The sequence below is a fragment of the Trichosurus vulpecula genome, chromosome 7 (genome assembly GCF_011100635.1).
Source record: "Trichosurus vulpecula isolate mTriVul1 chromosome 7, mTriVul1.pri, whole genome shotgun sequence".
NCBI classification, from domain to species: domain Eukaryota; kingdom Metazoa; phylum Chordata; class Mammalia; order Diprotodontia; family Phalangeridae; genus Trichosurus; species Trichosurus vulpecula.
This window is the reverse complement of record NC_050579.1, coordinates 78,297,571-78,419,466: the sequence shown is the minus strand read 5'-3', so window position 1 is coordinate 78,419,466 and position 121,896 is coordinate 78,297,571. Positions and strand designations below refer to the sequence as shown.

At 38.8% G+C, this 121,896-nt stretch overlaps 1 protein-coding gene across 3 annotated transcripts; it reads right to left on the bottom strand.

Annotated features, from left to right (window-relative positions):
* Positions 1-253: 253 nt before the first annotated feature.
* ALG14 (ALG14 UDP-N-acetylglucosaminyltransferase subunit) lies at positions 254-105,640 on the bottom strand. 3 transcript variants are annotated; one of them, XR_005010948.1, is made up of 5 exons: positions 105,322-105,640; positions 98,607-98,758; positions 71,535-71,657; positions 19,592-19,880; positions 254-506 (listed from the first exon to the last, which is right to left on the bottom strand). XR_005010948.1 is itself a non-coding variant. In XM_036769257.1 (4 exons), exons 1-4 carry the CDS (start codon positions 105,455-105,457, stop codon positions 19,650-19,652), a joined length of 642 nt encoding a protein of 213 aa, XP_036625152.1. In that variant the 5' UTR covers positions 105,458-105,640; the 3' UTR covers positions 19,302-19,649. The 3 variants fall into 3 exon arrangements, 2 of the variants coding, with proteins under 2 accessions (XP_036625152.1, XP_036625153.1); XM_036769257.1 differs by lacking the exon at positions 254-506 and having other exon boundaries at positions 19,302-19,880; XM_036769258.1 differs by lacking the exons at positions 254-506; positions 71,535-71,657 and having other exon boundaries at positions 19,302-19,880; positions 105,322-105,507.
* Between the last annotated feature and the right edge of the window lie 16,256 nt (positions 105,641-121,896).

The window sequence follows — 121,896 nt, the reverse complement described above, 5'->3', positions numbered from 1 at the left end:
AGAAGTTTTTCCATGATCCCGTCTAGAGATTCCTTAGTTCTATTCAATTCTTGCTTTAATTCCTCCGGAGGTTTCTTTGCTGCCATTAGGCTATTTATTTAATTCCTTGTGATTTTTTTTTTTTTGCTGGTGGGGGAAGGGATATGTGAATTTTCCCTTTTATTCTTTTATCCACTTGAGTCCATCACTATTTCTTACCTTGTTCCTCATGCAACTTTTGATACTGTTGTTGAGCTTCTGATTATTTCCTCCTTTTGTTTCTCTTACTCTGTAATTAAAAAAAAAACCTATCGGTTTTTCTTAAGTTTGATCATTGTCTTTTGGTAAGCTTTAATTTTCTTATAAAAATTTCTGGTAATTTTATTTTCAGCATTTCTGTTGCTATTTTTGGTGTAGATCATTAGGAATGTGGCTTCTTTGCAAACTCTCTCATTCCATTGTCTTCCCAGAAATAGCCCAGAAATCTTGCAGGCATTTTTACTCTCCAGTATTCCTCAGAGGGGACCCTAAAGAAAGAAATAAAAGGGAGATAATTTCTTGAATGTGAGTCAATTTTCATTTTCTTTTTTTATATTTTATTTGTTTTAATTAGCCAAGATCTGCCTTCTCATCCTCCCAATCCAACATCCTTCCATCCTAATTGAGAAAAGAAGAAAAACAAAAGTCATTGCAAACATATAAAGTAAATCAAAACAAATTTCCACATCGGACATGCCCCTCCCCAAAATGTCTCATTCTGTGTTTTTCTGAGTCCTTTGCTTCTCTATCAGGAGGTGAATAATATGTTTCGTCATCAGTCTTCAAGAATCCTGATTGGTCATTCTGCCAATAAGAATTCCGCATACCAGTATTCCATCACATTAAATATTCCATAACTTATTCATTCCTTCCCCAAATTATGGGCTCTCCCTCCTCAGATTCCCATTCTTTGCCACCTCAAAATTAGCTATAAATGTTTTTGCCCATCCTAAGAATTTGTTTTGCTTAGGTCTAATCCCTCCTTTAATCTACTCTCTCTCTAGTTCTCCCTTTCCCTTCTCCCCTTTTCCTCCTATTTCCCTGTTGAATGAAATGGATTTCTGTACCCAGCTCTGTGTGTGTGTATATTTTTCCTTCTTTTAACTAGTTCACATGAGAGTGAGGTTCAAGTGTCAGCCTTCCCCCCTGACCTTTTTTGTTTGTTTAGATGCCTGCTTGTGCACCCTGATTACTTGAGATAATTTTCCTTAACCTTCTTTTCCTTTCCCTTCTCTATTCTTTTCTTTAGATCATGAAGATAAAACAGATCTACTCACAGGCCTGTGTAACTGGACTCCCTTTATGAACCCTGATGACGAAAGAGTTCAGTGGAGACACATGTATCATTTCCCCATATTAGAATGTAAGTAGTTTATCTTTGTTTAGTTTTTTTTTAATCAGTGTTCATTCATGTTTTACCTTTTATGTTTCGCTTCACTTGTTTCTGAACTTAAGAGTTTTTCTGCAGCTCTGCTCTTTTTATCAGGAATACTCGGAGGTCCTCTATTTCACCAAAGGTCCAATTTCCCCCCTGTAGTTTTATACTCAGTTTTGTTGAGTAAGTTATCTTTGGCTGTAAGTCCATGTCCTCTGTCTCTAGAATATCACATTCCAAGTTCTCCATTCCTTTACGGTAGTTGCTGCTAAATCATGTGGGATCCTAACTATGGCTCCTCAGTTTTTGAATCATTTCTTTCTGGCAGCTTACAGTATTTTTTTCTTGGACCTAGAAGCTCCAGATTTTGGCTATGATGTTCCTGGAAGTTTTCAGCAGACTCTATTTCCATTTTGCCTTCTGGTTCTAAGATATTTGGGCAGTTTTAAGATTTCCTAAAATATGTTGAGGTGCTTTTTATTTTTTGGTTATGGTGTTCAGATAATCCAATGATTCTTAAATTTTTGCTCCTCAATTTGTTTTCCAGGTCAGTTTTATTTTCTATGAGATATCTTACACTTTCTTCCATTTTTTCAGTCTTTGGACTTTGTTTTAATATTTCTTGTTGTCTTATCAGGTCATTGGCTTCTATCTGATCCATTCTAATTTTCAGGGAGTTTGTTGCTTCAGCAAAGTTTTGAACTTTTGAACAGCCAAGCTGTTACTTTCTTTTCCAATTCTTTCTTCTATAGCTCTCATTTCTTTTCCTAGTGTTCCTTTAAGCACTCTCATTTCGTTTATTAAAAAAAATAATGTTTTTAAAACTCTTGCTTCATCTCTTCCAGGAATTTTAGTTAAGTTTGTTTCTAAGCTGTGTTTTTTTCTCTGAGGCTTTGCTTTGTCATTCTCTAAATGACTCTAAACTCTTTGTTTGTATCTTGAGCATCTTTGTCACCATAATAGCATATCTTGGTGGTTTTTTTTTGTTTGCCCATTCTTCCAACCTACTTCCTGATTTTGGACTTGATGTTAGGGCTGGGCTCTGTCCTACTTCTGGAGGAAAGGTTGTAATGGTAAGAAGGGTGGGACTTTTTTTTTTTTTTTACTGTTTTCTCTTTTGGAATGCTAAGGCAATCAAGTGCCTTTAATGAGTCTTAACTTTGTTTGAATGAGGCAGGTGAAGTGGGACCTTTTGTTTTCTTTTGTTTTGGAGTGCTTCTCAGAAGGGCTTCCCTGCTCAGGAATGCCACTGCCTTGTATAGGTCCACTTCTCACTCTGCCCTGGAGCTGGGCAATGGGTGATAGAACTGCCAGTTTGTACCTGTCCCCTTTGTGGTGTCCCGCTATAGGTCTGGGCCTTGCTCTTGCCCTGGTGCCCAGCCTCTTCCTGGGTGCTGCAGTGCTCTGCTGCAAGGTGTCCTACAGATCCCATGGGTTCCCATTGTTGGTGAACCTCCTTATCTGTCTCCCTTTGTTGAGCTGGGCTGTTCAAAGGACTCACTGTGACTTTTGGGATTTCCCCATCATGATCGGGTCTGGTTTAGTTTGTGGCTAGTAGCTTACAGCAGTGTCAGTTCACTCTGCCCTTCTGGCTCTTTTTCTTTTGCTCTCTAATACAATGAGCACCATCTCCTCCTATTTCTCAATCTCCTTCACTGACTTCACTTTTCCCTCCCGTTCCTCTTTTATCCTTTTACAATGTAACCACTCTTACTATCTCCTATTTGGATTATTACAATAGCTTTCTAGTTTCATGCAGCCTCTAGTCTCTTGCCTATTCACTCCCAATTTAGGAGCTGCCACCACATTAATCTTCCTAATGCACAGCTCTAAACATGTTGCTCAACTGATCAAAAACTTCCTACGATTCACCATTACCTTAGGCACCTGAGGCTCAATGCCTTGTACATACATATATTACCTGGTAAGGGCTTCAGTAAAAGTTGGATGATTTGTTAAATTAAAGCTATGAGATTGTGAAAAGAACACTAAATTAGAAGCACTGAGTTCAAATCCCAGCTCCATCAGTTACTGGCTGTTTGACTTTGGGCAAGTACTTAACATTTCTGAACTTGCTTCCTCACTTGTCAAGTGGGGATAATTCTTACATTATCTATTGTCACTGATCCATGATATCTTTGCAAGGCCCCATATTAGGTATTTTCACAGTCTGGCTTCTAACTTCATCATTCAACTGAAAATGCCCTTTCTAAACTGCACAATCTGATGGCCTTTTCTCAATATTACTCCATATGATAGGACTAACCGCCCTCTCCTCCTGGACAATCCTTCCTCTCTGAGTTTTTGTAACATTCCCCTCCTGTAGTTCTTTTACCTGCCTGATTGGCTTCTTCTCAACCTGTTATGTTCCCAGTCCCCTAATAGTGGGTGTTTCATAGGGCTGTCTTGGGTCCTCTTCTCTCCTCTCAGTGGCCTCATCCGCATTTCCCGTGGGTTTAATTATCATCTCTGTGTAGATGACTCCCAGATCTATATATTCAGCCCTAGAGTCTCTCCTGAGCTCTAGTTGTGCATTTAAGTGGCCTATTAGACATTTCAAAATGGATATCCCATGGGTATCTCAAGCTTGTTTCAAACAGAACCCACGAGTTTTCTATCCTAACTTACCCTTTTTCTGAACTTTATTTCTGTTAAGTAGCCATCATCCATCTAGTCATTTAGGTTCATAACCCTGGCATTTTCCCAAATCTTATAGTTTTTTGTTCCACAAGATCTCTTACATCCATTCCCTTCTCTCTACGAACCCAGCCTCCATCTTTGTTCAAGTCCTCAGCACCATTTGCCTAGATTAGCACAATCACTTCCAAATTAATTTCCCTTGACTCAAGCCTCTTTCTCTAGTCTAATCTATTCTGCACACAGGTATCAAAGTAATTTTCTTGAAGTATGGATCTGACTATGTCATTCCCCTTCTTAATAAACTCCGCTGGTTTCCCTACTGCCTTTGTTGTTGTTTTATATTTTGTTTTATTTTTCAATTAACAAAAAATCTGTTTTCTCTTTCTCACCTGCTCTTCCCATGGTGGGGGTTGGGGGGTGAGGGCGGGGGGAAGAAAGAAAAACAAAACCCTTGTAACAAATACGCATAGTCAAGCAAAACAAATTCCCACATTTGACCAAGTCCAAAAAATATTTATCTCATTCTGTTCTCTGAGTTCCTTTCCCTATTACCTTTGGAATCAAATATAAACTGCTCTGTTTGGTTTTTAAAGCCCTTTACAACCTGGCCCCAATCTTTCTCTATAGCCTTATTATATAGTACTGTCATGTCAAAGTGGCCTTCTTCCTATTCCTCATAAACAACACGCAAGGTCCTATTGCATTGGCTGCCCTCTGTTTCTGGAACGCATTCACTTCTTTACCTCCCTTCTTAGAATAGCTTGTTTCCTTCAAACCTTATCTCAAGGTGAGGCCTTTTCTGATCCTTTCAGTCGCTAGTGCTTTCTACCTGTAAATCATCTTCACACAGACGCAGACACACAGACACACAGACCCCTAGGAGGCCTGGTAGATAGAGTACCAGGCCTAGAATCAGGAAGACCTGAGTACAAATCTAGCCTTAGACGCTTACTAGCTGTGTGACCCTGGGCAAGTCACTTAACCCTGTTTGCCTCAGTTTCCTCATCTGTAAGATAAGATGGAGAAGGAAATGGCAAACCACTCTAGTATTTCTGCCAAGAAAACCCCAAATGGAGTCACAAAGAGTCAGACGTGACTGAAATGGCTGAACAACAAAACAGATCTAGATATATACACACATTTGTGTATACATACACATACACTATATGTATATGTATGTGTGTATGTTTATATGTGTGTATATATGTGTGTGTGTGTGTGGTGTGCTCTGTGTGTGTACATGTTGTCTCCTCCAATAGAATATAAACTCCTCAAGGGCAGAGACCATTAATTTTTCTCTGTGTCTCTTGCACATAGTAAGTGCTTAACAAAAGGTTTTTGGCTGACTGATAGCCAGGCATTCAGGCTCCACAATCTGGATCTAATTTACTTTACCTGTTTTATACCACGCTACTTCCCTTTACTAATCTACAGTATAGCCAAACTGGACTTTTCTCTTGTCCTCAAACTTATACCACCTTTTCCTCCTTGCATACTTTGGCCCAGAATGTTTCTTGGTTGCTAGCTTTACCTGTGGAAAGCCTTTCCCTCATTCCTGGCTGAAGCGAGGTGCCACTTTCTTGATAAAGCCTTGCCTGATCTCCCTTCCTGATAGCAGTCCCTCCCTTTAACATTCTAGACCTTCTCCCATGCACTTTTAAAGCTCTAAGTATTTAGATACTGATCACAGTTAATTCTGAGTGTGTCTTATCTCCTCCAATAGACCGTGAGCTTCTTACAGGCAAGGATTGTGTCATTTATTTTTGTATCCTTCACAGTTCCTTGCATAGGGTAGCTATTTAGTAAATGATGGGTTTGTAAGAACCAGAGTTGTAGACACCTACAACATAAGGATGCTAAGGAAAGACCATTCGGCTTTGAGCGGGGCAGTCACAGTTGGATACTTAGCACCAAAATGCATGAAAAAACCACCTGGTTGTTTGGCTCACTTCTAAGTTATGAAGAGGTTCCTGATGAGGTTAATAAAAAATCAGTTAGATTTCTGTGATGCCAGGTTTTAACCTATATGGCTGTGTTTTTTCAGCTGAGTTATAAACTCCCCTCTCCCTTTTTTTTTTATTGCAATAGGAATCACAAAAGAAGAATGATAGAACCTTAGTAAACTAAACATTAGTGTGGAAATTCCTGTTCTTTTGCTGACTACAAGCATAATTTGGCTATTTGTGTTCTGGCAAATTGTTCTTTCTGTAGTCCAGTCTTTCATTTCTACCCCCAAAATGGTTTGTTTTATGCCCAAATATGATTTTCAAATGATTAAATTTGACTTATTTTGCATGTCAGCTTTGACCACTAAGCATATGTCATCACCACTGCTTAATTCATAACAGAATATAAATTGTTTCATGTGCTCCTCTGAATTCCATTAGCTAAAATAGAATGTAGACTTTACTGTTCCACCATCCATAAGAAAATTTATACTGAAGAGCATATGCTAAGCACTATATGCTAATTTATACTGAAGAGCTTATACTAAGCAACAATAGACAATAACCAAGAGAATATGGGAAGAAATCATCCCAAGAGAAATTTTTACTAAAAGTGCTATTTTAGCTCCCCTTTGGGAAATTCGTAGCATCTTAGAAGTCATCTTTTGTCTTGGTTTTTTTCCTTTTAGAGTTGCCATCTCTTGGATAAATGTAGGAAAAAGGAAAGAGATAAGCATAGAAGGGAAGGAAATCTGGTTGTTCCTCCACCATTAAAACACTGATTGTGGATATAAGATTAGAAAATAAATAAATAGGCCCTTGATATCATACCTAGCTAATAGCAACAAGCTTAGAAAGCTCAGCATCAATAGATTTAGGAACACAAATATATATTGAACCATGTCACCAGCCCCACCACCTTCCATGGTCACCTCTTCACTACCAGAGAATGTCTTCCACTTAAGCTTATACATTAACTGTGCTCTCAAAGTTGGAATTCATGCAGTGGGGGGACGGGGTGTGTGTGTGTGTGTGTGTGTGTGTGTGTGTGTGTGTGTGTGTGTGTGTGTCTGTGTGTGTGTGTGTGTGTGTGTGTGTGTGTGTGTGTGTGTGTGTGTGTGTGTGTCACACACACTCCTCATACTCCTTGGACATCTATCCTTTAGATTTGATAACAGCAGCCAGAAAAAAGAAAAATGAGTGAAAACCTTGTCATACTAAATCAGAATTTAGCTAACTATCATGAAAAAATTACCCTTAAAAGGAAGCTCTTAAAATCTAGTAATCATCAGCATGTCCAGCCAAAGAATATTGCCTGGGACAGGAAGTACTACAAAGATGCACCGCCACTTACCCAAATGGCTTTGGGGCAAAGAAACAGAGAACCTGCATTGACCCATCAGAGATGCCTCTACTGGGACTCATCAAATGCTAAGAAAAAGGCACTTTTGAGAAATACTCTTGTTTAAAAAAACTTGTAACAGACAGTAGGAGTAGTGGTGAGGCTTTCCAAGAATATTAATCCTGCACATAAAGAAGATGAGAGGAGGGAACTAAAATAAGTGAGAGAGACGGGAGATTCAAGAAGGGGGCCAGGGAGGAAGGGGAACTTACTAAGCCCCAGGCCTTAAATCATGCTGTGAGGCAGGCGAGTTACTGCCCTAATCACCTTTGCAAATGGAACATTTTCCATTTTTAAAGACATCTGAATTTTTATTATATGTGTTTTGCCAGAAGATATAACAATCTCAATTCAGTATTGACTTCCTTTTGCTTTTCTTCTGTGTTTGCTCTTTGTCTCCGTCTTAAGCCATGCAGAACAATTTTTTTTCTTTTACCAGACATGCTCACATGTGCACTGACATGTTTTAAGTTATGTCCCTTCTCGAGGAGGAGGAGGGTCTGCTAGTGAGATCTCCTCTTCCTCTTTACTTGAGTGGCCACCACCCTAGTTCAGGCCTTCATTATGAGTTATTACAGCAGCCTGCTTACTTGCTTCCAGTCTACCCTCTACAATCCATTGTCCTCAAAGCTGCCATAATAATCGTCTTCAAGCACATATGTGCCTATCATTCTCCTGCTCAGAAACTGCAATGACTGCCTGTAGAATAAAATCCAAATTCCTAAACTTGAAATTTAAAGCCCCTTGGAATCTGAGTCCAGCTTATCTTTCCAGGCTTCCTGAACATTACTCCTGTTTACTCTACTTTCTAGTCAAACTGGCCTGTAGTTAAAGACAGATAAAGCACCAGACATGGAGTCAGGAAGACCCAGGTTCAAATCTTGCCTCAGCTACTTACTAGCTGTGTGACCTTGGGCAAGTCTCTTAATCTCTCTGGGTCTTGGTTTCCTCATCTGTAAAATAAGAGGGTTGGACTTGGTGTCCCTTCTAGTTCTAACCCCACAATCCTGTAATTTTGTTCCCCAAATTTTGGATTCCATCTCCTGGAGCTTGTCTTTACACAAGCTGCCATTCATACATGGAATGCTTTCTCACCTCCACCTTTTGGAATCCTTAGTTTCATTCAAGACTCAACTGCAAGAAGCAGGAGTTCCTAGAGAAGCAAACTGGGCAGGAGCTGGTGGTGGCCAAGCAGCACAGCACCAAGAATGGGTGATGTGCTCAAAGCAGATCAGGCCACCAGGATGGCAATCCCTCTGTAGGCTTCCAGAGCTTCAGAGTGATCTGATTTCTCTCATGCCATAGAGGCCGCCTCACTTTGGGTGTTCGGGCTGCCCCAGCATCTCCTTCTTTTGACCAGCTGATTCCTCTCATAGCCTTCATTTTAAGGAGAACACCCAGGCCCTTCAAGTCTTCATTCCTCTCCAGATTCCAGTCCTGACTCTAGACTTTTTCTACCATGTCTCTTCTCAAATACCTTCTTCTTCTTCCTTTCTATCCCCACCCCAATCCCTTCAGCTTCCTTTTATATGTTTTTTTAATATATGGTTTTATATAGCTTTTTAAAATAAATTAATTATATATTTTTAGTTTTCGACATTCACTTACATAAGTTTTAAATTTTCTCCGCCTCCCTCCCCTCTCACCTCCCCAAGATGGCATGCAATCTGATATAGGCTTTACATATACATTCTTATTAAATGTATCTTCACATTTGCCATATTGTATAGAAGAATTAGAATGAATGGGAGGAACCATGAGAAAGAAAAAACAAAACAAAAAAAGAGAGTAAATAGTATGCTTCGATCTGCATTCAGACTCCACATTTCTTTCTCTGGATGTGGATGGCATTTTCTATCATGAGTCTTTTGGACTTACTTTAGGTCCTTGCATTGCTGAGAAGAACTAAGTCTATTAAAGCCAGTCATCACACAATGTGGCTACTACTGTGTACAATGTTCTCCTGGTTCTGCTCACTTCTCTCAGCATCAGTTCATATATGTTTTTCCATGTTTTTCTGAAGTCTGCCTGCTCATCATTTCTTATCACACAATAGCATTCCATCACATTTACATACTAGAATTTGTCCAGCCATTCCCCAATGGATGGTTATCCCTTCAATTTCCAGTTTTTGGCCACCACAGAAAGAGCTGCTATAAATATTTTTGTACATGTGGGTCCTTTTCCTTCCCTTGGTATGTTATCTCTTTCCATTAGAATGCAAACTCCATGGGGTCAAGGTATGTCTTTCTTTCTGCTTGTATTTGTATTTTTAGGGCTTAGCACAGTGCCTGACACATTGAAAATGCCTGCTCCGGTACCTGCTACCTCATACAGGAAGTCTTTTCTGAGGTCCCCTGTTGGTGGGGCTCCCCCCTCCTCAAACAATCGTGGGTACATTTATCTGTTTAACTATTGTATCCTACAGGAGAACGTAACCTCTTTGAAGGCTGGGAGCGTTTTTCATTTTGTCTTAGTATCTCCAATATTTAGCTCAGCACCTCGCCCGTAGTAGATATTCAGTAACTGTTTCTTGGATTGGACTGGAGAAGTCTGAAGTGACTAAAAACATTAGGCATGACGTGATACCACAGTGCTCTATGGCCAGTAACCTCCAGCACGTCAACTATCTTCCTCTAGATCTCATCCTGTGGATTTTCCTCCAGCCATTATCAATTCCTATCACTGGGGTGAGATCTGGGTAAACATTTCAAGCAGTTTTAGTGTTGGGGACTGTCACGTTGGGAGCGCTTACACTGATGAGGTCACAGGCCTGGCCCAAACCAAGAACAACAATGGCTGATATTTACGTAGCACTTCGAGTTTCACCGTGTCTCACGTGAGCCTCAGAGTAAGCCTGTAGGGTGGGTCCTATAGTTCTTGCTATTCTCACTTTGTAGATGTGGAGGATGAGAACAGGAGAGGTTGGGTGATTTGCCTATAGCTCTAAGTGTCGGAGGCTGGATCTTGGAAATTCTAGATATTCACTAATTAACCCTCTTAATACAAAACTTTATCGCTTTGCCAGGAATGGCAGTCAAGCGCTGGAATGTGCAGATTCTTCTTCTAGTCTGTCTTTGCTATGTCCCCAGGTGGTTATCAGTTGCTCCTGAGAGGAAACTATATACAGGTACAGGTCCTCCTTCCCCAAAGGTCTGCTCTTTTGTGTTCAAGTCTGTGTTTATAAAAAAAGGAAAAGGGAGAAAGGAAGACAGAAAAGGAAAGAAAAGAAGGGGAAGAGAAAAGGGAGGAGGAAGATAGAGGAAGAGGGAGGGACATGAGAGACAAGTTCTCTCTGGCCTCTCAACAAGGTGTCAGTGCCCCTCAAATACCACCAAACAAAAGCCCACATCCTGTACTCTCTTAAGTGGATCAGGGATCTCATGAAATTGATAAGGGACTTCCCTGATCAACCTGGTCACATATATCTTGTGTTGTCTTTGGATATATGATGAAAAAATTGACTCTACTATTTCTCTACTATGCAGTCTGAAGCAAGCCATCATCTGGACTAATCCATTAATCTAAAGCCTAGTCTACACGATGCTCAGGCGCCATCTCCTTCATGAAGCCTTTCCTAATTCCCCCAGATCTTAGCACCATTCTTCTCAAATTACTTTGTACTATTTGTGCATATATATATATATATATATATATATATATATATATATATATTTCATGAACTAATGGAGAGTGAAGTAAGCGGAGCCAGAAAAACAACATACACATTGAGTACAGTAATGCAAGTGGAAAGAACCACAACAAAATAATTGAAAATCAATGTTGTGAAATTATAAAGAGTAAGCTTGGACCCAAAAAAGAGAAATGAGAAGACACCTCCCCCAACTCCTTTGCAGAGGCTGGGGAGGGGGAGTTGCATATAATGTGGAACGCTGCATATAATTTATATTTTTTTAATGTGTGGATTATTTAGCTGAATTTTTCCCTTTCTTTCCTCTTCCTTCCTCCCTTTTCATTCTGGTATAAATCATGCTACAGCATGCAACATCCATGTAGCGAAGGGAAAGCAGCACCCAGAGGACTGGAAATAAGTTCGAATACCACACTACTAATTTTCCCAATAATACTATCCCCATGGAGGGGTGTGTATCAATATATATGTGGGATTTCCCTCCCTGCTCCTTGGTTATGGCATTAATTTCACTGAGTCTAACACAGGTCCAGAAAGATTATAATCCCAGGATCATCGATTTTGATTTTCAAGGGCCCTTGGAGGTCATTTAGTTCAACCCCCTCATTTAGAGATGAGGAAACCAAGACTGTGAGCGGCTGAGTGACTTGCCTGAGGTTGTAAACAAGAAACAAATGGTAGATTCTTTGGACTCCGAGTCTTGCATTCTTGTCACCGAACCATGTTCAAGTATCCTGGCCAGGGTAACAGAACTAGTTAGCAGAACAGTTGGGCCTACGACTCAAGTTTCCAGATTCCTAATCCCATTTTTCCCTGATTTCTTGGGAGCTTCTCCCATCCTCCTTAGACACATTGCCATCCAATGGGTCACGTGACACTTCTCACAGGACAGCAAATCATTTAGCAATGGCCCTGCCTTCTAAGTCCTTTGATGCTACCACTGGTCACAGGTAGCATACGGTGGTCACCTTTGGCATTCCTTAAATGTTGCTACAATAGTGACTGATCTCTTCACATCTTCTTCCCACGCCCTACCCACTAAAATATTTAAAAAGGGTTAATTTTTAAATTGAGCTATAAAATGTAATTAAACAGGCCACTTGGTATAATGCATATACCTTCTGTTTCCTAAAGTATTATAAGATTGTTTTTATGGCTTTACATGGCTTTTATATGAAAAGTACAGTGCAAACCACCTATAATTATGCCTGATGTTTCATTCAACGACTTCTGTAAAATGCATCATGCAGCTTTTTCTTTTGTGCCTTGGGATGCCCTTGGGAGGAAAAAAAAACAACTCAACATATCAGAAGGAATTTCCTGGCTTCAGAATATAAGGGAAATAAACAAAGAGCCACTGATTTGATTGGCTGAACACTTGCTAAACAGGGTAAGATCTAGTTAATGTCCCTTCCTGATATTCATTGCTCACATTAGGAAATAAAGGTTGGAAGTTCAGGTCCAAAAGTGAAATCCTAGGATTAACTTTGTCACAGTCTAATCTCCAATTCTCCTCTTTTGAATCGGCTTTCCATACTAATTTTTCTGGATGAGCTTTGCTTCCATCACTATCTGCTCGCATTTTCAGTTGGCACAAACAGTATGCTAAATGGAAAACCAAAACAAAACCATAATTTACTGACTGCAGACAGTGTGTGCTCTGTGCTCTGTGTATCAACTATATTTTATGGGCATTTGTAGACTTTATAGATTTAAATGATGCATCTGAGTGTACAGAATAACAATATTACCTTCCATTTATATAATACTTTGTAGTTTATAGGTACTTTGATCCTCGTGACAACTTTGTGAGGTAGGTAGTAGCACAAGAAAAATCCCCTTTTTAGAGATGAGAACGTGGAGACTTAGAAATGTTTTGGACATGTCCAAGGTCACAGAGCTGGTGTTGTTGAGTTGTTTCTCAGTCGTGTGATGGGTTTTTCTTGGCAAAGATACTGTAGTGGTTTGCCATTTCTGTCTCCAGCTCATTTTATAGGAGAGAAAACTGAGGCAAACAGAGTTTAGTGACTTGCCCAGGGTCACACAGCTAGTAAGTGTCTCAGGCTAGATTTGAACTTGTGAAGAGGAGTCTTGCTGACTCCAGGCCTGGTGTTCTATCCACTGTGCCATCTAGCTGCCCCACTGGGTCAGTAGCAATTTGCAAGATGTAGGACCTGAATCCTGGTCCTCTGAGTTGAAATCCACAATCCCAGAATTTCAGCATTAAGAGCCATGAGCACTCATGTGGTCCAACCTACATTCTCCAAAGAATCCCTACTACATGATACCCAACAAATAATCATCCAACCTTTGCCTGAAGACCCCTAATAAGAGGGAACCTACTCTATCCTGAAGTGACACATTCTACTCTAGGAGGGCTCTAGTTGTTAGGAAGATAACTTCTTGCATCAAGCCCAGATTTATCTCTTTGTGATTTCTACCCACTGCTCTCTGAGTCTGAAAGAAACACATCCCTTCCAATATTTGAAGGCGATTGTCAGTGCTAGAAGGGATCTAAAGGGTCTAATCTTATTCTCTCAATTTATAGAAAAGGAAACTAAGGCCTAGGGATTAAGATTTGCTCAAACTCCTGGCACTATGGAGGTGGAGGAGCCAAGAATAACACCCAAGTCTCCTGATCTCAGTCTAGTGTTCTTTTCATTACACCATATGCGGTCACCTTTTTTTAACACCAGCATACTGGGCCAGTAGCTCATTTCAATTGAACTACATGTTCTCTCCCTACTTGATTAGTGATCTAGCAGTCTTTTAACAAGAAGCAGGGAGTGTGTGACCTTGAATTATGCAGTCATAGTACTTAAGCCACCTGGATAGGTTTTTTCAAGTTGCTGCTGGAACACTGCAAATATTTACAGAACAATGAGAAACACATTCTTAAGAGGGTCAGAGAATAAGGTGACATTTCATCCTAATAGGGCAGCACCAGGAGGTACTGGAGCAAACATTTTATGTTATGAGGATATTTTGGTTCAAATTTGAAATACTGCCGAATATGTGAAACAGAGGCGAATTATTTCTCTTCTCATTCTCATTTTTGTCTTTTCCCTTTATGTTTTTATTATTTTCATAGCAATCTGCTCATAACTTGGTCTTTGTATATGATTTTGATAAAAGATATTTTATATTCTCCCTTTAGGGGGATAAGCAAGCTGTTCTGCTACTTTCGCCACAAGGCTCATGCTAGCTAGGAGAACCAGTGGAATTGGAGATCCTTCTAGACATGCAGTGAGGTTTAAGGGTCAGAAACAGCTTGAAAACTGAGCTTCTAAGCTTTGGCTGCCAGACTGGAGCTGAATAAGGGAACGGTTTTGGATACTTTTTTAGTCCCTCCTGAATCTCTGCCAATTCAGTATATGGTATTTCCATAAAAGTCCTGTTTTTCTTCCCTTTTCTTTGAAGAGTTCCCACTCTCCTCCCCCTCACCCCCAATCAAAAAACCATTTTTCGGGGGGGGGGAATTGTTTCAGTCATGAACTGAAAGGTTTACAATGAACACTGTCAATCTCTGTCTCTTTCCCCATTCATGGCTGTTTGCTCCCCACATTAGATTCATTCCAGGTAGGATGATGGTGAGGAACACATCTGTCCTGGGGCTTCAGCCTGGGTTGAGGTGTTATTCGATTTAATAAGCCCTGATTAAGGTCCTACTGTGTTATAGGCCCTGCGCTGGGAGTTGGATCAATCAATGACTTTACAAATAATATTTTTATTTTAAGCTAGCATGTGCAAACTCCACAAGAATTCAAATGAAGACTTCATTCTCTGTCCTCCCAAATCATCAAATCTGAAATAATAACGGCTCCCATAGGGTCATGGAGTTAAGAGTTGTAGGGGACTACAAAATCCATCTAATCCACCCCTCCTCCCTTTACAGCGGATGAAACAAAGGCACCAGGAGGTAGGGTCACTTGTTCAAGGTCACCAAGAAATCAGTACCAGAAGCTGGATTTGAACCCAGGTTGCCTCTGACTTCAGAATTCTACTGTTCCAGCTCATCAATAGGGAGGCAAGAGATAACTCTAAGCTTCGAAGTACAATTATTTCATAAAATTCCTCCATTTCTTCCACTTTTCCTGCCAGAAATATTGTTTTTATTTTCACTTGAATAGCTTAACTTATAATTAGGGTTTGATGCTCAGTGACTAACTCTCCTCTTCTACATTCTTGCTGCAAATCATCATATGTGTCACATGATTTTTGTTCAAAGGCCGAGTTTTATTAGAGTGAAAAAATTACTCAGTTATACAGGAAAGGAAAAGAGATTAGGAATCAAGTCAAATCATTTGCTTCTTCATCTGTGTATGGTTAAATGATTGAAAAGACTCTACAGGTTTTCTGTTTTACTGCTACATGCCGGCAGAACAGTAAAGAGAAACACTTTTTTCCCCATGCCATGAAGCCGAAGTTCATCTTCTTTCCCCGGCCTTGGGAGACTGGAAACATCTCCCCTTTGCCACATGATGGAGCCAGGCAGGGTACTGAATTCTAGAAATGGGGCAAGGCACCAAACTACTACAAAACTGGCTCTTTCTGCTCAGTCCTGCTGGAGCATAAAAGCAGGAAAGCACTTGTCCAACAACATTCATTAGGCAATTTTTAGTAGTTGTGAGGCTCACTTAATAGACTCTCTTAAAAAATAAAAAGGTACCTGGGTGATATTCTTGCTTTATTTTTTTCCTCCTGACCTCCCAACTCACCTATCTCTCTTTGCTCACTCACTTGAGATTCATCTAGATGCTTCCTGGGTCCAGTACTTTTGTAATCTCTGCAATGTCTGTCTGGGGGCTACATAGCCATCAAAGAACATTCTCAAGTACTTTTCTGCATATGCTATCCTCCTAGATGTCGTGCATAATTAAAAGGATAGTGCCTTACCTCTGGGAATGAAGAGGCAGTGTGGGGTAATGGAAGGATCATAGGATTCGGAGTCAGGAGACACTGGGTTTTGAATTCTGCCTCTGACACTGACTATCTGTGTGACCACGGTCAAGTTACTGCATCTCTCCTTACCTCAGTTTCCTCTTCTGTAAAATAGAGATGATATATGTGAATATTATTATGAGTAAAATCAATGACTCAATCCAGCCCATGTTAAGTTCTTCCTATGTGCCAGGCATTGTGCCAGGCACCAAGGCTGCAGACACAAACTTGACAGCCTTCTGCTCTAGATCAATGGTCCTATAAAGCGATGGCTGTAGGAATCACTCGCATACTTAGTGCCAGCAGTGTGCACAGGACTAGACAAGAAATCTAAGACAAGACTGCCCACACTCAAGGCACTCCTAATCCAGCTGGGAAACAAGACGGGCACGCATGTGTGTGTGAATATGCCAGGATACCATTAACTGCAGAATTATGTGAAAGGGACTATAAGTATCATAGTAGTTCAAAGAAAGGTTAGATCAAAGGACCTGCAGGCAGCCTTCATGGATGAGTAAAGGCTTAAATGAGCCTTTGGATGATAGGTAAGATACAGAAAGGCAGAAGAGAAGGGAGAGGGCATTACTGGTATGAGGAAAAGCATGAACAAGGGCATGGAACAGGGAATGAGCATGGTATGTTTGTCTGATAAAAAGGAAACCAGCCTGAGTAATCAGAGTATTCATATTGGTAAGTAGAAAGAAATACAGTTAGCTAGGTCAAGTCAGGCCAGACTATGGAAGGCTCTGCCATGTGGACAGGGGAGACTATACCAGATGCTGTAGGCAACAGGAAGCCACTGTTAGTGTTTGAACAGAAGGGCGACACGATGGAAGGGGTGTAGCAAGAAGACTAGTCTGGTAGTAGCATGCGATTCAGGCTGGTGAGAATGAAGGCCCTTCTGAATTTGGGAGGAATATTAGGCACGAATCTGCTCCAGCGATTCAGGCCTAAGGTAAAGACTTGGACTAGGGTGGTGGTAGCTGGAATGGAAGAGAAGGAGCAGAAACAATATAGGTCATGAAAGGGAGGGATGTCAAAGGAGATTTTAAGCAATAACGAATAGCAGAGCCAGATTCAGGTGATGTTTTGAAGAAAAGGAAGTATTTGATGACAGGCAAATGTACAGAATAGAGGGCAGGGAAGAACAAAAAATGGTTCCAAAGTTTTGCGATTAGGAAACTGGAGAAACAGTGGAAGCTGGGCTTGGGAGGCCGCTGCAGAGGAAAGATGGAGGAAACAGAACCATTCCAGGTTTAATCTGAGTCAGCCTGTTTGGGAGAAGTTGCTTAGTCAGGAATGGATCGGGCAGGGAAGGCGAGCAACAACTAAGGAGATATGGGTGTCATTTCCACATTTGTAGCAGGTGCAAATAAAATGGTCAGAAAGAGACAGAGTATCTCAGCTCTGAAGAGCATCCTTAGCAGTCTGAAAAGCAATGCATTTTAGATGATTTAAAAAAAAAAAGGATGCTTGTATCATCTCCTTAACTGGTACCTTTTGCTATTATGATTAAATTGTACAAGATCCTTATTATAGACTGCTTCACTATTATATCCACGACTCTACTAAGAATTCCTGTTATGACTCTTGGTTGTCTCACTTGAAACAGCTGGACCCTCTAACCTGGAGGGAGGCACAGACCTTCTAGGTCAGCCGAACCAAAGATAACAATCTTCCAAGGAAATAGGTGTAGGCAGGATATGTGGTTTTGAAGGGCAGGATTTGCAGACCAATGTAGTTAATTTTTTATGAACAGTCTCACAGAGTGGAGAAGAAACTGCATTCCAGAGTCCCTTAACAGGAATTTAAAAGTACAGACATGCTATTGATTTCCTAAAGCTCAGGTGGAGAGGAAAAGTGAAGGATGCCCTTCTTACTGCTGTATTCTATGCAAATGTATTTTTCAAATGCACAGTAGGAACAACTCTGTCCTTACTGTAATCTAAAAGGATCATCTCTTCTGTTCTGATCCTGAGAAAGAGAATTAGCCACAACAATAACACAGACTGCGGCACTGCTCTTGTTTACCAAACATCCTGCAGGGGCATGCAGCCTTGACAGCACCAGCCTTAGCCCAGCTTTTCCAAGGAAAATGCATGCACAGAGGCCTATATAACCTGGGTAAGACTGTCACCCCAAATCATCTTCTGAGAATCCGCTACAAGCTAGCTACTGTCCAAGTTAAGGCTTGTAAAACATCTGGAATATATATTTCAAAAAAAAATCTATGGAATCTTTTCTGCATCTGTTTTTGCACTAGCTAACCATTGTAATTATTGGTCTAACAGAGCATTATGAAGCAAGGGTACCTGTGGGGTCCCTGGCTAATCATAACTGAAGCACAGAAATTCCTTCTGTCCTTCAAGTAATGATTTTCTCTCTAAAAAAAATAGAGGCCAACATGGTCTTAGTCTCCCCTATAATTACAGTAATCACCTGTCTGATATTCCAGGCCTCTGCGGCCAGTAGAAACAAGGCTAGCGCTTGAAACTTTAAATTTTCAAAGTCATCCCATGATCCGCTACTTCACAGGCACTGCATTCTCTAAGGCCTCTCTCACTAGACCTCCTTCTCCAGCTAAAAAAATGTATCTACATATGTCCCAATGACAAATGGGTTTATGCTTTGTGCCTAGGATAATATTTTGCCAAAAGAATAAGAAGAGTGAAAGCAGCCCAGGATGTTCTCATCTCTCTCAGATTAATTTTTAAATGGTCATGGTTAAGAATACCTTTCAATGAAAAATCTACCCATTTCTCTCCTAGATGGGCATATAGTGCAACTATGAAACAGAACAGTTAAATAAGGCAGCAGGTAGGAAGAAGGTAGAAACTCAGATTCTGTGAGAGAGAAATAATTTTCAATTTTTGGCCTTGTTAATGCTCATTTGAAGCCTTTCACATGTGTGTGGCTCCCTCCATTTCTTAGAACGCCAGAGAGACAGCACAAGCTTTGTAATGTAAATTGGTACTTTTCTAATGTATGTTTGAGAACTGGATCTTTGCAATGCAAAGTCAAGTTTTCTTTGATTCGAGATATCAGTTTTGGCACCTGTGCATTTACATTCACAAATAAACATTCTAAAGATGTGAGGTTTTCATGATGTAAGCGAGGAAAAAAGATATTGGTATAGGCTTTAGGATTCTGGAAGATTGCAGAATGCAAACTGTCATCAAGCCAACTTAATATAACTGTTTCCTTTATGCTCAAAAGATTCCCTGGGGACTTCACTGCTTACATACAGGAAATAAGGTCTGTTCTGATACAAGAAGAACTCGTTTTTCACAATGTAGACAAGTACAGAAAGTTGCACTACAGGAAATGTTACAAATCATACAAATTCTATATTTAGTTGTAGACAAATCATATTCCTAAAATAATGAGAAAATCAGGAGATGATCTAGGGTTAATGATAGGCACTCAAATCCAGAAAGAAGACCTTGTGAACAATTCCATAAATATTTCATGATGTTGTTTTCAAATTTATTTCCTTGTTTAACTGAAATCCACTTTGCAAAACAGGCTCCTCAGTTTACTAATCATATCCTTGCCTTACAAAGGCTAGTAATTTTCTTGACGTTTTAGAAAGTCTGTATTGATAATTCTTTTCTTACCTATTATAAAAAATACCATAGTTGACTGCAGAAATCTGAAAACGCCATTTGGCCTCTGTCAAACTATTCGCCCAAGATACACAGATTTGGGATATTTTCCCTTAAGGGCTGGCCACTGAACAAAGAAGTAATCTGAAAAGTGGTAAAGGATCTTTCCGGAAAAGGATAAGGTTTCCACTCTGCAGAGGCTTTCAACGTAGACAATAATCACTTTCTTTATTCCTAGTATCCCAAGAAGAAGGGCAGATGCACAGATAGGAATACATGTTCCCGGTCCATTACACAATACCTAAAGAAAAAAGAAGAGAGAAAACGTTAAAAGCTCAGACAGTATCAAGCCAAATATTTGGTAAGTTTAGGCCTTTTACGTCAGAACAGTCAAATACTAGAGAAATTCACTGGTCAGTCTAACTTTTACATTCCATTCTTTTTACTCACTAGGGCCAATGACACTATAGTATCAACTAAGACTCAGCACTTTCATATCAAGTAACCCAAGCTGCAAGTTTTTGCTTATTTTTATGACTTACTTTAAATCAGGTCATACACTCTTGTCTGGTTGCAGGACTAATTTTACAAATTGGGATACTTCTTAAAACAATGAAACCTGTACTTTGTTGGTAAAAATACAATTTTTTAAAGGGAAATTTTGAAATGATCACTGGAACTGTCTAGCCTTAATCCAAAATTTCCTTTTCAACAAATGAAGATTGAAGAAGACTACCTAGTTAATTCTATTTATGCTTTTGTTTAAACCTGCAGGACTTAGCTATCTCCTGAAAAATTGAAGGATTTTAATGCTCTTTTAAATTCTATTATTTTTTACAGAAGGCCATGGATTGGTGCAACAATAAACTTATTTGGCTGTCTTACCCAGCTGAAGAATAAGCATTTTCAGTTGTGCTTAACTGAAAATGCTTTTATAATTCTCTTAAGGAAATGAAAGTATATTTGTTTTATAGGACTGCTATGTAGATAAGGTAATTTGATTTTTTGGAAGGAAAGGAATGATATTAGGTACTATGTATTAATTGATAACTGGCTGAAGTAGTTAAAAGGAATAATATGTGTTTGATCACATAGAGCATGAAACAGATTTTGTGTCTGTTACAGGTACTACCATAATGTCATTTTGTCACATGCCACCACTCTGGTATCACCTGCATGCCATGCCCCCTGCAACTATAGCCTCCACCTCCTCCTGGAGCTCAGACTTCAATCTCTATTAGCCTGGGTTCTGACTGGTGAGCATTCTCTTTATTTCTCTTTCCCTGGTCTTTGGACATTACCTGTCCTTGCAGAAGGTGGGATCTGAGCTGAGCCTTGAAAGCCAGGATGCAGAGGGCAAGAGGAAGAGTATTCCAGGTATGGGGGCAACCAGTGAAAAGCAATGGACTAAGGAGAAGGAGGGTTTCTATGCAAGGAACAGAAAGTCAACCAGTGCAGCAGGAACATGGAGTATACGAAAAGAGAGTAAAGCACAAGAAGACTAGAAAAGTAGAAAGAGGCCAGGTTGTGAAGGGCTTTAAGGAAGTGTTTATATTTGATCTGGGAAATAATAGGGAATCACTGGAGTTCAGAGAGGTAGCTAGGTGGGACAGTGGTTAGAGCACTGGGCCTAGGGTTCAAATCTAGCCTTAGATACTTGGTAGTTGTGTGACTCTGGACCAGTTGCTTAGGTGCTGCCTGCCTCAGTTTCCCCAACTGTGAAATGAGGATAACAACAGTACCTACTTCTGGGTTTTGGTAAAGATCAAATGAGATATTTGTAAAGTACTTAGCACAGTGCCTACACACAGTAGGTGTTTAATACATGTTTGCTCCCTTCCCTTAATGGAATAGAGGACTCTCAAGTATTTCTGATTAAAAAAAAAAAGACCAGATAATTTTGTTTTCCTCTTCTCCAAGAAAAGAGAAAAAGGTTTGAGGGGAGAGTGTCTTCTCATATCTCACCTTGTGTCCAAAGCATATTCTTTATCACTTTTACAATATTCATTTTTAACTGTAGCTCTTTCCACTTACATTGTTGAAGGCATTATGTATATTGTTTTCTCGGCTCTGCTTACTTCACTTTGTATTAGTTCACATTAAGTTTTTCCATGCCTCTTTGTATTTATCATATTCATCATTTCTTATAGCAGAGTAATGTTCCTTTATATTTATCTACCACAATTTATTTTATGGGCAACTAGGTGGCACAGCAGATAGAGTGCTGGGCCTGGAGTCAAGAAGTTCACATCTGGCCTTAGACACTTACTAGCTGTGTGTCCTCGGGCAAGCCACTTAACCCTATTTACCTTAGCTCCTCAGCTGTAAAATGAGTGGGAGAAGGAAATGGCTAACCACTTCAGTATCTTTGCCCAGAAAACCCCAAATGCACTCTGAATAATAACAACAAATGGTCTAATTGGTAGGCATCTACTCTATTTTTCCAATCAATCAATAAACATTTATTAAGTGCTTATTATCAGACAGGCACTGTGCTAAGTGGTGAAGATACAAAAAGGGGCAAAAAAACAGTCCCTGCCCTCAAGGCGCTAAGAATCTAATGGGGGAGACAACATGTAAACAAACATATACAAAGCAAGCTATATACAGGATAAATAGGGAATAACAGAGAGAAGGCACTGGAATTAAAAGGGCCTGGGAGAGGCTTCTTGTAGAAGGTGGGATTTTAGTTGGGACTTAAAGGAAGACAGAGAGGTCAGTAGTCAGAGCTGAGAAGGGAGAGCATTCCAGGCATGGGGGACGGCCAGAGAAAATGCCCAGAGCTGAGAGATGGAGGGTCTTGTTTGTGGAACAATCAGGAGGCCAGTAGCACAAATTGAAGAGGACGTTTTGGAGAACAAGGTGTAAGAAGACTGGATAGGCAAGAGGAGGCTGGGTTATGAAGGGCTCTGAAAACCAAACCAAGCATTTTGTGTTTGATCCTGGAGGAAGCCAATGGAGTTTATTGAGCAGGAAGATGATTAGATCTATGCTTTAGGAAAATCACTGTAGTGTCTAAATGGAGGATGGATTGGAGTGGGGGGAGACTTGAGGCAGGCAGATCCACCAGCAGGCAGTTATAATAGTCTAGGCAAGTGGTGATGAGGGCCTGCATCAGGGTGGTGGCAGGAGCAGAGGAGAGAAGGTGAGAGAGAGTGAGAAGCTGAGAATGATGTCTAGGTTGTCAGCCTGAGGGAGGACAGTGTGGCCTTCTATAGTAATAGGGAAGGGGGAGAGGGAGCATTTAGGGGGAAAGATAATGAGTTAAGACTATTTAAGGGAACATCTATATATGAAGTCCACTAATAAGAAGACAAGAGTTGGGGTAGAGAGGAAGAATGAACCAGGCACTGAATTCACTGAAGAAAGAAGACAAATTTCCTGGGGTTGGTGGATAACAGCCACCACAATTTGGATTTGCTGACAAATTTGGATAGTGTGAATCTCACTGATGGTGACAGAGGGAAGAGTCTGGAAGTGGCAATGGGGGGAAAGATGTACTCTGACTCTCCCAAATTAACCAATGTGTTTTTGTATACTAAACTGTTTGTTGATGATTTAATTCAGAATTTAAAAATAATTAAAGAAATGGGTCACAGGCAGAACCTTGAGAGACATCCATAGTTAAGGGGTGGGAAGATGATGAGGTCAGAAAGTGAAGAGGAGAAACATAAACATGAGTGTGTAAGTCATGGATTCTGGTTGAGGAAAGGATATTAAGGAGGTAGTTGGTGATGTCAGATATTGCAGAGAGGCAAAAGAAGAAAAGGAAAGGGGGAAAAAAGTAATTGGATTTAGCTGCAAGATTAGTGATTTTTGAATTCAGTAAGTTGAGGAGTAAATAGGTGGTGTGGAAGTCGATATCCTTTCTGACTAGATTGTAAGCTCCTAGAAGTTCTACTTTTTAGTGTCTATTAACTGGGTAGACGAGAACAGTGCCTGTGGCTGTAATTCAGCAGTTATCTGCCTATAAAAAGATAACTAACAGGGTGATATAGACAGATGCTTAACGAATGATGCAAATACAAGTTCTATTGAAGTTCAGAGGAGGGAGGACTAATTGTAGACTGAAAAGACTAGGAAAGGTTTCCCTAAAGAGACAGGCCTTAAGCATTGGGAAGAATTAGAGTGAAGGGATGTAGGCTGGGAGAAAGACATAAGAAAGAACATTGCAGGGGAGAATACAAAAGGCACTTTCAGGGACAAAGGACAGACAAGTCTGGCTGGAGTGAGGGTTTGGCTATGGGAGTAGTGGAAGATAAGTCTGGAAAGTAGATTGGCACCAGATTATGGAATTTTTGTTTGCCAGGATCTGGGACCCAGTTTCAACCAGGATCATTGTAACTTATACTCTTTTAACGTCATCTATGAGCTTACAAGGATTTAAGGGCAAATAGTAAGCTACCAGACAGTCTTTTTCTAAGTAGGAGACTCTTTACCCATCTCTTCCTCTCTTAAAAAAATTCTTTTGATGTGTTTTGTTTTTACATTACAAACATTTACAGATGTCATTTGGTGAGAAGTCTCTTGTAACAACATAAAACAATTAAATAAAACTAATATAGTGACCTCATCTGAAAATGCATGCAATATTCCACATCTGTTGCATGACCTCACCACTGTTTTTTTAATTAACAAATCAGTTTTCTCTCTACCTTCAACTTCATCGGAAAAAAAAGAGGAAAAAAAAAGCAATAATACATAGTTAGGCAAAACAAATTCCTTCCTTGGCAGTATTTAAAAATATATGTCTCATTCTGCATCCTAAATCTATTGCCCTTCTTTCAGGAAGTGGATAGCATATTTTGTCACTGGTTCTCTGGACCAATGTCACTCTGGAGACTGACATGATGTCACTCTCAGTCCCTCATTTTAATACAGCTCACTTCCTATTGTGTTATCCAATCAGAGTTGATTGCCACCCCTCAGGAACACCTACCTTTGAAGGTATATGAACTATGAGCCCACCACCATGATTGTCTTTGTAGTAAAAGAGATGGCTGAATGATCATCCTTTTATTAATAACATGCTAGTCTTATTAATAAAATGATTAAATTACCCAGAAGCTATGTCTCTCCAACCTTTTTAATTATCACATTGAAGTTATTAACTGTTTTAATTGTTTTGTTGACTTTTTAGGGTTATTTAAATATATCATATCATCTACAAAAAGTGGTAATTTTGCTTCTTTACGTTACTTATTCCTTCAAGGTTTTTTTTTCTTTCCTTATTGCTATAGCTAGCACTTCTAGTACTATTTCAAACAGAAGGCATGACAGTGGACATCCTCATTTCACCCTTGATTTCATGAGAAAAGATTCTAGTTCACCTCCATTATGTATAACAGTAGCTCTTGATTTTAGATGTGTATTGTTTATCATTTTAAGGAGAAAATGATTTATTCCTGTTTTCTAGTGTTTTTTTTAACAGAAATGAACATTGTGTTTTTTCAACATCAACTGACATAATCATGATTTTGTTATTAATCTAGTTAATTAAGTTGATAGTATTCCTAATAGTAAGCCAATCTTGTATTCCTGGCATAAATTCAACCTGGTCATAGCATGTATAATCCTTGTGATATATTGTTTTAGTCTCTGCTAATATTTTATTTAATTATTTTTGCATTAATGTTCATTAGGGATGAACATTAGGTGCTTTTTCTTCCTAGTCCATGTATCAAAGCCACAAACTATGTCATAGATGGAATTTGGTAGAATGCCGTGTTCTGCTATTTTTGTAGTTTGTATAATATTGAAAATAACTATTCTTTGAATGTTTGACAGAATTCACTTGTGAATCAATTTGATACTGGAGTTTTTCTCTTTGGAAGATTAATCTATGGTTTATTTAATTTCCTCCTCTGAAATTTAGTTGTTTGAATTCCCTGTTTCTTGATCTGTTAATCTGGGTACTTTATATTTTTGCAAATATTCATTTATTTAATTTGGCAGTTTTATTTGGCATATAGTCATGCAAAAGAATTTCTAATAATGTCCTTTATTTCTTATTGACTTGTTATGAATTTTTTTTTTGTTTTCAATACTATTAATTTGGTTTTCTTCCTTTTTTTAATCTATTGACTAATGGTTTATCTAGTTTATTAGTTTTTTAAGCTCCTATTTAATTCAGTGGGGTTTTTTTGTTTGTTTGTTTTCAATTTTGTTAACCTTGATTTTCAGGATTTCTAATTTGGCCTTTAACTGGGGTTTTAGAATTTGTTTGTTTTTATTATTTTTAGTTGTATTCTCAATTCATTGATCTGTTCCTTCTCTTTTTTTGTTAATAAAAAGGAAAGATAACTTAAGAATCATAGGATTACCTGAAATCTATGACCAAAAAAAGAAGCTAGATATCATATTTCAAGAGGTTATTAAAGAAAATTGTCTAGATATATTAGAATTAGAGGCCAGTGTGAAAATAGAAAAAGAAAAAGACCCCACCAATTATCTCCTGAAATAAATCCCAAAATGAAAACTCCCAGGAGTGTCAGGGCCAAAATCCAGAGCTTCTAGACAAAAGGAAAAAAATAATACAAGTAGCTGTAGCAACAATCCGGCTAGCAGCTACTGTGGGGATGAAAAATCAACAACAACCAGCTCACAGAACGCTTCAAGCCCAAGTTCTTTTGATCTGCTTTACTAAGGAAAGCAACATTAAGGGGTTAACAATATTACTTTAATCCAACATACAAATATCATTCACTTAGTTCAGGGGAAAAAGCCAGCACCCTGAACTTCAGAGCAAATACAAACAAATTACAAATATCAAGAGACAGACCAAATATAATTCATAGTTACCAGCATCTGAGTTCAGCCGGGAGCTCGACAAGGGCTGGTCCAGAGTCATACAATACTCCTGCTGTGGGTAAGAGCTCCAAAAAAGAGAAAGCCAACCTCTGGTTTTATATCTTTTTCAGGGTCAAGGGTGAGTCACACATGCGACTCACCCACATGACCTAAAAATGTTACTTAAACCCACGTGGTCTAAAAGCCTCTGATATCACAAACATGTCACTCAAACCCATGTAAACTAGGCTTTCCCCTGAGGCAAGGAGGTCATCAAAGACTCCTAATTTAATCAAGGAAATAAAGGCCAAACTCTTCAAGGGCACTTGGTTGGATTAAGTGCTAACAGCCCATTTTGACTGCCAATACAGTAGCCAGAAAGAATTCAGATTTGGAGGAAACACAATCAGGATTGCACAAGATTTAGCAGCTATTACTTTAAAGGCATGGGGAACATGGAATAAGATATCCCAAAAGGCAAAAGATGAAAGTCTACAAAAGCAGAAAAACTGAGTACAATCCTATAAGGGAAAAAATGGATCCTCAATGAAATAGAACATTTCAAACATTCCTGATAAAAAAAATCCACAGCTAAAAAAGAATTGTGAAATACAAATATCAGAGTCTAGAAAAAAATAAAAAGATAATTACTAGTGAACAATAAGAAAAGCCTTTGTAAGGTGTAACAGTAATTAAGGTGAGACTTTTTGCTGTTAAATGCCTTTAAAGATTCTGGCCTTTGTTTGAATGAGGCAGATAAAGTGGGATCTTGTCTTGGAATGTTTCTCAGCACTAAGGCAATCAGGAGTCATTAACTTTCCCACACCCTAAATGGAATTTTTCACTGTTCTTTTGAGTGTTTCTCAGCACAGAGGTAATCAAGTGCCCCAGGGCCCTGAGAGGGGTATATAAGATCCAAGGTTGGTGTTTGACTTTGGGGGTATACTCATGGAAGAAGTGTTGAGACTCTCGGCAAGCCATAACTGCTCCCTGGCTTTGTAACCCAGACAGATGTTGGTGAATCTCTGGTAACTATGAATTGTGATTTGAATCAGACAAGGTCTGTCTGTTGATGGTTATAATTTATTTGTATTTGCCTTGAAGTTCAGAGGGCTGTTTCCCCCTGAATTAAGTGAATGATATAAGTATATGTATGTTTGATTAAACTGAGATTGTTGTTACTTTCCTTAGTAAAGCAGATCAAAGAAGCTGTGCTGGCAGCTCTTGTTGCTGATCTGGTTGGGTTTTACACCTCAGCAGCAGCTGCTAGCCCAACTGTTGCTACATAAGGATAAACTATTTATATTCTAATGGGGCAGAAGTCAAAAGTTTTTTACTCTTATCTAAACTGTCAAAATATGATAAAACATTCATTCAATTCCTTAGAAACGCAGATAGCATGAGGAAGAGGGATTATAAGAGGGAAGATTATAAAAGGATTATAAGCATTCAGGGTTAGTCATAAACAAAACAAACTCTTAAGCCTAGGGACGGGGAGGCAGTGGTGAAGAGAAGGTTAAAAAGAAAATGAAATAAATAGGGAGTAGAAGAGTATAGATAAGAAAAAAGTATAAGAACAGGATGGAGGAAAGAAACAATTAACTATCATAACTTTGAATGTGAATAGGATAAACTTATCCATAAAATGGAAGAGGTTACTAGAATGGATTAGAAAGTAAAATCCTATAATATATTGTTCACAAGAAACTCACTTGAAGCACTCACACTGCTAAAATAAGAAGCTGGAGAAAAAAGCGTCAGCTGAATTAAAAAAAGCAGCAGTAACAATTATGATTTCAGATAAGGCAACAGCACAAGTAGTTTTAGTTAAAAGAGATAAAGAGCGAAACTATATTTTACTGAAAGGTAACACAGACAATAAATTAATTCAATACTATATATATCTATATACATATATACATACACACACACACACACCCCCAATGGTATAGCTTCTAAATACTTAAAGAAAAAACTAAATAAATAGCAAGGAGAAATAGTGAAACCATAATAGTGGAAGACTTCAATTTATTCTTATCAGCCCTAGATAAATCTAACCAAAAAATAAACAAGAAGTTAAGGACTTGAAAAGAATTTTAGGAAAATTATATATGATAACCCTCTAGTCATTACCAAATGGAAACAGAAAGGATTATATAGAATTCTCAGCTGTATATAGCACTTTTACAAAAATTGATCATGTCTTAGGGCATAAAAACTTCACAAACAAATGCAGAAAAGCAGAAATATTATTCACATCCTTACTGAATACAATGCAATAAAACTTAAAGGGTTGCTGGGGAAAAAGTATTAAAAACCATCTGGAAGCAAAATAACAATTCTAAAGAGTTGGTGGGTCAAAGAACAAACCATAGAAACACTAGATAATTTCATCAACTATAATGATAACAATGAGATGACATAACAACATTTTGGGGGTGCACCCATCACAGTCCTTAGGGAAAAATAATTTCCCCTCCTCTTTTTACATTTTTCCCCCCGTCAAAAGAGCCTCAAAAACTAAGCTTCATTTTCATTACATGACTGTATGTAAGGTATATAAAGATAAATTAAATTTGTATTGAGACTCTGGAGTGATGCTAAATGGAAAGAGTTCTGCATTTGGAATCACTGGTTTCAAATCTTCATTTCATTCCTTACTGCCTATGTGACTTTAACATGTAACCTCTTCATTTGTTTCTTTTGGAAAATGAAAAGGATGGCCTGTATGGTCTTTATGTCCTTTCCAGCCTTAAAACTATGATTTTATAATTTGCTAGCCAGGCAAAAGTGTTCTGAATTAGTACTAGAGTCTCTCACATCTCAGAAATAGTAGAAGGCATCTAGCTGTTCCCTGGGGACACTCAACTATTGCAAAGACACACAGAGCCTAGAAATTCCCACTGCATCTCTTTGGCAGGGCAAAACTGGCAAATGGATCAGAGGGGCTGTAAACACCTTCAGGTATCTGTTACTTCTTTCAGGTACTTTTATGTCCTATTGCTTCTGCTATTTTTGACCTGGTTTCAGATTCCTAACATATTAATCAAATTATAGGAATGATCCTAGGGTAATTATAAATACACTGTCAGGTTACTCTCATTTTTCCCCTGTAACTTTGCAGGCTGTTATTATTTTCAGCTGAGGAAATTCAGTTTTTTGGTTTTCCTGTGCTCTAGATCAGGTCAAGGTGGCAACTTCCTGACAACTTGACCTTTAAAATTTTTTTGTTTGTTTACTTCCACTATTAAGTTTGATGCTATTGGACATGCAATCGGTGGCTTCAGAGAAGATTATAAAACTGAGTTTACTAGGAGTTGGCAATTTTTAATATTTTTTATGATAGTTAGGGACTACCTTTAACACGCCACTTGGTTTTGATGGATTAGGAAGGCTTTTCAGAGGATTAAGTGGGAAAACAGTTAACATTTTCAGAGGAATAGGGAGTGTCCCTCTTAAACAGGAAGAATTGGTCTGATTTCAGAGAAGTTATATAACTCCCCAATACTGTCAAGGCCCTGTGTTAAATAGGTAAGTGATATTTTCCTCCTGACCTTTATTTCTTCTTAATGCATGCTATTTCAAGTAAACACTGGCTGGCAGTTTTTCTTACAGGTATTTTTTGTCCATAGTCAACTTCATCAGCAAAAAGGGGCTCAAGAATTTTTATACAAGGTTCTTTAATTCCATAATTTTAAGCAACAGAAATCTTCTCCATAGGCTTCTGGGCTTTGTTTGTTGGTTGTTGTTTTATTTTTGAAATACAAAAACACATTGACCCACAGAAGTCTTTTGCCAAATTAAAAACAAATAAAAGACTTGAATGGAAACTAAAAACAAACAAACAAACCCCAAACTTGAAGATTATCAGTCCTTCATGATAATATTATGTTTCGGAACATTGGGAATTGGTGACTGATCTACCAACAATGTAGTAGTGTGCCTGTCTTTTCACAACCCCTCCAACAATGACTTTTCGAATCTTTTGTCATCTTTGCCGATTTGCTGAGTTGCATGTGTCCTTTTAAAAAATCCAAGTTAGACTTTTCTGGAAGTGATAACTTGCCAATGCTAACATGCCTTTCGTGAAAAGTGTGTTACATTCTTCCCCTAGGGAAAATGGAAACAATAGAAGTATCTGGCCCAGAGTATGAACTTATAATTCACAGACAAAAGTGCCTAGGCGGCTAAAAAAAAAAAATCAAACCACTCTTAAGCCATGCAGAAAAGTGGCTCTATGTGTCAGTTTCTCTACTGTCTTCTCTCAGCCTACTAGATGAACAATAAGACTTAGAAGGATGCTTCTCCAGGTGTAAATAGGACATTGAGGCAAGACAAATGAGAAACTAAAGAGTAAAACAAAATTTATACCAAAAAAAAAAAAACTAACTAAGTTGGTTAGTGAGTACCCTGAGTGTCCACACTGATCTTTTCAGACAATTTTCTCATTTTATCAGAACTATTTCTTTGTGTCTTCCTGAATTTTTTTTCTTGAAACTTTCCCATGTCTTCTGGGCTAACTCTTCTTACAGAATGTTAGCCAAGGGATCTTACGTATATTTTCTGTGAACCTTTTTTAATTTGCTTTCCCAAAATCTAGGTTGCATGTCAGACTACATCTAGTTTTCCTCACCTCTATCATATACCAGAAGGGCATTCCCTGTGGGTAAAAATCAGATCTAGAAAAAAAAAATTATCCCCTTTTTTAGTTCCTCCACCTTTTAAAGAGTGAAATTAGCATTAAGGCAAATCAAGAAATTACTAGCTGCTCTGTTTTTTGGCAAAAAGAAAGCTCCAATAGATATCTTGATAAATGACATCTGCCATCACTACTATATCGTGTACCAGCCTTATGATCTGTTCCCTGAATTTATCTCTTTCTTTTCTGGCCAGGTGGCTTGTAATGTAATCTGATGGCAGAAGTGCTTTTTTCCCCCACTAGTTTCCAATGATCTTCACTTGATGCTGTCTGTGATACTTTCCCCCCTAGTTCCCGAATTTGCACATATGTGAGTATATGTTCTTCATATACAAAGCCACTGTGGTCCCTCTAACCTATCCTGCCGTCTGAATTCAATCCATTCAAAGCCATCTCCCAGGCATAGGTCTTATTGCATTGTCTCACATGAGGTCAAATTTGCCTCCTTGTGTTAAGACCTCTTGTTCATCTTGCTTTTTGCCTATACTTTATCCATTTGGATCATCTGTGACATTTGAGACCAGGAATTTTCCTACTGGCTCCTTTTTGGACTTGGTCTTCTATCCATCTATGGGTGTCTCACATGCTATTCTTCTTACATTACGGACAGCCTCTATGGAATCTAGCTGGGTGAATATATGTGGACCTCTCTTCTCTTTGCCACTCTCCCTTCCTTTTCAATTTTCATCTGCCAGTTCTTTCAGGATCCAAGGCCAGGTCCAGCAAAGGCAGCTAGGTTCTCCTACTATTTCTATACTTTTGTTTCAAGCTACCTTTGTTCTGTCCTTTCAAGTCCAAAAAAAAAAAATTCTTGACAGAGAAAACAGAAGTAAAACAACGGTGTGACAGCTATGTATTCTCTCTATTGTCAGTGGACCAATTCTTTCTTTGGTTCTCCTCCTTTCTCAGTGCAGATAAGAAAAAATAACAACCCCTATTTTATTATCCTTAGCTTTCCTTGGGAGGCTCAGTTCATTCTGAGCTATAGCATCATTGACACTATTATATTATGTGTTCTTTCGTTACCTATCCATGCTTCTATATGATGTGCACACATCTTTTAAAAAAGAAAAGTTGGTAGTGACTCCCTGTGTATCCACATCAGTCTCTTCAGACAGCAGCTGGTGGTTCAATGTTTAGATCTGAGTTCAGATATAGCTTAGATAGTCACTTAACCTGACAGCCTCAGTTTCCTCAACTGTAAAATGGAGATAATAGCACCTGCCCCCCCCCCCATTCCCCGTTGTTGTAAGGATCAGATCAGATATTTGCAAAGTGCCTAGCACAGTGCCTGGCACAGAGTAGGTGCTTGATAAATATTTGTTTCCTTCCTTATCTGAAGATTTTGTTTTTATTCTAGAGACTCCTTCATTCCTCTTAGGCTAACTTCTTCAGAACTTCTAGTTCATGGGATCCTACCTATTCTTTCTATGAATCTTTTGCAATCTGTTGTCCTAAAATCTAGGCTGCATGTTAGATAATTCATGGCTTTCTTTCCATTTGCCACAAATTCTATGATGAAGTGGAAGTGGTCATTTTCCCCCAAGGTTCTCAGCATTTCCACTTCCAGAGCCACAAGTTCCCACTCGCTGATAAGAATCAGATCCAGAATAAAAGTGTCCCTTCATGGTTCCTCCTTCTTTTGAAGGATAAAATTATCACTAAGGCAATTATCAGTTGCTTTGTTTTCATGAAAAGATTTTAATCTTCACCCCAATATTTTCTGCCATGTTTCCTCCTGTTTCCTCCTTCTCCCCCAGAAATAATAAGGAATGACTGAAGGTTTTGGGGCAGGGGAGTTAAAGGATCAGATTTGCATCACTATGAAAATTACTCTGGCAGAAGTTTGAAGGACAGATTACAGAAGACTGGAGGTAGAGAGACCGGTTAGGTGGCTACTTACAACAGTCTGGATGAGATGTAATGAGGGCCTAAACTAGGGAGGTGGCAGCAGGACTTGAAGGGAGGGGACAGATGTCACAGATACCACAGCAAAAATAATGACATGATTTGGCAAATGACCTGATCTAGAGAGTGTGGGAGAAGAAAGGGTAGAAGACAAAACAAGGCCCAGGCCAAACTCTGCCATGTGTTGCTTAATCGTCCTGCATGGCATAGGTTGCCAGTCCCTGGCAAAGACATCCAAGGAATATGACTACATTCCGCTTGGTCTTACAGCCTGGATCATCTGACAAAACCAGAGTGGAAAAGTTGGGGACCCACTTGGCAGAACAGTTCGGATGAGATGTGGCATTTATTTTAATAAAAAAGCATTAGTCTCTTCGCGAGTCAGCGATGAGGTTTTAAGTCAGCAGTTAATCTGTGAAATGCTCTTTCTTTCACAGCCAAAGGTCACTGGATATGAGTCTCACAGTTTGAGAGGATGATTCCAAATGCTGCTGGGAGCACTGAACCTCCAGCTATCCTGTTTTGAACAGTGGAACATCGAGTTTCTCAGTTCAAAAGCTTTGCCTCACAAATAAGAGCAAGCATCTGCTGCTTTGATTCTCCAGTAAAAGGAAAGTTACTATGCCTGGGCTGCTTCACAACGAATGAGTAAGGATGGATTTTAGAGCAGAAGAAAGATAAGGCTCTTTGTGGTAACTGCATTACTCATTTTATTTCTTGAGTAGACCAATGCTGGCCCTTTTATAAAACAAAAACTAAAAAACTAAGACTAAAGTCTCGCCTTCCTTCCTCCTGCTGAGGCGGTTGCCGTGCCACAGTCCAGGCATCTTGCTACCATGGTGGTTATGTCTTTCAAGCCCTCTTAAGCCCTTCTTTAAAAGAAAGGGGAGGAGGAATAATCGTGGAAGAATAAACCCACTACTTTTTGTACCATGTGCAAAAGGGTGCAAGTTATTTACTAGATTTCTAAGGCCAAGATCTGAAATAAAATGCTGTTAAAGCAAACAGATCTTCCGTGCCGTGATTTGAAATGGAATTCTTCTATCCCAAATTAAATCCATCTTCCTATATATTGATCTGTGAACTGCATTGTTACCAAGGAGAGAGAGCGAGAGCGCCCTGCTGCCTTGTATGCTAACATTTGATTGTTGTTAAGGATTCTACCTAGCAGCTGCCTGTCTCTATAAAGCTCTCCCTGCATTTGATTCTTCAAAGAAAACAGGCCTCAGGAAAAAAAGTAATCATTCTCCTCTGGTCCCAAGGAGTACTGGCAAGGGAGCATCAGTGGAAGACTATAGCAAGGACACTGCATGGGATACAAAAATTTTTAAACATTCTTTAATTTGGTTGGATGCCAGGAAATTTTGGTATTAGTAACCCCATTTTGTTTCTTTTTATTTATTTTATTCTGAACTTAAGAAATAAAACCAGCATTTCTGTAACATGGTAGACTAAAGAAAAAGATGATTACACATGAAATTGCGAATCTTAAATCTATATTGTCTTTCTGGCAGATAGGTAGCTATTCTGGGATGTCTCATCAATATCTTGGAAGTCACTTCATTCAACAAGCATTTACTGCATGCCTAGTATGTGTTCAGCTCTGAGATAGACCTTTGATGTCAGAAATATAAGACAGGTGCCGGAGAACCACAGAATCTCAAAGGTGGAAGGACCTTGGAGGCCAAAGGATAACAATTTAGGGCTAGAAAGGACCTTAGATGTAATCTAGTCCAACTCCCTTATTTTACGTATTTGGAAAGTGAGGCCTGGAGAGTTCCATAACATATTCAGTCCAACTTATACCTGAGTGAGGTACACTAACCCTCAACAACATCCCTGGCAAAAGATCATTCAGCTTCTGCTTGGAGGCCTCCAGAGATGGTGAACCAACCTCCTTCCAAAACAGACCATTCCATTCTTAGACAGCTCAATAAGACATTTTTCTTCACAAAAAGCCAAAATCTCCCTTTCTGCAATCCCTACCCATTGCTCCTCAGAAGCCAAATAGAACATGTCTAATCCCTCTTCTACAGGAAAGAACCTTTTATGTACTTGAAAACAGTTAACATGTATCCCCAAGTTCTCTTTTCTCCAGATAGGGCTTTAAAAGCTAAACAGAGGACTTTATATATTGATCTTGGAGGTAACAGGAAGCCACTGGAGCTTATTGAGGGTTAGGGGGAGTGACATTGTCAGATCCTTACTTTAGGAAAATAACTTTGGCAGCTGAGTATTAAATGGTTTGGTGGAGAAAGACTTGAGGTGGGAATACCAACTAGGAGCCTAGTATAATAATCCAAATATGAAGTGATAAGGGCCAGGGCTACAGTAGAAGTTGTATGAGTGAGGAGACGGGCATGTAGAAAACAGATGTTGTGAAGGCTGAAATGGTAAGACTTAGCAACAGATTATCCAAGTGGGATGAGTGCAAGTGAAGAGGAATCGAGGCTGACACTGTGAGCAGGAATGACTGTAAGGATGGAGGTGCCTTCAACAATAACTGGGAAGTTATGAAAGGGGGGAGGGTTTAGAAGAAAAGAGAACGAGTCTTATTTCAGATAGGTTGATTTTAAGATGCCTCTGGAATATCTGGTTCAAGATGTCCAAGTGGAAGTTGGAAATATGTGATGACTGCAGCTCCCAAGAAGTTACGTACACACAGATCTGGGAATTATCTGCATAGAGATGATAAATGTAGGAGGTGATGAGATCACCAAATGAACAATCACGACCAAATTGGTAGTATGATTCATCACTGGTCCTCTGAAATTGTGATAGATCACTGCATTGATCAGAGTCCTTCAAAGTTGTTTTTTCTTTATATTGTTACTATATAAGTCATTCGAGAAGAGGGCCCAGGATAGAGCCTTAGGAGATACCCCAAGGTTAGTAGGCATGACATAGCTGAAGAACTAGCAAAGGGGACTGAAAAGGAGCAATGGGACTGAGAAGAGAACCAGGAGAACCTAGAGAAAAGAGAATTTCCAGGAGAAGAGAATGATTGAGGCTGTTAGACTTAGCAAATAACAGATTATTGGTAACTTTGAAGAGAGCAATCTCAAGAGAATGATGAGGCTGGAAGCGCGGCTCCTTCCCACCTTTTCATCCTTATACCTGACTACCCTCCATACACTGGCCTACTAGCAGCACTCCAAATAAATCACTCCATCTCCCAGTGCCTATGCTGTCCCTCAAGCCTGGAATGCTCTGCCCCTTACTTCTGCAACAAATAAGCATGGCAAAGTCAAACAAATTCATACATTGGTCATGTTCAAACATGTATGCCTCATTCTGCACCTTGAGTTCATCATCCTTTCTTATTAGGAGGTAGGTGGAATGCCTCATTATTGGTCCTCTGAAATCATGATTGGTAATGGCATTGATCAAAGACTTTCAAAGTTGTTTTTCTTTACAATATTGCTGTTACTGTATAAATTGTTTTCCTGGTACTACTCACTTCACTTTGCATCAGTTCATATGAGTTTTCCAAGGTTTCTCTGAAACTGCCCTTTTTGTAATGTCTCAGGGACCAATAATATTCCACTATATTCATATATGGCAATTCGTTCAGCCACTCCTACATTGAGGGGCACTCTTTGCTACTACAAAAATCTCCATGACTTTTTTTTTTTTTAACACAACTGACAGCAGCTAAGAGCCAATGCACTGGCTCATTCTTTCAATAAGTGGCGGGTTAGGTTGTCTGGGACTGGGGACTGGAAGTTACACATTGACGGCATCACAGTCCTCTCTTCCCATGGCTTCAATATCTTCTCAACAGTTTTTTATCATTTCCACCCTGAAAAATCACACTTTTGTTAGAAGAAACAGGAAAAAAAAAATGAGTAGTTTTGCCTCTCCCTCATTCATTATTCAGTCCCCACCAACTCTCAGCTTCAGTTCTTTCCTTTAACAGTTTTTAGTGTGCAACACAGCCTCAACTCCTCCTGAGCTTTTGTGTACCCAACACTTTTCTCACAGGCCTGTGCCTCGATCCTGCATTTACTTATCTATCTAGCTATCCAGGCAGCTTGTGATTGAGTAATCTGAAATCATTCTGAATGTGTATGGGGCGGAGGTGGCAGAGGAGGAATTCTTTCAGAAATGAATGATTCGTTAGGCTTAAGGGGTCAAAAGAAGTTTCTCAAAATTTAAAATTACTATAAACTATCAACAAAGATCATATTTTGAAAAATGAAATAACATCTTACTTAGCCTCTTACAAATTAGAACCGCTCCCCCCCCCAAAAGACAACAAACAAGACATGTTCTGACTCTGTGTCCAAGCCCATCTGATGTCTCCCTATCTTTGGCTTCATTCTCTATCTTTTAAAAATACTATATTGCTGTAGTTAATGTATATAAATGTTTTATTTCTGCTGATCTTGCTTTGCATTACTTTATTGATCTTTCCGTATTTCCTTGTACTCACAATGTATCATTTTTATGACATCATAAATATTCGATTATTATACCATGATTTATTAAGCCATTCTAAATAATCAGACATATAAGTTGTTTCCAGGTTTTTGCTATGACAACAAAATATAGCAGATGAATATTTTTGTACAGATAGGTCCTTTTTTTTTTTATGATAAAGTCTTTTTAGGATGAAGTCCTTTCAGTGGAATCACTGGGTTAAAAGGCCCCATTAGTTTTGTGAGTCTTATTATGTAACATTGTCAGCCAGCAGTTCCATCAACAGGGCATGTAGCACTGCTAACAGTAAACTCCAACACTATCCATCACTTCTGTCACTAGGGAGGGTAGGAGATGGTATACCAAGGTTGCTTCAACTTGCCTTTTATGATAATTAAAGAATTTGAATTGTTTTCCCATTTGGTTTACCTCTCCTTCAAAAATTATCTACTCATAATCTTTTTTGATTGCTTCACTGGAGATTATGTATTGATCTTAGATATATGTACCATTTTCTATTAGATTCTGAATATTGGACTTTCATCTTACATGTTCACTGAGAATATTTTCCCCAAAGTTTCTTTTCTTTTAATTTTTGAGGTCCTGTTTTTTGCTATGCAAAATTATTTTATCGTTGCACACTGAAAACCATTAATAGTCTATAATGATTTCTTCTATTTGTTTGACTTCTAAAACATGTTTCCCTTGTTCATACTGACAGACTTTTCTTTAATCTTTCTACTGAAAGGAAATACTCGTTTTCTTCCTTTTTTTAAATTTACTGATAGCTTAGTATTTTTACATCACCTAAATCTGCCATTGTGTCCCTTCCTTCTCCATCCCCAAAGAATATCCTTTATAACAAAGAAAAGAGGAAAAAAAATTCATCAAAATCAATCAACACAGGAAGAAATCCTGACAATATATAGTGCTTCATATCTATAGTGCCCATCCCCCACTTCTCTGCAGCGGTAAAGAGGATGTGCTTTCTCTTATCTATTCTTTTCTGTTGGCTTTGTCATTACACTCTTGAAGCACTAAATTTTGGTTGTTTTGCTTTTGTTCTATTTATACAGGTGTAGTCATTTGGTGCAATTTCTTTTCCTGCTTCTGTTTACTTCACTTTGTATCAGTTCAGATAAGTTTTCCCATGCTTCTCTGAATTCATCACATTCACACCATTAGATTTATGTTCCACAACTTGTTCAGCCATTCTGCAAAGGGCAAACACTCTGTTTCTAGTTCTTTGCTACCATAAAAATATTGCTATAAATATTTGTGTATATTGGAGCCTTTTGCTTTAAAAAAAAATATTGAACTCCTTGGGATTATCCACCTAATTTAGGCTCTCACTTGGTTGCTTTTACTGATTCAAGTCTATTTTCCTTAAACATAGATCTGACTATCACTCCCATACTCAATCAACTCTAGTCATTTCCTATTGCCACTAGTGTAAGATACAAACTCCCTTGTTTGGCTTTTAGAACCCTACACAACGTAGCTCCAACCTCTTTTCCAGCTTCATTGGATACTACTGCCCTCTCTGCACTTTGCAAACCTGCCAAGCCTCACACATGACACTTCATTTCCCTAGATGTCGGAGGCCCGAGGAAGGAAGAAAAGGTTTGGAATATTTTCTGTAAGGAATGAAACTGGTGACTTCCCATTTATTAAACACAGCGTTTACCTTTATATTATCTTGCGCTTTTCCCTACCCCTTCTCCACCTCAGGCTAATCTATTTGTCTGAAACAGTCATCTAAAACATTTAGTGATTTAGTAAGTACAATATTTAGAAGGTTCTGACATTCTGCTAGCAAATGATTTGTCTTTAAATTTTGTTTTGTTTTGTTTTTAGAGGGGGGAAGGCAGGACAATTGGGGTTAAGTGACTTGCCCAAGGTCACACAGCTAGTAAGCATGTCAAGTGCCTGAGGCTGGATTTGAACTCATGTCCCCTTGCCTCCAGGGCCGGTGCTCTACTCACTGTACCACCTAGCTGCCCCCAAATGATTTATCTTGATTTCATAAATGTGCATTTTTAAAAATCCTTATCTCTTTGACTAGAAGTCTTTATTGTTTTTAGGCTTCTTTGAGGTATAAATATGTTTCTACAAACTCTTCAAAGGCTAAATGCTTCTCCAATGCCCATGTCTCACCTTGAAAGAGTATAGCAGACAGATAAGCATGGATTTGCTACCCAAACTTAATTTTGTTTATTTTACATTTCAGTTTCTGATCTAGTTCCCTTTTTTGTCTTCTTGAAAAATGTATTTTTTTCTGGTGACTTAGTGTGTTATTTTCTTATTATTAAAATGTTGGCATTTAAAGTATTGTAGGAGAGTTGAATCATGGGTTCATCCTTGCCAGGGTCCTGACAATTTCACTTGTACATTGTGGCTTGTTTTTGCTAATTCTAGAAATTCTTCTTTAATGATTCATTGTGGTACAATGGAAAAAGCCCTGGATTTGGAAACAGTGGCAATGGGTTCAAATTCCATCTTTGATGCTTTCCACATATGTGACCTTGGGCCAATGACTAAAACTCCCTAGGCCTCAGTTTCCTCACTGTAAAAATGTGGAGCTTAAACTAAGTGGCCTCTGAAGTCTGTTCCAGCTCAATATCTTCAAAGCTTTCATTCCACGTGACTCATTTGGCCATTCTCCTGGCAAGAGGCACCTGCTTTTCTATGTTCCTACAAAAAAATATGCATCTATAAATATTTTTGTGTGTGCCAGGCCTTTCTGTTTATCATTAACCTTCCTACTGGGATGAAAAAATAAACAACAACTCTCTTCAAGGTCTGTTTTTATTTGGCTTTGTGATTTTCTTACCAATGATAATCCTTGCTTAATTTCTTTAAATGGGTCATCTATCCATTTGAAGACATCTCAGGATATTTTACAGCATAAATACTTCCATATGCTTCTGGCACATTAGTTGTTTCGGTTCTTTAGTATCATCATCATCATATTGGCACTTAGCTTTACTCAGAATTTTAAAAACATTTCCTATTGTTTTTATTTTTTATTCTGAAACTAACACCAAAGAATAACATTTCCACATACAAAGTAGGTCAGAAAAATGGGATATATGAGCAACCATATTGCTCACATGTAACATACAGCTTGCTTTTTTACAAAGTATGTAATAAATTCAACATGCTGTTTTCAAATCTAAGCTTGTGCTCTGAACTTTATCCTATTCTGATGTATTTTCAAAAAGTCTTCTTTTCTCTTTGTAGTTATTATAGAGCTTCTTAAGGGTTCATGAAGAGCTAACTTCTACATCTTGACTAGAAATTAATAGGATTTTGAAATTCCCCTAAAATATCAATGGAATTCGTTCATTCAGTTTTGTGTAATGCCTCAATAAGTGCGATTCCCTCCTCCCCCCAATTCTGCCAATAAAAACAATAACAATTAATATCTTTCTTTCCCAAACCCTCCCCCTTCCAAATTCCCCTGTTACTGTCAAGGGTACCACAAGACCTCTAATCTTCCAAACTCACAATCTAGTTGCCGTCCTCATTCCCCCCTCTCTCACCTCTCATATCCAATTTGTTGCCAAGGCCTATCTAGTTCACCTTTGCAGCATCTTCTCTTCTCTGACACTGCTACCACCCTGTTTCAGGTGTTAATCTCCTTGTGTTTGGACTATTTTAATAGCCTGCTGACAGGTCTGCCTGCCTCCCTATTCTAGTCCATCCTCTGATCACTGGCCAAAGCGATCTTCATGAGGTGCTGATATGACCATGTCATTTCCTATTCAATCAACTCCAATAACTCCCTATCACCTCCAGGATCTAATAAAAAAAATCCTGCTTTGCATCCAAAGTCCTTCAAAATGTGCTTCCTCTTACCTATCCAGTCTTCTCATGCCTCACACTGCCTCCTCCCTGCCCTCCCCTGCCCCCCACATACTCTGTGATCCAGTGACACTTGTAGCCATACGACATTCCATCTCTCACTCTAGGTGTGGTTACTAGCTGGCTCCCCCATCTGCATTTTTCCTGTGCTTTGTCTCTGCCTCTCGGCTTCCTTTAAGTCCTAGCTAAAAGCTTACCTTTTACAGAAAGCTCTTCCTGATGTCTCTTAATTCTAGTGACTTCCTTCTGTTTATTCTCCCTATTTTCTCCTGTATGCAGCTTATTTGCACATAGTTGTTTGCATGTTCTCTCCCCCTTTAGAGTATGAGCTCCTTGAAAACGGGAACTGTCTTTTACCTTTCTTTGTATCCCCAGCACTTAGCACCGTGCCTGGCACATAGCAGCACTTAGCACCGTGCCCGGCACATACTAGCACCAAGCACGGTGCTTCGCTCGTAATATGTTTAATAAATATTTACTGATTGACCCTGGGCAAGTCACTTAACCTTTCTCTGATTCAGTTTTTGCATTTGTAAAATCAGGACAATAATAATACCTATATCCCAGGGCTGTAGTAAAGATAAAACAAGATAATATTTATGAAGAATTTTGCGAACCTTGGAGTGCTATATAACTACTATCATGGGTGGTGACAGTTTAAAAGCTGGAAGTGCTATTCTGGACCTGATTTGGACCCACACACAGGAACTGGCTGCTACAGCAGAAACGATGGGATCCCTGGAAGGAAGTGACCACCCCACTTTAGTATTAGTGACAGGAAAGAAGATGAAAATTGGGGATAGTAGATTTGGGGTACAAAAATTTCAAAAAGGTAGCTGAGAATTTCACAGGGAAAGCTGGCTCAAAAGGAAAGAGAAGTTATCAAAAATGAAATTCTCATGACATAAACTTAAACAATTCTGGTGTGTAAGAACAGGAGGAGCCTGCGTAAGTAGGCCAAAGGGACCAACTCAGATTTTACTTGTTTTCCTTCAGGGTTTTGGGTCCTTGTTTTTAAAAATGAGCATTGATATCTTTTGTTTTCACATTACCTTTGTTTTTTAATAGCTATCCATCTCTGATCCCCTATCCAGAAAGTCATCCCTACTAATTAAGAATAAATGAGGAAAAAAGCAGTTCCTCAAAACTAACCAACACAGTAATAATGCAGTCTGACAGTAGCCTCCCACCTCTGCCAACAAAAGAACCAAGACAACCCTAAGACGTTGGGAGGTGGGGGATGGGTTGGGGGAGTAGAAGAAAACAAAAGAATAGAAGATAGGCTGTAAGGGAAACAAACATTTCTGAAGAAAGAGAATACAAAATGGAGGAAGAGAAAAGAATCAGCAGAAGCAGTCTGACAGAGGAGACACAAACTGATTTTCCATTCCTTGTCAACATAATAAAAAGTGACAGCTTATCTGTGTGCCAGTAGCCACCAGGAATTCAGAAGTAAAACACTGAGAGCAAAAATGGTTTGGAGACCAGAAGGAACATTTCCCCGCTGTAGGGAAAAGTGAAATTAACTAATGTTTTTTTCAATCACTTTAAAGATGGAGAAGGTTGTTTGATTGTGGTTGATTGATTGTGACTAGAACATAAGAGCTTTCTGTTCTGATTGCATCAATATTTTAAGTGAATCTGGTACACTGCTGCTTGTGTTCCCAAATCCGACAAATGATTTCCTATATCTTTTATTCCCACTGAAAAAACTACACATGAGTCTGAGTCTTTTTTCTTCCCTTCCTCTATACTGGCACCCAAAGAATTCTCTGACCCACTGTCGATGAAAGCCACTAAGTGGGAGTGAATGCAATAATGTATCAGAGTGACATTTACTAGCTGGAAATAGTGTAACCAGGGCTATTAAAGGTCAAGTGGAAAAACCAACGAGATGGAAAATGGGCAAATTTTTAAAAATCTATGAACCAATTATATATTGTATAATATAGATATATAAAAAAATAGGGTGGTTAAATGTAGGAAAGTAACAGGAATACAAAGTGAACAAAAATTGAGATTTTAAAGGTGCAGCTATTTGTCTATCAAGTGAATCCAATTGGGATTTATTTTAGTGACAATATTTTAGTGATTATTTTGTCTTAATGATAAGTTACCTAACAGTGATCTAGAGGCAATCATTGCTCTTCATCATCCTAGAATTAACAAGACCGGGAAGAAAGTGACATTACACACCTCTAATGTTTTGGAGACATAAGGCAAAATAAACCCCTAAGTTTCCAAGTATAAGATTTTCCACAACGGACTTTATAGATTCAGTCACTTTGTATAACTCTCATAAAATCAGTGCTTTAAAAATATCTACAAAAGGTGAAATTAAAAAATAAATTCTTTTTTCTTTCACCATAGTAAAACTTTTTAAAATGTTAAAATGGATTGTAAGTTCCATGGGGTCAGAGGGTTTGATATGAATTTGTAACTTCAGCATTTCAGAAGGAGAAGGGGCTCCACAGACCATCTAGTCTAAACTTTTTCCTATTTTTATGTCTAGATGTCTCTCACTGAGAAGCATAGCACCTTTCCCACAACAAATATTACTTGTAAAATGTAGTCAGTGTTTGTTGAACTGCAAGCTCCCTGATGGCCAGGAAAGATCTAATATATCTCTGCATTTCTCTCAATCTTTGCATAGGGCATTGCACATAATAGGTATTTAATGTATGTGTGTTGGATAAATGACTAAAGTGTAAGAATGAATGGTTCCTAACTATTCTATGGGCAAAATCCATAAAAGGATGTCCAAACTGTTAATGTTTCTTTTGTTAAGTGTTAGAATTAAACACCATCACAGAGTCAGAAACTCCATATTTATATCATTTGGTCAGTTGCCCGTTTATAATATTGTTCTCTAGGAACTACATGATGTGTGTAATGTTTCACATGGAAAGTGATTTCATGGAACCAATGAACAGTGTTGCCTGCAGTCTGTGTAGATGTTGTGAATGACATTAACCTCTCTGGACTTCTGTGTTCTTATCTGAAGAATGAGGCAACTGTAGACATAGATGGTTCTAAGATTTTATAATTCATATTTAATTAGACCACTGGTCTCCAAAGCAGAGGCCAGGCATAACCTCACTAATCCCAAGAGATGTGTGATGAACCAGTGGGAGGGTGGAAAATGAGTCATTCAACCTGTCCCATGAGAGCCAGTTATGGAGCTCGTCTCCAACACAACACCTTTTGTTTTCTGGTAGGAAAGAGTGAGTAGCCCAGGATGAACAATCATAAATGAGTTGTAATTACATTATCTCTCCCCACAAATCCACCTTTCTTCCAAACTTCCCTATTTCTGCTGAGGGCACACCTAATTCATCCCTGATATCTCATTTTCCCTCACCATACATCCAATCAGTTGCTAAATCTTGTCCTTTCTACCTCCAGAATCACCTTTCCTACCACATTTCAGTTTCTCATCACTGCCTGCTTGGTTTAGTCAATGGCTTTCTAATTGGTGTCCCTGCTCCTAATCTATCTTCCATACATTCATCAAAGTGATTGTCCCAAAGGGCAGATCTAATCATGTCACTTCTTAAGTGGCCCTCTGACTCTAGGATCAAATACTATTTAATTTTTATTAATTCATATTTTGTATAGGTTTTATGATATAAAAATTATTACAGCAGCACATATTTATGATTTACAAAGAAGTAAAAATATACACATGGGGGTACATGTTCAATTTCTTTTTAATGCCAGGGGTGTAGAGTCAGAAGAGTTTAGAGATCTGTGGCTCTCACAAACAAAAATTTAAAACTATCACCTGTATAGTATGGAATGCACCAGACCTGTTATTTTATTAGTATGGGGAGGTCCTATTGTGGAAATGATTTGGGGCCCACGCAGCCAGTATATGTCAGAGGCAGAACTTGAACCCAGGCCTTCTGGACTCCTATCTCCTATACTGTATTTCCTCTAATAGTAGGAGAGAGCAATGCGAGAACTCTGCTGACAGGTCAATCAGAAAAAAATTCTGTAATGATCTTAGTTTTATTTTTCTCCTCTTCTTTTAAAGAAATAAATAATCTGAACATTATCCTCATCCTAGGCTCTTATAATTCGAGCAACTATTACTTCTAAAACACTATAAATTACAGAGGAATATAAAAGTTCAAACAAAAGTCACTTTCAGTCAAAGCATCTGAAGTATCCCCTCTATTGTTTCTCCATATAATATGTTTAGAAAGTCTTACTAGGATGTGTACATCATTCATTTCCAACCCATCATGTTTTCCCTATGAAGAATATTTTAGTCACTGATCCCCTACAAAACACTGGGAGAGGGTTTTATTCTACAGGAAGTCTTTTGTTCCTAGGAAATGCCATGAATGGCAGAGCAGCCAAGTAGCCTTTCTGAGGCTGGAAAGTATACTCGTTTGACGTTCTCACCATAGAACTGAAGTGCAAAGTATCAGGGATTGAGTGATAAAAGGAACTCTTGAAGAACCTCAGGAAGGTCATGCTGAAATTTAAAGCTCATGCATGGAGGAACACTGCTATGGTTTTTAGTAACTGTGAAAGTGTTTTCTGGGAAATAACCTCCATGGCAAAATGATAAAAATGAAATAATTCTTACCACCTTGACTGCTATTATATGAACAGATGTCCTATACATAAAGAATTGACCACAAGCTAGAATGAAAGGGTATTTGAGAAAGCAGAAATCCTTTCAAACATCATGATGACATGCTTAGAAAATGTAATTACACTCAAAGAAATAACAATAAAAATACGTTGATAAATATTCAAAACGGAAAGTATCAGAAGCTGCTTATTTATGTTCTTGAACAAGAAACAGAACATCTCAGGGTCACAGGTAGTGTTTTCATTACAGCTGCTGATCCAAGGCAAGGGTCACAGGAGAGAAAGGCTGATTTGGAAAGTCGTTAAAGAGACAGTACCTGAAAACCCTAGAAGGCAGATGCAAAGACGGCAACTGTTCTAGGACGTAAAGTAATGCAGACCTCCCTCCACAAATAACCTCATGGTTATTTGTACCAAGCTAAAAAAATGTATCAAGCTAAAAAGAAGTAATAAGAGCCATCTCTAGATTCTGCTACCCAGCCCACGGATCTACAGAAACATCCTTGGAAGATGATGATCTAGGCTAAGTAGAAAGCTGAAAAGGCTGGCTACCGTGTCTTACTAGTGCTGAGCCCACAGGCTACATATGGTCCATAGGCAGGACCCAGCCACTGAGGATAATAATATTAACAATAATAATAAGTATAACAATACTTAGCATTTATGTAACAATTTAATATTTACGAAGCACAGGTAGGTACTGGATTAATATACTGAAATGATAAAGGAAAAATACGAGGAAACTGCACAGTTAGTACAGATTTGGGGAGGGTTACAATGGGCTGATATGAAGACCTGAATGGAAAAGGAAGTGAAAGCATAATTGAAAAATAAAATATTAAAATCAGAGGGCCAGTCATATCCAAGAGTTCTGGAAGTTCTACGACTGCAGAGGATAAAGTTCAATCACTTACAGGAATTGGCTGAATTAAAAACAGGGAACAATTCCTTATTATATAAACAAAGATATTAAAGAAAGTCAGAGGAAATTGTTCTGACCCTAAATGAGATTACATTTGAAACACTGTGTGCTACTAATCTGGTCATTCTATCATCAGAAAGATAATTCAAAAGAAAGAGATGGTAGGTAACATTCCGATGACCTAGAAACTTTATAATTTTAATGACCAAATTCATCAGAACACAGGCCACACTTTTCCTCCTCTAAACTTAACTTAAACAACATCCAAATGATGCTTAGAATGGTGCCATTAGTAAGGGAATAGCAATAACAGTAGTAGTGCTTTCTTATCTGCAAAGCACTTAAAGTTATCTCGCTTAAACTTTATCAGAATTCTATGAATGATAAGAATTATAAATGTTATTATCTGCATTTTACAGTTCTATAAACTGAGGCCAAGACAGGTTAAATGATTTGCCCATGGTCCCAGAGATGGCTAGTGTCAGAGGCAGGATTCCAAGAAGCTTGACCTTCCATGAATTACAGGAAAAGTGACAAAACTGAAGGGAGCGATGTTGATAAAAATGAAAAAAAAGCATCTTTATGTGAATTGAAGGAAATATTTTTTAAAAACCTCTTACACTGTATTTTTAATATAGAAATTATTTTTCGATATAAAATGCTGCTTTGCTTTTTCCTACAAAGATGTCATTTTGTTGTTACAACCTATGCTATTATGATGCCTGATAAGTAAAGTCTAGAAACAGAATATGATCAACAAATATTTTAATCTTAGCTTTGGGTCATTTCTATTAATATATTTCTATGGGGGGAGAGGGGAAGGAAGAGTGGGCCAGGAAAGGCTTTTCAAGAAGGTAGTGAGGTGAGTCTAGAAGGAAACCAGGAGGCAGAGGTGAGGAGGGGGAGCATTCAAGGTAGGGGACAGCCAGAAAAAGGCAGGGATTCGGGAGATGGAGGGTTATGTGTGAGGACTGCCAAGTAGGCCAGTGAAGCTGGATCATAGGACAGATGGAAAAGAGTAATGTGACAGAAGAATGGAAAGGTATGAAGGCGAAAGAGTGTCTTCCTTGACTGATAGGGTCCTCTTTCTCTTTTTGTTCCCTATCTACACTCAGAAGTTGCCTTCTATTATTAATTTTGCTTTCTCATTGAGAAGAGAATCTCTTGATCAGCCAACACGCGTACAGGCGTTCAGGGGTGGGGAACTTGCAGTCCCAAGGCCACATGTGGCCTTTTAGGTCCTTGGGTGCAGCCTTTTGACTGAGTGCAAGATTCATATAACAAATCCTTTTATTAAGGGGATTTGTTCTGTGAAGTTTGGATTCAGTCAAAAGGCTGCATTTGAGGACCTGGAGGGCCATACGTGGCCTCGTGGCCGCAGGTTCCCCTAGACCATGCAGCAATTCAATGTCTTTTTAAAAATAAATTATTATTCTGTGAGTTTGATTAGGATTAAGCATTTCCTCAGAGTTATTCGTCGTTGGGCGGACTGATAAAATCAAGTTTGTAAGCCTATAGCAGTGAGAATAAATATCCTTGACCTTCCCCACCAGGGCCACTATGAGAAGTTCAGGCTCCTCTCCCTCTTCTGATCATTTCTCTTTTTAGCTCTGACGAGCTTGAACTGAACATTACTTACACTATTTACACAGTTTTAACAGTTACTGTTCTGGCCCCATTTCTTTCATAGTGGGGCAAGCTTCCATATAACTGTAGTAGAATCTAACAAAATTCTGACATTTCCCATTCATGGTAAGGATCTAGCATAATTCACAGTTATTTACCTATGCTGGGAAGGCCAGGTTCACTTAAATGTTGGATTAGAGCCTCTGCTAGTAGGGTTAGGAAAAATTCAGATTATTATTATTAATAGGAAGAGCTCCTTTCTATTAACCTGATGATGTTTGGGACAGGAAACCAGGAAGTGGTGATGTCCTGAGGTGCAATGATGTGGTCACACGATGATATCAGCATTTCCCTATTTTTCTTTTTGTTCAATGTTTACCTCTGTCAATCATTAGGGGATATCCTGGATAATCCTGTACAAGTATGGTCTCCGAGTGCAAAATTTTCTGTCTTGCTAAAGAGGAGGAACTACTGACACAAATCATTGCACTTATTGGTTCAAACCTGTATAGTAAAGCTTAAAAAATTAAAGAACTAAACCTGTCCATCAAATTGTGGGTGGTTCAACATCCAACTTACATAGGATTGCTCCACATTTCAGTACTCTGTCTCATCGTCAATAATATTAGGATAATTATAATAAGTCATATTTGGTCAGCACTTTAAAGTTTGCAAAGCTCTTTAAATGCATCTGTTTGTTTGTTTGCCCTTTCTTCTTGAAGAGGACCAATGACATCATGAGGGTGATGTCTTGACTTGCATGTGAATTGGATTACGTCAGTTCAGCCTTGGTAGGTTGTTGCCACACTCACAGTGAGAACCTGGAAAGACCTTAGCTTAAAAGGGCCAAGGTCTCCCACTGCATCCTGGGTCATCTCCACTTGTCCTTATCTATATCTGGCCACTGGACCCAGATAACTCTGGAGGAGAAAGTGAGGCTGCTGACCTTGCACAGCTCTCCCTCACTGAAATCAAATCAACTGCAAGTCATGTCATCACCTCCCTGATGTCATGGTCCTCTTCAAGAATGAAGGACAAACCACAACAACCTGTGAGGGTAGGTACAACAGGAATTACGACCTCCATTTTGCAAATGAAGGGTAGCTAAGGTGGCCTTCGAGCCAGGAAATCATTTAACATCTTGGTACTATAGGCAACTCTCTAAAACTACACATTGCAAGAAGGTGCTTGCGTAAAGTGGTAGAAGGTATTAATGACTATAAAGAATGATTTTTAATACTGATTAAATTATGAGAGCAGTCCCTAACCTTACAGATGAGAAAACTGAGGCACAAAGAATGAATTACTCACTATCACATAAGTGTCAGAGGTGGGATCTGAACCCAGATCTTCACTCCAAGCCAAACATATCATGTACTTTTTTTTTTTAAACAGGTTGAAATAACAGTCATGTCATCGAATAGTGAGAGCCAACAACAACTGTTTGCACATCATTTTCCCTAACCTTTCATCTCCTCCCTTCCCATTAGAGTATGCCTTGTGTTTATGCCCCTTGTTCTACACACAATCTAAAATCTGGCAACTCAATGTTTGAATTGATTTAACAGCAGCTAATTAAAATAATTCCAGTTGGGCTAAGAAGACAGAAGCACCAAACAAATGACTTGAGGGATCCAAAAAGTTGCTACTGGCCTAGTGTAGACCAGCCTACTGCCAAGCTCAGTTTACTGTTTTTAGGTCTCCATGGGGATCAAATGCTTCAGCTTATAGTTTTAGCCATATGGTTGGTTTCATCCTATTAGTAGGGCCTCCAAGTCACTTTCCTGAAAAACAGCATTTCTACTTGAATGGAATTATAAGGCATTCCAATATACAGTAGTCTGATTTAGTTTACCAAACCTTTTTCTAAAAAACTCATTTGTATTTGGACTCATTCTCAGAGATCCAAATTAGCTGATTACTTAGCAAGTTCTAATTACTCCTAAGAGATTGAGGGAGCCTGAGCCTTTTAGCATTGTTCATCATCTGGCTGTGAAACAGATTTCCTCTAGATATATGTAGTACTCAATCTGTTACAGATTTAAAAACTGAACTGAAGACCAATTTGTCCTTTGGCACTTTGAAGTTTTTTGTGTTTTTTTTTTAACTCTCACAGTGTTTTGGTATTATTCTTTAAAGTGTCCTGAAGCCTCCATGCAGTATGTTTTACTGAGAAGTCTTACAGAGATTGTTACACAAAATCTTCTATACTGTTTATTATGTTTTTAGGATCAAGTGATCTAAGGGATAGGGAATAGATGAAGATGGCCAATAAAAAGTCCTGTTTTAGAACCTCAGTCTTGGATTTCTGGAGAAAAAAAATGGTATTTGAAAGCAACTGCACACCTCTACTCACTGATTTTATTTCATTTTTTTTAAAAGGAAAAAAACCCTTAGAATTAAGCTATTTCTAGTAGGAAATTAATTCAGAATTTCCAGTGGAATAGTCAGGCAAAAGAAAAAAGGAGCCCAGCTGCAGTTCTTATCAATTAATCAAATACTTAAACATCTATATTATGTGCCTAGCACCATGTTAGGTGCCATGGGGGCTACATATATAGTACCGGGCATTGTCTCTGTCCTCAGGGAACTTATCATCTATCTGGAGGATCAAAACTGACCTATGAAATAATCAAGAACAATTCAATATAAATACAGTAAAGGTTCACAAAAGTTAAATTTAGTGTGGGCTGACAATAGAGGAATGCTTCATAGGAGATCTTAGGATTTAAAGTTGGAAGGTGGGCCTATGGTGAACCAAAAATTGTAGGAATGTTTGGTTCACTGAGACCAACTGGGATCTACTGAAAAGCACTGACTGATATAGCTAAATAAAGCACTGGAGTTGTATGGCCCTAGATTATAGAGCTTGAGGTGGCGTTAGAGGTCATCTAGTCCATACTGTCAAACTCCCAGCATGGGGCAAGTAAGAGCCATATCAGATTAAAATGCAAATGAGAAATGTTTCACAAAACAAATAAAAATACACAAAATAGATAATATTAATTTGTGGTTTTATAAATCAATGTGCAGCAGCAGGAATCCATTTCTATTTTAGTTTGACACCACTGATCTAGTCCAACCCCAACATCATCATCACCATCATCATCATCCTCCTCCTCTTCCTCATGATAGCTAGCATTTATATAATTCTTTAAGGTTTGCATTTGCAAGGTATATATAAATATATAGAGAGACACATAACATACATACACAATACACATGTATATATGCATACATACATTATTATATATGTATATTTAAATTTGATCATTGTAACAATTCTGTAAGGTACGTGCTATTACCCCCCTTTCAAAGATGAAGAAATTGAGGCCCAGGGAGGTTAAGTGACTTTCCAAATAGCAAGTAGCAGAGCAAAGACTCAAACCCAGATCTCTTGACTCCAGATTCAGTATTCTTTCCACTGAATTATGGAATAAAAATAGATCACAGAGGGTCAATTCTGGGCTGTTTTAAATGACTGTAGGTACAAGTTATACAATTAAATGGTACCAAAGTAAAGCAGCATGGCTTAGTGCGGAAATCAATGGATTGGTAACTGGAAGACCCACATTCTAGTTCATTTGTGCCTTTAATTAGCTGTGGGGGCTTAAGCACTCAAGCAAGCATCTTTGGGCCTTGGTTTCTTATCTGCAAAATGAAAGGGGTGAATTATGATTCTGGTGAATCTGTAAAAGGACAGAATCTCAGAAGCCTACTAATAGTGGTAAAAGGCCCTTCAAAAAATAGTGAAAATTAAAATGGATTTACTACATGTAATATTTAATATTACTGCTATTTTGAATCTTTATGATGTATTTCCAATATTTCTTCATATTGTTTTGTAAATATTACCTAATTAGAAATTGCCACTTGTCAGTACAAAGAAAACAAAGTGACATATTTCATGATTTCATAAACTGAGGGATCGGTAATTCTAACTTCTGATGCTGCAAACCTTGATCTGAGTGTGTGCTCAAGAAATTCACAAGGAGAAAGATAAAAGAGAAAGAAAAGAACAAAAGAAGTAATAACAGGAAAGAAGACTAGAAAGCTACATTGAGTGAAGGAGAAAAAAATATAAGCAGCTAATGCTACTAATTAGCCCATGCAGAATCACGGCAGCATTTTGAAGGCTAAGCCTGTACCATCCTAATCATCAAAACATTTATTGTGCCAACTACACATAAGACACTGTGCTAGGAACTGGGGACACAAAAAGGTTGAAACACTTACAATCTAAATGAGGTATGTAATAGAGGGGATTCTGAGATGGCCTTAAGGCCATTCTAAGAGGTCTAAATGGCCTGAGGTCCTTTCCAACTCAGGTTTTTTGACTCTGAGAGACCAGCCAGTGGTCAGTGGAATGTAGATAAGCTTATTTCTCACCAATAACACTAAGCATCTGTGAATTAAGTCTGGTTCACATTTTAGCCCCTACACTGAGATTCAATCAATAACCATTTGGACCAGGTCAGGTACATCAGCCCTTAGAAGTTAGTGAAACAACAGAGGGTTTCCTGATGTAATAAATTTATCATATGGAATATTTGAACTGGAAGAGAAAGGTATTTAATACAATCCCCATAATTTACAGATGAGGACACTGAGTCTCCAAAACATTTAATGCCTGGTCTAAGGTTACATAGCTAGTTAGCAATATTTTGTTGTTCATTCTTTATTTTCAAAGAGGACCAATGGCACCACAATGCTGGAGTTAGGGTACAGTGTGGTTAGCAATAGAGCAAGGACTAGAAGTCCACTCACTTTTACACCAACACAGATTTAATCTGAAACAGTCCTAGGCATCAAAAGAAATAATAGGAAAAATCTTCAAGCAATTACATGGGACGAATGACAGGAAAACTGATTTTTTTTTTTTGACCTGCAGGTTACAGGCTGGAATACCATAAACTCAGGTAAGAAATCCACCCACAGATTTATATAGAGATGAGACTTCTTCTTGAATTCTCTGAACCCCCAATCCCACAATGGCTAATGCCATTTTCTCCTCTTTGAGTAATGAATTATGATACCACTCGCAGCTAGAAGAGGAGAATCAAACTAAGTAATCAAAAGGCAGCAGTAGGCACAAGTCCCTTGAGTTCTAGGTATATATTCTATCCAAGTCTTATCTGCAAAATACTATGTTATGTAAATAAAACTTTTAAGAAAAAAGGCACCTGCATTTAATGAGATGTAGACACGGCTGATCACTGTATGCAACACCTGTCTTCAGAGAAAAGCAATTATTTACTCAATAAGAACAAACCTGCTCCCACACACTGTGAGCTATGTCTGTGTTTTAAAAATACTCTTCGTCTCAGGCTTCTACCAATGGATTAAACAGACATTCTGGAAGATAACATGTGTGCAAGACAGCTTCTGACAAAATGGAATCTGCTGTTCTCTTCAATGCTAAAACTGATCACACTGTAGAAGTTCATTCTGCATAGCAGAGGATGGAAAATATGATATAATCACACATGAAACTTATGAATCTGGCATTCCCATTTCATCAAAGGAGTGCTCAGTCACAGTGTGTTCTCTCTGTAAGTCAAAGATCCTATCAGCTGTCTCTTTTACTCTCTATTAGCGGTATGTAAAACCAGTTCAAACTGCTTGATCTGCTCCTAATCAGATCTTTTATCAACAGTTCTAAAATATTTACTGTAAGCCAAAGCCATGTTTGAAGTGTTCACGGGGCTCAGCAATGCGTCATAGTGACCTGACATTAGATGCAGTTTTTCTCAACCTGGGGGTGACATTCTTTTGAATTGTTTTTCTGTAATTTTTGAGTCCCCTACTCTAGGGAAAAATGCTGGGGTTAGCTCTCTAGCAAAAGACACTCTAGGGTAAGCAAAATTTCACATTTCTTCCCCCTCCCCATTTCATTTTTAATTTTTAGTTTACAACATTCAGTTCCACAACTTTTTGAGTTCCAAATTTTCTCTCCCCCTGCCAAAACTTCACATTTCAAACACACACAAAAAAAAGGAAATAAATTTTCTGCGGACATGACCTTACTTTACAGGAGTGTTAAGTCTAAGAAAAATGGGTTTATCCATCATCAGCCATCTCTGGACATCTGTACCAGGGAAATGGAAGTTCTCTAAAAACCCAGCACTGCTCCAGGGTTGAAACAAAACAACAAAATCTCAACTACTGAGGGAGACCTCTCAAATCAGAAAGGTCTTCACTGCACACTGCCCTGGGAGGAGATTCAAAAGGCACAATGTGAGCACACTGTCCTTGGTCTCCAGGGACAACGGCAAGAATCTCTGAATTCACTTAAAATGCTTCTTTCTCTTAAAAAGCTCAGGTAGGTCCCATATTATTTAGACTATTTTTTTTTAAGAGAGCCAGGTTCTATGACTCCTAGGAAATGAGAAACTTTGGTAACTTTCCTTTTCTCCATTTGTCTGCCTTGACAATGATACTCAACACTTCAGAATGGAAACCAGATTCACATGAACTAATCACAGAAACCAATTCACAGGGGCAAAGAAAGCCTTCTATTTCTTTTTACAACTCAAAACTAAGTAACCAGCAGGAAGTTTAATATCCTCTGTGACTTCTTTCTTCTTCAAACAAATCTAAATTCTAATCTTCACATTTAGGAAAAACTACCCCATGTAGACCACTACCTCCTACTTCTCTAGAAAGCCATTTTTCCATCATTCTTATTTCACTAAAACTTCAATCTTTCTTTTACTATTTTCTAAACTATCTCACTCCATATTCAATCACATGTTAATAACCTTCCCACCTTTTTCTTCTCTATTCCTTCTAAAAAACAGCCAGAAGAGAGGGATCATGTCATATTTATCATAAAAAACTCAACCAAAATTTCACTTTAGTAGAGTCTCACTCTATTGAAATTCTCCACTGATTCATATATGGTAAAATTATCTATCTATCTACCTATGTTATACACACACACACACACGCGCGTGCGCGCACTCTCTCTCTCTCTCTCTCTTTTCTCCTCCCCCCATCTTCCATGGATGTACAGTTTTAGAATGAAATCACTGACGCATTCAAAACCCCGAGGTTCATCTATGTAATCCACGTCATGGTTAATTCTCCTATATTCTACTTTCCCTTCTCACTTAGCACCGGCCACTTTCTTCACTATTTTTAATAAATTAACTCCATCACTGCTAGTCAAGCTCTATAAATTTCACTGACATGGAATCCACTTCATGCTGTTGATCAGAAACAAGCTCTAAATATTTCCGTAAGCCACAGCAATGTTTTAAAAAGTTCCCATTCCCACCACTCAGTTTCTTTCCCTCTCAGTCCCATTTTTGTTCTCCTGGCAACTCCATGATTCAATTCAGAGCATCTTGGATAACTCTTCGAATGAAAGAGGCCACACCAAATAAAGAAAGGCCTAACACTATTCTGCTGGAATGCGGACAACTCTTAACAGTGATGCAGGCAACGAGGAAACAAGAAGCAATGCAGCAGGCGATGTCATGTTGGCTTGTGGAGAGGGGAAAAATGAGCTGTTTGCCAAGTGGAAAAAAAGATCCAATTGGAGAGGAAAGAAAAGTCACTTTCAAGCTTCTAAGATATTTTCAATAAAAGGAAAGAAAAAAAATCTGCATATTAAAAAAACCTAAACCCAATGGCTAAAAATATAGAACACAGTTTTCAATGGAGGAGCTGTGTGTATTAGAGCCACTGGACTGAAGTGTAGAAGAAGAGTTGTGGAGATTAAGCATATCCTTCCCAGTTCTGCTGTATCCCGTAACAGGCTGCCAGCCAGCCAGGTCACCGGCCCAGCTGTGATTTTCAACTTGCAGGTAGGAAAAGCAGCTTGTCAGAAAGAGGAAGCCAGACACTGGAAGGGCTATGCCCATGAAACCACCGGCCATATGGAACACAAATAATGTCAGATTTTTGGCTTCTCTCTATATCTTTATGAGGGTAGCCAAATTCATGGTGCATGGAGTGAAAGGGAAATAAAAGGAATACCAGGATTATATCCATGATTTTTGGGAGGACTGGATAATGGAGAAACTAGACAGACTTAAAGGAGAAAACTGAGCTTTAATTATGTCTGATACGACTTGGCTTATGTAAAAACCTTTTCCCAACTTGGCTCCTTTTACAGATAAGCATCTTGATAGAGTCGACCTTGTCTTCAGCTTAGTTTTCCTTTGAATATATTGAATGGTTTTTGATGACAAAAAATGTAAAACCAGATGAAGGTCATTACATAAGCAGAATAAAACTCAACAATAGTTAAGGGGAAAAAATAGTTCCTGTAGTGGTGTTTTGGCAAACCAACAAGAACTTAATTGACTCTTCTTAATGTAAAAAACACATGTCAATCAATAGACTCATAAAAACTTTATAGACTATGCGAATAGTGATAATCCAGGCACCACCCAGGTTTGCGGCTTACCAGAAAAAATAGCTAATAAAAAAAATCACAGTATACTAGTTACGGACAAAAATCTATTATCCATCTCAGCAGTTTGCTAAACCATGCTGTGAACTTGGACATTTCACAGTTCTAACTGGGTATGGATCATGGGAAAAGTGACTAAGTGAAATAATGGCCTCCTTTCATATAAAGCATGAGTGGAGATGTAGTAAATATATCTGAATTTGTCATGGTGAATTAAACCAGCTTAAGATTCAGGCACAGAGGCAGATTATTAGTCCAAAATGGTCCATTTCCTTCCAATTTGTAACACGTGGGAAAGTCAGACATTTACTTTTTACATAAAAAAAAATTAAATTTAGGGTTTGTTAATACACATGCATATTTCTCTGTGTGTGTGTGTGTGTGTGTGTGTGTGTGAGAGAGAGAGAGAGAGAGAGAGAGAGAGAGAGAGAGAGAGAGAGACAGAGAGAGAGATAGAGAGAGAGAGAGAGAGAGAGAGAGAGAGAGAGAGAGAGAGTGTGTGTGTGTGTGTGTTTTCTTTGAGGGATTTTTTCGACTGGACCTGGGATTTCACTGATGTAGCTAACCCTCAGTGAGAAAACTCCTACCTGAAAAGACCAGCAGCTGTTTTGCAACTCAAAGTCTCACAGAGTTGCATGGGATACTAAGCCATTAAATGCTTTGTCCTGGATCTCAGGGTTGGGATGTGTCAGAGGTGGGCCCTGAACTCAGGTGTTCCTCACTCCCAGGCTGGCTAGCTAGGTACTCTTAAATGGAATACTCACACACATCTGGCACAGTTGTCTGGTTAGTTTTGCTGAAGTTCCTTCCCCTCTGTTTTTAAATTTTTATAAAGGAATGGCTCTATGGGGGGGGGGGGGCAGGAGTTATCACTGGGAAATGTAGGTATATTTACCTTTGAAATACCTCGTTTAATTCACCATAATAAATTCAGGTAGATATAAAAATAAAAGATATCAACATCAATTAATTTAAAAATACCTGTATGGGGCGGGAGGTGCAGGGAGGTGGTAGAGTGGCTGGAACACCAGCCCTGAAGTCGGGAGGACCAGAGTTCAAATGTGGCTTCAGACACTAGCTGTGAGACCCTGGGCAAGTCACTTAACCCCAATTGCCTCTAAAGAATGAAAATAATCGCAGGGCTGAAAGGTTCCTTATGGAACTTTTGCTTCCACCCTCTTGTTATGCAGAGGGGGAAACAAAGATTCATAGAGATTAAGTGGCTTGTCACACAATTAATGAGAAAGTAATGAGAGAGTAGAGCTCAGGTCAGATTCCAGTGTGTTTCCCCTACATCACCCTGCCTGCCTCCCCTTTCTTCCTAAATTTTATTTTTTTGGTTTTTCCCCTTTAGAGTCTATGGCAGTGATCTGAACATTGTGCACACGGTGCTATCAAAGGACTGAGTCAAGAGGGCACATTAACAAAAGTTATCAAGACATCTTTTAATTTGAAAAAAAATGTTAAGCCAACCACAATCTTCAGGTGGACATATCTTTATAATATTTAATATATTTGAGGAAATTTGGTATATGTAAAGACCTTACAGAATTCAAATTGTGCTATCTGACCTCTATTGGGCTTCATTCCTCTCCTATGAATTCACCACAGGAACCTTTTTTCCTTTCCTCACATGTAATAATTTTTTCTTCTCACAAGTACTCACCTCCCCTCTCCTCAACCCTCCCCCACTAATCTTCCCACTACCCCTGTTACTTTTAACATAACCCCAGTTCCTATTTTACAGAGCTTGAGGCATCCAACAAAAGCAGCCTAAATTCTTGTCCTCATCTTAACATCCATCTCTGCCTTCAGCGTTCTGATGCTTTCTATCTCAGAGAAAGGCCATTGATTTCAAGGCTTAACCTGTATGCTCCTGAAGCTAGCTCCTTCCTCATCTTCTAAGACTTAGCTCCACAATCTTTCCATTCCTTCCTTGAATCTTCATTCTTCCTCTCTCTATCGGTTCCTTTGCCATCTATAGACATTTTCAGGTCTCCAAACCTCAATTCTCTGTTGTTTCTACCTTGCTGCCCTCCTGAGGTACTATCCCATCTCTTTCCTACCTTTCACTTCCAAACCAAGAGGTCTGTCAAAGGATTATCCTATTTTTCATTAAGATGGCCATGTGAAAGGTACAGAGGTGCCCAACTCTCCTGCTCTAATTTTACGATCTAATGATCTAAATGAATCTATGATTTAGATCTAAATCTATGATTTAAATCAATGATCTAAAAAGAATACATTGACCAAAAATTCCAAAAATAAACTTCAGCTAAGCTCCCTTATCCAGCCTAGGATTGAACAAAAAGATAACCAGAAGTTACAAACAGTAGAAAAAAGTTATGCCAAAGAAGTCAGCATCAAGGCAAGAAAATGGACGAGAGGGCTCAAAGCATGGAAGCTGTCCAGAAGCTGCCAGGGAGGGCAGGAGGTTATGGCAGCATCTTGACCAGGGCGGCCCCAGGGAACACAGACATCATAGAACTATGACCAGGAAACGCTGGGTGGGGGAGGCAGGTAGAGCAGTAGTCCATAGCAGTGCCTTGACCAGGGCCAGCCAAAGATGGAGCTGTGAGGAGAACACTGAAATGTGCCAGAACTCTGAGCCCATACGGGAGAAGAAGTGGAATCCAGAAGTAGAAACTCAGAAAAGTGAGGTCAGGAATAAAGAGGCGCTGACCACCTCATTTAAGAGGGTGGCAAGGGGTAGAATCTAGCCTTGACACAAATCCCAAATCAGTGAGGCTAGAGATATGAGTGAAGAAAATAAGACACTGAATGGTATTAAGAATCATTATGGGTCAAAAGTAGCGCAAAAGGAAATCTCAATAGAACAAAGTAACTCCACTCCAGCTCCAAGCAGAGTCTAGAGAGAAAAAAAATGGCTTGGCCACAAGGACTATAAGAATACTTGGAAGAAATGAAGCAAAAGATAAAAAATAAATAAGTTTGGAAGAAAAAAACCATAGAATGGCTTAGAAAAAAATTAGAAAACATCATCCAACTAAGTGAATCCTTAAAAATTAGAGCAGACTAAACAAATCAATGACTTGATAAGATGCTAAGAAATATTAAAACAAAAAAATATTAAAACAAAAACAAAATATTAAAACAAAATATTAAAACAAAAAAATTAAAGAAAATAGAAGAAAATATAAGCTATCTACTATCGAAAATGCTCTGGACAATAGATCAAGGAGAGACAACTTAGAATTAATGGATTCCCTGAAACCAAGATCCTCCTCAAAAAGGCTAGATGCAACAATTCCAGAAATCACACATGAAAACTTCCCAGATTTATTATAATAAACAGGAAAAGTGAAAATAGAAAGAATCCACTGGTCACCTCCGGAAAGACACTCCAAAATGACTTTCTTTGACCTTTTGGTTAAAGAAAAACCACTATAGCCAGGGAAAAAAACAAAACAGTTTAGGTATGAAGGAACCACTATCAGGATTACACAAGGCCCGGCAGCTACTACAATAAAGGAGAAAAAAAATCTTAGAATGATATTCCAAAAAGCAAAAGAATAACGACCAAGACTAATTTATTCTGCAAGACCAAGTATAATTCTATATGGGGAAAAAATGGACCTTTATTGGCTCATAGATAGAGCACTAGGCCTGAGGTCAGGAAGACCTGAATTCAAATTTGTCCTCAGATCCTTAGTAGCTGTATGACCCTGGGCAAGTCACTTAAAATCTGCCTGTTTCCTCAAATGTAAAATGAGGATAACAACAGCACCCATCTCCTAGAGTTGTTGTGAAGATAAAATGAGATACTTGCAGAGTGCACACTACCTGACACACAGTAGGTACTTAATAAATTACTATTCCCTTCCCTCGATGGAATGGAGGCCTTTCAAATATTCCTGATAAAAGACAAAGAAAGAGCTAAGAAGAAACTCTGATATACTAACAGAAGATTCAAAAACAGCCTGGAAAGGCAAATACATTAAAGAAATTGGAAGGGGCTGAATGATGGTAAAGCGCTTCTATTTTAATGGGAGAAGAGACAATCTCTCTTCAAAATCCTAATGACTTCAAGGATTACACGAAGAATTAAGTAAGACAGACAAATTGGTAGTAGGTTTGGTTTTTTTTTCCTGTTTTGAGGGTCTTGAGAAAGGAAAGAGAATGAAAGGAAAAAGAATATACTAGGAAAGAAATGTGAAAGATGGGACTTTTTTAACCAATTCTCATAACTGCGTTACTAAAGACGAGCATTAAAAAAATGGAGGAAGGGGCAGGGGAGCAGCTATCACAGAACATCACTGCCATCTGAAATCGACAAAGGAGGTTTTAAACTTGAGAAACCCCTCCACTTCTTTGCCTCTCCTCTTCAGTCTAGCCCACTCTTCATTCAGTTGAAACTGCCCTCTCCAAAGTTACTAATGACCTTTTAACTGCTAAATCTAATAGCTTTTTCCTTAATCATTACCCTTCTTGCTCTCTCCATTACCCTGTGCTCCTGGATACTCACTCTTCTCTAAGTTTTGGTAACAAGGCTTTCTCTCTTGGTTCTCCTCCTTCCTGTCTTCCTGCTCCTTAGTCTCTGTCTTGCAGGATCTTCATCCAAGTCCCACCCACTAACCAAGGCTCTGTTCCAGGCCCTCTTCTTCCATTATACTTTCTCTTGGAGATCTCGTTGGCTTCCATGGATTCAATGGTCACTTCTACACAAATGATTCTCAGATTTGTTTACCCAGCCCCAACCTCTCTCCTGACCTCCAGTCCATCTGGATGTCCTGTAGACATCCCAAACTCAACAGGTCCAAAACGGACCCATTATCTTTCCCCTTTCCAAACTTCTCTGTTACTGTCAAGGATAATGTCAAGGCTCTTAAACTATTTGCCACCATTGACTCTCTCTCTCTCTCACACACACACACACACCCCATCTCCCATCTATTGTCAAGTGCTTTCCTTTCTACTTTCAAAGCATTTCTTGTGTACGACCACTTCTCTCCTTTGACACGGCCACCACCTTCTTGCAAACCCTTTACCTCACTCCTGGACTACGGCAAAAGCCTTCTAGTTGGTCTTCTTGCTTCAAATCTCTCTCTATTCCAGTCTGCCCTCCACCAAAATGATCTACCCAAAAGCTCAAGTCTGACTGTGTTACTCCCCTACTTATTAAACTCTGGTCCCTCCACATTGCCTTCAGGATCAAAAACAAAATGCTGTTTGAGGGACAGCTAGGTGGCGCAGTGAGTAGAGCACTGGCCCTGGAGTCAGGAGGACCTGAGTTCAAGTCCACCCTCAGACACTTGACACGCTTACTAGCTGTGTGACCTTGAGCAAGTCACTTAACCCCAACTGCCTTGCCTTCCCCCCTCAAAAAAATGCTATTTGACTTCTGGACACAGCTTGGCCCCTTCCTATTCTTCTAGCCTTCTTACACTTCACTCCCCTTCACATATTCTTTGATGCTGTAACACTAGTCTCTTGCTGTTCCTTGTCCTGACTCTAGACATTTTCACTGGATGTCCTCTCATGCTTAGAATGCTCTTCCCACTCCCAATACCTATATTCCCCTGGTTTCCTTCAAAACTCAGCTTGAATTTTACCTTCTACAAGAGCCCTTTTCTGGTATTTATCTCTCCCTGGTGCCCCACCCCCCCATGCCTTCCCTTTGATATTACTTCCAATCTACACTGTATGTATCTTGTATGTATACAGTTATTTGTGCTTATAAAGGAAACAAGGACAGGAAAAGGGGAGAAAAGGGATGAAGATGGCAGGAAGATTCAGGGAGGGAATGATAAGCAAAATAAATCAACTGCGAGGAGGAGTGGATTAGAAAAGTGAGATGAGAAAAACAGTGATAGCGTAAGAATCAGTGATTGAAATCTGGGGGATGGGAAGGAAGGAGGGGTGTTCTAGGGGAAACTGATCTGTTCAATTAAAGATCACCAGTGTTGACTATATCTCCGTACAGGGGGGGAAGAGGAGATATCAAAGAGGAGAACAGACCGTTAATAATTATCACTTAAAGCAACTCTGAGGTTCCACTTCGTACCCATCAGTTTGGGAAAACCAACAAAAAGAAGAATGACAATCGTTTAAGTGGAGGCAAGAAAGCAAGTACAGTAACGTATTGCTGGCGGAGCTATGATCCGATCCAATCATTCTGGAAAGCAACTTGGAACTATGCCCTCCAAGTTACTAAACCCTGCATGTCCTTTCACCCAGCAATGCTGCTACTAGGCCTGTGCCCCAAGGAGATCAAAGAAAGAGGAAAAGGTCCTGTATGTACAAAAATATTTAAAGCAGCCTTTTTTTGTGTGTGTGGAAGCAAAGAACTGGTAACTGAGGGGGTATCCATTAAATGGTGAATTGCAGAACAAATAATTGTATGTGAATGTCACAGAATACTATTATGCTGTAAAAAATGATGAAAGAGATAGGTGAAAGAAACCTGGAAAGACACATAAATGATGCAACATGAAAGGAGCAAAAGCAAAGAACGATATGTACCACAATGCAAAGGCAAACAACTTTGAAAGAATTAAGAAATCTGATCAACACAATGACCAACCATGATTCCAGAGGACTGAGAAGGAAGCATGCTGTGCACCTCTAGACAGAGACATGAACACATGGTATAAACACACATATTATTTTTGAACATGGCCATGTGCAAATTAGTTTTTCTTGAATATGCATATGTATTACAAGGGGTCCCCCCAACCCAATGGGGGAATAGCAAGGTAAGAAAACGGATCTTTATTAAGTTAAAAAAATTATTTTAAAACACATTCCTGTGAATGTGACTAGACTCACTTGTAAAATGGAAAAGAAAGAAGATAGCAGAATATGTTAGAAAGCAGATATATTAGTAATATATTAGAAAGTAGAAACAACATGTTTAAAAGAAACACATGAAATAAAATTCACATGGAGTTAAAATGAGAGATTGGAGTAAAATTTATCATGCTTTTTGTTGTTCAGTAGTTTCAGTCATTCATGACCCCATTTAGGGCTTTCTTGGCAAAGATACTGGAGCCCTTTGCCATTTCCTTCTCCAGCTCATTTTACAGATGAAAAAGTGAGGCAAACAGGGTTAAGTGATTTGCCTAGGGTCACACAGTTATTAAGTGTCTGTGGCTAGATGTGAACTCAGGAAGATGACTTCAGGCCTGGCATTCTATCTACTGTGCCACCTAGCTGCCCTATTATGCTTTAGATGAATTCAAAAAAGAAGGGGCAACAACCAGGGGCTCTGTTGTGGCAACAGTAAAAACTGACATGTTTATGAGAGAAAAACAGGGAAATTAAATTATGCTTGAAAGCACCACCAACAATGATATAATATCAATACTCAATATATGTGAAATAAATAGCGTACCATCTAAGTACTTAAAGGAGAGTTAATAAAATTACAGGAAGAAATAGAAAGTAAAATGATAATAGCTGAAGAGCACAATGTACTCCTTTCAGACCAAAATAATATAGCAAAAAAGAGATAAATAAGAAATTGAGGACCTGAACAGAACTTTAGAAAAATTAGATATGATAGACCACTGGTGAATACCAAATGGACTATGAATGAATATATATATATATATATATATGTATATATATATATATATATACATATATATATATATATATATTTCTCAACTATACATAGTACCTTTTTTTTAAATTTATTTAACATATTTAGTTTTCAGCATTGATTTTCACAAGAGTTCGGATTACAAATTTTCTCCCCATTTCTACCCTCCCCCCCACTCCAAGATGGCATATATTCTGGTTGCCCTGTTCCCCAGTCAGCGCTCCCCTCTGTTACCCCACTCCCCTCCCATCCCCTTTTCCCTTCCTTTCTTGTAGGGCAAGATAAATTTTTACGCCCCATTGCCTGTGTATCTTATTTTCTTGTTGCATGCAAAAACATTTTTGTTTGTTTTTGAACATCTGTTTTTAAAACTTTGAGTTCCAAATTCTCTCCCCTCTTCCCTTCCCACCCACCCTCCCTAAGAAGTCAAGCAATTCAACATAGGCCACATGTGTATCATGTATAACCCTTCCACAATACTCATGTTGTGAAAGACTAACTATATTTTGCCCCTTCCCAACCCATCCCCCTTTATTGAATTTTCTCCCTTGACCCTGTCCCCTTTCGAAAGTGTTTGTTTTTGATTACCTCCACCCCCATCTGCCCTCCCCTCCATCATCCCCCCCATTTTTTTTTATCTTCTTCCCTCTTCTTTCCTGTGGGGTAAGATTCCCAATTGGGTATGTATGGTATTCCCTCCTTAGGCCAAATCTGATGAGAGCAATGTTCACTCATTCCCCCCTCATCCGCCCTCTCCCCTCCTCCCACAGAACTGCTTCCTCTTGCCACCTTTATGGGAGATAATCCATCCCATTCTATCTCTCCTTATCTCCCTCTCTCAGTATGTTCCTCTCTCATCCCTTAATTTGATTTTATTTCTTTTAGATATCTTCCCTTCATCTTCAACTCACCCTGTGTCTGCTCTCTGCCTCTCTCTCTCTCTCTCTCTCTATATATATATATAGATATGTATGTATATATATATATGTGTATATATATATACACATACACACATAGATATATACATACACACATAGATATATACATACATACACATTCACCCATATATATACATAAACATATATATACATAGTACCTTTAAAAAACTGCCTATCTGCAGGGGTGGGGAACCTGCAGCCTGTGGCCCTCTAGGTCCTCACGTGTGGCCCACTGACTGAATCCAAATTTCACTGAACAAACTGCAAATGATTAGGCTATGCCAAAATAATAAAAAATTATACTATACTACCTAAATTAATTTACTTACTCAATGCCATACTAATCAGTCTACCAAAGGGTTAGTTTTATAGATCTAGAAAACAATAACAAAATTCATGGGGAAGAACAAAAGATCAAATGTCTCAAGGGTAATAATAAAAAAAAGTAGGAAGCAAGGGGGTTTGGCAGTATCAGATTCCAGTATTTGGTAACAGTTAAAAACAGAAAAATTTGGTCAATGAAGCCAAATTTGGAACATTAGACCCAGATGCAAAAGAATACAGCAGAAAAGTGTTCAATAGATCCAAAGGTACCAACTACCGAGGAAGACTAACTGACAAAAAGTGGTGGAAAATTAGAAAGCAGCCTGGCAGAAATTACCTCAAACCATGTACCACAAAAAACTCCTAGTGCCTTTTTGATACGATATGCCTTGTTGATATCTTGCTTCCCTTGTTTTTGGAACTACCTCTGAAACATTTATCTAGATAAGAGTTCTCATTCTTCTATTTGGATGAGTTCCCTTGGGTCTTACATCAGAGAGAGAGAGAGAGAGAGAGAGAGAATGTGTGTGTGAGAGGTATATGTATCTATGTATATATGCGTGAGAATATGTATGTGTGTGTGTTTATACATACATACATACGTGTATATATATATATATATATATACATATATATATATACACTCACTGCAAATCTTTTTCTCTTGTTGGCTGTTTCTATTTTAATTCTAATTGCCTTGATTTTGTTTGTTAACAAGTGTTTCAATTTATGTAATCAAAATTATTCATTTCATTTTCTATGATTCCTCGTTTGGTCCATACAGAGTTGTGAACGATATCTCTTTTTTATTCTCATTTGTTTATGATGTGACCTTTTATATCTAGACCATGTGGAGCAGCACATAAGACAGACAGGAGAAGGAAGAAGCTGGAGTGAGGAAGACCAGTTAGTACGGTATTATGGTATTATGGTCCAGGTAAGAAGTAATGAGAACCTGATGAGAGTGGTAGTAGTGGAAATGGAAAGGGAGATGGCAATAATTCCTTCCAGGAAGGATAAATTTCTCCTAATGCCCCAGGGAAATACAGGCCCAATTATGTTCTGTGTGACGCTGAGAGGAAGAGATTAATCTGAACAGTGAAGATAAAGACAGTCATCATCAAAGAAGGAGTCAGAGCAACAAATTTCACCCATGAATTCCTAAACAAACAGGAAGCCAGAACCTCCTACCTAATAGGAATTAAGCTCTCAGATAAAAGGTAGACCCCAGAGGACTGTTTATCCTGTGCCCCCTGGTGGCTCAGAGAGACCAGCACAGTATCCTCTGCATTACCAAAGGAAAACAGAAATTAAGCTTTCTTTCTTAACATAACAAAATAATAACAACAATAACTTGCCTTTGTATAGTACATTATAATTTACAAAGCATTTTCATAAGTATCTCATTTCAGCCACATAACAACTGTGATATAACCAGGGTATGTATTATCTTTCTTTTACAGATGATCTGATAATAAAAGCAGACTATCTGGCAACAGACATCTACTTTTAACTATGGTTTCAAGCTTTGTAAACAGATGAGTTGATATTTTCCATTATTCCTATTTTGTGCTTTATTTAATACTCTGAGAGAGTCATGATTTCATCATATTTCCTCCACTGATGCAGATCATGACCCCTCTATGCCTTCGTATACAGTTTCATGACTTGCTGAAGCCCAAAAAACTCATCGCAGAAGAATCGCATAAGTGAAAAAAACTTCATTTCTTTCCATTTCCCAGAGCCAAACAAAATTACAATGAAAAAAGTCTGTGCATCCTGGGGAACCTTGAGGAAACAAGGCTACAAAGTTCTAAAAGAGATCCTGGGAGCTATAGCATTTGAGCAGGAGAAGAACAGAAAATGGTCCCATCTGAGAACTTATCAAAAGCTACGCGGTGTTGAGTGACCCACAAAATGAACTTAGAAGAACTTTCTTGATACTTGTTAGTAATATGCTAAAGATTTCAAAAGTTGGTTTAACTTTTTCCAAACTCAGACAAACTTGAAAGAGAGACAGAGAGATTCGAGTTGAACAGAAACTAGGGTACTGAGCTGTATCAGATGTTTCAGACAAAGACTAAATTCTAGTAGTACTTGTTCTGCTAAACTCTTTTTTAAACTACTCAGTGGTCAGGTGATAAGAATATGGAAAACTATGGTTCCCTAATCACACTTTTATTCTAGTAACCATGGAAGCAGTTATTTTATAGGCTGGACAGCCTCCACTTTATTCCATACCCTTCCTTTTCCCTGATGGGTATTCTATATGCTATGAATTACACACTTAATCTATAGGGACTATACTAAAATCCTACTCTGATGGCTCAAATTGGAGGTGATTCCAGGTTATTAAATGTTTTGTTTATGGAGTGAAAGTTCTGGCAAGTTCTACAAGATGGAAAGATTTCAACTATAAGCCAAGTGAATGTCTGGGGTCCAGGACCAACCTAGAGAGACTCGGTGCTTGGCACACAATAAGTACCTAATAAGTGCTCTATATAGCTGTCCATCTCTCTCTCTCTCTCTCTCTCTCTCTCTCTCTCTCTCTCATGTCTCTCCCTCTCCCTCTCTCCCCCCTGCCTGTGCACATCCAGGCACAAGCACACACACACATGGTTGGCTAAAGGGCAATAAATTTTTCAGCCACTAGAACTCTTGAAAATCATCTAAGTTATAGATGGGCTATAATCACTATTAAAGTAATGAAGTTACAGATCCCTGAAGTAATCTACAGATGTCCTAGCATTATAACACTTATACGTCCTTGAAAAATATAGTAATAGGGGCAGCTAGGTGGCATAGTGGATAGAACACCTGCCTTGGAGTCAGGAGGATGTGAGTTCAAATGTGACCTCAAACACTAACTGTGTGACCCTGGGCAAGTCACTTAGTCCTGATTACCTTCAATAATAACAACAAAAAAATAAAAATATAACAATATATGAAGTATTAGGAATGTGATAAAGGAAAAAGATGTTTAGTGGTCTTACCAGGAGAAGAAATGATCCATTTCAGTAACTGCTTAAGATCAAACTTAGGCTTTCAAAAGAGAATTTGTTATTTTCTACTACAGAAACACTTTTCACCTAAGGGATTAACTTCAGCAAACCAAAGTCTATGTTACATACTATTTCATTCTAAACTCAAATGTCAATTTAAAAATATTCCTCTAAAATTCTACTGGTTACTTTAGGTTATGCTCTTAACAAAAACCTTGAAAAAATAATATTTCATATTGATTTTTACATATCATTTGCCATAATGAGTCTTAAAATCTAGTTAAATTTTCTAATAAATTTCATTCATATTGCTTATGTGAAGATAAAACAACTCTTTAGCAGAGATATGTATTCTTGCTTTGTCACTGACACTGAAAAGAATGATTACACTTTAGGTAGGATATCACTTTCAAGAGAATCATAGACCAAGAGCTGGAGGAGGAGCTCAGAGGCCATCTAGTCCAACCCCCTTGGTCAACAGATGAAGAAAATGAGACTCGGCAAAGTTAAGAGCTTTGCCCAAAGTCAAATGGTTAGTAACCGGCAAAGGCAGGATTTTGAGCCCAAGCCCTATGAATCCAAAGGCTCTGTCCTTTTAACTCTGCCTCCCTTTGGGGATGGGGGTGAGGAGAAGAGATAAAACCTATTTTGAAGAGACAACAGGCGGCTCTATGTAACTTGAAATAAGATCAACCCTTTAAATTCTTCTCAACGTTAAAGTCAGTTCCTGGAAGAGAAAAAGGCCTCTAGGAAGTAACATCAACCTTTTTAGATTACTAGAGAATTACTTATTGCACTGAAAAAGTAATGAATGAACTCTTGACTTGCCTGAAATGCACCTTTCAAAGTGCCCACTGCTAATTTATGTACTAGGAGTTCTCCCCAACTACTTAGCATTTCTATATTCAAAAAAGTATAAAGACTTGCAGCTATTTGGCACTCACATTAGGCCTCTAAGGTCAATATCTATTTTTATGTCTATTTTATAAATGGGAAAAAGAAATAAAGAACTGAGTAAATTTCCCAGACTTACTGATTCAGGGGCACACTGCTAAAGTCAAACCCAAACGGTGCCCTCTCTGCCTACGTATCTAAGCAAACTAGTCAATTCAGATCACTTCAGTGCTATTCTTTCCCAAAGTAGCATTTTCTTTCCATTCCAAAGAAAAAATATTTTATTCTACAGAGGTTTCTCATTCTAAAGAGTAGTAAATAAAATCAGTTTAAATACAGGTCATGAGTCATTTTTCTATTTCACTTTGGCTGGGTAGTGATTAAGTGGCTTCATGTATAAATCAGCCATGTTAAGAAGAAAGAATTCCCTTTGTGATAACCACTTCTTGTCAAAGGTAAATGAAACCTTCTTGCTTGTCACATTTATAATGGCCATTTCTAATTAACAAAGTTTAAAGCAGCTTTGGACAAGTCTCATTTTTATCCTTAAATCTTTGGAAATGTCTTAAGGGTTCTGGTCTACCCCTTCCCCCTCTGGCTCCCCCCGCCTCCACCTTCCCAGCCTTGTACCTTTTACATATCAATTCACAATTTTATATATCGGTTCACAAGTCTAGTAAGTTTGTATGGAATGTTTCCAGTCTAATGGAACTGAGAACTTCGATTCAATTGTTGTCTGTTCTATCAAATACTTTTGGGGGGATAATCAGCTCCTAAAAAAGTGCTAGAATTTCAGATGTCTAAGATTCTTTCCTGGATCCTCAAGGTGTGGCTGGGGAGTAGGGGAGAAATCCCGGCTTCATCAATAATTTGGAGAAATCCAAAACAGAGGGCTTAGATTTAAAAGTTCTCGCTCGAAAGAGCTGGTAAGACTGAACTACGGATATGTGGTAAAGGCCAATGACTAAACTGATACCGTTCTTCCGAATGACTAAGATGAAACATACTTGAGTTGAGCTGTTTAAATATATGCTCATCTGATAATGAATGCCCGAAAGCCAAAAGGCCAAAAGTTGCCAATATGTTGTTTCAATGAAATGGATCCTATAATAAATAGAATAAAAGAGAAGGACTGTCGTGTAGTGTATGGAAAGGTGACCTCAGGGCCAGGAATACCTAGGTTTAGATCCAGCTTCTGACACATATTAGCTGTGTAGTCTTGGGCAAATCACTTAACCCCATAAGGGTTAAGTTAAATTAAGTTAAGGGTTAAGGGGTTAGAGGCCCTTGTCTAATACTAAATTGCAGAGAAAGTACCAGTTACAGAGCTTACTAGCTTAACTTTTTAATCTTTCTTTTCTGTACTGCCTTCTTTTATGAAAGGAGAGAAGCTATAAAATTCTATCAACACATTCCATATCTGGTAAGCAGACTTTGCCTCCCAAAAGAGATGACAGTGAAGAGTTAGCTCTTTTCTACCCTAGAAGCTCCTTCCTGCTATCAGCTCAAGGCTCTCAGGTGCATGTAAAGAATCCACAAGTTGGCTAACTACACCAAAGGGGAACCACTTACAGGAAGCCCTGAAAAAAATTAACAGGACTAACCTTAAGTTCATTGATCACTGATCTGGAGCTTGAAGGGGATGAAGAGATCATGTAGTCTAACACTGCAATCTAACAGCTGTGGAAACCAAAACCCGGAGAGGTTAGAAGCCTTGGCCAAAGTCACAGAGGTAGTGGGTGGCAGGTCTAGGATCTGGGCCCAGACCCCATCATTTCAAAGCAGACTCCTTCTACTGCCCCATTCAGCCTCTCTTAAGTGATACCACCAATTAAAGCAATTTCTCTCACGTCTTTCGGCAAAGTTTGTTCAAGGGATTTCTTCTAAGACACCATGTATGTTCTGTGATTGGTGTGGGCCCTAGCAGATATTTCATATTCCATGTTTATTGTGACCCATCAAATTTTACCTACCAAGTCTGGCTTGAGTCGAAAAGTCAGAGGAAGGGAGTACAACACAGCATACAAGGTTGTGAACACCGTAGAGCTCCAAGACTGCTGAACCTCCCGACTCCTTGGGATGACATGAGTGGTGTACTACAAGGAAAGAGAAAACCCGACTCTCGTGTTAGATTGCCACTGCGGTGAAATATGACCACTTACTGGCATCAGCATGAATCACTCTTTTACTTAGTCATCTTTTCTTGTCTAAGCACTTCCAAAACAGAAAGCTTATTTTATTCACTTAGTTGAATAAAACACACCTAACTAAGACGTGACTGAAAATTTAGTATTACAAAATTTTTAGAGATAGAAGGCATCTCAGCAACCATCTAATCTTATTCAAAAACCATGTTAAAAATCTAAGTTTCCACATAAAGCAAACAATTAAACTCCTAAACAAGACTGCATGATTCTCTACTTTGGGCTTGAGGAAATCCTATTCTTTAAAGCACAAAGGGGAAGAAGAATCCCTCTTCCACCTTCTTTGAATGTCAATGTTTTAACATATTTCACCCTGACACACTTCACCAGTCATGGAATCACAGAATTTCAGAATGGTTCACCTAGTCCAGAACATCCTTAAAAAATAATCCCCTCTAAAACATACGGGGTGCGGGGTAGCTAGGTGGCACAGTAGACAGAGTGCTTGGCCTGGAATCAGGAAGACTCATCTGATGAGGAGCTAGTGTGAACAAGGATCCAAGTCTTGGCTTTGGAAGGCTTCCCTGAGGACTCAATCATGTGAAAAGCAGGGTTACTTTGTGAGGCGAAGGCTAACCTTCTGGAGGACAAAGGAAAATGGCTGGAACCCAGCCTAGAGAGCGAGCGAAGGGGCTGTATGAACTTAAACTGAGAAAGTCTTTCTGGGGTCAATGCAGTATAAAAGCTGTTTTGAAGCTCCTCTAAAGACTCCTTGATACAAAACTCAGAGTGACTGCAGTAGACAAGCTTCCTTGTTTCTCTACCAGGATGCTAGCTAGGCTCCTCTGGTCCCCTAACTGAATCATCACCACATTACATACTTCCTTCACTTAGTTACACTGCCTGAAATTCTACACAGAGGCCCTTCTGGATTACAGAACAGCACCTTCTAAAATTCAAACAAGCTAGTTACACATACCTTCCCATTAATTAGTTAAATTAAATTTGTTTCTTCCTAATACCTAGTTGAGATCCACCAACCTGAGGAAAGGACAGAAGGGGGATAGGTGATTTTGAACATGGTATATTATTGGGGCAAGGCAGAAATGGGTGGGACAAGCAGTTAGTTTGACAGCCAAAAGCTCAAACGAGGGCAAAAGAGATGGCATTCGAGGAAGGAAGAAAAGGGAGCGAAAAGGGAGGTGAGAAAGGATCACAAGTTTCTGCTACTCCTTAATTTTTGTCAATGAAGAGTTTCACCTTTTCCTTCTTCCAGATCCCTGACAGGAAAACTTTACTCCCAAACTGGAGAGACCTCAGGGAATCCCCAGGCTATTGTGGCTCTTCTTTTCAGAAAACAGAATTCAGAATACAGGTCTACCTAGCCTATCATTCAATGGATCCCTATCATGCAATGGGAAGAGCATTGGCTTTCGATGCCCTGGGTTCAAATAGCCACTCCATCACCTTTGCAGCTCATCTGGGATTCCATTTCCTTAACTAGAAAAGGAGGGGCCCAGACTAGATGATAGTTAAGATTCCAACCAACTCTACGATCCTATGATTAATTAAAATATAGTCTTTTAAAAATTGAAATTAGAGTATAAAGAAAAAACCCTAAAGGTTTATTTATCCAAGGAATTTGCCTTTCAAGGTATATGCATGACCATACCTGACCTTAAATACATCTGAACACATATTCTTTCAGCCTTGGACAGCTATAACAGATGACACAGAAAAGGAGAATGAAGGAACTTATATGGAGCATCAAATCTAGGAATGGAGAAAGAGGGAAGGTGAGGAGATGAATGCTCTCTTCAAGAGACTGAGTCCTCCTTTCCTTTACCCCATGATAGCACAGGATGAGTGCTCTCTCCATTGCATGATGCAAAAGAATGCAAGGGAGAATCAGAGGGGCATATTTTGATCTTAACAACTCTCCCTCTGAAAATCACAGAGACAAAATGATGAGATCAGAGGTGTGCATGCAATCAAATCAGATCTAATGTAGCAATAACTCAAAAGGAATGACTAAGAAGACCTTCACTACCTGTTGTGGTCCCCAATTGAAAAAGCAGGGTAAGTACTAGGTACCTTCCTGACACTTTCCATGAACTCTAAGAACCAAAATCAGATTCATCAGAAAGTAGCAAGTAGACAGCTTCCTCCTCCTCCTCCCTGTTCCTCCGCTTTTTCCCCTTCCCGTCCCTTCCTCCACCTTCCCCCCCCATTCCCCTTCTCCTCTTGGCTATTCCCCTTCCAGACTCCTGAGCAAACTAACTTCTGCAGGGTGTTTACAGGATGTGGACAAAGCCCAATAAATACCTAGATCTGTTTTTGTTGATGCCTCCATCCTAAAAAGTGCCCCCCACCACCATGTATGCTCTCTTCTTTGTCTTTGGCATCGCCAAAAATCAGTGGGTAAGATTCCTCTAGGGAAGGGCTTGTTGTGATCAAGGTTTACCTCCCTATAAGGAAGTGTTCTATGTCTATTCAATATAATATGTGCATGCATGTTTATATGTGTGTACATATATATATACACACACACACACGTTCACACCTGTGTCTAACACATATGTTTAAAATTACACAATTTGTATTACTAGTTATATTCTCATGCGTAACTCCCCCAATAGAGCTGCACACTCAGTGAGAACAGACGTGTCATACTTTTGCTCAGTAACCTCCTCAGAATCTAGCACGGTGACTTGTGACACTCCCATAAGAAACATGTGGTAATTAGCTGATTAAACATACTTACAGAGGTATGCTAGATGTTATCAGCAGGAAGACTGGAAAGTGGAATTATTATGTATGGGTAAGAATAGTGAAAATCTAAAAGAGAACAGAACATTTCTGTAGAATTTCTTGAACCTTAATGGAATGCTGAATAAAACACTAGTACTGTATGAATTAGGCAGATAGGTGGTGGCAATGGATAAATGCTAGGCTGGGAGTCACTAAAACTCATCTTCCTGAGTTCAAATCTAGCCTCAGACACTTACTAGCTGTGCTACCCTGGGCAAGTCACTTCACCCTGATTGCCTCAGTTTCCTCATCTGTAAAATGAGCTGGAGAAGGACATGGCAAACCACTCTAGTATCTTTGCCAAGAAAACCCCAAATGGGGTCGTGAAGAGTGAGCCATGGCTGAAAAACTACTGAACGAAAACGACATTGTGTGAATACTAGTAATTTAAAGAGTGTGCTTCAAAATGACTACGCTGCTAAGAACCACAGAGCTCTCTGGAAGTAAATTCACAACGTAAATTAAATAGTATGTCCTAGTGATTTATGTGGAAATTATTTTACCAAAGAATCCTGATGGCATCATCAACCACAAAAGTACAAATCAAGATGGTCTATGAAATTATTCTTTGATCTTCCCAAGTCTTGCAACTCACTGCAATTAATTTATTCTTTTTATGAATGCAGCATTATCGTAGAGCTATGGAAACACTAAGAAATCTTTACTTGGTATGACAACCAAATGAAATGATAAGATAAACTTTATATAACCAAGAAGTGGTTTTACTTATCTTCTGCAACTGCTTCTTAAATGATATCATATATAATATATATTCCAAAATAAACCATGTCAGACTGTCTGACTAAAACCGATTATCTGAATGATTCATTATTACATCTCATACATGGCATGCTATAATAGCTGACTTTTATATGGTACTTTAAATATATTATCTCATTTGATTGTCATAAGAACCTGCTAAGATAGGTATTACATGTATTATTAAGCCTCATTTTACAGATGAGAAAACTGAGTCTCAGAGAGGTTAAGTGTTTTATTAACAAGTCATGATAAAGATTTTGAAAGACAGAAGAGGAAGATATGCATTCTAGGCTTGGGAGGTGGCACGCATGAATGCATAGAAGTGGGAAAGGACATGCCAAATGTGGGGAACAGCTGGTAGTCCAGTTTGGCTGGAATATAAGAGTGCACGTAAGTAATAGGAAAATGAAACTGAAATATACAATGAAGCCAGATAATGGAAGGTCTTATATGCCAAAATAAGGAGATTATATTTTATGCCATAGCCAACAGGGAGACACTGAGGGATTTTTAGCAGAAGAGTAAAATGATCAGACCTATGAATAAAGAAAATATTCTGATGGTTACTTGGAGAATGGACCTGAGGGCGGCTAGGCTGGAAGTTGACCAACAAAGGAGGCTATTGCAAAGTTTAGGTGAGGACCTAAATCAGGGTGGCAACAGGCTGGTAAAGAGAAAGGGACAGATTTGAGAGAGGTTGTAAGGGCAGAACAGACAGAATCTGGGGATTTATTAGATGAGAGATGAGAGAGCAAGGAGAAGTTAAAGATAATTCAAAGATTCCAAGCCTGGGTGACTAGGAAGATGACGAAGATGTCATCAACGGAATTACAGAAGCAGGAAGGGGGGAAGATTTTGGACATGCTGGGTTTGAGTACATGCCAGATATCCATCCAGACAGAAACATAAAACAGGCAACTGAAGATACAATAATGAGGTTCAAAGGAGATAAGGTATGTGTGTGCATGCATATAAAAAAAAGTATGCATGTGTAGGCACGCATGTACACATATACATATATATGCATACACAAATATGTAATATATACATCTCTATCACACACACACACACACACACACACACCTCTTTGGAAATTTACATGGAGTTGAAACTGAATCCACTGAGGAAGTAAGATCACCAAGGAGGAGACTGCAGAAAGAGAAAACAGGGCATAAACAGGGTCTCAGGAACAAACCACATGAAGGGGGAAAGGAAGGAAACTCAAGTGCTGGGTAAAAGAGCCGAGGAAGAATAGCACCACAATGGCCAAGGTGGGAAGGCAGGATCCGGGAGGGAAGGGTGATCAGTGATGCTGCAGAGAGGTCATGGGAGGGTAAGTTACCTAGCATAGGACCTTGTATATATGGTATGTTCCTTGCACATAGTGTGTCCTTAATAAGTGTTTGAATGGTTCATTAATTCATGACACTTGAATGTGCCTTGATTTGGATTAGTAATTAAGAAGCCGTTTGGGAAGGAAGTTTCAGTAGATTGGTGGGGTCAGAAGCCAGATTGCCAGGGATTGAGGAGTGATAGCAATTTTAGGCTACATCAAGAGAAAAACAAAGGAAGTACGGTCCTATTATACTATGGAGTCCTGAGTGCAGTTCTGGTAGGAAGGACATTTATAAAATGGAGAACATAGAGGAGGTGGTAACCAGATTGGAGATGGGACTTCACAATATTATCAGAACTAGAAACAATGGGTGGAAGTTGCAGACAGATTTTGGCAAGATGCAATGGAACAGCCTTCTTTACAATTAGAGCCACTCAAAAGTACCACTGGCTGCCCAAGGAGGTAATGGGTTCCTTCTCATTGGAGGTCTTTAAGAAAAAACTGGAGGATCCCTTGTTGGGTCTCCTAGAGTGGGCATTCTCAAACAGGTGTGAACTGGCCTCTGAGCTCCCTTTCAACTTTGAGATTTTGTTATTCTGTGAAGGAATGGTCAGGAAATAGAGGCAGGGAGGGTCCAAGTTTAGCAATGAAAGGAAAAAGATTTGTAGCTTGAGGAAATGTCAAGGTCAAGGTGAAGTTTTTTTTCTAATTAACTTATTTTAAACTTAAATACTAAAACTTAAAATACACAATAAAAAAGAAAAAGAAAGATTACAAACTAAAATACAAATAGTAAAACTTGAATACAAAATAAGAAAAGGAAAAAAAGCATTACCATGTGCACAGCAGAACATAAGAGAAGATTCCAAATATACAGCAATAAATTTCCATTTCAAGAAAGCCTGTAGAATAAATACTACACATTGTGTTCAGAGCTGTCCATCTTTTCTTTGTCTCCTTGTGAGTTCTTTTGTTCTCTGCCTTGCACTTTCTACTTTGTTTTTTTTCCTCCTTGTCACCCCGGCCCCCAAGAAGGCTACAATTGAGTGCAGATATATTTATACACACAGACACACATATGTGTATATACACACATATGCACGCACATACATACACACATGTATACACTTACATTCACATATACGTTTAGATATCTATAATCATACTCATATAGATGTATACATTCATATGTATCTCTGTAAGACTGCACTATATTTATTTGTCCTCTCTTTCTCTGAAGGTGGATAACCTCTTCCTTCATAAGTCTGAGTCTTTCCAAAGTTTTTTTTTTTTTAATGTTTTTTAAGGATAGGCAAGACTTGAGTATTTGTGATGATTTAAGCAGGGGCAAAAATGAAGTCTGTCTTTGACCCAGCTACATAAACAGGGTTTACTAAGCAAATGAAGTGGAAAAGAAAATCTCAGGGGGTATAATTAAGCTACTTAAGAGAATAGTTCTGGAAAAGCAACACATCAAAGAGAATCAAAATTTTGTACCAACATGTACCAGAGTAAGAACCTTCTATAACCACGGGTCATCCAGCCTGTGTGTGAACACCACCAGTAAGAAGGAACATACCAGCACTGTGACAACCCATGCCACTTTTTCCTTCTATGAAGCCTAAATCTGCCTCCCTTTAACTTCTGCCTATTGCTCCTAGTTCTGTCTTACAGAGCCAAGTACAACAAACCCAATCCGTCCTCCGCAAAACGGCCCTTCAGATACCTGAGGACAGTCATGTCCCGATGTCCCGATGAGTCTTCTCCAGACTAAATGCCCCAGGTTTTCAACAAATTCTCACATAACATGAACCTGAGGCCCTTTACCATCCTGGCTGCCCTCTCCTGAATGCCTTCTAACTTATCAATGTCCTTCCTAAATAGTTAAACCCAGAACCAAACATAATACTTCAGATATAATCTGACTAGGGCAGGGTACTATGAGTCTAAGAGATGTATTTGCAAATCATTATGTTCAGTGAGACACGAATTCATGAAACCCTACTGACCAATACCATGTTTTAGTAGTTAAAAAAAATAACAAAACCGCATCTACAAAATTTTTTTGATCCAGACTTTTCATTACTGTCTTCTACCCAAGAGAAACCAGGTTAATGAGATTTTTTTATATGTAAAATGATTCTTCCTACAGTTAAATTCTATTATCAAAACAAAGAAAAAGAAACTTTTACAAAGATAGAGACTAAATATATTACATGTGCATGTTATGTTAACTCTCACAATATAACTGAGGGAGAATTTCTAAAAATCATGAGCTGCAGCCCAGCTTACAGGCAGAAAAGTGGCAGAAACAGGTTTATTTTTCAGTATTGCTTGTAATTAAAAAAAATTTTTTTAAAGCAACATATCCCAGTAGTGCTAAGTTCAAGAATAAAAGGGTATTATGTTAAAAACAGACAAATTAGGTTTTTGTATATGGTATGTTAAGTTAGCACCCCACCTTGTGGGAAAAAATAGGTATTGTTAAATAAAGTCCACTTATTGAGTCCATCATTTTGAATCACAGTATTTTGTGGTTAAAAAAAAATTCTGAGGTACTGACAAAAAATAACAAATATTCAGAAACTACACAATGTAGAAATTGGCACTAATTTTAACATACAAAACAGGGCTGCGAAAAAAATCTGTTAAAGTTAATAGAAAATAAAACTACATGTTGCTAAATTGGAAGCAAATTGTTATTTGGATCATGAAGTGAATTCTTCCAGGGGCACCGACAATTCCCTTCTTTAGCCTACAAACATCGCACTACAATAAGTACAGTATTTTTGGCCCACTAAGTTGTATATTCATTTCTAGATGTTCCTCAACAGCCCAGAATTCCTACACAAGAACCAACTGTGAGGTGAACCCTTTTCTAGGTATTCCCCAACCCAAAAACAATTATGATCCAAAGTCCCTTTGTAGTAGGTTTGTTTGAAACTGAATGGATTTGACCATCAGAAGTAAATACCAATATACCACTCTCCACGATCCCTTGACCCTTTCACTGAAAAGACTCAAGTGATCTGTCCTTGCTCCCTCAACTCCCTCCCCTACTCCGATCCCATCTCAACACTACTCTGTTTTCACTTAACCTTGCCTTTTCTCCCTCTGGTCTCAGCATGAAGTGGTCCTTCCTCTTTGCCAAGGCTGATCTTTTCCCTCCTGCCCCTGATCCCAACTCCTCAGGGACCTTTTTTCCTTCTCATCTCTAATCTCTTCCTTTTAAAAAATGACCCTTTCATTTCTGTTTACAGACATCCTCAGGTCTTCCCATTCTTTAAAAAAAAAATGTAGCTTGGCCCTGCTTCCCCTTCAAACCATTATTTACTTTCCTCCCGGGCAAACTGCTTAAATTTTCCTAGAGAAATATCTTGATCTCACTTTTCCTCCCTTCATAGCTTATCTTGTATCATATTTATTTGTATTCTGTCCCATTAGAATTTGATAAGTGTTTGAGGGCAGGGAACTAGGTCATCTTCACATGACTAATGCAGAGGACAGCAGTAGAGTATCCTATGTACCCTTTTCTTTCCTCCTTCACAGAGTGTTGTTGTTGTGTTGTTTCAATCATTTCTGACTCTTAGTGACCCCATTTTGGGGTTTTCTTGGCATACTGGAGTGGCTTGCCATTTCCTTCTCCAGCTCATTTTATAGATGAGGAAACTGAGGCAGAGTTAAGTGACCTGCCCAAGTTCACACAGCTAGTAAGTATCTGAGGCCAGATTTGAACTCAGGAAGATGAGTCTTCCTGATTCCAAAGCCCAGGGTTTTATCCACTGTACCACTTAGCTGCCCCTCACATAGAGCAGATTCTTAATAAATGTTTGCTGAATTCAATTCACTGCTTAAGTTCTAAAAGAGGTAGTCTAAATTCATTAACCCCACTTTGGGGCGGCTCTAATGTTCAGAAGCTTTTCCTGATATCAAATCTATGTCTGTTTCTGCCACTCCTATGAACTATTGCTGGGTTCTACCCTCTGGAGACAAATAACAAGTTTATCCCCTCTTCTACATGACCACCTTTGAAAGTCTTGGCCATCCTGTCTTTCCTCCTCCTTTTCTCCAAGCTAAACACCTCCCATCTCCTCAGCCCTTCCTGATTTTGTCACATCTCCCTTCCACATGCATTCCAGAACTCTCACCTGTACCTCAAAAGAGCGGACAACAATTTTCTGATTGGCTGAACTCTGCTACCTACTTATCAAAGGCTTGGGTCTGCACCAAAATCAATTTCTTCATCAAAATGAATGCACATAGGTTAAAGTGGCTTTGTTATAACAGGGTTGGGGCGGGGAGGGGGGGGGGCAGGGATGTAATACTTTTAGGAGGAAAGAGGGGCGGGGAGAAGTATGCCTTTACATTAGCTAATAAATGCAATTCAGATATCTAAATAGTAGATATCATTTTTACTTGAGAGGAAAGCTAACATTTTCTAGACCTTCTACCTATATTTCTTGAGAAATAACTTCATATTATTCATTCCACTATTGAATACCAAATCTGTGCTGAGCCTTGCACGCAACCTCCTTGGTCTCAAATCACCAAACAGCACTGAGTTGTGGAAAGGGCGCTGGTCAAGAGACACTGGGTCAAATCCCAGGACATACAATCTCAGACAGGTCACCTGGCCGCTCAGATGACGTTACACCTTATTAGGCAGGCTTATCTTGCTTCACATTCTTCAGGAAGGGGGTGGGGGTGGGGGAGGAAAGAAGGAGGGAAAGTTTGTAGCTTGTGCAGCCTCAAGGGATTAACATAAATTGAGTGGCCAAGACTTTGCCATCTTTCATTGTACTGCCCAGTTTTCTCTCTGCCACATCTGGTGTTAAAAATATTTTAAAAAATAAGTTATTGAAAAATATTTCACAAATCTGGATGTAAAAAGATGTTTGAGAAGCATTCTTCACTGCAGAGATCAGAGTCTTTTTAAAACTAAAGGATCAGACAAGGTCCTGAGACAGCCCGTAAGAGCTTGCTTGCTCCATGGAGATTCCAGGTGAGGGCTGATCTGCTTCTGGTTACAAGGATAGCAGACCGTGCCTGCCTTAGTCATCTGGGGATGCCCACACGGCCAGAGGGAACACAGTCACTTGGATGTTGAAGACTCCTGACACAGACAGATAAGGTGGGAGACAACTGCTATCTGTGCTGCTGCGGGAGGAGGAATGGTAGGGACTGGGACTAGTAAGTATCCTAGGACAAGACTCAGAAGTCTCCTGACTGAATACTCTGATGATCTGTTTATAGACACCAGAAACTTGTGGAGATGTTGGAAAGACAAAGCCTCCTCCATCCCCACTGACTTTGGGAGTGGGCATTTTGTGTGTGGGAGTGGTTGTGGTGGTGGGGGGTCACCTGAAGTTAGGAAGAAAGTAAATGGAAAGTGGAGACATGAGCTACTTTAAAAAGATTTTTTAAATATGTTTTTATGCTTGAGAATATTATTTTTGGATATTCAAATTTGGATCAAGTTTTGAACCAAAAATGATTACTTTATTAAGTTTTTAAAATACCTTTTAAAAATGCATTTCTTTTAGGCATTGCTGAAGCTGAGTCAGTCAGTCGGGTCAGTAAACATTTATAAAATGCTTACTATGTGCCAGGCACTGTGCTAAGTGCTGTGGATACAAAGAAAGGCAAAAGACAGCTCCTGCCCTTGAGGAGTTTACAATGTAGCATGGGAGCGTACAAACAAGCTATACACAGAATAAATTGGAAATAATCAAGAGGCAGCAGGCATCAGAATTAAGAGGGATCGGGAATGCTCAAGTGCTACAATATTATAGAATTCCCATAATGAAGATGGATACTAGAAATCACTTATGTATTCAGTGGAATTAATTACCTAGGATTATTTCCAGAATAAGGAATCTGGGCTCAGAATTTCAGATCATGAGATTCAGCAGTGTATTGTAGGAAAGAAAAATGCTCTGGCAAGTCTGATGCTGCTATTAATGATTTGCCTTGTTACACTTCACACACTAGGACACATTTGTGTGGACTCCACATCTCCCATACTTCAATGTACTCCTCTATGACGGGAAGTTGTATCACATGAGAGTCCCTCTGCTTTGTGGTTCTAGGATGAGACTGAACAGCTTTATAACTAACTATGAGATCTGTTGAACTTTACAAATTCGGTATTTGTTGAACTGCACTGAACTAAGGCTGGGAAAATTTATTACTCTCGGAAATATAAAGTTCTGCTCTCCCCAGTTTGTTGTATGGAGTGTGACATGAAAGAGAAAATTAGAGTCACTTTGCAATTTCAGGACGTGTCTAGAACCCACTGCCAAGTCCTGTTTTATCCAGTTCCATGACAATGGTAGTCTCTGCAATGAACAATCCTTCTCAAACAGCTTTTTATGTACAAATTTATGAAATATTGTCCAATAACTTATATTTAAAAATATTTTGAACACCAGATGTGGCAGAGAGAAAACTGGGCACGTACCGGGAACCTGGGTTTACGTACATGAGAGGTCTGGGTTGGTAGTTCCAGCTAGGAGCGCCATCTGGTGGCTGATGCTGAGATACCACTGAACAGCAGTGCTGTGGGCAGGTGCCCGGTCACTGCTGCCCCACACCAGTTTTCCTTCCTGCAGTGCCTACAAAAGGGCAGGAGCCTCTACACAGAGGAAGACAACCAGTACTAGCACCCCTCATGTATAAAAGGAGGATAATAATGACTGTAGCATTTTCCTCACTGGACCGTTGTAAAGCACAGTAAATGTGAACTACTGTTATGTTGTCACGTCAGGTGAAAAGGCCAATGATCCGACGCACAAACAAGGAAGGGGTGAGCAGACAATTTGGCTTGGCCGACTCCACTGACTCCTCCTCTCTTAAACCAGCTTTTTGTTGGCCTGTTGGACATAGCTGTTTGGCCCACAGTTCCAGACTTGTGACTTACCTCCCTAAGCTTTGTTCTACTCAACCAATTTCTTTTCAAAATCAACACTTACAGACTTAAATTGCTCACACTTCTGCTAGACTGCCAGATTTAGCACATTTACTTCATCGATGGTACTGATTTATAGTATTCTTTCTGTGTTTAGTCTTTCCCTAGTTTAGGTATCAGATTATATTTGTCTCATGAAAGGATTTTGTTTTCCTTCTCAATCTTTGAGAACAAATTGGGAATTATGGGTGCTAACTGCTCTTTAAAAGTTTTGAGAGAATTCTCCAGTGAATTCATCAGATCCAAGAGTTTTTCCTTTGGTAGTTTCTTTACAGCGAATTCAACTTCCTTTTCTGAAACTGGGTGATTTAAGAACTCTATCTGGTCTTCTGTTAGTTTGGGTATTTTATATTTTTAAAGGCATTCCTCTATTTCTTTTGTGTTTACAGTTTTATTATCATTAACTGTGCACAATATGTCCTAATTATTCTTTTCATTCCTTCTGGTTTTTGCGATGATTTCACCTTGCTCATTTTCTATTTTATCGATTTTTTGCTTGCTTCTTTTTAATCACATTAGCTAAGGTTTTTATTGATTTTATTAGTCTTCAAAAACAGCTTTTAGTTTTATCATTTCTATGGGGTTTTTGTTCCCAATATATCTAATTTTTAATATCTCCTCTTTTGTGCTTAAGTCTGGGCAGCTCTCTTCTAATATTTCCTTCATTATGGTGTTAAGGTTTTTCGGTCCCCTCATGTTCTTCTGGGAGACCTATGATCCTCAGGTTGTCTCTACATGTTATCTTTGAGATTCATACGTTTTGCTTGTATAGTGAGCATATTTTCTTTTAACGTTTTTGTTTTTTGCTTCTCTTCTTCTAGATTATCCTTCACCTCTATGTATTTGCATTCCCAATCTATTGTTTTCTCTTTTGTTTCTTTGGCGAGGCTTGCCAGCACAGATTGAAGTTTTTCTATTCTGCTTATAATTTTTGCTGTGCAAGACAAAAATTCTTCTATCATAATTTCAATTTCTCTTTTAAATCACTCAGGAACAGCATGTTGAGGTTCCATGTTCTCATATTCCACTGGGTCCTCTGTCTCATCAAGTGTTAGATAATTTTCCTTTATTTTGTAGATTGTGGTTTCTTTGGGGGCTGGATCTCAGAATGTCTCAGCCTTCTCCCACAATTGATAGTTCATGGTTCAACAGACTACATCTCTGCCCTAACTGACTTTTGGGAGGTCAGAAATAGCCCCAGTGCAGTGCTGTGCCCTTTCCCTCAGGTTTGGAGTGCTGCATAACTCCACACATGTATAATGTTCTGTCATGGTGATCGGTCCCACTCCCTCTGTTCTTTAGTTCTCTGGCCCTGCACAAGCAGTTCAGAGCCTGCTTTCCCTGACAATAGAAGTTCAGAGTTTTGCTGTGCCAGTGCTTCCAGGTTGCAGCCTCCAGCAGGTTTTTGCTCCTGATGTGCTGTAACAAAGCTGCTGGTAAAGGCCGAAGCAAATATCTGCAGCTATCTACAACACTGGAAAGACGGAGGAAGGACTAGGGTTTATGTATGAATTTTGATATAAGCCCATTTTGTGTCCTTGGTTCTGCCAGTGTAGTTTATTGCCAGTAGTGTGGGAGGTGGAGGAGGGGTGCTCAGTGAGCTCAGGATCAGCGTCAGTTCCTAGGTTTGGGTGTTTTGTTTTGTTTTTTAACCTTGTTTTGGATTCTTCATGTCCTAGACCATGGAAACAGCTGAAGTTGATTTATCTCTGGAACACAATTTCTCTTTTGCAGAGATCTGAGAGCTTGTAGGGAATCAGAAGAAATGTATAGTCTATGTTATAAGATTAGGTCTGATGGTCTTGAGGCCTGCATGATAGTATCTCATTAAGGGAAGTTGTAAGCTTATAAAATATACTCATGGAAAAATACTGATAATATTTTTTAAGTTCAATATAGCCATGTCCCCTAAATAATATTTTGTCTACCAATAACTTGTCTTTCTCTTTGATAACAAACCCCCAAATAATATTTTGTCCTGACTTCTGATATGCAAATTGGTCAGCTTCAGGGGGACCACCTAAAGTTATAGTACAAGAACCTCACTTTCAGAAGTGCACCTTGGAATACCACCTTTCTGAATGGACCCATGTCTCTGTGCTCCCCAATGTACTGCTGTCCTCACATGAGTTATACTGCGTGTCAGTGTATATGCCTGAGTTGTAGAATACTGGGTCCCCTTTTCTGTCTCCCTTTCCCTCTTTCCACAGCTTGCAATAAAGCTTCGCATTGAACTAAGTCTCATCGTCTTACACATTATTCTCTACATCTGAACTCATTATGGAGTTGTTTACACCCTAACATATCTGACTGCTCCACAGGCTTTCCCTTAGACATAAAGCAGGTCCCTGGCAAGGACTTAACCTAGTGACAGCTGCACCTACACTGGGGGAGTAAGATCAGTTGTAGAAAGCAAGGGTCAATGGGGGAACCCTCCATCCTCCCAGGAGGGACTCCATTATGCCAGAGACATCGCAAAAGAGTCTAGGGTCTTGTTCCTCACGTCCATGGATGGATTTCAAGAGCACTGTGAACTTGGATGAGAAAAAAATGTACATCCTTATTTTTACTAACCCTTAACTGAAATTTAGTTATTTCTTTCAATTATTTAAAAACATTCTAAGAAGAATCCCAAAGGTTTCACGAGACTGCCGAAGGGGTTCAGGACATAAAATAAAAGTGAAGAACTCCCAGCTCTAGAAGAAGCTGCTCAGCATGACAAAGCACTGCTGGTCCCACTGTGGCCTGCTTCTGGCTTGACGGAATCAAGCTGGTGGAAGCAGCCTGTTGGCACTGATTTACTCTTCTACCTCCTTCCTGGTCTCCAGTATCAAAGAACAACAGTTAAAGGTTATAGAGGAAGCAGAATTTATGGCTCCTGCTCTCATTGGCCTTTTAAGGTAGAGAGGGAAGATGAGGCCACTGGAAAACCGCCCAAGGCTCCAGTCTCTTCCTGCTCTAATCCATCATACACTGTCATATCAATCTTCCTAAAACATAGGTCTGTCCATATCACCCCTGTGGTGAGAAACTCTTCTCCACTGACTACAACACAAAGTCTAAACCCTTTAGCCTGGTATTCAAAGCTGCCCACAATCTCCCCCTACCAACCCCTCCGTATTTAACTCTTACAACTCCAAAACTGGTCAACTCACTGTTTTCTGTATACTCCACGGGCATCCCTGACTGCAGAAGGTTTCTTCCTTCGACTACTGGCCATTCCCTATAGATGCTACATTCTTCTGCCTTTGGGCCTGACAATCCTTAGGCCTAGGATGACACTTGCTCTACTCCACCACCTCCACATCAGTCCTATAATTTGCCTGTCAAATTCCTATTGCATCCTTTAAAGCTCAAGTAAAATATTTTCCAGGAATTTTCCCATGATCCCTGCTTTAACAACGATTCATTCCTTCCTTGGACATCACAGCACTTTATTTACCTTTCTCCCAGACGTTTGTCAGGGGAATGCTGTTCAGTATAAAACCAATTTCCAGAAGGCAAGAGAATGCTACTTAAATAGTAACATACAAGTTCAAATGTACACATTTTTTGAGGGATCATTGTACCAAGCTAGGAAATTTAATTCAGGACCCTGGGAATGAAAAGAGGCCAATTACGAATGTCCTGTGCTATTAACCTTTTGCCTTATGTAATAAAATCACAAGGATATATGTGTCCTGAAATGTTGGGATTCATAAGGCATTTTTTATTCAGCAAATATAAAATTTTTGTACAGTAAGTTTCCTATCTGGTCCATCTATATGACAGATATGGCAAAGAAAGAAGGAAAGAGTAATAACACAGAATACAAAGAGGTGAAGAGTATATTAATCAATACGTATTTACTAAACACCTATAATGTGCCAGGCATTGTGCTACATGTTAGCGATAAAAGTATGAAGAATGAAATAACCTTCACTTGCTAGAAGTTTACATTCTAATGGGACAGATAATAAGTGCATATATAATAGAGACAGTCAATCAGTCAATTAAGCGCCAGGCACTAGGCTTAAGCACCGAAGAGACAAAGAAAGTAAAAGACAATCTCTGTCCTCCAGAAGCTCACAATCTAATAAAGGAGACAACATGCAAATAATTACATACAAACGAGATATGTGTGTGTGTGATATAACAAAATGTACATATATACACATGTGTATGTATTTATCATGTATATGATATATAAAAGATAAATAGGCAATAATTAAGAGAGGGAAGGCACTAGAATTAAGGACTGGGAAGGGTATCCTGAAAAGGTCAGATTTCAGTTGAGACTTGAAGGATGCCAGGGAAGCCAAGAGGCAGCGATGAGGGAAAGAGCATTCCAACCATGGCGCACAGCCAATGGAAATGCCCTTGGTCTAGAGATGGAATGTCTTGTTCAAGGAATAATGAGGAGGCCAGTATCACTGGATTGCAGTGTATACTTTGGGGTGCGTGGTGTAAGAAGACAAGAAAGGTAAGGTGGGGGGGGGGGGCGCAGATTACGAAGGACTTTGAATACCAAACAGAGAATTTTATATTTGATTCTGGAAGCGATAGGGAGCCACTTCAATTTAATGAATGGAAGGATGGTCAGTCCTGCATTTGAAGGAGATCACTTTGGCAGCTGAGTGGACAATGGATCAGAGACAAGATCTATGGCATGTAGACCCACCAGCAGGCTACTGCACCTGCGGGGTGGTAGTGTCAGAGGAAAGAAGGGGGTGTATTTGAGGGAAGTTACAAAGGTAAAATCGACAGCCTCTGGCATCAGATTGGATATGGGAGGGTAAAAAGAGTGAGGAGCCAAGGATACCATTTAGGTTGAGAACCTGGGGGAGTGGGAAGATGGTGGTTCCCTCCACCAGGGAAGTCTGGAAATAACAGGAAATTTGAGGGATGGGGGAAGATAATGAATTCAGTTTTGGAAATATTAAATTTTAAATGTCTACAGGATGTCTGACAGGCAGTCGGAGATGCAAGGCTGGAGGTCAGGAGAGAGGTGAGGGCTGGATAAGTAGATCTGGGAATTGTCAGCTTAGAGATGATAATTGAATCCATGATAAGTGATGAGATCAAATGAAATTATAGAGGGAGAAAAGAAGACGGCCCAGGATGGAGATTGGGAGATACTCCTAGCTACCGGGCATGACCCGGATGAAGATCAAGCAAAGGAGACTAAGAAGGAGGAGTCAGATAGGCAGGAGAATAACCAGGAGATAGCAGTGCCACAAAAACTCAGACAAAAGGGAGTATCAAGGAGAAGAGGGTGATCAGCAGTGCTAAAATTAGCAGCACGAAGATCAAGAAGGATGAGGACTGAGGCGAAAAACATTGTATTTATTATTTATTTCAAAAATCACCTTTATCATTTATTTATAACTGCCAAATATTGCATCTGGCAATTAAGAGATCATCAGTAACTGTCAAGCATACAAGTAGGTTGAAAAGGTGGATATTAGCAGTCGTAGGAACCTGGAAAGGCTTCACGCAAGAGACAGTGCTCATGCTGCCCCTTAAAGGAAGGAGACTCTGTGACAAAGGTAAAAAGAGTGAATTTCGAGCACGTGGGGCCAGGGCAAAGTCACTGAGTTGGAGTGCCCTGCGTGAGGCACAGAGATTCAGAAAGCCAGTTTGGCTGGACTGCAGAGTGGTGAGGGTTATTATTGTTTAAATGAGCACATTCATTGTTGTGAACTCGTTTCTTTGCATACTTTGCAGGTATGCACTTTCCTCCTGACTCTTGTCCAGAAAGTGATCACAATCTTTAGTAATGAGATTTTGTTTCATGCTTCATTTTCTTTCCTATAATGCAGTTTGATTGAGCAGTTGCATTGGAAGATGTCTCTATGCAGATTCCAGCTCCCTTAGCGGGAAATTTTACTATTTACTTTAGACCTAATCCCAGTGGAAATTGTTTCTGTTTTCTTTAGCTGGCATTTCAAATTATTTTCTTTACATGTATAATTTTACAGTAAACCCATTCTTCCTGACTATTTTTGTGGTGCCTCCTTTTTCTTGTCTAGCCCCAATTGCAGCTAGCCAGAGGAAGCCTGCTTTCTCTTAGAAGATTATCTGAAGCCTTCAGGGAAAGACAGCAAAGATGTCGAAGAACACACTTTTTTGTTTCTTTGTTTTATAGCATGGTATAGCCATTTCTCTTTTATCTTTCTCGATTTATGAAATCACATAAAATCACAAATCCTAGGGACAATAAATGAATCACTGGATACATATTTGGCTAAAACACTTCTTTTGTGAACCTAGTGCAATGAAAGTTACTGGCCTCCACTTATTTCAGGGTAAAGAATTTTCAGGATCTAATTAAAAACAGTCATCTAAATTTACAAAACAATATTACTGATATAAAATGTGGCTAAGAAGCCTAATATGCATTTAAATCTGATATACGTTGGTAGAACATAGTATTTAAATATTAAATTTGTTTATTAAATTAGTTATTTTTGAAAAGCTAAGTACCAAAGCAATTTGCAATCTCTAGACTGATCATTCAAATTTAGTTATGAGTCAAACTATAGAAAGCATTCCTTTGCACTGGTGTAATTCAAATAAATGATTAATGGCTGGTCATTTCTGTCTTAAGGTTTCTGTGAAAATTTTGCTTTGTGTATATATATATATATATATTTTTTTTAAAAGAACGCTTTGCTGAAAATGTTATTCTTGGCTCCTCACCAAGGCATTGTAAAAAGTAATGTAAAAATATTTCTGAAGTGAGATACTTAAGTGAAATGCACTGTAAAAACACAAACCATCATTATTGTTAATGGTTCAGGAAGGAGCAAATTTTCTGATTCATTTACAGTATCTTAAGAAATGAAGACTAAAAAATAACTAGACATGGGCCCCATATTACCCCACAGTAACATGATATATTACTAGGAAGTTATATTGGGCTCAGTTGTCATTTCAAAAAAATCATCAAGGAGATTTTTATTTGTTATTTAAGACCTAAAATGGTCTAGAATTGATAGAAAACATTGAAGTTTGAACACAAAATAGAAGAGAAAAAGAATGAGTTAAAATTAATTTTTGAGTGTATAAGATGAAATAATACCCAGTTACTGTAAATATCATTTAAATGTAGAATCTTGAACATAATTTGACAGTATACAATATACTCAGTTGGGTCTGATATTATCAATATAGGCATTCCCTCTATACCTCTAGAGTCCTCTTTTAGGATTTCTAATAGGATCCAATGAAAATGCCAGGGGCTTTCCTTGAGTTCTCCTGATATCCTGTTTGCATAGTCAGGCCAAACTCTTTTGAATGATTAGCAATCTCATTTAGGAGGCTCTGCAATGTTCCAGAGTTTTACGAAACCAAGACAATGTTAAATGCCAATAGAAGCATAAGGTGACCTTTATCTATAGAGAATCCTTCTTTGCCTTGAACCCTAGATTGCGTCTCCTCCAAGATACTGTTGAACACCTGCAGCAAGTATAAGTTTCCTGTTTTATGCCTTGCTTAATTTTAATTTTCAGATGGCTGAATAAACTTATTTCAGTTGTCATATCTTTCAAGCAATCTGATATAATATACATACATACATATCTATCTATATATCTCTATATATCTACACACACATATATGTATATGTATAAAAAAAGATGTGGTCTACTGTGGAATGTTATCTGTGAAAGCCTGACCTAACTGTGTAATATGAAGAAGGATGGCAGAAAATTATGAGCAATATCGTCCCACAATACAATGACAAGTAGTAAAGATTAAAAAGTTTAAAGAAAGCTTGGCAAGAGACCTTAATAAGTAATGTCACCCCCAAGAACATTTAAGGATGAAAACAAGAGCAAATGAAAGATGGAAAGGATCTACTAAGATTTTTACAACCAAGTCTTTTCACCATGAAGGAGAGTGAGTAGAACTCTACCATCATACACATTCTAGATGTGCTTATAGAGAAAACCGAAACTGCCTGAAGAAGGTAGTATGGGAAAAGTGACTGGATTAATTTGACCAGCCATTTCCCAATTGATGGGCACCCCCTTAGCTTCTAATTCTCTACCAAAAAAAAAAAAAAGCTAATATTTAAAGTAGTTCCAAACTGATTTCTAAAATGCTGGGACCCAAATGATTCCACCAATAGTACATTAACATACCTGTTTTCTTGCAACCACTCCAACATTTGTCATTTACTTTTTTTGGGTCAACGTTACCAGTTTGAGAAGCATGAGGCTTTAATTTGTATTTCTTTTGTTATTAGTGCTTTGGAAATTTTTTTCATTAGGCCATAGAGAGCTGGCTTATTCCTCTGAGAACTGCTTACTCATTTCTTTTGTCCATTTACCAACTGAGGAATGACTCTTCTTATAAATTTGAATCAGTTCATTATACCTTTTTCAGAAAAACTTGCAGCAAAGCTGCTTTTCCAGCTGTGTCCATAATAATCTTAGCAGCATTAGATTGGTTAATGCAAAAACATTTTAATTTTGTGTAAAAACAATTGGCTGTTTCCTCTTGTGTGATCCTCTTTATCCACCGTTTGACAGTGAACTCTTCTATCCACAGATCTAAAAGAATTTTTTTCTTGTTCCTCTAACTTGTTTATGTGACATTTTAGATCTAGGTCACATATTCATTTGGCATTTATTTTGGTGTATGATATGAAGTTTTGGTCTAAATTTAATTTCCACCAGACTATTTTCCAGCTTTCATCAAATACTGGTTCCTTACCACAGTAGCTGGAGTCTTTGTATTAGACTAGGAAGTTGGTTTGCTTCAGTGTGGAGTAGCTCTAATCTGTTCAACGGATTGATGTCTATTTTTCAATCAGTATCAGATTGTTTTTTGATGATTACTGCTTTGTAGTATAGTTTAAGGTCTGATATCTAGGTCTCCATCTTTATTCTTTTTATTTCCCTTGAGATGCTTGACCTTTTTGTTCCTCCAGATGAATTTTGTTATTTTTTCTAGTTCTACAAAGTACTCTCCTTTAGAAATCTGATTGTTATGGCACTAAATAAGCAAATTAATTAAGGCTGTTTTGCCATTTTTATTTATTGGCTTGCCCATAAGCAATTAATATTTCTCCAATTACTTGGATCTATTTCTATTTCCATAAAGTATTTTGTAGTTGCATTCGTATGATGCCTGTGTGTCTTGCTCTATAGTTTTTGAGTGGAATTTCCCTTTCTATCTCTTCCTGCTGGGTTTCATGGCTAATACACAGAAATGCTGATGATTTATTTATGTGGATTCCATGTCCTGCCACTTTGTTGAAGTTAGAACTTTCTTCAAAAAATTTTGTTGGTGTTTTATGGTTTTCCAAGAACACCATCACATTATCTGCCTAATGCGTTAATCCTGTTTTATTTGCTTATGCTTACTGTTTCAATTTCTTTTTCTTATTACTACAGCTACAACTTCCAGCATCATATCAAACAGAAGTGGTAATAAATGACTATCCTTGTTTCATCCTTAATCTTACTGGAAAGGACTCTAGTTTATCCTCATTACATAAAATACTGGCTCTGGGTTTTAAATATACACTATTCACCACGTTAAATAAAGATCCACGTATACTTATGTTTCTCTTGTTTTAAAGGCAACTAGGTGGTGCAATGGCTAGAGTTCTGGACCAGAAGTCGGGAAAACCAGAGTTCTCATCAGGCTTCAGATAGCTGCGTGACTTAGGCAAATCACTTAAATTTTGCTTCCATGTCCTCGGCTGTAAAAAGAGAAAAATAGTAATAGCTACCTCCCAGGGTTGTTGTGAGGATAAAATGAAGGGATATTTATAAAGTACTCAACAAAGCTTAAAAGGCTAACCTTAAGCCCAGCTCACTCTGAAGCTCATAGGTTGGACCACAATAGGTCCCTGCCCAAGCTCCACTTAATGGCTTTATCTTGGGCCCTCCAGGCTTAGAGTGAATGTCAATGGTAACTTTCTCTTTGGAACAGCAATCTTGAGGGTCTTCCTCTCCCAGTTTGGTTTTTTTTTTTTTCCTAACTAAAGGGGCCGTCCCTTGACTCACTTCTTCAAGAGGCCTATTCACTGAATGGGTGTTAACCTCACTCTAAGTGAGTACATGAAAAGGCCTTAGCCTAAAAGGGCCAGGGTCTCCTAATGCATCCTGGGCCGTCTCCAGTCATCCTGATGAATATCTGGTCACTGGATCCATATGGTTCTGGAGGAGAAAGTGAGGCTGGTGACCTTGCACAGCCTTCCCTCACTCAAATCGAAGTCAACTGCAAGTCGTGCCATCATTTCCCTGATGTCATGGTCCTCTTTGAAAACGAAGGACAAACACAACAACAACACAAAATGAGTATTGCATTTTATCAAAAGCCCTTTTCTGTGTATAGTGACATAATCATATTATTTTTGCTGCCCTAGTTATTAATATATTCAATGAGATATTTTTCCTAATATCAAACCAACCCTGAATTTCTGGTATAAATCCAAACTGGTCATAGTCAAGAAAGATTTATAAAAATTATATAATCTTTTATATTGGTTTAGCCTCTTTTCTAATATTTTATTTAAAATTGTAGCTTTTGTTTTCTATTTTGACTCTCCCTGGGTCAGCTATCCAGATCACCTCTGTGTCATCAAAAGAATTGGTGGGATCCTTTCTTTTCCTATCTTTGTAAACAGTTTATATAATGTTGGAATTAATTGATTGTTCTTTGAATGATTGACAGAATTCACAAGTGAATCCATCTAATCCTGGGTTTTCTTTTTCCTTTGGGAGTTCATCTATGGTTTATTTGATTTCTTTTTCTGAGACTGGGTTATTTAAATTCTTTATTTCTTGTTCTGTAAAATTGGGCATTTCATATATTTTTGTAAATATTCACCCACTTCTTTTAAGTTGTTGGTTTTGTTGACACATAGTTAGGCAAGCCAGTTTCTAATCACCTCTACTTCTTCTCCATTTGATGTGAATTCTTTTTTCACTTTTGAAACTGGTAATTTGGTATTCCCCTTTTTTTTTGGTCGAAGCTAACAATTTACCTATTTTATTCTTCATCAAAATAAAACCTGTTTTTTATGGGGCCGAGTCCAAGGTCCCCTCTCCCAAAGTAGAACAATGAGAGTTACAGGCCTTTGCACCTGGGGGTCATGTCTTGAGTCTGAGTTCCCCTGTCTAGAATGAAGTGATCACCCAGACACAGTGCCTTTGGCCTGGGGACTGAGTTTCACATCTCCTTCCTAGGGATCATGATGAGAGCAACCATACAGAGGCCGTGCAACTCCTCCAGTCTCTGAGACTGGCGGGGTGAGGGCTGAATCACAAGGTGGTCAGGGCCAAGTCTTGTAGAGGTCAGGGGAGCTGGGCTACAAGTGTTTCCTCTCAGTTCACCATCTTGGCCAGTCCCTTCTGCTGAAATTAATCTGTTCCTTTTGAAGCACCTCTCTCTTATTGCAGTCCTTACCATGCTACCATGGACTGATTTCTTGGTCTATCCCACCCAACAGCACCCCAACTAGAACCCCAGGTCATTACCGGATCCAAATTTAAAATGAGTCTTTATAGAGAGTATTTTAACAAAGAGCAAACCCCCAAGGTGACGATCTTCACTTGCGGTTCATGAATACTTCATCCCAACCACCAGACAAAAACAACGGCTACACTCAACTGGAACACGATGATGTGGGGAGGGAGGAAGGGAGAGTTGTTTCAGGTTTTTTTTTTTTTAAGGAAGGCTTATTTTTTCTCTAAAAGGCAAAAATATTTATCTTCGATTTTTATTTTTAACTGAAGCAATCTGGCTTACATATAGTGGGGAAAGAATTTTAACCCTCATCATCCCCAAAGGAAAAGATAGCTATGAATTATTGTTGGTAAAAGGATAACAGATTTATTTATAGATATGTTTTGGCATGTACTTCCCATGAATACACCAGAAAGGAATTGTGTGCTGCCTCATTATAACAATACTTTTTAAAACTCACATTTATGTAGTTTTAAGATTTACAAAGTACCACCTTCTTACAAACCTGTAAGTTTGGTAGTACAAGTATTATTATCTACATATTTCAGATGTGTAATTTGGAGATTACATGTTTTGCCCATGGTCACGTAATTTGTAAATGTCAGAGCAAGGCTCTAATATATCATGGTTTCATATTTTCCCTAATCCATCATACATTGCCACATTATGCTGTAAAGAGATAACAGAGTTGCCAACATAACATTCAATGGAGAAATACTGTAAGCATTTCAACTAAAATCAGATCCAAAGCAAAGTATGCCTTTTCCTGTTGGTTTTATTTGCTATATTATTAGAAATTCTAGCAATAAAACAGGACTAAAAGGGGGTTAACACCAAAAAAAATCATTATTTACATGTGACTGTATCTAAAAAATCCACATCTCTACCAAAATGTTACCAGAGACAATGAATGAGTGGAAAATGATTGTAATGTGAAAAACAAAATTATTATTTTTAAAGGTCTAAGTATTTATCAACACTATTGGAGGCTGGGCAAAAAAACAGAGAAGCAGATAAATGGAATAAAACAGATCAGACATCTAATCCAATGTATATAAAAGATAACTGTTCAAGAAAGCTTTAGAAAAAAAATTGTCTTAAACTGGGGAAAGGATTATTTAACAGAAACAGAGAAAAAAATGGAATGAAATATTTCTCTCCATTGTGGAAGAGAGATTTTTCCAATTCAACCAATGGAAGGAATTATTGAAGACAAAACAAATATGCTTGTCTACATTAATTTTTTAAATTGCACAACAAGAAACAAAAGAAAAATAACATACTGAGAAAAATTTTTGGCAAAAATTTATTCCATTTGGTAATCTTTTTGTAATGTTTTAGAGTCTGGAAGTATAAGACCATCTTCAACCTTCAGCTGCTTTTCTCTTGGCCAATTAATATTCTTGTCTCCTTTCTCTTCCATATAAATTTCATTTGGATTGTGTACTATTCTATATAAGCCCCTTAATATATCCATTTTATAAATAAGAGGAACTTCCAGATGATACCAATACAGCTCAGCATCTTCTCTGCAATTTATAGTCTTAAAGAGTGACTTTCTCAGGGTTCAACAGCCAAGATTGTGTTAGAAGGCAGACTAGAACCCAAGTCTTCCCGACTTTGGGGCCTGCTGCCTATCTGCTATGTCAACCTGCCTCTTAGATGGTAAATATGACAAAAACTAACCCCTAAAATATAAAAGGAACTACTACTAGTAAGTCACGTTGGTAAGTTCTAATCTACAATGGATAAATGGCCTAGGAGTATAAAAAGGCAGTTTTAAAAAGAGAAGTACACATTATTATTTACTTGAAAAAATATTGAAGTTTACTAACAATAAAAGAATTGCAAATTAAAACAATTTGAGGGTATCCCCATAACCATTAAATTAGGAAAAGTGATTAAAAGCAACAAAATACAGTGCTGGTGCAACATGGAGATATGCACATTCATTCATTCCTCGTAGAACTACAAACTTGTAGAGCACTTTGGGGGAGCGATATGCCACAATATACAGTCAACAATAAAGGGATAATTATACCTCTATGACCCAATAATTCTGTTGTTGGGAATATACCCTGGCAATGCTATCAAAGACCAAAAAAAAAAAAAAAAGGTCTATTTGTTCAAAGATTTTTATAGCAACATTTTCTGTAGAAAAAAGGGGGGGGGGGGCAAGTAGCCTAACTGTGTAACTCCAGGAGAAGGGTTAAAGCAGGGGTAGGGAAGCTACAGCCTTAAGGCCATATGTGGCCTTCTAAATACTTGAGTGCGACCTTTTGACTAAATCCAAATTTCTGTACATTTACAGTAAAATTACAGTAAATTCATGGTAAAAATTTATGTAAAATTATATAAAGGCTGCACCTAAGGATTTAAAAGGCCACATGCAGCCTAAAGGCCATAGGCTCCCCACCCCTAGGTTAAAGTAAAAAAAGTCAGACCCAGTGGGATGGATGCCATGATAACGACAGCCAGATGAAAAAGAGGGAAAGAGAATAAATATACCAAGTATCTCTGGTATAAGCCAATGGGCACTTGAAGGGAGAGACTGGAAAGGTGTGATGACCACTTATTTTGGATGAGGCCTGTGATTTCATTGGTCTAGGAAAGCAGAAGGTCACCCTCCTTGCCACTGGGAGCTCAGAGAACTGTCCAGGGTCCTGGGCCGTGCAGGGACATGCCCCAGGGTCCCACAGCCAGGAAGTGGAAGATGCCACTACCCCATGCTGCCTTTCATAATAACTGATCATTATAACATGATGGCACTAACACAGTGGGATGCTTTATTAATAGAAATTCATTTAAATGTAGTCGCTAAATAAATTCTGTGGGTTGTACTGATGTTCAATATTCATTTTTAAGGAGGCAGCTCTGGAGTCAGAAGATCTGGGCTCATACCCTGATTCTGCCACTGAGCCCTGTATGACCTTGGGCAAGACACTCATAATCTCTGGCCTTACTTTCTCAAGCTGTAAAATGGTGTTACATTGACTTCTGAGGTCCTTTTCAGCTCTGAATCTATGATCCTACAAAATAATTTAATTTAAAAAGTGGTAGCATAGTATACATTACACATGTAAATGAACATACACAAATGAATTTCAATGCAAATAAAAATATAATTTGGAACATGGTAGAAGAATTAGTTAAAAAACAACCCAAAATTACAATAAATCAACAAAGAATTTTAATGAAGAGCTAAGTAAATCCATACATATAAATTTCCATGTTGCTAGAGTCAGCAATACCCCAAGTTCAGGGCAACTGAAAACAACTTGATTTAAAATAGCTGAATAATTTCTAGACATTAGATAGAAAACTTTTTTCACTTAAAGTTTCTTCTATTTACATTAATGAAATGTTTACAAGATTAAAAAAAAGTATATCCATGAACTTAATTCTGGAGTTACATTTTTGCTAAATTCCTTCTAAAGTTAAATGAGGTCAAAATTAAATTTCAAAATAATTGTCATAATTACCCTTATCTTAGCATTCAATAAACTGCATTTAAACCCCATGGGAACTCATATATAGCTTAGAAAAGTGACTAACTTACCAAGGATTCAGAGTCTCTCTCAGCTCTCTTCTCTTCAAACAAACGTATTTTAACAGCACTCATCTTATCAGTATCAGCAAGGACATAATGCCTTGGATTATAGTCTTTGGACAAGCTGCCAAGCAGTCTCAGAATTTCTGTGGTGTGCCCACCTGAAAATCATATTGAAGATCATAGAGATTAAGAAATATACAATGTGAATCAACAACTGACAAGCAGTAGGCCTATTTGCCCATCTGATTTTACAGTAAATATAGGGTGTCCCTAAAGTCTGGACACATAGGAAAAAAAAATGCATATTTTGAAATATTTGGAATATTAATAGACCTTAGCCCCCTTGACTTCTTTTTCTGGGGTATGCTAAAGGAGGAGGTATACTCGAAAATCACAGATGCAACACACTTAATTGAACACATAAAGAGCGAAAGTGTTAAAATTGACAGCAATGTGGAGCTACTGCATCGAGTTCACATGAATCTTGCAAAGAGCATTAACCTTTGCATCACATTTGATGGAAATCATATTGAAGATGTTATTTGTTAATATTACAATTAAATAAAATGTTGTTGAAAATTTCTTTCATTTCTTGAAAATATGCATTTTTGCCTATGTGTCCAGACTTTAGGAACACCCCGTATTTAAATAGAGGATTACAGTTCCTTCCTAAGAAATAAGTAAGGAATGGAAAGACTGATCTCAGCCTTCATGCACCATCCAATCAGTGGCAGCAGCTAGTCCTACTTCTGGCCCAGCACCTGCAGCCACCATCCAGAGAAGGAACTCCTGTGGAGAAAGGGGCCAGGCATCCTCAACTTCCATCTATGGAGGGAAGCCAGTCTAACTGAGACAGCAGGACATCCTGAGGAAGAGAAAGGTGGTGGGAGAATAAAATGGTTACCTCCCTTTGGAACCCAATGGAGATAGCTCAGAGGACCCTCAACCCAAGAGCCATGGGGGTAGCAATGTCTCCTAGACCATGGGCCTTGCTTTCAGCCTGCCCTTCATGGCTGTCATTGAAGGAAGCATTCACCCACCTTCCTTGCCTTCACCAACAGCAACTGAATGGGCACAAAGGCCCAAGAACCCTGGGAGTAGCGGCATCTCCCAAACCACAGGTACTACTGTTTCCAGCAGAGCTCCCTCAACCTGACCCAGGGAAGCAACCCCTGTGGAGAGACAATGGGGCCTGGCAATTACTCCTGCAGGTGTCACCACTGCCATTCCCGAAGACCTAGGAAAGGAAGTTCTTGCCCAAATCCTTGGCACTGTCAAATTGTTCAATACCAGAAGCTGACATGATGTCATCAGAAAAAATGACATTTTAAAAGACACATCTCCATCTGCTTTGCCAATGTATCCTAAGGACTATGGGGCCTTTCCATCTGACTTGTAGGTGAAACCTTCCATGTATGCTCTCCTTATGCTTAACAAGGGTGTACAATTATTTATTAATAGTAGTTCCTACATCAGATGTCTCCTGATTCCTTCCCTCCCATTCCTAAAAGCTTGTGACTCATCCTCACAATTACTGGGTAATTATCTTGCATGTAGTGATCTGTGTACACATAGTCTCATTTGTGAAAAGAAACAGGACAGGAACTATTTGATTTTTTTCCCATTTGTACTCTGCCCCCCACCCCCCTCAGCCTAGCACAGTACATGCCTATCTGCCATACAGTGCTCATTCGGTCAGTGGGTCAGCAGGCTTTTTTTAAGTGCTTACTCACTGCCAGGCACTGTGCTAAGTGTTTATTTAGTTCATATTTATTGAATGATCATGTTTTTAAATTTTTTATTATGGTTCTTACAGTATTTATTTATACATGTTTATTTACATATTTATAAATAAATGTATAATATATTTCTACTTAATATATATATATATTTAAATATACTTTATACATATTGGGAAGTACATTAAATGCAAACCACATTATGGTACCTCCCCTGTTAAAAAGAGAAAGAAATGCATTTTATTTAAAAGAGTAACAGATTATTAACTGTCAGATCATAGAATTAGAGCAGGGGTTCTTACTTTGTGTTACAAATCCCTTTGTCAATCTGGTGAAGCCTACAGACCCCTTCTCAGAATAATAATAGTTTTCAATAACTAAACGAAATGCTAACTTTGAGACAGAGATGAGTAAAAATAAAGATGCCATAGCCCCCCTCCCCCACGCATTTATGGATACTCTCAAATCTACCCACTGACCCCAGCTTAATAATTCAGAAGGGCCTTAGAGGTACAATCTGTCTCTTTTTGTCTGTCTCTCTTGTTCTCTCTCTCTTTCTGTCTCTCTCTCTCTCTCTAAAGACTTACGCAGACACTGAGGCCCTGAAAAAGATGTGTGATTTTCCAAGGTCACACACTCAGATAGTAAGCTGCAAAAACATATTAATAACAAGAAAGGATATTCATCTTCTCTTTGAAGTTAGAAGAGATCCTACAACTCCTTTTTACCTCTATAGATACTGCTGGTGGTGCAGTGGATGGGACTGTGGGCCTGGAGTCAGGAAAAACTGAGTTCAAATTCTACCTCAGATACTCTCCAGCTATGTGACCCATGGCACATCGCTTAACTTCTGTTTGCCTCGATTTCCTCAAATGAAAAATGGGAATAGCACCTACTACCTAGGGTTATTGTGAAGATTAAGTGAGATGATATTTGTAAAGTATTTTGCACAGTGCCTGGCCCACGGAAGCCCTTGTTTTATGACTGAGTTTCAAAGCATTTAATTAACAGTTTACATTTTCAGGGTTTTGTAGCCACAAATTCTACTGCCATACATGCTATGCTCGAGTGTCATCATTACCTCGAGAGTTGGGTTAATCCTCCAGAACTTTATCACCATAATGCCTAAAGAAAACCTTAAATGGACATACAGCCAGGTCCCAATTAATGCGATTAAATAATGAAATCTCATGAAGTGGTTGCATTATTCAAATCTGTATTGCGTGTTTCTCCTGGGCTAGAACCAAGGACCACATTTTACATAATTGCAGCTGCAAGTAGTGCAAATTCAAATACACATGACCACTTGAGGAGATTTATTATTTGCACTAATCAGGACCCAGATGTAACAATTTGATTTTCCTTTATTCTTCTAACCCCAGATTTTGCAGACCCAACTCTCACAGAGTTATTCGTCACGTCTCAGTTTTTTTGGATGACCATCTACTGACATAATGCTCTGTATCTACCTACATTGGACTTTCCCTGTTAAGAGTAGAAAAGATTCATGTATTTTGTTATTCTACTTAAAAAAAAAGGTTTATTAATGTCTTTTTTTAGCATAAAAAACTTCCCAATATCTTTCCCCAGCGTCCATTACAGAGAAAAACAGTTAAGTGGATATGCACAATAACGTAAACAACATTCCACACTTGTCAAGTTAAAACAACAAGCATTTACTAAGTACCTACTGTGTACCTGGCACTGTGCTAAATGTTGGTGATTCAAAGACAAAAAACAGTCCCTGCTCTCAAGGACCTCAGTCTAATGAGGGAAACACTGTGCAAGCAACTATGTACAAACAAGCTTTTTAGAGGATAATTGGGGGCAGGATCAGAGGGAAGGACTGGGAACGTGTTCTCACAGAACACCTGAGACCTGAAGGAGGCAGGCAGGCAGAGAGGAGTCAGGAGAGAATTCCAGGTATAGGAGACAGTCAGTGAAAACGCCCAGCAGTTAGAGATGGAGTATCTTGTTCAAGGAATAGCAAAAGGCCACTGTCACTGTACCCAGTGTTACTGGAGGAGCAGGGTAGAAGAAGAGAGGAAAGATAGCAAAGGCTCAGGTTGTGAAAAGCCAAACAGAGGACTTCATATTTGATCCTGGAAACAACCACCGGTGCCACCGGAGTAGAATGAATAGGACAGTACACTGGACAGAGCTGAGCTTCAGGGGTGGGGAACCTGTAGCCTCAAGGCCACAGGTGGCCCTCTAGGTCCTCAAGCCTTTGAAGGGCCATGCCTGAGGAGGACCTAGAAGGCCACCTGTGGCCTTGGGGAACTTTGGATTCAAAGAGCCGCACTTGAGGAGCTAGAGGGCGACATATGACTTGGAGGCTGCAGGTTCCCCACCCCTGTTAAAGCTGACTGGAAGAGGGGAGTGACTAGAGGCAGGGAAACCAACCAGCAGCATGAGGCGATGAAGGCCTGGACCAGGGTGGAAGAGTGTTTGATGGTCTACACAACATTCCACAGCTGCAGTCCCCAAATCTCTCTACCAAGAGGGGAAAAAATGTGTCCCATCATGTGTCTGCTGGAACCAAGGCTGGTCACTGCATTTAGCTGGAATGCTGGTGACGACTACCGGTGTTGCTCTTCTTTATCTTACTGTAGTCGCCGTGTAACCATTTCTATTTCTGCTTATTTCATTATGCATCAGTTCATGCAAGTCTTCCCAAATTCCCATGAATTCCTCATACCTGTAATTTCTTACAGCACAATAGTCCATGACATTCATGTAGCACAAAATGTTTAGCCGTTTCCCAACTGACAGACACTCTTTTGTTTACAATTTTTTAATACGACAAAAAGTAGTGGGACTTCTCTCTCTTTAGCCTTCTTTAGTTATTAGTAAAGTAGTGGAATCTCTGGGTCAAAAGACACCCAGATTATTTTCCAGAATAGACAGACCAATCAATTCACAGCTCTGTCTTCCCACAGCCTTTCCCATTCCTTTCATCTTAATGAGATGTTATGTGCTTAATAAACGCCTCTTAGATTGGGTTTACTGTAAATATTTACATTAGCTTAATTTCAACCTAAGTGTAAGAATACTATTGTGAAGATCAATGGAGAGTATGTAAAAGTGATTTGCAAATCTTAAAGTGTTACGTAAGTATATGCAAATATGAATGCATATAAATGTATGCATATACAAATAAATATAAATATATGTGCATATAAATAGATATATAAATATAAATGTAGAGTCTGTAAGCAAATATATAAATAAATGGATAAATGGATAGGTATCTAAATATAAATATGAACGTATAAGTATATTTTCTTAAGTCATTTTTTAGTCATGTCTGAACCCATTTGGGGTTTTCTTGGCAGAGATACTGGAGTGGTTTGCTATTTCCTTCTCCAGTTCATTTTACAGATGAAGAACTAAGGCAAACAGGGTTAAGTGACCTGAATCATTCAGCTAGGAAGTGCCTGAGGCCAGATTTGAACTCACAAATACAGGCATATAAATAAGTAAAAATGCAAAGGCATATAAATAAAAAATGTATAGAGACACAAATAAAAACAAATGTATAAGGATAAAAATATAAATAAATAAAAATGTATAGGGATACAAATAAATACAAAGGTATAGGGATGTAAATATAAACAAATAAATGTACAGAGATACAAATAAATGCAAATTTATAGGAATATAAATATAAATCAAGACAAATGTGTAGGGATAAAAATAAATATATGGGTATAGAAACATAAATGTGTGTTATATAAGTGTATATGTATAGAAACATACAAAATGTAAATACAAGTGTATATGTACCTAAATATATAAATACATATACAAAACATATACAAATAAACATGTATATGTAAAACCATAAGTAAATGACTTATAAAAGTCTCCACGAAAAGTTCCTTCCGAACTGGGATTGTTTTTATCTTTGTGCCTCCAGTACATGGAGGCACATACTAGGCACTTAATAAATGCTTGCAGCTTCATTCTATATTTGCATTTATATGTCTGTGTACACACACAAAGATGCCTGGGGGGAGGGGGGGGGACCCTAAGTGTTAGTAACCTGTGGTATTATGAAATCCTCTATCCAACTCCCAGACCAGGGCTTTGCCTCACTACTTCATGCTAGAATTGTGTGTATGTCTATACACACAGATGTTTATTTCCATATTTATGTACATATACATACATATTTGTATACATTTATATGCCTATACATTTATAGAGAGAGCCAGTGAGGCCACCCATTTCCTGAGAGAGGGACTCTGGCACGGTGTCGAGTTTCCCTGAACCCTGGCTCTGCTACGTACTAGAGCAGGTCATAGCCTCTCTGGGCCTCGGTTTCCTCATCTGTAAAAGGAATGCATTGGATGCGGTCCCTCCGAGCTCGAAATCTACGGTCCGAGGACCCCAAGTCCTAGGCAAGGAGGTGAGCTGCAAGGGGGGACGAAACTCAGGAGGAGGAAAGCACAAAAGAATCAACGAAAGGCGTCTAAATGCTCGTTCTCTTTTGTTTGGGGCTTTTGTGGAATTAAATTAAGAGGAATCCAGAAAGCTCCAGCATAGGTAACTGGGAGTACAGTGGACAGAGGGCTGGACTTTAGACTTGGGGAAACCTGAGTTCAAGTCCCGGCTGGAAGACGCTGGTCGGTTCACTTAATGTCTCTGGGTCTCAATTTCCTCATCTGTAAAATGAGGGCGAGGGCATCAATTTTCTAGCTTTAAAACAGATTATCTTATTCATTCGGATCATTAACATCGCTGAGCCCCAAGCCTCCAGTTTAACGTGGACTCAACCCGGGCCAGTAATTCACAAAAACCACATAGACCAGCATGCAATGCTTCAAGCAAAGCAGAACGAGGCGAGGGCGGGGGGGGGGGGGTGTGCGTGAGTGATAAACTACAAAACCGCGTTGTCTTTTGGGGCTTGTAGTCCTAAGGGAAACCGGGGGAGAGGGGCTGTCATGTGACCGGTAAAGCTACGACCTCAGTCTACTCACCGGACCCGGCCACCACCAGCACTCTAACGGACGCAGTCGGTATCCCCCCTTTTCGGAAGCAAAGCACCAGCCACAGCCGCAGCAGTACGAGAGCGGCAACACCCCCCACAGCGATCAAGCAGAGGAGGAAATTCATGCTAGCCGAGAGGGTCCATGAGCGCCACAACCAGGAAGGGAAGTCCGCGGTAGAAGTTCGAAAACTACGGGAGCCGAGGAAGCTCGAAATGTCTCAGCCCCGTCGCTTTCCGTCGCGTTCTCGGCTGCCTGGACAGTCTATTCGCTCGAGAGGTGGCGCTCCGGTCTAAGGAGGGCGGAGAATGATGGGATGTCGTCATTATCTCATTTCCCACGCAGCTGTTGGCCCGGGGGCGGGACTTCCGACTGCAGGAAACTTGAAAGTGCAAGCCCGGCTACCTGTGTAGTCTCCGCCTCCAGGGACGCGCTCCTCCCTTTGGAACCAGGCGTTGATTGCCCCCCCCCACCTTCTGCCCTGGGCGGGCGCCGCGCCCAGCCCCTCTACCTTTAATGTCACGTCCACATTACGTCTGCTAGGGCCCGGATTTCCTTCCTTTCCTTTCGTAGTCGGAATAATCAGTCCCACCTCTCCAGGAATGAACCCGGGCTGCTACCCTTACCAGGCCAGGTTCTGTGGCTGGCCTAGGTAATTAGCTCCAGGGTTGCAATGATCCTGTCCTTCTGAGCTCCATATGCTGGGCTCTCATCCCTTGGATATCCCACCTACCTTTCTTCAAAACTGACTTGCCTGGGCGGGTGATCAAAGAAAGTGGATATCTCCAATTGATCAGTGGTCAAAGGCTACCAACAGGTAGTTTTCAGAAGAAGAAATGGAAGCTATCAATAGTCACATGAAAAAATGCTCTAAACCTCTAATGCAAATTAAAACAATTTGGAGGTACCACGGCACACCTATCAAAGTGGCTAACATGACAGTAAAGGAAAATGACAAATTCTGGAAGGGATGTGGGAAAATTGGGACACCAATGCATTGTTGGTGGAGTTGTGAACTCAGTCAACCATTCTGGAGAACAATTTGGAACTATACCCAAAGGGCTATAAACTGAACATACATACCCTTTGACTCAACAATACCACTACTAAAGACTCATAAGTACAAAAGTATTCACAGCAGCTCTTTTTGTGGGGGCAAAAATTGGAAACTGAGGGCATGCTTATCAATTGGGGAATGGCTAATGTGATCGTGATGCAATAAGGAATAATGGAAAGGATGACTTCAGAAAAATGTGAGAAGATTTAATATAAGCAGATGCAAAGTGAAATGGGTAGAACCAGGAGAACATGGTATACAATAACAGCAATATTGTAATGATGATCAGTTTTGAAAGGCTTAGCTGCTCTGATCAATGCAATGACCCAAGGCACTTCCAAAGGACCCTTGATGAAAAATGCTATCCACCTCTAGAGAGAAAACCGATGGATACTGAGTATAGATTGAAGCATGTTTTTCCTTTATTTTTCTTGCCACCCCCCCAAGTGGTTAATGTGGAAATGTTTTGCATGACTTTATGTGTATACTGTGTATGAATTTCTCACTCTCTTGATGGGTGGAGGAGAGGGGATTTGGAATTAAACATTTTAAAAAATTAAATTTTTTTTAAAAAGATGAGTTTACATGTAAAAAATGCATGACCAGAGCAGCTGAAAGAAAATGTTAACTAAAACAGTTCCAAGGTACCCTTTGAACAGCTATTAAAATGGCAAATACAAAATTAAAAAATCCTCTGTTGGTGGGAGGGTTTGCTGTGTGGAAACAGATAACTATATACATTGCTGCAAATCGATTAAATTCAATTCGATGAAATTTTTCAACCATCTCAACCAAAAACAATTAATGGATTCAATAACAGTTATGTGAAGTCTCCCTTACCAAATTAATCTGCAAAAAGATTACATTCTTATTTACTAGTAATAAAGATTAAAAAAGATTTTTAGAAAGGAAACCCTATTTATGGTATCAAGGAAACTGAAATTAACTATTGAAGTAGGGGAAGACCTAAATAACTGGTGGGTCGGTGTTCATAGTTTGGTAGAATTAATAGAATAAAAATTATATTCCCCAAATGAATTTATATATTTTCTTCACTAACAATAAAAACCACTAAGCTAACTTCCTCATAGAACTAGATAATTATGAAATTTGTGTGGACAAACAAGAGGGCAAGAAGATTAAGGTCATACTTAAAAGAAGAGTTGATTATTTCATTCTTGTCTTTAAATCCCCATAGCCCAGCACAGTGTTATTTAGGCACTTCTTAATTGATGAATTTCATAGAATCATAGATTTAGAACTGGAAGGGACCTTAGAGATTATCTAGCCCAACCCTCTAATTTTATAGGGAAACTTGAGGCCCAGAGTGGCTAAGTGGCTTGTCCAAGGTTACATGATCAGTGGTAGAGTTGGGATTTAAACCCAGGTCCTCTGATTCCTTTTCTTCCAGACAGTTGTATCAACTGTTGGGATCTCACCAACACAGACTGAGGAAATTTTATGAAAACTGACAGAATGCCTCTTTGTAGTTTTTGAATTATTTTCGTATCTTGGGAATTGTTTATACAGCCCAAGTGTTTCAATAGGGGACAAACAAAAATGAAATTCCCAAGACAAAAAAAATTCTAAAGAAAAAACCCATTTGAATGAGAAGGAAAAGGGAAAATCAACAAAGTAAGGCACTGCCTTGCAAGAAGACTAATGTGGAAGCACAAGGAACTTCTCGATCAACTTACATTTGAAAAACACTTGTAAGATAAGCCAGGAACAAAAAACTATCAAAGATGCTCATCCAGTGTTTGGCAAACTCCAGAACAAAATTGCTGAGGGATGAGTAATCTAAGAAAATTGCTGGGAAAACTAGAAAGCACTTTGGCAGAAATTAGGTTTGGTTTAAAATCTTACACCATATACTACAATAAATTCAAAGTAGATATTCAACCTGAATACAAAATGTCATACTGCTTAAAAAGTAGAAAAGATCAATGACCTTTCATTGCTTTGGCTAGAGGCAGAATTTTTAATGAAATGGATGGAGGAAATCATAAAAGATAAAATAGGCAATTTAGACTATGTAAAATTTAAAAGCTTGTGTAAATTAAATCACTAAGACATAATTAGAAGAGAAATGGTAAGAGTAGGAAAAAATCCCATTGAATGTCCATAAAAGTTTAATATCCAAAATAAAGAGGTTAATGTCACAAATATATGACACTAACACCTAAAACACCATCCCCCAATAAATCATTGGTCAGAGGATATGAACAGTTTTCAAAAAAATTGCAAACTATAAATGACCACATGAAAACATACTCTCCCAAGTGTGAAAAGAATGCAAATTAAAACAATGATGATGTTTTACCTTAGACTATGCAAATGAAGTATGATGACAAAAGATGGGGAGTTAGTGTTGAAGAAGTTGTGGGAAAACAGGCACACTGACAAAGATGAAAGGAAGGAGGTATTGTACTCCCAGACTTTACAAAGCAGTTACCACCAAAACTATATAGTACTGGTTGAATGAGTTCAAAGAGTAATTATTAACAGATATCAATACCAGTTTGGCAGGATATCTCCAGTGGAGTGTTTCAGGGATCTGGATTTTGTCCTGTACCATTTAACTTTTTAGTCCAAGACAGAATGCTTATCAAATTGTCAAATGACAAAGCTGAGAAAAACTAACACATTGCATAACAAAGTCAGGATCCCAAAAGATTTCAGTGCCTGGCACATAGTAAGTACTTAATGAATGCATATTGATTGATTGATCAATCTCGATAGGCTAAGACAGTGGGCAGAACTTAATGAAATGAAATTTAATGCAAATCAATGTAAGATCTTACATGTGGGTTTAAAAAATCAACTAAACAAGTACAAGATGAGGGAGACATGGTGAGATGGCAGTTCATCTGAAAAAGATCTGTGTGTTCTAGTGGACTCCAGGCACAATATGAATCAAGAATGTATTTTGGCAGCCAAGAAAGCAGATGCAATCTTAGACTGTACTGAGATGCATAACATAAGGGAAAAAGAAGTGATGGCCCCACTGGATTCTGCCTTCTTGCGACCCTATCTGGGCACTGTATTTTAGGAAAGATATTAATCATCTGGATATCATTTGAAAGAGGGAAGCTGGAAGAGTAAAGGGCCTTAAGTTCATGCCATATGAGAATCAGTTGAAGGAACAGAGGATGTTTAGCCTCAAAAAGAGAAGACTTGGGTAGGGAAAAGGAGGGCATGACAACTGTCATCAAGAATTAGAAGGGCTATATAACCTGCAAGATGCATAGCATGGTCTCTTCAGTCCCAAAAAGTAGAATCGGGAGCAGTAGAGAGAATTTGGAAAGAGACAAATTTAGACTTCTACCAGGAAAAATTTCCTAACAATTAGAAGTATCCAAAATTGGAGTGGGCTGCCTTTGGGAGTGTAATGACAATGCTACTAGCAGCTGCTGTGGGGGTGTAAGACCAATAACACCAGCACACAGGAGGGCTGCTAGCACAGGTTCTTTGATCTGCTTTTCTAAGGAGAACAACTTTAAGGGGTTTACAATCTCAATTAAACATACATATATCACTCAGTTCAAGGGAAAAAGTCAGCACCCTGAACTTCAGAGCAAATGCAAACAGAAATTACAAGCAGAAATTAAAAACAGAGAAAAACAACACAAATCAACAGACAGGCTTCTATCTGTCTGACCATAACAATAAATACACAGTTACCAGAGAAAGAAGCACCAACTTTGCTTGCCCTTACAGGGAGCAGTGATTTTTCCCTCACTGGAGGTCTTCAAGAAAAGGCTGGATGACTACTTGTAGAAAGGATTTTTTTTTAGGTATCAATCAGAGAAGACAGCTACTAAAATTCCTTTTAATTTTGACATTCTGCAATTCTGTGAAATAATGCTTTCCCTCCCTATTTATTCACTCCCCCTTTCTAATTTTCAGATCTTCCTAGTCCTGATTTCCTTCTCAATCCATCTTTATATTTCACCTATTCCAAAATCTAGATATTTCCCTTAGTTCTCTGTCAATCTCCAGTGGAGCAGAGCTTCTCAGCCATGATTTGCTTCCTTGGTAGCCTTTTAAGTTTTTTTCTTTATTTTTAACTTTTGGAATAAAAGAAGCATTTTCATAACATAGTACAATAAAAAAGATATCTGTATAGGAAATGGCAAATCTGTTATGCACTTGCTATTCCTTTCAAATATACAGCAAAATTATCATGGAAATGTTTTTTTCTCCCAGACCCCCAGAGGTGGCTACCATTAGACACAAATAGCTATATGTATGTAAAATTACTCTATATGTATATTTCTATTTATCAGTTCTTTCTCTGGATGCAGATAGCATCTTTCTTCATATGTCCTTGACAGTTAATTTACGATAGACAAAATAACTTATTGGACCTGTAGAAGAGAGGGTAAGAAATTGATCAAATCTGTATTATTATTGTGGTTACTATTATTTATTGTTATTCATCATCTATTATAACTGCAAGTACCAGCTCTATCTTGGGAGATACCTATTCTGAATAGGAGAAACTTTTGTAGTAAGTGTAGTTTATTATAATTCTTTCTGCTTGCACATTGATTTAATAGTTTTCTTTGAAGCAGAGCTATGGGAACTTTGAGAACCAAAGCATGAACTTTGAAGTGTATTTATGAGGCTTCGTAGCCTCATAAATTTGCTTGTCAAATGGGCAATAGTTTTTTGGTACTTTTTTCTTTTAACTTTTGCAAAAGATTCTTACCCCTTCCCTCCAAGACCACAGTAGTTCCTGTCAAACTTATTTTCAGATTATTAGTGTAAGTGAGCAGACTGTTCATTCTAAGCTAACCACTACCTCCCAATGTCACTAACCAGAAGCCATCCTTAGGTTAGTTTTAGGAGCCAGTCCCTAGACAATGGGGCTGTTGAGGGTCAGAAACCAATCACAAAGTACAAAAGGGGTGTTCAAGAGCTAGCGTAGGTGCTCTGGCCAATTAGCACACAGAAAAGGCTTTTTAGGATCTCTTTGAGGCACAAAGGCATGTGCCCACCTGGAAAATTAGGAGTTATAAATATTCAGGAATACTTGAAAAGCAAAGGGCCTCACTGATAAGGATTAATGTCAAAGGCAGAACTTCCCCACTCTATAAACAGGAGCAATTCTGCCTTGAACCGTGTTGCTGCTAAAGACATTATGTTACCCTTATGTGGATATAGGCAAGTTCTTGGCATGGCATGGAGAAAGCTGGCCCAAGAATAGAAGAAATCTTATAGTGCTTGAGGGGTGTGTCCTTCATCAGGAAGTACCCGAGGAGTTGAGAACAGTATTCAGACGGAAGTGGATTGAAGTGTTATTTCACTAGTCGTGGTGTCAGAGTTACATGTTATTGCACCTAGGACTCAGCATTACACAGTTGCACGTATCAAGAGAACATAGCTTTCAACTCTGTAAGATCAGTACCTACAGAAAATAGGCATGAAGGCTGCCTAGTAGACTGTAAGCTTCTTGTTGGCAAGGGCCATTTTTTTTCTTTTTTTGTATCCTCAGGACTTGGTATGGAACAGGGGTGGGCAATGTGCATCCTCAAGGACACATGTGGCCCTCTAGGTCCTCAAGTGCAGCCTTTTGACTGAATCCTCAAAGTATAAAACTTTCACAGGGGATAGGAACTGGGCCTGTGAGTTCACTGATATAAAGACTCCCAGGTAAGCAAACGCTCTCTACCAATACAATTTGACACTTTCTCTGTAACTTATTGCCTAAGAGAGTTCCCTAAAGTACTGAGAGGTTAGTGACTTGCCCAGGGTCACAAAGCCAGGATGTGTCCAAAGTGGGACTTGAACCACATCTTCCTGGCTTCAAGGCTAGCTCCCTCTCCTCTATGCTATAACTCCCTCTATATTATCCTGCTCATAATAGATGTTTAATAAATGTTCATGAATTGTTTGAAAAAGTTTAAGCTTTTCAGACACGTTGGGGGCTTCATGTTTTCCATCATTCCTTTTGGCTATTTCAAGGTAGAAAAAGGCCAAATAATAGTTAATCTAGTTCTGGCTGCAGACAGAACTATATCTGTTATTCATAGCAGATAATTTTCTATCTTTTGATTAAAGATGTGGAGGAAGTAAGATTGCATAGATTTCTTGGATCAATAGTCCCCTGTTTGTCATCTGATACTCTTGGAGCATTGATTATTTCGTAAGTACAGACCTCTCCTTATATCAACAAGGAAGCACTATCTCTATGCCTTCTCATGCTATACAATTTTTACCTGCTTTTTACCTGTGAATCCTTCACAGAGGATCTCTCCAATGCAGTAGAGACCTTCCTCATATTCTTTTGGGATCTCTGGAGTACCAGTGTACCATTTGGACTTGCCATCTGTTATCTCTCATTTTTGCCAGCTTACCAGTTTTTCCAATGGTACTCATCCTTCACACATGGGTAATACAGCTTTATTCAAATCTGCATTATTTAAAGTTATAATTGTACAAAATATGCTAATTGGTTCCAGCCATGAACATGCAGGGCAAATTCAAATAATACAACCACTACACCAGATTCAGTTTTTGCACTGAGACTTGGCTGTATGCTATATATATAGTTTGAGTATGTCTATCATGTGTCTTTTCACTGACTTTTAGTTTATTTATAATTTAGATTTTTTTGAGATCATGGGGTTCCATGATTCACAGCTAAGTATGATGACTAAAAAGAATACTGTTGTTAAAAACATTTTTTTTCAGGAGCCAGCAGGATGGAATCATTGAGAGTACTTCAATTTCCCAAATGTAATCTGTGTCAATTTCCTCCTCCTTGATTCCAAGCCCAGCTTGTTATCCATCTGCAGTGCTTATCCAAGGTACACATATTGATAGGTAAATCTGATAGTTGGCTTATCCAGCTGCATATCATAATCTGAGAAATATGCATTTTTCATCTAATTTGTTTTTTCAGGGTAGATGGTTAAATGAATCTCTTTCATATTATTATGGATTTCATTGAGAATGATTTGTAGTTTTCTAGGGCTTAATGAAATTAGTACAATGTAGTTTATGAATAGTGGTATTTAGAGGATTCCATCATTAATAGGAACTGTTTCTTTCATCTGGACACCAGTGCAGTCTTTATAGGCTTAACATTCTTTGTTGAACTCAGGCATTTCTTTTCATTAAATGAACTAGTATGTCATATCAGTACTTTTTGATGAATATTTTCTTGTTCAATATGGTGTTATCATGTTAACTTACGGACTACCTAGTATTCATCTGGACAGTTGGAAAATCTGAGAAATGATAGAGAAAATTTGGCCACCCAGGTCATCCAAGTAAACAACATAGCATAGCTCCATCGGCTGTCCAGGGTCTCCCTGGCTTTTCCCCACCTCCCGTGAAATAGAAGCACCTCAAGGACAGAGCCTGGTTTTTGTTTTCTCTTTGTCACTTCCTTTGTCTAATTGTCTAGCACAGTGCCTTGCACATTGTAGGCATGGAATAAGTACTTGTTGAATTGCATCAAATAATAAAATTAATTTAAGCACAAGAGCATTTTGCAAGATGCTGTTTGTCCTGCCTTATTCACTTCTGAAATCAGAATCTCATAGGAAGAAAGGGGCGGAGCAGGGACTTTGGGGGCTTTTTCAAGGACTTTTCTATGCCTGTCAAGAATGCCAGTCTTTCCCATTTTTCAGGTTTTTTTCTCCAAACTCAGCCCCAATAGATATTATACCTAAGATCTCATGAGAACTTGCTCATTCATACACTCACATGATTTTAATATGACCACTAAGATACAATAAGTTTTCTTTCTACATATGTATGTGTTTGTGTATGTGCATATGTATAGCAATAATAGGTTGGGTAACTTGCCTATGATCACACAGCTAGTATGTCTCATGGAAAGGACTTGAAACTGGGGTTTTTTTTTCAAGTCCTACCTCTAAGACAGGGCTGTCCAAAATGCATCCCGCAGGCTTCAGGCAGGCCGCATGTAGGTCATATCCAGCCCGCAGTGGGATTTGTGTGGTCCACCTACAAGCATAGAAATTTACATAAATGCTTCAGTAAATGAAGGTGAGCTATCACAGAACTCTCACTAAAATGGCAAATCAAAATATATTGTCGGGGGTGGGGGTGGAGCCAAGATGGCAGCTGGAAAGCAGAGACTTGCTTAAGCTCTCCCCCAAATCCCTCCAAACACCTGTAAAAAATGTCTCTGAACAAATTCTAGAGCTATGGAACCCACAAAATAGCATAGGGAAGCAGGTCTCCAGCCCAGGATGGCCTGGAGGGTGACTGGGAAGGGTCCATTGCACAGTGCTGGGTGCAGAGCACAGTCCAGTGTGGGCCACTCCAGGACAAACCAGACTGGGAGTTGACCAGAGCAGGCCTTAGGGCCATGAATCATTGAGCTGTGGCAGGTACCAGACTTCTCAACCCACAAACGCCAAAGACCATGGAGCAGGTTAGTAGGTAAACTGCTAGATCAGGTTAGAGAGCAGTCTGGCCCCAGCCCTGGGGGTGGTAGAGGTGGTGCGGTGGTAGAGCTCCAGCGTCAGCTGCTTCCAGAGTCCCTGGTTCACACGGTGGGAGGAATCAAGTGGCAGACCAGAGAAGGAGTGCAGGGCTTGCTTTGCCCTGCTTGGACCTGGGTCACTATCCTGGTTGGCAGTTCTTAGGGGAGGAGGAGTGCGGCTGTGGTAGAGCTTGGGGTGACAGTGGAGTAGAAGTAGCTCTGAAAACAGGAGCACAGCCCCTAAATCTTGGGACAAAGCACTCTCTACTCTACAAGCAGTCATACCCTGGCAAAAAAAGTCAAAGGTCAAGTTGTTGGCTGGGAACATGGCTGGGAACATGGCCAGGCAGTGAAAAAGGAAACAGACTCAGACTCAGACTCTAGAATCATTTTTTGGTGACAAAGAAGATCAAAACATACAGCCAGAAGAAGTCAACAAAGTCAAAGAGCCTACATCAAAAGCCTCCAAGAAAAATATGAATTGGTCTCAGGCCATGGAAGAGCTCAAAAGGATTTGGAAAAGGAAGTAGAGGGAAAAATTGGGAAAAGAAATGAGAGTGATGCAAAAAAAACATGAAAAACAAGTCAATGACTTGCTAAAGAAGACCCAAAAAATACTGAAGAAAATAACACCTTGAAAAATAGATTAACCTAAATGGCCAAAGAGCTCCAAAAAGCCAATGAGGAGAAGAATGCCTTAAAAGGCAGAATTAGCCAAATGGAAAAAGAGGTCCAAAAGATCACTGAAGAAAATACTACCTTAAAAATTAGATTGGAGCAAGTGGAAGCTAGTGACTTTATGAGAAACCAAGATATTACAAAACAGAACCAAAGGAATGAAAACATGGAAGACAATGTGAAATATCTCATTGGAAAAACCACTGACCTGGAAAATAGATCCAGGAGAGATAATTTAAAAATTATTGGACTATCTGAAAGCCATGATCAAAAAAAGAGCCTAGATATCATCTTTCAAGAAATTATCAAGGAAAACTGCCTTGTCATGATATTCTAGAGCCAAAGGGTAAAATAGAAATTGAAAGAATCCACCGATTGCCTCTTGAAAAAGATTCCCTAAAGAAAACTCCTAGGAATATTGTCACCAAATTCCAGAGCTCCCAGGTCAAGGAGAAAATACTGCAAGCAGCCAGAAAGAAACAATTTGAATATTGTGGAAACACAATCAGGATAATACAAGATCTAGCAGCTTCTACATTAAGGGATTGAAGGGCTTGGAATATGATATTCTGGAGGTCAAAGGAGCTAGGATTAAAACCAAGAATCACCTACCCAGCAAAACTGAGTATCATGATCCAAGGAAAAATATGGATTTTCAATAAGATAGAGGACTTTCAAGCTTTCTCAATGAAAAGACCAGAGCTGACCAGACAATTTGACTTTCAAACACAAGAATCAAGAGAAGCATGAAAAGGTAAACAAGAAAGAGAAATCATAAGGGACTTACTAAGGTTGAACTGTTTTCTTTACATTTCTACATGGCAAGGTGATGTGTGTAATTCATGAGACTTCTCTCAGTAGCTGAAGGGAATATACATATAGATAGACAGAGGGCACAGGGTGAGTTGAATATGAAGGGATGATATCCAAAAAAAAATCAAATTAAGGGATGAGAGAGGAATATATTGAGAGAGGGAGAGGGAGAAAGGGAGAGATAGAATGGGGTAAATTATCTCACATCAAAGTGGCAAGAAAAAACAGTTCTGTAGGAAGGGAAGAGGGGGCAGGTGAGGGGAAATGAGTGAATCTTGCTCTCATTGGATTTGACCTGAGGAGGTGTATTATGAAGGCAGAATTTATGATTTCAAAGATAATCGTATATATGTCTGAATGGTTCAGAACCACAGGATATAAGGAATTCTCTAAATAGAAGGCAGAAGAATTGAAGCATTTATTCAAGCTCCAAAGTAGCAGACCCATGAACCAGTGTCCCCATTTTGATATCTTGGTCAAAAGCTTCCAGGTCCAATAAGTCTGCCTCACAAGAGTAACCAGGAGGCTACAGAAAAACATGATGGCATTAAACCAAGTCATATTCGTGCTTCCCCCCTCTGGTAAGAAGATTACCCACTGGCCTCAAGCCCTTGCTCAGCACTCCACACAGGTCAGCCCCGCTACCAGCAGCTCCTGCCTCTTCAGCTCCTTTGGCTTTGGCTTTATCTTCAGCTTCGGCTGTAGCTGTCTCTGGCTCCAACAAGTCTCAATCTCCAAGCTGTGTTCTCTCCACTTATAGAGTTTTTGATGTCATCAAGCGTCATCTGAATGACCAGAACTTAGGCTCTGGTGATTGGTTCTTGAGTTAGCCCCTCTCCTTAGGACCCTGGGAGGTTCATATCCACATAGGTTAGGTTAACACCTAATAGGATTTAGAGCCTGGGGCTTAGTACTTAGTAAGACCCAAGACAGCATGGCTCTGGAGTTAACACCTCCCCTTAGCCAGCCCCACCTTGGGCCCCACCGCAGTCACCAATCCACACCCACATAGGTTCCACACCTAATAGGGGTTTGGGCCTGGGGCTTAGCACCTAGTAAGGTTCAATGAAATACACTGAATTACTCAAAGAAAACAAAGGCTATTTTGCTTACCTACACAGGAGGGAATAACATACACACTCAATTGGGTATCTTATCCCACAGGAAAATAGGGAGAAGGGGATAAAAAGGGGAGATGATAGAAGGGAGGGCAGATATGGGGAGGAGGTAATCGAAAGCAAACACTTTTGAAAAGGGACAGGGTCAAGGGAGAAAATTGAATAAAGGGGGACATGATAAGATGGAAGGAAATATAGTTAGTCTTTCACAACATGAGTATTGTTGAAGTGTTTTACATAATGATACATGTGTGGCCTATGTTGATTTGCTTGCCTTCTTAGGGAAGGTGGGTGGGAAGGGAAGAGGGGAGAGAATTTGGAACTCAAAGTCTTAAAATCAAGTGCTCGAAAGAAAAAGTTGTTTTTGCGTGCAACTGAGAAATAAGATATATAGGAAATGGGGCATAGAAATCTATCCTGCCCTACGAGAAAGTAAGGGGAAAGGGGATTGGGGGGGAGTGGGGTGACAGAAGGGAGGGCTGACTGGGAATGGGGCAATCAGAATATATGCCATCTTGGAGTGGGGGGAAGGGTAGAAATGGGGAGAAAATTTGTAACTCAAAATCTTGTGGAAATCAATGTTGAAAACTAAAATATTAAATAATAAAATAGTTGTTAACAGAAAAAAAAGTATATATTGTCTATTGTTTCAATAAAAACCTAAGGTTGGGCAGCCCTGCTCGGAAGATCAGTGTGACCATGGACAGGTTTCTTAACCTCTTAATGTGCCAACAAGTCTCTAAAACTACAGGGTGTCCCTAAAGTCTGGACATATAGGCAATGTGGAGTTATTGCACTGAGTTCATGTGAATCTTGCAAAGCACATCAACCTTTGCATCACAAATGATAGAAATGACATTGAAGATGTTGTTAGTATTTCAATTAAATAAAATGTTGAAAATTTCATTCATTTCTTTTCTTGAAAATATGCATTTTTGCCTATGTGCCCAGACTTTAGGAACACTCTGTATAAGTTACAAATGAGTTGATGTGCATTAGTAGATTAGTAGATTTTCCATTGGGAGTCCCCAATGCTCTGAGTTTCTCATACCACAGATAACACAGATTTCAGAATATTCAATGTATATGTGTGTGTACATACACATGTATACACACATACAGTCGAGGTACGTGTACACATATAGGTATGCCCACATATATACATATATATGTATATAATTATCCATTGGAATTTTGTAATATGTGCAAGGCACTCTACTGTACACGACAATCCTTATGCATATGAAAAACAACAGTCCTTGCCTTCAAGGAGCCTAAAATCCAATTATGTATTTATAAATGAGTAGTATCATGATATAATGGGAAAAGTGCTAGATAGACTTTGAGCTAGAAGAGATCTGAATAAATTTCTTCATCTGAAAATGGAAATAGTACTTACCTTAAAAAAATCGTTGTGAAGGTCAAATGAAATAATATGTAGAAAATGCTTGGTAAACCTAAAGTATTATGTATATATGTATGCATACACATGCATACACACATATACACAAATATATACATACATATGTATGTGTATATATACACCTATACATACATGTATATATACATGAATATGGATTGGACCGTGATTGCATCGATATAGGAAAATCCCAGATGAGATAATTCCCTCCATCAATGCAGGTCAGCACATTCTCTGCTATTTCTATTCTAAGAGAGTTTCCTAAAGCACTGAGACATAAAGTAATTTGTCCAGGGCCACCCACAAGTGGGACTTGAACTCAAAAGACCCAGTTGTCTATCCCTAGGGCATGCTGCCTCTTCTCTTGCATATATCTCTGTGTTTGTATGTGTATGTATCTATGTGTGTATACACATGTATGCATACATACATATACATTATCATCATCACACCCAAATCTCATAAGTTCATAATAGTTCTAAAGTTAATGTATTTTAGAAGAAAATCTCTAAGCTATCCTGGGAAATATCAATACAAAGCATTTTATGCTGCTCATTTATTCATGAGAAAGGCCCTGGCAGCATCTATTTTCATTGTCCCAGTTACTAAACTTTCAGTTCTAGAGTTCACAGAAAAAGTAAGAGCGTATCATGTTTCTTGTCCTTGGATTCCACTGCTTCAATTCTCTCCAATTTGAAACCCTCTTCTCTCCAGTTTCGGAGTAACCAAGCTTAACCAGGGCCAGCCTCCTTCCTTTCTTTTTTCCTTTCTCTGTTTCTCTGAATCTTTTTTCCTTTTCTCCCCTAAGTTCTTTTTAGTAGCTTAGAGAACTGACTTTGATACAAAAACACAAGGTGTACTTTAGTCCTTTATTCCTCCCAACTCTATGTTCTACCTTGTCATTGCACAAAGAAGAGCAACCAATGTGAAATGTGTAGTTATTCAGTGTGGAATCGGGGCAAGAGCACTGGGCTTAGAATCAAGAGAGACCTGAGTTCAAAATCTCAGCTCTGACGTTTAATAGCACTCTGACTTTGGCTTCCCTCAGCTTCAATTTCCTGGTCTTGGAAATAGGAATAACAAACCTATGATTTGTATTGAGGAAAGTACTTTATAAATCTTATTGAAATACTCAAGTAGGCCTGTGAGCTCATCAGTTTGAGAGTTGCCTTCAAGGTAATCTTTACCTGCCCATCCTGTGCAACTCTTATCCATGCCCTCCCAGGTAGTCATCAAAAGAAGTCTATACGACATGTTTGGAGACTTTCTCTCTCTCTTCTGACATTTTGAGGGTCCAGTGGAACACTCTGGACATCCATATGTAAACTTCTGCTCTCCAAATAACCAGCCCATCTTTTTTTTCTTTCTTTTCCTATCATGTAAGTCTTTGATGATATTCTTTACTTCTGTTTCTTGGGCTCCCTTGTTAGTTATATGTTACATCCTGATTAGCATGAATAACTATTATTCATGAAGCATTCTGCTATTTTGTATGTACTGCAGTAAGTAAGTTACTCTCTCTACCAAAAGATGGATGTAGTGTGGCCTTTTAGTACTTTCTTAAGTGTTAGTAACTGCTTTACTTAGGAAAGGTAGGTAGTACTGAAGTATTTTATGCCTGCCAAAATCAGAGCAGCTAAATTTGTGGGCTTGACTTAATGATAATCTCTTTTTTCAAAAGATGGAGGAATTGATGAGAGAAAGATTCTTGACCAAGTTTTCACTTGGTTTTGGGTATGGAAAGTATGGGAACTTTTGGGAGAAATAATATGCTATTTGACTTATGATAGAAGAAAGGAAAGATAAGCATAGATCGGCATACATCCTAGATAAAAAAAGCAGAATTCAAAGGATTTTAAAAGATGATGAATAGGATACTGCTGACCTAAAATTCTAAAAGGAAGTAAACTAAGGAGGGAAGGATAGCTTTCACAAGTCAAAGCATGAATATATAAAAAGAAACAATTTCAATAAAAATAAAAAGGGTATTATTTAAAGAGATCAGTATGCATGTTCAGAGAATTTGCCAACAAATTTAGATTTTCAAAAGACATGTTCAGACAATGGCAGAGGGAGCAGATATTGGATAAGTGAAAAAGCATGTCACAGTCCTCTAAGAATAGTGTCATGAATGCTAAAACTAGAATAAGCTGAGGTTAGCAAAGACAGCTAAGGATAAAAAAAAGAGTTCTTAAAACTACATTGGATAAAAGAGACAGATCAGAAAATAGAAAGAACTACTTGGGAGTAGATGAGATAATGGAACAGATGAAAGAGTGAACTTGGAGATGCTTCCATGAAGAATAATCTTTGAAGCAGAAGAAAAGACAGAACAAAAATAGTTGGGACTATTAGGGATAGAGAGTTGAGACCTAAGTAAGAAGTTACTAAGAGGGGATCTTGAAGTCACCAAACCCAGTTGTAATATATTCAAGAGTAATGAAAGAATGATATGATTAATGGACTACCGTCAGTGACTTTTGAAATAGCAGAGAGAAAAGAAGATGTGCCACAGAACTGGAAGAAGGCAAATGTTCAGATTTTCCAAAAAAGTGTGGAGTCTGCAAACTATAGTCTAGTAAGCTTAACTTCAATTTTTAGCAAACTTTCAGGACATTGTATTTAAAAGATTATTGGTAAACATCTAGAAAAGGAAGCAGGGATTGCAGAGTGCCAAAATTGCTACATCAAGAATTGGTTCTGCCATATCATCTTCATTTCCTTTTTAGACAGAGTTACCAGACTAGCAAATACTTTTTACATAGTTTGCCTAGATTTTAACATAACATTTAACAAAGTCTCTCATGCCATTCTTGTGGAAAAAAGATAAAAAGATGTGGAATAGATAAGAAATAGTACTGTTAGATGGCTTTGTGACTGGTTAAATGGTGCTGTACCCAGGGAATAATAATTAATGGATGTTTAAAAAATTAATATTATAGTCTGCATTTGGAGCATGTCTGCAAGAAACAATTTCATTAACATTATTTCAAATTCAAGCATTTCCAGTATA

Coding starts and splice junctions, on each gene's coding strand:
- ALG14 (XM_036769257.1), bottom strand. CDS start 105,457: ATGAATTTCCTCCTCTGCTTGATCGCTGTGGGGGGTGTTGCCGCTCTC. Junction 98,759..105,321: donor GCTGGTGGTGGCCGGGTCCG/GTGAGTAGACTG, acceptor TATGATTTTCAG/GTGGGCACACCACAGAAATT. Junction 71,658..98,606: donor AGAGAGACTCTGAATCCTTG/GTAAGTTAGTCA, acceptor CTTTCCTTGTAG/TACACCACTCATGTCATCCC.